This window comes from Nasonia vitripennis, chromosome 4 (assembly GCF_009193385.2).
Source record: "Nasonia vitripennis strain AsymCx chromosome 4, Nvit_psr_1.1, whole genome shotgun sequence".
NCBI lineage: Eukaryota > Metazoa > Arthropoda > Insecta > Hymenoptera > Pteromalidae > Nasonia > Nasonia vitripennis.
The window spans coordinates 7,447,050-7,591,228 of NC_045760.1; the positions used below are offsets into that span (position 1 = coordinate 7,447,050).

At 48.0% G+C, this 144,179-nt stretch overlaps 1 protein-coding gene across 1 annotated transcript; it reads right to left on the reverse strand.

Annotated features, from left to right (window-relative positions):
- Window positions 1-1,275: 1,275 nt before the first annotated feature.
- LOC100118548 (hemicentin-1) lies at window positions 1,276-82,759 on the reverse strand. The gene is made up of 12 exons (XM_031928802.1): window positions 81,732-82,759; window positions 29,127-29,256; window positions 25,716-25,927; window positions 25,321-25,641; window positions 19,365-19,516; window positions 16,664-16,939; window positions 16,432-16,591; window positions 13,411-13,787; window positions 12,041-12,437; window positions 5,429-5,677; window positions 4,681-5,033; window positions 1,276-3,775 (listed from the first exon to the last, which is right to left on the reverse strand). The coding sequence occupies exons 1-12, from the start codon at window positions 81,859-81,861 to the stop codon at window positions 3,629-3,631; spliced, it is 2,904 nt and encodes a 967-aa protein (XP_031784662.1). The 5' UTR covers window positions 81,862-82,759; the 3' UTR covers window positions 1,276-3,628.
- Window positions 82,760-144,179: the final 61,420 nt, after the last annotated feature.

The following is a 144,179-nucleotide window of genomic DNA, read 5'->3' on the forward strand; positions in this document are numbered from 1 at the left end:
AAACAAGCCCATATAGTGCGCATGATAATTATTAGACGCGCGTCTCGGATCGCCTCAATAACGCGTGCGTATCTCGCCGAGGCACTCGCTTGCAAGACTAATGGGAACGCTATGAGAGTGAGCCGGGTTCTCGTTTGCGACTAGACAAATATTACATTATGATATATTCGAGCAGCGGAATATGCCACTCGGTGTTTTCGGAAACGCGAGAGGCTATATACGTGCTATTTATACGTGGAGTGCCTCGCATTATCTCGTCTTCGTCGCTTTTCGAGTGTCTAATATGTTTGATTATATAACCGCCTAACTACACTTGCTGTTATTATAGCTAGCAAAGCTTGATTATGAAGGTTCCTTTGAGTTATTCGTAAAAATGTGAACCATCCATTAGTTGTACAGGATAAAATTGATTGAAATCAAGCACGTTGTTTCCGCAAGTGCTCTTGGACGAAAGCTTACCTAATAAATTAAACCCTCCAGCAGACCAGCTCACAGAACGGAGACCCGCACTTTCAGGGTTTACAGCTTCTCGTGTACCGTTCGCGTTAGCTCGAGAAGGTGTCGACAAGTCCTCGAAAGCGCGCGGAGTAGGAATGCACCAGACGAGTCCATCGAGTCACCGGTCCACTGTGTGTACGTGTATGTGTATATATATATATATATATATATATATATATATATATATATATATATATATATATATATATATATATATATATGTATATGTATGAAGTTAGCAATCGATAAAACGACTTGCTCGGCTCCTCGTCGAGATTCGAATCACGTTGCAGCGGAATTTCAGTGAGCGACCGCTCGATATCCGTCCGTCTTTCTCTCTTGTGATGCGCTCGTATATGTGTGTGCGCGTCGCTGCTGTATACACGTAGGCATATACAGGGTACTTACCTTGGAAGATGGCGAATCGTCGATGGGATTTGCAGAAGCGGCTATTTACCCGACGATTTCATAAAGTATTGAGTGAAAGTGTCTTGTCTGCGTAACCATAAGAATGAATTACCATTAACACCCGGCTTGAGTGTATAGCAACTCGAATATGGCTCGTAAATTAATTTTTCTGCAGTGCTCAACCTCTCGTATTGGCTCGTAAATATTTTATCGAGCTTTTTTGTATTCTCGTATAAGCCAAGATGCTTGGAATTAAATGCTTTCGTTATTCGAGCAAAGAACACTTGATTTTGTTTTGGAGTCGTATACTGAAAAATTTAAAGAGTTGACGAGGATGATGAGGATATCGACAAATCAATGAGACCGAAATTGCAAAACAGACAAAACGCGCATTCGTTTATTTGTATATATATATATATATATATATATATATCTTTTTTAAAGTTAATATATTACACACTCCACGTACTCGCGCGTTGCACACTAATCGCCCTGTTCATACTCTTTCGCTCTCTCAATATCGTCTCTCACGTGCTTGAAGTTCTTAACATGTGTAGTGAAGGATATGCTCGGACAGCTCGTCGCTTCGCCGCAAAAGGAGCACGCGTACCTCCTAATGCGGTGCATCACGACGACGCGAGCGTCCACGTATTTATATATATTTATTCATTTAATACGAGACTCCAGCCGAGCCTATTTACAATAAAATCTTTGTACAAAAAAACTAATAATCTCATATAAACAGTAAAATCGTATCTTATACGCGCGCAGTATACGTTATACCTCGTCGCCTGTTTACCAGTCGCAGCTGCAGAGACCACGTGGATATGTGAAATATGCTTGCGTCGCGGATAAGTCGGAAAAACACGAAAAAGGAGAGAAAAAAAAGATTTCACGGTATACTATCGACTGTATTTTTCCGACGATTGTTTTCGCTCCGAGATAACTATCGCGCAAGTGCAGCTTGATGGAACTTCGTCCTCTTTCTATCTCTCTGTGTCCTTCTTCGTTAGCAGCGGGAACGCTGACACAACTCTGCGACGTCCCGCAACGTCCGTATATTGTGTCAGCAGCGGATCCGTGCAGCGCACAGTGTCCACAACAATGCGGCTGCGTATAGCAAATAAGAGGCACAGAGGGAGGTGCTCCAAGGAAACCAGGCAGTTGCTTTCCGGGATAATTATCGGTTTCTTTCGCGGTGCACGCCAAGCGTAGTTATACATGTGCGTTTAGAGCTTTGAATTCCTTTGAATCCGCGGGATAATCAAAGGCGAATTTCGAGTAAAAGCTCGCTGCGGCGACCGAGCGAACTCTCCGTACTGTATAGGCATCAGCATTGTATTAGAGCTTCCGGCGTTGTTTTTCCCTTGCCAGAGAGGCGCGCGATAGAGCGGACAGTCCAAATGTCCCTCTTCCTTTCCCGACGCCTCGTCATACACAGACAGGCGCGCTCGCACACGCAGAGCACGAGCAGCAACGAATCGCTGAAAGACTCGGTGATTGAATGCGCTACGTAAACTCGGCTGCCGCGGCCGACCTTTCAATGCAGATTCGCGAGAGCGCAAATGGTGAAAAAACAGATCTAGCGGCCGCGATACGATACGATTCGATACCGATGGCCCTGTTCCAGCTCGACGTGTGTGCGGGGTGAAAACGTCGCGCCTGCAGCAGCACTTCTCCTCTCTTTCTCTTTTGCTTTCTGCGTGCTGCCAGTCAAACCAGGCGTTTGAATGCGTCGGCGGGTTTTTTGCGTTTGTGTCGAACGAGCTGAAAAATCGGACGATAAATCCTTTGACGCGCGCGTTTCAAAAGAGAAGGAGGGATAGAGAGAGAGAGAGAGAGAGAGAGAGAGAGAGAGAGAGAGAGAGAGAGAGAGCTCGCGATTTTGGCTGTCTGACGCATTAGCCGCGCGTATGAAGCGAAATGAAATTTCGTAAAAGTCATCGTGGGATATGATACGTTATTAGGGTCTCTGCTGTCGCGGTTTTCCGGCGACGAGGATGAGGCGCGTGCGCTTCGCTACTTTCTTTTCCTCTCGTATAACTCTACATTCTTTTAATGTCTTCGCTCTTCGGTTTCGTCTTTGTACAATTAATGAACGAGCGCTATATTGACGCTTCAAGTAGCTTGAAATACACAACGTTATACACACCGACTACGGAAATGTACGCTTCTCCTCTTCGAGCGAAAAGGTATACATTTGAAGACGATTATTTCTCCTTGCTTTTTTATCTTTTTGCTTACCTTAAAAACTATAACGTTATTAACGAGGTCAATAAATCTTCGAACATGCTTCTTTTCTCAATATAAATAATTCTCGAGTGGAAGATACACGATTGATCGTCGATATAATACGTGATGATATAATAAATATAAACAAATGGCGGTTCCATAGTTTCAACTTAATCCGATTGCCAATCATGCGAGCATCTCGGCCGATCTCGCGCGGATATACTTTTGCTCACGCACAAGCACGAGATATAAGTTGATTGGCAGTAATTTAATGATTCGTTTTTCTTTCTTTATTCGCACTCACTCGTTCCATCGCGTGTCCACTCGATACATCGAAAGACTATACATAAATCGATCGAACGACGACTTTTGCATTTCTAATTGTAAGTATCGTAGGGATGGATACTCGCACACACACACTTACACACACACACATACACACGCACAAGTTTCTCGCTTACACTTATTCCCGGAGCTGTCCTGCGTTGCTTTATATACAACTCTCTTGGATTCGATTAGAGCGCGTGACCACCTCGGGCTGATGATGGATCTTGCCGTGGGCCGAGACCGACGAGGAGACTGGCCTCTGCTGCAGCGACGAGATGTCCTTGCTCGCCCTCTGCAAACTGTAATATACCTGCGAACACATTCGAAGGTATTAATCCTGAATTATCAAGAGGATTTTATACACTCGACAGTGCTGACCGACCAATCGAACCGTTGCCAGTATTTGCATGTTGACAAAGGTTCGCAATATTGAACGATTATTCGATCGGTGTTTTGCAGCGATGCATGCATAAAACAAATGTGAATATATTTCGTACGAGTTTTCGATTTACATCTTAATTAACGTTAAATTAGAGGCTGTATTTGCACGACCGATCGTGGCACATTACCTGTGCGTTAAATTAATTAATTACTTGTGTAAATGTTCGCTAACATACCAAACATTGAAATTTCAACGTTACATTCGCCGATGGGCGAAATAATCTAAGTGTCAGCGTGAAATCTGCATTATTTACATGGCATATCGGTTCAGTGATTCCCGACGATTAATAATTATTACTAATAATAATCAGCTTTCCTCGGTAAATTAATAACGCAGAGCTGCACGCGGCGTGAAATCGCAATAAAGACGAGGCGAGACGGCGGAAGGCTTGAGGATCGTGGAATATTTGACTGCAGCAGCTCTCGCAGTGCGGCTACGACGAGATCGAAGTTTCTCTCAAAAGAAAGAAGGAATAAGAAGAAGCCGACGGAGCCTTTGCCGCTGAGTCGAGTCACGCGCATTAAAGGTACTAGCCTCTCAAATTATCAAGAAAACTTCTGAGGTAATTAAAGTTGCGCAAGTGCAGATAACCCCGGGGCTATGCTAAACCAGAAAGTTAAAGTGGATGACTCTGAGCGATCGTTTACTTCGGTCGAGGAGCTGGGCGGCGTGTTTTGGCGGCGTCTTAGCGGAAATTAAAATGTTTAAGAAAAATGTAAAGTCGTCGATAACGAGTAAATAAAAAATATCGAACGTGAGAGCGAACATCTTACATTCTGATGATTGCGTTGATTGTAGGCGTCAAAGGCCATCTGCTTGAAGTCGGCGAGCGTCGGCTGATTGCCGTAGACGCCTCCGCTGGGAAATCCAACGAGCGGTTGCTGCTGCTGCTGATGTCCAAGAAGGCTGTGGTTCTGGGTGAACCGGATCGTTGGTGCGGGCGAGTGTTCGGCCAGAAGAGCCGCATCCGCGCGCAGATCCAGGTTCGAGCGCTGCACCATCGGCTTCTTCTCGGGCGACGTCGAGTTGAGCTCGTCGGGACTGGTGCCACCGCCTCGATCCCTCAGGCCTCGCCGTCTCTGCGGCGGCGTCTTGTACACGGGGGTGTACGTCAAAGGTCTTCTCTCTAAGGCAGAAAGCGAACGCTATTTCCAAGTGAAGCCCCGTAAAACTCCTCTTTCTCTCGTCCGACGCATTATACCTACGTATGTACGTATATAAGACGGAGCTACTATATACTATAAGTCGATTACTCGATTGAGGAGACGAGAGCGTCGCGCGTTGTTGTGTGCATGCGCGCGTATATAGCTACAAGCTATACACACGAGACGATCGAGCTTAAGCTCCTTCGCTGCACTTATAACGCTTAGCTGGGGATTCTCAGAACATACGCGCACGGCTTGTTCAACGCCGTCGTACGCGCACGCGTTGTATATACGGAATTGAGATTTTCAAAGCGAAAGGAGTCGCAGGTTTCCCTTTGAAAATTTTTAAGATACGATTCGTTTAAAAGAAACTCACCGTATTCGTTGGGTATGATGTCGGGATCGATATCGTCGACAGCCTGCTTGGTCTGCGGGTGAACCGGAGTAGTGGAGCCGGCATTAGGCGGTTCGCACACTATCGGCGCGTGCTTCGGACTTCCGCTCTGGCCGCTCGAGTGCTTCCTATAAAGAGCCGCCAGAATTCCGGCGACGGCGAGGGCCAGCAAGGTGGCCGTCGCCGCCAAGCCCAGCAGGAGAGGACTGAAGGCGGAGGTGTCGGTGTTTCCTGAAAAATGTACAAATCGCTGAGTTCGCGGCAAACTTTCATTTCGGCGTATTGCTCCGCGCGCAGCTGTCTTCCAGCCGCTTTTTTCGGAATGTTCAATTTTGGGTCGAATGCCCTGCCGGTTGAAAGAGAGAGAGAGAGAGAGAGAGAGAGAGAGAGAGAGAGAGAGAGAGAGAGAGAGAGAAAGAATCAATTCGGACATGGCCCATTACGCGCGAGCGGCTATTATACGATTTCTCGCTTGCCAGCGGTGCAGAAATCGACTGCCAAACTACCGCACTATACCGCAGGAGGCGGGAGAGTTAAAAGGCGTAACGAGCCGTTTTATACCAGAGAGCGCTCTCGAAGTCAATTACGTTTTCATCTTTGGCGATTCATCGCTGAATAACGGGCCTCTTGTCCTGACTTGTCCCGCTCTCGTCGATATTCAAAACGCGGCGTAACAGTATCGCTCGCGCGTTCCTGGATCGTCCTACTGTCGGGTATCGAGGCCGAGAGCCCTCTCGCGCGTTCGGCTTAATGAGCGAGACAATAATTAACGTCGGTATGTCGATTACCGCGAGCGAGTTATCGCTCGCCGCTTCGATGTAGAGAGAGAGAGAGGGAGTATAGACTAGAGCTCGGACCTATGCGAGAATTCGCCGATAATAGACCGATACGCTAGGCAAACGCGTTTTTTCATCGCTCTCGCGACGATATTGAAGTTATCTCTTTTTTCCCCTACAATAGTTTGTTATATACTCGTTTGAGAAATCAGCGTCGACCTTCGTAAAATCGTTATGAAGTTCTTGTCGCTCTCTTTCCAATTTTTACCCTTTCGCGCGCAGCGTGCGTTCCCTCGGACAGTTTAAACTATTCATTCTGGCGATGCAATAAAGACGAGTGCTCGCCAAGCTCTCTCCACGCGCACGGCCGAAAGCTGCAGAGAACAGCGCCTAACACACACACGGAATGAGTTGAAATTTTCATCAGCGCTTGGGGAAAGAGAGAGAGAGAGAGAGAGAGAGAGAGGGAGGGAGCACGTGTGCGCTGGTTAAAATTTTTGAGCGTTGAAGCAAGTTGTTGCCAACTGCGTTAACCATACACACATGCCCCTGATGGGACTGAAAAATTAATGCGGCGGCGAAATCGCTCGACGAGTTCCTGTATACCTATATTAGATGTTCGTATATATACTGATGCGAAAACGGACGTTCGTTTTTCTCTGCCCACATTGAGTTATAACGGTTCAGCTGTCGCGTACTATATATAGAGGCGAGCTCGAGCTGAATTATTCCAAAGGCGCGAACTCGATTCTCCTCGAGCGCGATCAGTCTGGCAAACTTGTCAGGCAGTCGCTTAGAATTAAACTCGAAAACGTGACGAGCTCGCAATCACGGGAGCTGTAGCTGAGAGAGATAGAGAGAGAGAGAGAGAGAGAGAGAGAGAGAGAGAGAGAGAGGGGGAGAGAGAGACGCTTCTGTGAAGGTCCGGTATATATACAGCGCATTAGCGAATTCCAAAATTAAACGACCGGAGGGCGCAAGGATTCGCTCGCGAGATAAAGACGGAGAAACAAAGATCGCGAAAAGCTGCGAGACGGAAGCAGCAGCAGCTTTCATCCGTCGCTCGTTAAACTTTCATAGGACTTTGATAGGCGACGAGCTAAAGCAGAGCAATTTAAAGTCGAGCGTCGCGCAGAGAGAGAGAGAGAGAGAGAGAGAGAGAGAGAGAGAGAGAGAGAGAGAGAGAGAGAGAGAGAGAGAGAGAAAGCCCGTAAAACGAAATAACGCTGTACATATAAAGCGCCAAGTCTTATCGTTTGCGTTTGTATATATATGTATAGCGTCGTGTCCTTTGCGCCACACGCGCGCGAAAGCGTTATTCGTTTCTGTTGTGCGCGCACAGCCTCTCTTGCAGCGGCGAACGTAATTAAACTTTCGCCGGTGGAAAAATTCATCCAAAGCTCGACGCGCCACGCGCAGTATCTATATGTATACGCATTAGTGCCCGACTGCCGGGCAGCCGAGTAGAAGAACAGGAAATTGACACTCTCTGGTGTAGTCAGAGCTATTTCTGCGAGATTTCTTGCTTTGGATTTCGAGCGCCTGTGTTTGAATGTACATCTGTGTGTAGAAGGAGAGCTGCGCTGAAATAAGCGTTCGAGCGTTAATGGAGTGGATAATATTGGATGAAGCTGGAGGGGATTCATGAAACTTGCGGATCCTCCAAGTTTTTGAACGCAGAGCGAGAGAACTTTCGTCAGGATTTTGCTAATATTTCGTACGTGAACTTATTTACTATACACAAGAGTCGAGAGCAACTTTTGCCTGAACTCATGTGAGTGAAAATATCTAAATAAAACTGAAAGAGAATCGAACCTCACTCAGCATGGTGACATCTAAGATTAAAAGTGAAAATCGTAGCTTCCTCATTAAAAGCAATTGAACGTGAAGTGAAATCCGTTAAAAATGCATGAAACGCGCAAATCTCGCAAAATAAAATTGCAAGTCAGGCTTTTCAGGTATTTTCGACAAATTTTGTGGCGCAAAGAAAAAACATAACGGCAAAGGGGAATCTTTATACCCAAAACCAAATTTGTAAACAGTTTTGCGAGATTCGCGTGTTTCGCGCACTTCTGAAAAAAACGATTCGTTTTCTTTCGCAGCGCTCGAAACGTGAAATACGAGCGTACAATTTCCGACTTTTACCTCAGCAAGGCGATTTTCCCGCCGAAAAAAAGCGGCGGCACACATCCAACACGAAGGCGCTCACGTCTTCGTCACGCGAGCGTTACGCCGAGGTTTCTCGGGGGCCGGTCCGGCTGCGGCACAATTTGCCCTAAATCGAAGCAATTCCGTGGAAACCCGAAACCAATTTCGTAAGAATTGCATTCTAAAACCATCGTCGCGCGTATATGCTGGAAGCTCGAGTATAAGGGGCAAAGCTCGCGATATCGAACGTCTGCATCTTGCACCGATGCGGCCGAGAGTTTTTCGCGAGAACGAGTATATATTGCTTGGACGAAAATCTGCTTTGCGTTACCCTGAAATCGACCTTCAAATTAGAGTAAATTTTAAAGAACCAAGTAATTATAAAATGGAGCGTAAAGGATTTTCGGCTCGAAAAAGGAACTTCGTATGCTCCAGCCTACGCAGCTGCGTATCCTCGTCAGTGAAGTGAAACTTCATCGCGCAAACGAGATTTTATTTCATCTGGTCGGCTTTTTATACCAACAAAAGCGTATGTAGAGCGCTGCTGCTCGCTTGATGGAGCATACGATATTCACAAAAGGATGCGCGTTACTTTTAAAATTATTTTTCCCCGGCGAGCTAGATCTTCTAAAAGGGCCTTTTTCCGAGAGCCAGAGTGTACACGCGCTATGAGAATCATTCATACTTTACGACAGCTCGGGCTCTCGGAAGAGCTTAGGCGCCGAGATTAAAGGATGCATTCTGTAGCGCCTTCGTGAGCGCTCGAGTCGACGCGTGACTGCGTATGCGTGCGCGTCCGATTCCGACAACGCGAGGGGGCAAGCTTAGCTTAATTTCGCTAATGGATTAGCCGGCTGCGGGCAGCTTTTGGCAAAACAGTTGAGTTAACCGCGTAAACGTATGATCGCGTGAAGTTTTTGATTCGAAGTAGATGGCAAAATCACGATAAGATATAACTCGACCAAAATCACACACGCACATGTCTAGCTCGCTTTTTTTTCATTTCAGGCCTATAAATAGAGCGGAATTACACAATTCAAGCGGCATTTAGCACGCGACTGTATACTACGCCCTTGCTAATATCCATGTACATATATATACACATAAACCTCGAGGCTAATCAGGGATCGCGCGCGAGAGTCGCGCAATTTTCGCCGATGCTTATCGCAGAAATCGCGCCTCGCGCGCGAACATAAATTAAGATCGATAATTTGCCGAGGGTTAGAGAGAAAGAGAGAGAGAGAGAGAGAGAGAGGGAGACGACGGTCTATACTCGACTGCCTCGATGTTGCTGCGACCACCGCTGGCGATATTTCATTTCCCGCTCCTTCGCCAAATACACTCGGCTCGCGCGGCTCTCAATATTTAGAGCGAAAAACAAACATCGAACGTATCGTGAAGTGTGAGTGAGAGGGTGAGAGAGAGAGAGAGAGAGAGAGAGAGAAAGCATGATTTTCAATATCCAACGGTGAGCACAACCCTCGGAGAATTATTAATACCTACGGCACTCGGCGTTTATTGCTTCCTGTGCGCGTGTCTTCCTACGAGTATGCGCGGTGTACGTGTAGCGGAAGAAATGAACAAGGATTTTGCGCGACTGAAGTGAATGACGAGATGTATCGCTGGAAGAAATTCTACTGCATTTCGTTGATGGACGCTGTTCCGCTCGACTGTTTTCGCTTATATATTTTTCGCTTCCGGTATTATATAAATGAAGAAATTATTGAAATATAAATAGACCGTCGTATATTACAATTCTAATAGCGCAATAAGCCAGCACCATCAACGCTTAATACACATCAGCGAAAAGAAACACGCCAGTCCCCAAACGAAATAGCCCCACATTTTGTACTCCTCCTGCTCGCATTCTTCATATCCGTCTCGACGAAGCCGCGCAATAAAATCATGCATCCGAGCGCGCATAAGACGCGACCAAATCTAAAAAATATCCCGCACGATCTCGAAATGGCCCCCGGTCCCATTCACTCGGCGCATACATCATCCCCTCGAGTCGCGCTGTAAGCCAACCCTCGGAGCGCTCATTACACGCGTCTACTCCGCGACGATCTACATCCCGTATATACTCCCCGCCCCTCCCTCGGCGCAATCGTCGTCGCGATAAGGAAGAGCTCGTGAATCTCGACTCGCCGCCGCATGCCTATACGTCGAGCTACAATAAGCCTACTCGTGGAAACGAGGGAGAGTGTTATTATGGGGTGCGGTATTTTATACAGCGAGTGTGTAGAGGGAGGAGGGGAGAGTCGAATTAGCGTCTCCGCGATGACTTTCCATTATACACGCGCCGCCGAGATGCGGTGTGCAGCCACTGGACCGAGGGGCCGAAGTTTGAAGGGGACACACCGTCGGCCGTTTGTATATAAAAGCGTACGTCGAGTGAGAGAGAAAGAGAGAGAGAACCGGTTTGATTGGCCGGTGTGGTCGCAGTGTATGTGTGCAGTGTTTGCAGAGCGAGCCGTCTTTCAAAGGCCGCCGCAGTCTCTCTCAATATTTACCTAGCTCGCGCGTCGCATTGTGCTCTGTGTTTCGGCGCGTTGACGGTAATTTGTGAAACGTTCTTTGTCATCGTGTGCGTGTATGTATACCCTCGTGTTACTCTTAATTCCGTCACACGTGCTCCCCAGGGATTATACGAGTCGCGTATGTACCATATAGACGAATACAGGGGAGAGCTCGAACAAAGCTTCGTTCAGCGGTGTATGCGAGAGAGAGAGAGAGAGAGAGAGAGAGAGAGAGAGCCCATGTGTGCGGTCAATTTGATGTCTGAGTCAATCTGCCGCAAGTCTATGTATACTCCAAAGCGAGCTGGCCATTTACTATTACGCGGTTTTTTGTTCCCGATACCGTTGACAGGATTGATTTTTATTATGAAAAAGCCCATCGATTCAGCGGCGAACGGAGCATCAGGCACAAAAGGTTCTCGGGAAATCGAATTGATAGAATCCAGCCGCTGCGCGTGGTGGCAGATACCAAAACTGATGCTCGTGAGAGCTCATGAATGCGCGACAAGCCACACCGCGAACTGCGTTTGAAGAGAAGAACGAGAGACGGCTGTGTATAGCGCAGCGACAGCACAAAGAGAGACGGAGTGGGAAATCGGTGGCCACCTGCTCGTATATATAGGTGTTCGTTGATTGATAGTAATCTGTTTTGTTAATTGCAAGGTCCGCAGAGAGGTCCGATACCTGCGGTCGGGCTGTGCTGCTGCGAGTTCAGCATTACAAGCTCGTCGCCACCACATCCTTTCCCGACGCAGCAGCGGCAGCAGCACACAGGGACGCTTGGTTAACCGACTAATTGCAATACTGACGTTGCGCTGCTGCTCGACTCTCTCTCTCTCTCTCTCTCTCTCTCTCCCTGTCTTCCTCTTTCCCGCTCGCACATATACTATTTGCCCGGTGTCACGCGCGGTATTTCAGAAGAGCCACGTCGCGCGCAGCATACTTCAGCTCGCGTCAAAGCGAATGGCTGCTCTACCTATCTTGGCGAGAGATTTAACGTTTATTAGATAGGGCTTTGGCTGTAGCTACATCTTACGTGCCGCGCAATGCGTTAAGCTGTATCTGTGATACGGAGAACTCGAGTATCGGTCTGCGTAATTGGTGCTGTACTCTGCATCGAAGCTTGAGCCAATTCACTGCGAGATACTCACCAGTCGTGTACATGGCCACGCCTTTGAGTGTCACGGGCTCGAGTATCGCGGGCTCGCTTCTGCCCTTGGCGTTGACGGCGTACAAAAACAGCCTGTAGCTCCTGCCGGTTGACAGTCCGGCGACCTCGATCGTAGGCCCGTTAGCTGAGGCGGCTACGGTCTTGTTCAGGATGACGGGCCCGTCATCCTCGTCGCTGATGACCTCCACGTGATAGGCCTGGATCGGCAGTCCACCGTCGTAGCCCTCGAGACAGCGTACCAGAAGGCCGGTCCCCGCGACTCCGTTCAGACTGGCAGCTGCCTTGTTGGCTAGGCCAAGTTCCTCCAGTTCCATGGCCGAGGACAGTTCCGTGGCCGTGCAGTTGTGCAGGGTGTATGGCCGGCCGGCTGCAATCACCTGTTTCCGAGAAGACAAATTGTAAGTATGCGTGGAGTGGATCGTTAAATCTTTTTCGGACGTTTTCGTGTCGTTCCGATACCGGTTCGCCGAGATTTATGTGTTCGCAGATGCGGTGACTCGTCGGTCTTTTATTCCGAGTTCGATGACCTCGCGCGCGTATGAATGGAACTCGGTTTGATTCGGATTATCCAATACAGCACAGAAAAGCTGAAAAATCGAAATGAAAAGCTGTGGCGTCGAGGTTATCTCTTTTCGAAATGTACACAAAGCCAATTTAATCTTTTTCTCGGTATTAAGTTTCGATGAATTAATATTTGCTTCTGGACCCAGTATTAAAATTGCATTTCAATTTTAACTCTTTGTTTGGGCTTTAATATACATATTTATTTTACGTACATACGAATTGTCGGCACTCAATTTTGATCGAATCCAATATTTTCCTTCTGGAGTTTTCATCAAAAGTGCACTTTCTTTTGAAACGTTTGTTTGGACACCGATATTCCGCTCTTTTCGCCAAAACCACGGCTTTCCAAAATACGAATAATTCGCGAATGTCTCCAATACGCTGCGTCTCCCGCGCAGACTGTAAATCTAATTAAATCATCAAGTTATCGAGTTTAAGACCAAAAAGCCTTATCCCAACGCTCCGCACCAGCGGGAGAGAGCGAGCGCGGCAATCATAAATATCCCGCGCGCGTCTCGCCGATTCCATAAATTAAGAGATCCCGGAGTTTAATCTAGCAGCGCTTCCTCGACTATCGAATAAACCAAAAGCCGGCAATCTCGTCTCTGTAGTCTTTTACGCGCGCGCAGCACGTGTATACATACACGTATATAAGATAGAAGCGATGGTCTCTTATCTCTCGAGTCTGGCTTCTCTGCCTAGCGATAAATCTATAATAAGACTAGGGCGTCTACCATTACACCGGGCGCGTACAGCCTGTGTTGTATACGTATAGATTTAGATTACCTGGAAGAGGCAAGGCGCTCGCTGTTTGCCCACTTGATTGCTGGCCCAGCAGGCAACGGTCCCGTAATCCATTTCCGTCGAAGGCGTGTAGTTCATGCGCGAGCCGTGAAACTGCTGGTACTCCTTGAGCTGCTGGCTCTCTAGCTGTTGCTGCTGCTGCTGTTGGCTCGTGGTGGGACTGCCCGTGGCGACGGCTGTCGAGCTCGCGTGGGTGTAGCGCGAATGCGGCACTTCCATCAGCTCACCCGAATTATTGAACGTCCAGTGGAAAGTCAGCGGCGCCGGATGAGACTCGACCGAGCAGATCAGCGACACTGTTTCCTGCTTCAGAGCGCCAACCACCAGTTCGCTCTTGCCCTCTTTGCACACGGGAGCATCTGTAATTTTCGAATGTTTTTTTTATAGTATTTTTTTTATTTTCTGTGATGGAGAGCATATCGGGGAAATTTCATTTCGTATACACCACGCGTGTGTTTACTCTGTTTAGATTAAAAGTACACAAAGCGCGAAATTTGCGCCTAACTAGAAATGTTTTTCTTTCGCTGCATGGACGAATAGCGCGTCCAATTAAAATTTGAATTCGGCGCTCAAGCTCTCAACGAGTGTGTGTCGGGATTTTTTTTTTTTTTTTTTGATAAAAAACAGTTCGAAAACAAGCGTCGAATCGAGGTGAAATCGAAATGAAAAATGTGTAGCGATTCAAGTTGGCGCTAATCAAACTGCAAACTTATTTATTTTCTATAATCTTAAAACTGAAATTGCTTCAAGCTCGCATGCGTATCCGGTCGGAGACGTTTCACGCGCGTTCCAGAAACTTTGGGGGGGAAATCTAAAAAGTTTGCGCCAAGCGGTTGAAAAATTCGATATCTGAAAAGGTCGAACGACAATTTAAGGGGATTTCAAAGTTCTGAATGCTTTTTGGCTCGGTCATCTCGCAATATTTCCTTCTGGCTTCCCCGCATATATATATATATATATATATATATATATATATATATATATATATATATATATATATATATATATATATATATATATATATATAATATATATATATATATATATATATATATATATATATATATATATATATATATATATATATATATATATATATATATATATATATATATATATAGGTGCGCGACTCGAGGGCAAAATTTAAAATTTACCCTCGATTATAATCGGCGACTGCGAACGAACTATTAATTTTATCGGGCCGCGACGGGAAAATCGTAAAGCACCGCGCGCGATATCAATTACTCGAGAATATGTATCTTTCCCAGCTCCCCGGAGAGTATATACAATTCGGCTCGTACAGAGGAAGTGTCCCGAGCGACGATTTACGAGTCGATCTTCAGCAGCAGCAGCAGCAGCAGTGGTTTAGTGCGTCTTGAGTAAGAGATCTCGCGCGAGCTCCTCTCTCGATTCAATTGGCAAGATGCATCCGATTAGCAGATAAATGGACGTCAGTCGGGGCAGGAAGATTATACCGGCAGCCGACGAGCCTAAGTGGCGTACGTCTCGCGTACACGGGGGCTGTCTGTATATATACCAGGCGCATATAGCACAGCTGCTGCTGATGCTGGCCTGAGAGCAGCTCTCTCGTCTAAGACGCTTGTCACGAGCAACGCCCGATCTGAATACGGCGAGTGCGCGCGTCAGAGTTAGTAGAAATAAGTCAGCAGCGCGACTGTGTATATAAGGCGGAAGTAGAGCTTTTCTCGCGCGAAACCTAATGGAGCGCGGATGAAAGCTCCGTAGGCGAGAGATCTTGTTCTATTGTTGGCTCTCGCGGGGGTTAAAATATCAGGAGTCGGACACGAGGACGACGCCGAGGCGGATTCTACAGCTGTGCGGTATGTAGCTCGCGAGACAACCACTGGCGGCATAGCAGCAGCTCGGATCCTCTCTCTCTCTCTCTCTCTCTCTCTCTCTCTCTCTCTCTCTCTCTCTCTCTCTCTCTCTCTCTCTCTCTCTTGCCGCAGCCCCGTGTGGCTTAGCGCATTACCAGGCAGCGTTCACCCACACATGAATATTCAGCCGTGCGCTTTACATACATTGAATATGCATCGCGGTCCTTCCTTCCCTCTTAGGTCATTTACAAGATGAAGATACGAGAGAGGGAGAGAGAGAGAGAGAGATAGAGAGAGAGAGAGAGAGAGAGAGAGAGAGAGAGAGAGAGAGAGAGAGAGAGTGGCAGGAAAGTAGTGCGGCTGCGGGAAGAGACAAGTGCCGCCAAGGGGGTGCTAGCCATTTTAATAGAATATAACCGCTGCTGTGCACTTTTTGCAGCTGGAGATTGGCTCGGAACGCGGATTTTCCCTTTCGGACGCTGTACGAGTGTACGAGCTTCACCCTGCATGGCATTATCGCTGCACTGGCTGAGAGATTTTTTCGCCGAGCTTTGGTTTTTCATTAAAAATACGCGACCGTCACGCTGATGCATGCGCGTAAAACGACAAACCTGATGAACCGCACGCGGACGCGGTGCGATTGATTGATTGACCGAGCGACTGTAATTGATCGATGAAAATTAGCATGCGTCGAGTATTCGTCAACGCGTAATTTCTCGCGAGCGTCCGGCGTATCATGACGAATGATTGCGAATAAAACAGCGGCGATCGTCGATAAGAAATTGCTAATCGGCGGCGTATAGGTGCAAAACGTGATTACATCTTCGGCTCGCACGCCCGCAGGAGCGGCCTTAATGAGCCGGCTTCTCCCTCTCGCGAGCGCCACTCTGTATAGAGTGTAACAGAATGCCCGTCCTGTGTAATACGGGTAAATGCTCGGGCGCATACACACGCGCCCGTACACAGTGCGCGGCTATATACGTGTCTATATAGTGTACACAGCGGAGAGCGGCGAGGGAATCTTGTTAGCGTGCTTTTGCCGCGTATCCGCCGTCGGGGGTGGCCGAGTTGCCGGAGAGTCTATGTAGCGAAGTAGATATTTAGGGAAGGGGGACAGCAGGCATCACTCGAGCACGGAGCAAGTGACAGATTAGCAATTACTTACACATGACGCGAAGAGGCACGGGATTACTGACTGTTTTGCCCTCGCTGTTGACGGCCAGGCAAGTGTAGTCGCCGGCCGAGTGACGGGTTATGCCCTGCAGGACCAGCGAGTGGTCGCTCAGCACGATGCCCAGCGTCGCGTTGTTCTTCAGCTCCTTCGCCTGTCGCAACACATTGTTGTTACATGCTTATATTATATAAACTAATTAAAAGTCATATGCAATGCTACTCACATCCTTGAACCAGGAGAGCTTGTAGGCCTTGGGATTGGCGCGCACGATGCACTCGAAGTAGACGTCGTCGCCCTCCTTGATGTCGTCGGGATTCAAGGAGACTCCCATTCGCAGGCTCACCACGGGCTTATACTGCACGTCCAGATGCCATTTATCCTCGAGCGCGCTGTTAGGAATATTCGGATTCTCGGCCCTGCACGTGAGGTATTTGCCGTCGTCGTCGATGCTCGGCACGAAGCTGAGGACGCTCAGGCTCTGATTGTTCTGCGGCGCATACTGCAAAAGCCGGGAGACTTATTGACCTTTTCCGCCGATCGCGGCCTGAACAAGGGATATTGGGGGGAGCTGCATGGACGATTCAATTCGTTTCCGATTCGGCGGACTCGGCGCGATTAATCACACGGGGTAATACGAAAACTCTCGATTGGTCATCAATAGCGTTTTACTGCATACTGACCGCACGAAACCGCGCTATCGCCGGCGTGTATCTGTACACTTTTACCTCTCGGCGATTCGTGTTTACGCGGCTGTGTATGTACACCGATCGACCCGGGCGATAGCGGCGAAAAAGCCACTACTCAGCAGACCCGTATACAATAGCATGATACACACACACACACACACAGACACACGCCGGCTCCGTCCATCATCAGAAGTGTACAGCGGCGGATCACAAAGTGGAGTCATCTCCGTGGACATTAGTCCGACGTATCACACATAGAAGAGAGAGAGAGAGAGAGAGAGAGAGAGAGAGAGAGAGAGAGAGAGAGAGAGAGAGAGTATATCGGAAACCGCATCAGCATCCGCAGCGGATCAAACTCTGCTGCAGCTACAAGTTCGTTATATGTACACGCTCGGCTTGCTCGAGAGGAGCGATTCGTTTGTCCGAGGCTGCATCCGAGCGGCGGGCCATCCATAAGCACGTTCGCTATACGTGACGCCGTCCAATTATTTGATAAAGCAACGTGACGGACTCGAATTCAAGTCACACGTGCGCGGCGCGCTTTTTTTGTTCGTTCGTTCGTTTCGAGGTATTTTCCGTGATTGTACGAGGGCCTCGTGCTCGCACGCCATGTGTACAACGCACGAATTCGTTCGCTCGTGATTTCTGATTGAAATTTACGAAAATTCTTCGATCCCCCCGCGAGATTAGCGTAAGGAGGGAGAAAATAATCTCCCGACGAGATAATGGATAATAAATGCGTTATTTTTCACGCGAAATTTATCTGCCGGGAAGGATCTGTTGGCGCGCGCGGAGGACGGATTAGCATTTGAAGGAAAAAGAGAGCGAGAGAGAGAGAGAGAGAGAGAGAGAGAGAGAGAGAGAGAGAGAGAGAGAGAGAGAGAGAAGCGAGTTATTAAGACATGTATAGCTCTAGGCCAAGGCACCAGGCCGATGCTAAATAGCATAGTTCTGAGCGGTTTCATTATGGAAATTTTATTCTCCCGAGATAAGAAGGCAAAGGCGCGAGCTTTGAGGTACAAAAAAAAACGATTAACGAAGATAGGCCAGACAATGACAGAGTTGCATGCGCTTGGAAAATCCGTTTTCCTTTCCCTCTTTTTTGTCCTCGCTCGATTTCTGCGCCGCGAGCAGCGCGAGAACGACGCGTCAACGGAACGGCCCCCGGCTGCACTTTCCCGGAGATCAGCACGGTCTTTGTACTCCGTTAATTATATCAGATAAGCTGGAAAAATGTGCGACGAGCTGAGCGCAAAGTTTATACTTCTTATAAGAGTAGCTCTGTTTCAAAAGTCATGATGATGTACAAAGAGAATCATTATACTCTTATACGTCCCCCTCCTCTCTTTCGAGATCATCCAACGCGCGAAGTCACGCTGCATCAAGCTAAAATCCGCGCACTTCTCTCTATGAATTTTCCTTTATTCCACGCTCGGGCTTTGTTCGCGGCGGCCGTATAAAATATTACCTCGGATTCTCGGCCGAACGTAAGACGCCCCAGCAGCAGCTCTCGCTCGTGAAACGAAAAGCTTTTATTTGGAGCGTATATAAATTAAGCCGATTGAATGCGGCCTGCGGCGCGCTCTCACGAAATAGGGCTTATACGCGGAATATGAGCATCGAACTGGAAACCGGATAGCAAACTAATGCGGCGTGCGTGCGTGTATAGGTATAGCGTCGAATTTTATCGATGGCCAAGTGCGCATACTGTATATCCACGAGTTTGTGTAATACAATCGCCAAAATTGTCGCGTTCGAATTTGCAATAACTGATCGATACCATAGCCGCATCACTTTGTAGAGTGTACACGCGGCGTTAAATACACCGCGCCGCGGTGCAAAAAGGCAAACAACGTGCTTACTAGCTCTGATTGATCGATCGCAATTTGTGAAAATGTGCGCATATTATACACTAGCTGCTGTGCGAGCGCGTCCTCCCGGGAAGAGCCTGCGAGGACTGTGCGCGTTCTGTATGCGTGTCTACCTATCGAGTACAGTAGCGAGATAAAATTGATCCGGCTCTCTCTCTCTCTCTCTCTCCCTCTTCCCTCCTCCTCCTCCGCCCCACACAGCCATACAGAGTGGGCGGAGATGGATGATGATGCAGGCGAGTGTCGGGATTGAGCGCTAATAGAGTAGGTATATGTATGTGGTGGAGTGAGGGAGTGAATTCGGCAGCCGGGAATATGGGAAAAAAGCTCTCGTGAATTTTGGGCAAGTTATTACGCGCTGACTCACCGTTTTCGTCAGGTTGTCTATCTGTTTGTGAGCCTTCCACCACGTGATAACCGCCGCGGGTTTCGAGCCGGTGCTCCGGCACTCGACTTCGTACTTCTTGTCGGCCAAGACCCTCGGCTCCTTCGTCAAGATGCGCACGTCCAGAGGTTTCACTGCGAACAAAGAACGGACAACAATTATTGGAGCAACATTTCATCAATTTGCATTATGGTTTCATTTTACGAATATGATTACAGAAAATGACAGATTGAGCGAAAACGTTGAATTGCTCGTATCGCTGTTACCCGTCAAAGTCAAAATCGCATCGGAGCAGCGTCGGCAAAAAACAAAAACCATTATACGTCCGCTGAAAATATCGGCCTATTTTTTCAGCGCGTCAGCCAATGAAATCGGCGGCGGTAATTGCGTGCAATTATGTATACGGAAAGACTAATTAGTTTACATGCGTGATCGGCAATCAGCTGTGCTCATCGGCGCGCGAGCTCTCGTTGCGCTATACACTGCCTACAGCACAGTCAGGCGTAATCAAAATAAATATGCGCGCGTGCGCGAGGCGCAATTAAAAAGAAAAATAACCCCGTAAACTGATTAACCTATAGCCGCGCGGGCTGCATTAGACCGGCTCGATTTATCCGCGGCGGATTCATGCTTCGCTCTTATTTTTTTTCTATAGAATCCAAATCACTCGGCTGCGCTATTCGTGTTGTACACACATCGTCGCGTGTAGAACTCTAGGCGCGCACAGGCGAGCAGTGTATCAATTATGTATCACAAGAGAGCAAGTGCTTTTCGTGGAAACGGCGTAAGCTGTTTCAAAAGCTGCGTTATTAAGCGGCAGTAGCGACTGACAGAGGAAAAGCTCGAGTAGGCCTACGATTACACAAATCATCGCGATGAATCTTAATTATTTAATATCTCAAATCCAGATCTCGTAGGTGCGCGCGTGCAGCCGTCGGGCAGCAACGGCGCAGCGGGGCTTCGCGGGATTCCGTTCCTATACACACCTACACATATACGTATATACGCGTGCGATGGCGTCGAGCTAACTGTCACGCGGCGCCGGCTCCATCCGTCTTTCCGCGTCTATTTATAGAGCGACGCGGTAGCTCTCTCGACAAATCTCGCGGAATGATTGCCTTTTTCCGCGGGCTCTGCAGTCCTCTATCTCTCTCGCTTTCCTTTGTCGTCGCTCGAAATTATGGATTTCCGTGTCGCGAGCACTGAGCGATTCGTTATAGGAGCCGCGGCCATCCTGCCGAGGCATCGATCACTTTTATTCGGCCAATTGTCATTGGCAATCTGTCGGCGAGCGTTTGAACTCCCATGCCATCCTCGGTATATACGGATAAACTCTGCCGAGACGAAAGTATTTGTCGCGTTGTTTTGAATTCGTACTTGTGCGGAGCTGTATAGTTGCGAAATTCGGCGCATCGACGCCTAACTATTTGTTGGTTTCAATTAAACTCAGCTTGTAAAGGGAATACAGCGGCAATATTACAGATGCATATAGTATATACCGAGACGCGCGCTGGAGGCAGCGGTGTGTATAGTATGGCAGCTCACTGGAGGAACTTGGCTGTATGATTAGCTATATACAACTGACCGGAGAACTCGGGTTCTGCAGGTATTGTCGACCCACTCTGGACTTGAATGCTTTAGCGCCAGTTTTCTCTGGCTCTCTGGCTCACCGCGGCACGTTCGATCAATTCAAGTACTTCCGAAACAAAACATCTATTATAATTGAAAGACCGAGGGAGAGGAGGGGGGAAGAGTGCATTGTTAAACGAGAGTTTGCGCCTGTATCAGAGAGAAAGAGAGAGAGAGAGGGAGAGAGAGAGAGAGGGAATGAAAAAAGTTGAAAAAACAACGCCAAATCCATGAATAATAATTTTGGCGATTCTCTTTGCCATTGTTCCATTGTTTTCATTCGATTTGCCGAGATCAGATAGGAATATTTATATTTTTCGGTGTATGACTTTTTCGGAGTCGCATTTCAAATAATAAAGTTGTACGTTTGAATATCGGGATGAGGAAAATGATAATGTATGTATGATGAAGCTCAACTATTTCTCGACCTCGAAAGCTTTTGTTCGGCTTGCGCCGAGGCAAAAATTCGAAGCTCGAAACGTAATCCTTAATCAGCGTCTATCGCGATAATCGCGTGTTATGTTGTGTAAGCAGCGGAATAAAACTCGGAAAAGTTCATCAAAAGCGTATTATCGGTATTTTCACAACAACGCTATATTAAATCGATCGCAGCAACGTTCCCGCCGGTAGAAGAGTATATAACTAAATCAGCGCGATAGCTGATAGTCCAAACAGCTATACACACTGCAGTGCAACAAGCATTTCTCGATACACAGCACGCAGGGGAATCCCAAGCGTGCGGATCGAGAGACAGAGAAAAGCGCGTGTATAGCTCGAGTCAGGTAATGTGATTGCACGGAATTCGGGCTATCAAGAGCCGTATAGCTTGCTGCAGTCAATCTATACATGTATACACTGCACACATAGCTCGCACTCGTGTCTTCCGCGGCAGCGGCTGGATCGCGTGTCGACAAGCTGATTGCCATTGGTATTCGAGCGAGGCTATTTCTTGATCAGAGAGCGCCCGGCCAGTCATTGCCGCGATTGCTCGATTAACTCCTTCGTGTCTTTCTCTCGGCGGCATGCGATGCGCGCCGGGGAAAAGAGACGCGGGATAAATCGGGATTTAGGAAACGCCGCCGTGTCTCAACAGGTGAACGTCGAGGATGAAAGTGCTGCTAATGCAGTTCAGCGAACGTTTGCGAATGTTTTATAGTAGTAGCTGGAGAGAGAAGGGTATTCAATATCAACTTTTCATCGGACGCATTGATCATTTACGGACTAGATACGCTGCGCATTCTAGGTTAATTGAATTTATCGAATGGAGCCGGTAGACACGTATACGTTTCATTTATTTTAACACAGAGACGTCACGGTTAAATATGAAGAGCAGGCGGATTCGAAAATATCGCTCGATCGCGTAAATTAACATATGAACGGATTCGTGCTATACGAATCGGCTGATGTGACAGTCTAGCCGATTGTTTTGATGGTTTCGAGTAAAATATCGAAATAATATTCCCCGATTTTCACGCGCGATTCTAGACCGCTGCTGTTCCACTTCCACTTGGTCAAGTAGAACAGGTCCACGCGACAGTCAGACATTGCTTGGAAACGACTCGTGAATCCATCAACGTTCTCCGTCCTATATCAACGAAAAATCAAGCAAACGGTGTAAAATATTCGTACAACGAGAAGTATTAGTAACCAGCCAGACGTGAAATTCTAATTCGTTTCGATCCTCCTCCTCGTCGTCGTCGTAAAAACCTTTAACGAGAAGCACTTTCTCTCAACTAATTACCTCGCTCTGCCCTGCAGCGACGTACTGCAGTTCCGGCCAATCGCACACGCTTATTGGGCACGAGTCCCTCTCGTCATTTTTGCGCTAAACTCCAGCCGAACCTGACAGCCCGGCGCAGAAAACGAGTCGATTTATCGATGCGACGCCGGCGCCTATATAGCTCCCTTCCAATCGTCGCACTTCACGCAGCAGCAGCAGCAGAAGCGATCGATGCTGCACGCGTATACGCTCTCTTTCTCGCTCGGCGTATGAGAGAATTATTATCGCGGCGATTTTGGCAGGGGCTCGATTGTCTGTCCGACGCTCTTTGCGCCGGTATAGCCGCGCGCGCCTCGTTTACATGTATAATTATTCCCGAGCTATACGGGCTGGCCCGACGAGCGATCATGCGCGAAAACTCGACTACAAAGTAAAATCACACGGCGACCCTGATACAGGCAGCTAATTAGTTCCTGGCGCGCAAGAAATTTCGGCCGAGGCTGCAGTGTACGCCGGTTCGACGTGCTCGGCGCGTTTCGTATGTGTGTAGGTATAACCGTGTATGCTCGCTCAAAACGAATTAAATATGTTGTACGCGAGAGCGAAGAATTTCACACGAGTGAGTGAACTATGAAGCGGTCCAGTGCGCGGCTCTTTATCTATTTCCGCTCTGCTCGCGTATACGATTGCCGCTTTTATTGCTCGAGGACGCGTGCATTAACGGCTTTTCGCGTTCGACGCTGCAGCTACCCTATATGGCGAATACTGATTTCACGAGATTGCTCTCTCGCGCGCACGTGTGCAGCGGAAGGATTTTCATCAGCGGACGGGCCTGATGTCTGGGAATGGTGGCATAATGTGAAAATTAGCGTAAAAAAGCAAGGCGATCTCGTCGCGAGGTAAATCGTCGAGAAACCGCGGCTCGTACGGTGAAAATAAATACCAGATGACGAGGGGGAAAAAAATTACACGGAAGGTGCAGGAGCAAAAAAGGCGCGCGAAAGCAGTCGAGAGCTGAAAAACAGCGCAAACTTTCCGCGCGCGAAACTCCCCCGGCGCTTTAAGTGGACTATTCAGGTTGGCGCGCTCGTGAGAGAGAGCGAGAGAGAGAGAGAGTTTTCGGAGAAGTAGGCGCCGGCTCGTGTATTATAAAGTTCGGCCCCGAGTCCTTCTCTCTCTTGCTTTCTGCTGGCAGCAGCGCACGGCTCGCTCGTGAGAAATTGATTGTACAGCAGTCCGGCAGCGACGGTGACGTCGCGTCGCGACAATCGATCTTCGCCGCTCCCGCTCTCTTTCTCTTTCCCTCTCTCTCTCTCTTGTTCGTGCGCCTAATACACCGGGACACCGCGCGAAATGCTCCGTCCGCGGCGCAGACACGCGCACAGAGAGAGAGAGAGAGAGAGAGAGAGAGAGAGAGAGAGAGAGAGAGAGAGAGAGAGAGAGAGCAAAATCGAAGGTGTGCAGCCGCAGAGAAAGGAAGCGACACGCGATTCCCTGATCCGTCTTGCCACGAGAGGCGTTGCCTTTATCTCTCGCTGACTATCGCGCTCGGGCACGTCAGCTACGGGTGTGTGTGTGTGTGTGTGCGACTGCGGCCTCTCGAGGAAAAGGCCTCACGCACTCCGAGCGCATGTGTGTGTGTGTGTGCGGGTGGATGCCGGTGCGCCGTCCGACTTAATGTGACGGGGTTCACGCATGCCGAGCATTATCGCGGCCGCTGACGTCTTTCCCCGCTGTCGGCTAATTCTCGGCTTTCCAGAGTAATATACGCCGTACAGAGCGCGAGACTGCGTTCTGCTCTCCGACTCACCCCCTGGGATTTGATTCAATTTCTCGCCAGAGCGCACGAAGCTCTCTCTCTCTCTCTCTCTCTCTCTCTCTCTCTCTCTCTCTCTCTCTCTCGCCTTGATTTTACGGAGGAGCAAGCGGCGTGTGTGTGCAGGTATGATGCGCTGTTTCGCCGCATCGATCGCAACCGAGATTCAAGCTCGCCGACTGGCTGAAAAGAACGTTACACTCTAATGTGTAATAATCAAGGGGATGTAAAAACTTCCAGTTAACGCGCACGCAGCGACGCGAATGCCGAAAATCGGCTTCAAAAGAAATCGCCGCCGTCGTTTGGGAACGAAAAATAAAAAACTCGAGTCCCCGGCAGGAAAGAAAAGAGGCAATTTCGGGTTAATGCGCGCGAATCCATCTGTCCGCTTAGCGGGAGACGAATCCGCAAAAGGATGCCGAATTATTCACGCGCGGACTCGAAATGAGCGAGGCGAGGAACGCAAGGCCAGTATAGGCTAATCCTTTTATGTTTCGCAGACACCTTTTTTCTCTCGCCGCCTTATCCGAATGGTCGATCTTGCTAATTCAGATAGACAAGGAGATACAGGCTTGGCCGGACGCGACGTGAGAATGCAGAACAGTTTTTTTCCTTTCTCATCTCTCTCCGCGGTTAAGTGGCTAATTTCCTGTTTTTTTCATTTTTAAAAGATTCGGTAGCATCGCGATGTATACATTTAGCGCTCTCGTAAAGACGTCTCTTCGGTATGCAAATCTGCCGCTAATACCGCTTAATCCAGATTAGCAACTCACGATTGACGTCGAGGATGAGCATAGCGGTGAGCGGATCGGCCAAATTCGTGTTGCTCGCCTGGCAGATGAACCTCGCCTTGAGATTCTGCCGGCTGACCCCCGGGTAGGACAGGTGGTTGAGTGTCTGCCCGGTCTCGGGCTTGTGCTCGTACGACTCGTCGATGACCGTGTTCTCGAGGAACCAGGTGAGCTTCGGCGGCGGCTTACCACCGCGAGTCTTGCAGATGAGCTTGACGTCGCTGCCCTCGTTGTAGCGCTTCTCCAGCTCGACGATCGGTCGCATCGTCTCGCCGTCCAGGATCTGCGGCTTTCCCGGTGGTTCTGCACACATTTTCATTGTATTTTTAATGTTTAATTTCCAGAATCTAGCTGTGGGAAAATCAAAGTGTACTCACCGATCACAGTCAAATTTATCTTCTGATTCGTCGTCGGCGAGTTGACAAAGTCCACTCGGCAGCGGTAGAGGCCTTCGTCCTTGAGCTTGAGCTCCTTGATGCTCAAGTGCGCGGGTTTCGTCGCGGTGGTGAAGTAGGCCCTGCGACCGAGCGCCTTCGGCGACGACCAGAGCAGCGCGTCGTTAAACTGCCTGCCGTTACGCATGTCGAATCTGAAACGGGAATTTCGCCGTCGTTAGCTTCTCTCTATCTCTCTCGTAAACAAGCAATCCGAGATCGTTAAGAAGTTCCTCGCTTTTTTTCGAGAAGAGACAAATTACGCGATACAGTCGCACGAATAACAAGATATCTCGTTATAAAGTTGAGCCATGCCGGGAGAACGTATATTATGTCATTAGGTCTCAAGGGTGGGGGAGCAGACAGAATATACCAACTTTTTTTCTCGTTCTCAACGAGGCTGAGGATCATCCCGTGCAACTTGGAAGTCGAAAAAAATCAACGGTCCCAATTAAACATCCGGAACCGCCCTGCGACCCCGTCGAAACGATTCCCGACGCGGAAGAGAGCATAGAGCGCGCGCGATCGTCTCTCTCATAGCCGACAACGAGGCAGTCGGACTACCCCGGGAGTATACGGCACGCGGATATAGCGAGAGTCAAGCGCCACGGAATTATAATCTGCATGGCAGCGGAAGGAGGATCGGGCACACGAGGGGGTTATAGCGAGCCGCCTGGGGCCCATCACCGTGCGTGATTGCATATTAAGCATCCTGCGGGCTCTGCTGGGCCGCCAAACGAGAGTAGAGAGCGAGCGAGGGAGAGAGAGAGAGAGAGAGAGGCGCAGAGGCATTCGATCTAACAGGTGTAAGAACGCGAGAGATGAAAAGAGAAAGTTGGAGCCGGAGAGAGAGAGAGAGAGAGAGAGAGAGAGAGAGAGAGAGAGAGAAAGAGAGAGAGCGGGAGAGAGAGAGGTGGATTCCTCGCGAGCGACTAAAAGTTAAATTGCGTTCCAGGAGTGCCTCGGAGCGCGGGAGTTCGGATTTCCGCTCGTGACTGAGTATTCCCAAAGCCCTTGCTGCTGCCGCCGCTGCTGCTGCAGCGGCATTGACGTTGAAATACGATTTAATTCTTCCACTTCGCACTTCCGCTGCCTTTTCCGACGCGCTTCGCTGCAGCCTTTTCCCCGCAGACGGTACACACACACACGCTTCCTGCGGATTTTCGCGCAGCCGGGATTTTCCACGCGGCGCGCACTGATAACCCCGCGCGCGCGCGCGAGTCTACCCCCGACAACGATTTTCGGCTATCGATTCTCCGGGCTCGCTTGCAAAGACGCGCCTCTCTCTCTCTCTCTCTCTCTCTCTCTCTCTGTGCGCGGCTTTATAGCCCTCCGAGGGGAAGGGTGCATTTATTTAGCTGGATTGAGTGGGACGGAGTGAGCTATTTCTTCTCTCCGGATTTGCCGCGGCTCTCCCTTTTTTCGGCCTAAGCCTTAGAGTATACCGCAGAGCTCTCTCTCTCTCCCTCCGTGTGTGTGCGCGCGACATTCTTTTGACTGCGCTCCCTCAACGCCGTCGTCCGCTGGATTTATCGACGAGCTAACGGCCGTTATACAGCAGTAGCGAGTTGGGTGTCCTAAGGAGGAGCCTTTATTTCGAGATAGCGCACGGTGATTGCGACGAAATTTGCATGACGAGGGGACGACCAGACGAGCGTCGATTGTTCGCGATGAGAAATGGGAGTATGAATTTTCCAATGACGCGCGAAGCTTCGCATTATAATACGCGGGATTGTACTCTCGCCTTCGATTGATATCGAGCCTCTTGAAACATGCATCGCACGCTCTCGGGATTCTTCCAGGGCAGCTAGGCGCAAGTTTCTTAAATGTCTGCTGCCGCGCGCGCGCGGAAATGAATCGCGCAATAAATAATTTAAGCCGCGCGGCCGGGGAGAGGCTTCCGCTAACTTTCAGTCGCTCAAGTTTTCAGTGTTATACGCGCGCGCGACGAGGATTAAGCGAGAGCTTTCGAAGCTTTTTTTCTATATTATACTATAGAGAAGTATAGAAGTTGAAGAGCGGAGTAATCAAGGGATTGGTTGTTGGCTTCTTGCTTATTTCTTCGAACAATATTCCAGCGGTGGGATTTTTCGTTAAAATATTCGATGCGCGAGTTTCATCAATACACCTGCATTTTCGATCGCGAATCAAGTAATAATATCTCCGTTATTCCACACGAATTTGTGATAATTGAATAATTAACAGCTGCGCGCGTCGAAAATCGCGTTCGAATCGCGAAATCGCTGAATATTGACGTTGCCGCAGTAATAATTGAACAGACCGAAATGATTGTTAAAAAATGTTACACTGCTACGTTATCTGGTACAGCTCGACATGGTAACAATTACACATACAGGCGCGCGTAAGGTCCGCCGGAGCGTGAACAGCATTAACATAATTGCCACGAATGATACGGACATACATTAGGTTATATTATATCGCACTGATACGCCTCGAGTATTCCGCGAGCAAAGGAGAAAGTCGGCGAGCTGCATATAAAACGTATATACGCTCGCGCAGTGGGATAAGAAGACAAGACGAGCGAGCGAGCGTGCATATTATGAGAGAGAAGGAAAGAGTAGTATATACATACATACATATAGAGCTCGAGGCGACGCACAGCGCGGCGCGGCGTATCTTACACCTTATTACGTTTCTTAAGTAGGATCTATAGTATCAGCGTGCGAGAGAGAGCGTTTTCCTCGCCGCGCGGCTTGTCTGGGCCGAGTCGTCGTTTTATATGAAAATTTCACGACTGGCAAAGCGGAAACTCGGCTCAAGCGCGGCGCGCGTGTGTGTATATACATGTAGCGTGTACACACACAGCGCAGTGGGGTTAAACTTATCCGGAGGCGGCGCCCCGCGCTCGGTATAGAAGAATTTAAAGCGCGATTCCTTACGACTTGTCGGTTAAGAACAAGTGGCTTTTAGCCGCATATTGGCTCGCGGCCGGCGAATCGATAAGGGGCCATTTCGAGTCAAACATTCGCCTCGCATGGCCGACTCTCTCTCTCTCTCTCTCTCTCTCTCTCTCTCTCTCTCTCTCTGTGGAAGCTATTTCCCCCCCCCCAGACCTGTGCGGGAATATAAAACGTCGGTTATATTACATTGATCTAGATTCATACATACATTAATTTTATGCATCAAAGTTTTTTCATATATCGAGCCGCGAACGAAGTGTATAAATTATACCGCTATCGATTCAATTATATAGCTATTTGTTCGCCGCGGCTACTCTCTTTATTGACATAGCACAGTCGCGAGTCAATCTCGCGCGCGCAGGCTATCCGGCCCGCACAAAGAGAATTATTGATGATCCGCAGTTACGGCGTGTCTTCTTTACTTGTCACTTACCCGTAAATTGGCTCGTTGCTCGGCTCTTTATACCAGAGCACTAGCTTCACCACGTCGTTGTACTCGGACTCTAAGTTACAGGGCAGCTGTACGTTGCTCTCGGCGACGCCGGATACCTCCACGAAAAACGCTGCAACAGAAAAGGAGAAAAGTAGGTTAATTTATATGTACGTTCAAATCGTTTGTATAATGAGAGAACGACTTCGCGCGTTCAACTTTATAAAAAAACTTATATTCAGACAAACGAAGGGCATTAAAAGTTGCGAGAATGCTAATTTTTTTCATCAAGCCCTCTAACATCATCAACTATGCTGATTAGATGCGTAGCGGGTGGGGCTCTCTCGGCGCAACTTGAAAACTCAAATAAGATTTTCCAAAGTTGAAAAAAGGAAAAATCTCCGCTAGGCGGGGGAAGAAGCTTTGAAAGTTTTGACGCGCTGTTCCCGCCTCGCGCGTCCGTCGTAATACTTGTCTGCGGGCGCATTAAGCGAAAATTTAGTGCGCGAGTAAATACAAGCGACGCTTAACATCGTGCGGCTAACCAGCAGCCGAGCTTGCGTCGTAAACGTCTTTCGAGGAATCAGCGATGAGGAGCTTTCTTTTTTTATACGACTTTCATAAATGTGCCGCAGCGTGAATTATTAACGCCCCGATGAAGTTCACCGGCGCATCGAGTTGTGCAGTCTCTAGTTCGAATGCTATGTGGAGTTTCGATCGATCGGCGAGGTCGATTATGCGATACTGTGGAGGGAGGCGTGAAAAAAATATTCGTTATGACGGCTATAAGTTGTACATGTATATAACATTTGTTTGCGAAATATTCGAGGCACTTCATATACACACGCGAAATGAATTGCAATGTAATGCAAGTTTCATCTCGAAACTTTTTCACTGCGGCGATTCAAGCCTCGAGAGTGCCGCATAAACTCGGAAAATAGAGCGAGTATATGTATACTATATGTACGGCCGTCGACACTTTCCGAGTTCGACTCAATCCCCCGCCCACACGTAGTCGCTTCACACAACCCTTTCCTTTTTTACAGCATCGCTCATCCAAAGCTGCCGCATCGTCAGATTTACACGTGTGTAGTCGCCGCCATACGTGGCGATTTAACGAATCTCGCGGTCGAATTTCCTCGATTATTCCTCTCGAGAGAGATCGCGCGCACGTGTGTGTGAGTAAGGCGAGACGATGGTTGATCGAGAAAAAAAGGGGAAAAGGAGGCGCGAGAAAAGCTGCAGCAAAATCACTTTACTTCCAGCAAATTACGCCGCCGTAAGAGAGAGAGAGAGAGAGAGAGAGAGAGAGAGAGAGAGAGGGCGAGAGAGAGAGAGAGAGAGAGAAGTGCAGCGGTATTGTGACTGATCCTTTTTTCTGTCCAATTCGATTAACTTTACGATTTCCGCGAAAGCGCACCGACCCGTTTTTCCATTTACCCTCGAGTCCATTAAGTTCGTTTTTTACTTCGCCCTCGCGCTCTCCAACCGCAGAGTTTTTCCATTTTTTTTTCTTTCTGATACTCCTCGTATTCTATGCGCTGCGCAGCTATGCGTATGTGTGTACGGAGCCGCGAAGAGAGGGTCATGATTCACTTTATTTTTTAAATTAAACAAAGTGCTGCGTGTGATTTTTTTTCGCCTGCCAATATAGCGCGCAGATTCGATGAAAAAATATATAGGCTGCGCTGAACAAATATCGCGATGCTATGTGTGTCTGGAGTGATTGAAAGGAATAGCTGTACGATGCTTTTGTATATTTTCGCAAAAAGCTTGACTGAATTAATCAATCGAAGAAACGCATGACACGAGTGATACACCCTTCATTCTAATTATAATGGTAAATATCGGTGAAGTATCAACGACCGATCGAATTTAACGAATCACGCGATCCCGAAAGGAGAAAAGGGTTAATTCGAAAAGCGAAATCGGCTAGCCGCGAGCAACAAGAATTAATAACTCGCGCTCACTTGTTGACGCCGGGTTTACCCTCCACTTGTAAAAGCTCCCGTGAGAAGCAAAAAAAAAAAAAACGAGAGAGAAAGAGCGGGAACGAGGGAAAATACATTCATGGACTCCGGCAGTAGCGCCGCATGCCGCGACGCGGATTATAAGTTGGCGAAAAGTTGCGGAACTCACGCGCGCGCGCGACCCTACGCGGAACAATTTCATTTATCACGGGAAAAATAGCGGTTGAACTCGCGCGAGCTTCTTCACCGGGCGCGCATGCCTCGAGCGTAAACTTTTCAGGACTCGAGGAGAGGAGAGCTTCGCCTCGTGTGCCTATGGGCCGCGTATAGCTTGTCCCTTCTCTCGCGCCGCGCGCGCGGAATAATGGGTTATTCGAGTGCCGGGGCACACGGCATGCTCGAGGTAAAATTCAATGGGCTTAATTGTATCCTCTGTGTTTGCCGACGAGATCTTTTTCTTTTTGTCGCCTGAGTGCAAGTGCATTTTTTTACGGCGAGGTTATATAAAACTCGATTTCAATACCGCGATTCGAGCTGACGAATGCGGTGATAAGCCGATAACGCCAATTCGAGTCGGCGCGCGATCGACGTGTTATATTATTTTCATATACCCCCGGGGCTGTAGCATCGCGCGCACGCGAAGAAAGCAATGATCCGAAAGTCGATCGTATCCGCTCTTTGGCTTTGTAAGGCTAGACGAAAAGCACACGTACGGCATGCCGTGTCGAGCTTTTCCTTTGTACCTCTGTCTCTCCCTGTCTCTCTAATCCATATGCCGTTTCGCTCGGCACTTTTTTTTACACACGTTATACGCCAACCTGAAACATCAAGGGACGCGCGGCAAGCCAGAAAATAAAAAGGCCTCTGACAGGTCTCGTTAGTTACTTTATCTGTCATTCAACGCCAAAGCCTCTCGTTTGAAATAACACAGAAAGCCGTGTCAGAAGCTCTCGTCCGTTGGCGCCGCCGCCGATCGATCGGATCCTCTCTTGCGCACTGCAGCTCTCTCTCTCTCTCTCTCTCTCTCTCTCTCTCTCTCTCTCTCTCTCTCTCTGCGTGGGTCTGTCTGTGTGTGTATGATATCGTGGCATCAAAACCAGGCCTGGCCTATTAACGACTGACGAACGGCACGAAATGTACCGATAGAGGAGAGCTTCCCTCTCGAGGATTAATAAAAATACAGATAGGTCGAGTGCACTCGAGTCTCTTTGATTTTCGACTCTCGCACTTGACGCGATGCGCCAGATTGAGTCTTCTTTGTGCACGCCGATGATAAGCACTCGTGCGACGACAAGGTCGTTCATTGAAAAAAAAACAAAAAAAAAATCGTATCGACGATGAGAGTAAAGACGAATCATGGCAGTCTGTAGTTTGGCGAGTCCGCGATTGCGAAATGATAAGGTTACACGAGAAGCTTATTATGCCGGTCTCAGCCCCGGTACTTATCCGGTTGTAAATTTCCCGCGCAGCGAGAGGACGAGCTTGAGTTTTCCACTCGGATAATACATATACAGACATAGTTAGCACGGCGGCTGCAGGCGGGCGGAGAAAAAGAAGCTTGGGAGGACATTCCGAGACAGGCGTAGTAACGTCAAATCGTGTCGTTTGCATAATCGTGCAGAGGGCGAGCAGAGTGCCGCTGAATGCTAATTGAATTCTTTGAATTTCAATGGCTCGAGTAGTCTAGCGTTTCTTTCCTTCCGCCGCGACGACGTTCGCGCGCTATTGCGTCGCCACTCCGTCGTGTAATTGTATACGATTTCATCTCGCGTATTATATTCTATAATATTGCACTGGAAAAGCTACATAGATTCCGCGATTAGCGGCCGAAGTGGCCGATACGGAGCTCATTGCGGGTAAATACATTTATATATAAAAACCGTGGAACTGCCCTCGGTGATCGATATATGATCCGACGAGCGTAATCCTCTCTCACCCAAAATTCCCGCTAAAAACAAAGCCCCGAAGTAATTACAAGCATCCGACGGACAATTAACGAGCGTAATATACGCGCGGGCAAAGGACGGCGACGCCGCGAAGGAGGTAATTCCGAGAGCGTAGCTCCGCAAAGTATAATATGATCGATAATAAATCCTCTCTGCGGCAGCAGCGCGACGAGAATGTCCCCGACGCGAGTGGTATTAAAAAACCCCTGTACTTGATCGGAAGCGCGACGCAAGCGCATAATGAGAACGCGCCTCCTCTCCTCCTTCTGTTGTGCCCCTGCTCTTGTGGACGTATTACAGGTATACAGAGATTTCCCGAGCGTAATATCAGAGCTGCGAGTGCACTTGTGCAAATGAAAAGGACTCGTTATATTATAGGAGCGGATTTATCCTCATTGTACGAATTACGGTATAAGCCCGCACGAATTATTCCCATCGAGTTGTGTACACGTGCGGGACTGATTTGGAGCAATTCCTCGACTGTCGCGGTGTGTAGAAGGTGATGGAAGAAGGGCGCCGCTGCTCGTAAATTGTTGAGCAGCCCAGTCGGATTCGTGGAGAACGTGTGGCGGAACCGATGGAAGAAAAATATAAGGGTCCGAGGGAACACGGCCGCGAATGAGGTAGCAGGTAGGTAATCCCGAGGTGAAACTGATGCTGTACAAGGGAGAGAGCGCGGCGCGTAACAATAAGTTGCTCACTTCTCCTCTCGGGGTCTTCGGGGATAAAGTCGTTTTTTGCCGCGCGACGACTCGGAATGAGATATTCAAATCAGTCTGCGGGACGCTGTAGCCAGCACGTGTTTCAGTCGGGGTAAGAGGTTGTGGCTTGCTCGCGATTGCGGTACGTCTATGTTTGGCTTTTCGCTCGTGATGAGATTGTCTCTATATTGTCATTTTCATCGGTACGTAATGAAGTTTCTGGCTTTGATTGACGCTTTTCGGAAATAGACTCTATCTAAAATTTATTTGCTTTGAGAGTTATTGATTAAATTTCAAATATTGAGAAGGCATCAGGATGGAAGTTTGCTTATTTGCAGATTATAATAGACCGTATCACTGATCTTCAATAATACTCGTGAGCCAGAAATTACAGATACCCATCGTATAATACTCGAGTACAACTATATAGCCGGCAATATCCTGAGCAGCAACTGTACGCAGACAATCAAGTATCAGCGAAACAAAGCTCGTAACGCAGCAGCCGCGCACGAAACAGACTGCGGCTCCTCGAAATTCTCTCCCATAAAAGGAGGCGTGTAACTCCCAGACGCGTATATATAATATATCTACGACGTATCGGCCAGAGGCTTGGCATAAACAACTTCCTTCTCCTCGATGCATCGCTGTACACGTGTAAAAGATATAGCCGCACGGCGTCGAGATTTACGTCGCCCGCGGGACAATTAAAAGATCGCAGAGGAGAGCGGGATAGCGGCTGATCGATCGCCGGTTATTACATCGCTGCCAATTACGCGCGAGACTCGATGTATTTCGCGCGCGCGCAAGTGTGCGTGTATCGCTCCAATATGAATTATTCGCGCAGCGGATGAAATCACGGGTTTCGATGCTTAACGGGCGGGCTTTTTTTCTTCTCCTTCGTATGTACGATCGCGCGCGCGATCCTGTTTTATGACTCGAGTCTCGTTTTTTTTTCGATGCTGATAGTACGTGCGGAAGATATGTATCGGGAGCGAAGCGATACATATAAACTCGCGGCGCACGTGAAACGCGATCGCGGCGATCAAAGCGCGCGGACAGGCGAATAAATAAGTGTTTGAAGAGCGCAACGAGAGCTGGTATTTAATTATACGCGATGTTGTAAATACGTTTATAAGAGTGCAACGATTCGCGTTTACGACACGTGTTCGATTTAAAATGTACATTCAATGTATTTGCGACATAACTAGATAATATTCTATGTATAATAAAAAAAAAAATTATTTTTTTTCTGAATATAAGCCGCAGCGCGAAAAACCGGTATCGAAATACGCACGCGTAAATACGTTCAAAGCGTTCTGTCTGAAGCATACACACAGCCAACGTCAGCAGCAGCTGTTGCAGCGGAGCTCCACGGCGAAGTACGTACGCGCGCGCGTTTTTATTGCGACGGAACGAGAGAAGCGAATTCTCGCCGATGAAAAGCTTGCTAAAATATCAAAGAAGAGACGCTGCTGCAGCTTTTCTGTCAGCTCTTTCTCTTTCTTTGTCTCTTCCGCGCGCTTTTCTTTATTTCTGCTCTTTTTTTTTTTTTTTTTTGCTGCACACCGACGACTAAGTGTGCACGCGCGAATAATACAAGCGAGAGACGCAGCGAAACATTTGTACTTTTGCGGGCACGGGTATAATTGCATAAGGATATTTCGTAATTCTAAAAATTTTATAGTTTATATAAGTACGCGCGATTTTAATAACGGATTGATGAAATTAACATTTCTCATCCTTCTCTCTCTTTCATCCCCGGCGATAAATCCCGACTTCTATATGGATTGAAATATTCAGTAAGAAGCGTCGGATTCACTTCATAAAATCGAATCCTCGCCCGGCAAACCACTATCATAGAATTCAAATGAAAGTTCGAGGCTTATCGCCAACTTGCCCCTCAAAGAAAACATATCCCCCCGAGCTTCTTTCCAGGCGATTTATTCGCGCTTTACCGCCTCCCCCTCTCTCATCCTCTTTAAAATCGCTCTCTCCTCTTTAATCCTCCGGAGTAGGTAAATCGGCGAGTTAAGCAAAGTACAAAGAAGCGATTCGAGTCTCTGTCTGCGCAGCGTATGCGACACAGCCAGCGCTCGCATCGACGTTTCCCATCGGCTGAACTGCTGCACGGGGGTTGAGAAAAAAAACTTGGCTCACACGCGCGCCGGCTAGATGGAAAGAACGAAGGCTGCAGAGATAGGATGGAGGGAGAGGAAAGGCGTAAGAGCGAACGCCGCATCCGGCCTACACTTGCAGTTTCAGCGCCCGGCCTGACAGTTCGCGTGCATGCCAGACGCATGCCAAGTTCTGTTACTCCGTACCCCCTCCGCTGCAACCCTTCTATATCCGTACAGGCGAGTGTCTGCCAGCGCGTGTGTGAGTGTGTGTGGCGACGGCACGTTTTATTCTCTTCCCAGCGTAGCCTGGGTCGCTGCTGCTGCTACGACTCCTCTTTTCTCTCTCTGTGCCTCCATTTGCCGAAGCCAATTTCAACCGTCGCGATCCTTTTTACCCCCCGGAGCCCGGCCCGTTTCTTCTTTCTTCCCGCGCCGTCCTCATTCCTGCATTCTTTCCCCGTCCCTTTCCTCTATTAGACTTTATTTTTCGTTCTATTTCTGTTTTCCCTCTGCGCGCCCGCGCCATCGGAACTCCGTCCGCCGAGTGTAAGGAAATTGAAGGCTGGAAAAATATCGGCGTATAAACGCTGACTCCTTTCCTTATTACGCGCGCATATACCGAGGCAAAGATCTCGAGAGAAGAGCGAAGGTAGAATTAACGATTCCTATAATTGAATTCAAGACTGTATACACGGCCCCCGCTCGGTAAACGATCGCTCTCTACCGCTGCTGCTGCTGCTGCTGCTGCATTACGCAAGCCCCCCTCGACGCTAATTAATTCGCTGCCGTAGACACGCGCGCGCAGTGCCATGCAACTCGCCAAGCGGTGCAAAATACCTCGGGGCTTCTTACAAATGCGCCCCGTTGCTGATAAGCCGCGCCCCCCTCTCGATCGGTCTTTGATCCTCTTCGAGCCCGGCGCGTCTCTCGCTTACGTGCATTCAACTGTCCGCCAAGTCTGGCCACTCGAATTTCGCGAGCGAGAGGAATTTCGGACGTATATACGATGATCTCCTTGGGGCGAGGCTCAGATCGTCTTCGGAGGAGAGAGCTGCTATACTTATACATGCAGGCAGTCGACGCGGCAGCAGCTGCTGCTATAGGTATACACCTACACGCCCCGGTTATAAGATGCTCGCGCGCGGGGTGAAAGTTGAACGGGCGAGGGTGCGCTAAATTGGCCGTTATATCCGACGCGCAGCGGCAACTTGCGAGGCTTGACTGACTTCTTCATTACCGTGCGAAGACGGGGCTTCTCCCGCCGTCGGCTGTTTAACGTTATTGCTAACTCTCTCTCCCGACGAAAGATTCAAAGTGTTTATGCGAGTGGCTGCGTGTGTACCGACCGCTTTCGGCATTGTCTATCAAGCTCTTTCTCGAAAGCTTCGAGAACGAGCTTCTATATATTCAAGCAAAATCTGTCCATACGCCGTACACACACAACCATGTCGAGCTCGAAGCCTGCATTGGCCTTAAATCACGTATATGGCGCGTACTAGCGTCATGAATCCCCGGAGCGGCTGCCCTTATGCTGTATACAGTAGGTACACGTACGAGTCTAGCAGCTCGAACAATAAAACTCGCGCGATCGCGCTCTCGCGAAAGCTCGTTCGGCTCGGAAAAGCTCCACTCGATCTTCCCAAAGCACCCCGGCATGTATGGCGACCAGCAGGGTTGCTTGCACGTACGTTTTTCGAAAACACAGTTGAGCCAAAGGGATCTCGAGGACTGCAGCGCGCTGTATGGGCTAGCCAATCGAGCCCGGCGAATTCAATAAAGCGGAACCTCTCGATTATTGGCCCAAGCGTTCCGCTTCTCTCTCTCTCTCTCTCTCTCTCTCTCTCTCTCTCTCTCTCTCGTCCTTCCATCGCCTCTCTCATTTTGCTTTTTACCTCCTCTCGCGCGCTGCAGCCCAAAGTACGGCGACTGTAGCGCGCTCTCTGCAGTGCTCCGAAAGAATTAAAGCGCCGTCCTCGATCAGCGGCTAATCGTACGGCTTTATAGCGCGGATGAAGAGGGAGCGAAAGAGGATTTCGCCGTTCTGAGAGAGAGAGAGAGAGAGAGAGAGAGAGAGAGAGAGAGAGAGAGAGAGAGGTGACGTTGATCGCTCGACGCTTGAACAGTTTCGCGTTTGTTGCGCAACGTATATAATGCCGATAGCGAATCGAGGATTTATTTGTTCGTTAAGAATATTGTACAGCTTTGACCACTAAATCAAGCGAAACGTTGATTAAAACGCTGTAACTGCAGCCACCGTTTAAAACAGCCCACGCGCGAAGTAAACAGCGAAGTAAACACTGAATACGCGAGCAATTACCTCGAGGGCAGTTTTCTTTCACTTTGAACGTCACGCACAGGCCTGTTGGCATTAAAATACCCGCGTGCGGCGAAAGAATCACGCCACGCGCGCGCGCGGATTCCATCGACGCATAAAGGTATAGCCGAGGAAAATTACGTTACTCGCAGCTGCGTAAATTATCGTTTCTGTAACGCGCGAGTTTGCGTAAAAATTTTCCAGACCGCATGTTCTCATCTCGGAGTCGGATGCTAACTTCGTTATTCTGCTAGTTTGGTCTCTACAGCCGCGTAGCTACACGTATAGCCAGTGTTGATCCTCCAGACCATAGCTGATGTATGTTTTCAATACGGCTCTCGGTATAGCTGTATGTAGCTGATCGTTAATTCATTAACTTCGCTGCATCGGTATTTTTGTTTCGCCTCGTTTTTTTTTTTTTTTTAAACAGGTCTGGATATATTTTCGCCGACGAGACGAGAGCCGTCGTCGTGTTCTGTAATTAAACGCTCGAATTGTATACCGTGTCCCGTAAACGAACGAGCAGCGCTGCCTAATTTTCCGTGAATCCCTCTTATAAACTATACGGCGCGCGGTATAGCGCGTTTTAACGACTGCGCGTATTAAAGTTGAAACTTTTACTATAAAGAGACAGTCTCTCGGCATTAACCCGGAGAACGAGATGGATTATTAATAACGTCTCTGCGTTTATATTAATCCTCGCGCGCGAAGCCCGAGACCTATAAGCTCTCCGCGAGCCGTCTGACACGTGGGAGGATTTGTCGGCACACGGCGCGCGCGAAAAATTGATTCAACTTCCCGAAGGTTTAATCCTCGTGGCCGACGGATCGCGGCTCTTTAGCGGTGATAACCTCCGACCATTTCTCAGCTGCTACCCTCTGCCAACACATCGCGCGGGGACGGCTTGATTAAGTTTATCCTTTTTCATCTATGACGAGAAAAAACGAAATTACTCCGAGACGGAAGAGAGAGCTACCTCTGCAGTATTGCATTAAGCGCTGCGCAGCTTCTCATTGATGATGCAAGAATATAAACAACAGTAGTAGGGGGGACGGGTACAAGGATTCCGGTGCAGCGGTACGCCGCTCTCGCTATATACGCCGGCGATTCATCACCGCAAATGCCCGAATTATTCACTCGGTTAATATTAAACTTCATTCTCTGTCTTGCGAGCGCGAACGTTTCATTAAAGTCGAAAAGCATTTTCATGCTAATATAAGTACCGCATCAATCTCGAAATTCTCCGGCACGGGGTCCCTTTGTTATATGCACTTTTTTTCCTACCTCTCATCGCAGCCCTGTGCACTGTCTATGTGAATTAATTTCCCGCCCCGAGCCGGAAATATGCGGAAACTGCGAATATACGGAAAATTACGCAGCTGCCGTCGTGCGAAACATCTTCAGCGCGTATGAAAAACAGCTAGCGTATGCTACGAGAACTATTTGCGGCGCGCGATAATTTCGTCGTTAAGCCAGGGGGAGAGAGAGGGAGCCGAGCAATTAAGGCTGAATTTCGCCGGACGCTCAAGAAACGCGTGTCCGGACTTCGATATGACACGAGCCGGCGCTGCTGCTGTTGCTCAGTAGAGCGGCTCAAAGTTCGGTCGGACGGGGGAGTAGCTGCGCGGGACAAGCCGTCGCTTACACGGCGAGCCGCCGCCGTGGCTGCTATGCTGTTTCGAAAAACAAACTTCGAAACTTGGATACACGCTTCTTGGAGAGCTGCTGGCATAACTCTGAGGTTCCCGCAACGACGATATTTCCGCCGTATAACAATGATGTTGTTGCGGCTTTTTGCGCGCGCTCGTCGTTGCTGTTTCGCGAGAGCGTAGCACTAAACTTTATTGTGTATGCAGACCGAGAGCCATGCGATCTTTGCATTAATCTGGTCGGGCTGTCGGTTTAAGTTTTTACGATGCGGAAAGAGCTCGAGACGGATATTTTTCCCCGGCGTTCGGTATAGAGCAGCTCTCGCGCTTTCTAATTAGACTCGCGCGCTACTCTGCGGTGCAGCGACAGAACCATTCGAGAACTTAACTTTATCTCTGTATACGTGTATACACATCTGACATCTCTGTCTCTCTCCCACTCGCGGGTGCGCGCGCTATGCATCGCGAATCCGACATAACTCAGCTGGCTGACGTCGTGTTGCCCTGCTGCAGCTCGGGCTGACATCGTAAATTACGGGTTTCCAATTTCCAGAAGCTCCTGCTCAAACACACGGACCCAAACACACACACACGCACACACAGCCACAGAAGCGCAGGCTGGCGTATACACTTGGCTCCTCTCTCTGTTTATGCTCTCTCTCTCTCTCTCTCTCTCTCTCTCTCTCTCTCTCTCTCTCGGCGTGTTACGTGTTTGTTCTCGTTTTCCCTGCTCTTCCATGTGCTTGCGCACACGCGCACGACTACATACACACGGCATATGCCGGTCATACGGGAAGCCTTTAATTATCCATGGGTTCGCGAAGCCTTGCGCGCAGAGAGGCAGAGGAGAGCTGTCTCTCTCTGTCGAGGTCGCAATCGGATTTCCGGTAGCTAGACGCCTGAAAATCCTGTTACAGTTTAATTGTTAATTTACCAGCCCACGCGCTTGCACTCCACTGCAGCGTATAGACGGGCCCCTGCCCCGGCGCTTAGCGAGCGCGTCCTGTCGCCGGCCGGAAAACAATAGCTCACACAGTGTGTCCCGCGTGCAAACTTCCCGGTCTCTTCCTGTGTGTGGGCGTGCATGTGTTGGTGTGCAAAAGAGCGGCAGCGTATCAGTTTTCTTCGTCGCCGCGAACTTTCCGAGAATGTTGCCGGCAGCCGTCCCCCGAGGCGGGATTTTTCGAAAACGAGCCGAGAGCTCGTATAACGAAAGTGGGTCGATTGCCTGCTGTCTAATCGATGAGCTTGGCTTAATTGCTTCCTCCTTGAGCTCCGCGTCAAAGAAATCGCCGTTTTTCTCCTGCGGCTGACGCTGCAGAGAGACACTCGCATGATACGAGACATCGCAGACCCTGAGATGCGCTTCCGAAACTCATTCGCGCTAATAAGTCTTCTCTCTACGCGATTCTTGAATATAAGCCTGATCTCGCGGCTCGGACGTATTCCCGGCACGGATCGACTAAAACTTTTTAAAGCACGAGATCTTGGAGAGAGTAGGTAAAACTCGTGCAATTTCGGCTAAAACGCGAGCGAGAGAGAGAGAGAGAGAGAGAGAGAGAGAGAGAGAGAGAGAGAGATCCCGCAATGAGTGCGCGAAGGCCGCGACTGGTTTTATACGCGCAGCCGCCTCTCTGCTCTTTCCGTAAACCCTTCGAAAACAGAAGGAGAGAGGGAGAGAAGCCCTGCTTCGGAGAATCGGACGCTGATAAAAACGTCCGGGCAAACTTTTCTTTTCTCTCTCCCTCCCGGTACACCTTGCTTACTCGCTTTTTATCGGTCAGAAAGTCAAGGCATTTCAAACAACCGTCCGTTCGCGTTTTACGATCGTTCAAACTTTCCCTCTCCCCCTCTTCACAGTTCGCGAAGAAATAACGCCGCGCAGCAGCCCTTCGCTGTACGCACACAACCATACACACGGAGGCTGTATCTCTCACTTTCCCTGGAACTTTAAGGCCGGAATCGTGTGCGCGCGAGCCGGATGCACTTTATGGATCGGCACTTCTCCCGTGCGCAACAACGTGCGGCCGTGGTCGCCGCAGCGTGCACCGAATGAAAGAAGAGAGAGAGAGAGAGAGAGAGAGAAAAAAAAAGGGCGATCGGAGCCCGCAGCAATATTTCCTTCCTCTCTCGTCCTTCCCTTCTATTATTTTGCTCCTCGCCCTCGATTATAGAGCAACGCCCACGGGCGCGGTGCTTCTTTTTTTCTCTCCAGGTTGTAGTTGCTCTGCTTTTCTCCTTTTCCTTCCCCTGCAGCAGCAGCCCCCGCTATTTTTCGCTATGTTATTACTCACGGCTGCGGCATTCGATGTTTTATTTGCAGCCGCTGCCGCTGCTCGCTTTCTCTCTATCTATTTATCTATCTGCCTCTTTGTCAGCACAAAAGAAGCTTGCGCGAGCGCCGCAGCTCTCTCTCTCTCTCTCTCTCCCTCGGCGTTATATTCGACTAGAGAGAGAGAGAGAGAGAGAGAGAGAGAGAGAGAGAGAGAGAGAGAGAGAGAGATTGCGGCCGCAGAGGAGGGAAGAAAGAGTTGCGATATCGAGGCGAAAGAACAATGCTAACGTATTTTTCCCCAGCATTCAGCGGACAAATTGGTCGAATTAATTTCTCCTGCCGCGCGACCTGACAGTCGGAGGGAAAATTTTGCAAAGGAACGGTCCCGGCCCTTGCTCGAGCGGTGCGGAAGAAAGGAACCCCCGAGAAAGAGAGAGAACATTTATAAAGGTAATGGAAAAGCGGGAAATGACCGATTCAGGAAGACGGCCAATCTCCGAGTGATTAAATTCTGGCGCGAAGAAACGCGAAGAAAAAGAATGGTCGTGAACGACGTGCGGGCAAGAAGGAGCCGCCGTCCTCCGCAGTGGTCGGCTCTCTGTTTTTTTTTTACTTTCTTCTCTCTGTGAATTTGTTTTCGACGAGTGCACCTTATTACTGGTTTCATTACACGTGCCTTTCCACGATTGGGCGATTGAACGAGCCAATCCGGCATTTATTACATTGGCTAACGATACACCCGGTGCGTAATATCGAGTGACTTTAAACGAACTCATACGGTTCAATTCATTAAACGCACGGGGTGTATTCGAAACTGCGTTTAATAATAATCGCAGGCACGATATTGGACAACCTGTTCACGTCGCGTCGACTAACGGATAATTGTCGCTTTACAACGTACAATGTACGAGTTGGAACAAATACGTATCGAAAACACGAAAATTACAATGCATTGCAAACGTTTTATCAGGGCGGGTCATGGATACAAAATCCATAGAGAGAATCGAAAACCGATGAAGTTTGCCGGAAGTGATGGAAAAGTTGAAAGAAGCCCGGTTAAAGCTCATAAATTTACATAGGAAGCGACTATGTATATGCAGTGCGCGCTCTCTGCGCTGTACACGATATACGCAAGGGCGTTTCGGCCGACGCTGCGAGCGATGTACTACGAGCAAATATATAATTTCCATGTAAATTTATAAACTTTAAGGCGTCATTCTTTTTTTCAACTCTCCTATGCCAATCAAGAAGGTCTAACTCTTGTTTCGAATTACCTATTTTTATAGCATGAGTGAAATATGCTGATGGAAAAGAAGACTGTCCGCCCGCAAAGTTGAATTGAGGAAGTTGCTTTGTACATGTAATATTCACAGATTTATGTTTGCGAGTTACGAGAATCCGTCACGCTTTATGCAAGCAACTTCCATTAATCGACCGTAAATATAAGGGTTTGTCTGTACACGAAAATTCTCAAACTCGAAATGTAAGACAACAAATGTCACCCAACCTTCGAAATATTCACGTCACTTGCTACGAAGGTTGTATCCACATAGCCTCACTGATGATCGAAATCTCCGACGGCGAACAATAACTTCAACGGCCACGTCAGCGATCGAGAAAACGTCGTAGGCAAAACGACGCGTATCTACTGAACGCGTACCGACCGAGCTCCCTGACTCGTCTCGCGCGAGGGGCCGTGTGCAAACTGCAAAGGTCAGTTCAGCCAGAGATCGGGCCCCTGAGAGACTCGGAGGCGTCGGAGGGTGTCGAGCAGCGCCTCAGCTCCCGTCTCGGCCGGGGATTCTTGCACGGCCTACTCTGATTGGCTGAGGAGGAGAGCGCTGCTGTTGTAACGGTCGCGCGAGCCTCTCCTCTCCCGGGCTGAATTTTTTGCTCGAAGTAAGTAAATACGGGACGGGCGTCTAATTCCGGGAGCACGGCAGTGCTTGTGTATAAATAATATTTACGCGGTGGGTATAGTGACAAGTTGACAAAAAACGATGCCTCTCTGTGTCGGCGAAACGAGAGATGGGGGAAGAAGAAGACGCCAACGCAGGCGAGGTGCAGCGGCAAGCTACTGTTTTCGCAAGTAAGTGTGCTCGAAGTTATAACTGAGGTTATAACCGACTATATATTAACTGAGGTGATTCTTATACAGAAAAAAATGCAACCGTTACTACGGCAGGTATGAAACTAATTCGCGAACCAAGTAGAAAGCTACGTCCTCAACCGTCAAACTCGTATAATAAGAGAGCACATAATCGCAACGAAGGAGCAATCAGCAGCTCACGACAGAGAACAACTCCGCGAAATCTCCATCTCAAAAGCCGTGCCTCGCTCCCCCCTTCTAATACACTCCTCGCTCGTAAAGTTATACGACGTTGATCCGGTGATTATCTCTCAGCACGCGCGCATCGCATTGTCCGGCCCTCGTTCGATCGGAATTGATCGGGGCGTCGCTTTCGGCTCTCTGCGAAAGAAGCCAGCTCTATACGTGCTCGGGAATTTATGTTCGGCCCGCGGTTTTGTCCTTACACACGCCGGTGATTTTTCATAGAGCGAATTTCGTGCGCGCACGAATAGAGGAGGGGGGAGGGGGGAGATGCTCTTCCCCTTTGCCTCGCCTCGTATACACGTCACAGGGGTCGAGCTAGGTCCATTCAGTCTATTCGCGGCTTCTGATCTATACTCGGTGTACGCGTATAGCTGCACGTGATGTATGTGCGGGAAATTCGACGAGGCGATCTTCTTTTCATTCCGTGTATAAGTGCAGCCTGAAAGCGCCAGTCGAGAGGGCGGATCTCGAAATTACGAATCGAGTCGGTTGCTCTCGTGCGATACTACTGATCCGTCGGCTGGATGACGTCAGTGCGGAACTTGTTGCTTCCGAGTTTTCGACATTTTACGATCATCGAGCACGGCTTTCGCTGCGCGTATATTTTCGAGCTGTACTTATCTCTCGATCCGAACTTTTCTCGATTATTTGCTAAGTCACTCGCAGGTAGTCAGCGCATTAGAGGAGCAGTAAAGTAACGCGTTTTTAAAACTCGACTGAATTTGTATAATATAATAATACCACGAGAGACACCGTTCCGTTAAGCGTCGAAATTCAAAGCTGCGCTATAATAATTGTATTACGTCGGGGGGATACGCGCGCGTGACGCTGCAGAGTCGAGCGCGGGGGCAAAAAAATTCACTCATTAATTTTAACGACATTATCTCCGGCCGCCGAGCATTTACGATTTCAACGTTTACATTGCCTGTGCTAATTTGCTCTCCCTCGCATAATACACCCAGTTGGAATACAGCCTCCCCGTACTTCGAATTCGTGAGCGAGCTCGACTCTGGCCAGTATAGCTACAAAAATGGGGGAAAAATTGCTACTCGACGAAATCAGCAGCAATCCTCCTACGATGAGATGGGAAATTGCCGCTCTGTGTAATGGCAAATTCTTTCGCCTCATCCGCGCACGTGCGTCCCGTGAAAGTGTGCAAGGCAGTTTTGGCTTTGAGATCCCGCGAGCGAGCGAGGAATCAACGCGAGATGCGCAGTCTAAAGGTTATGCGCGAGTTTCGCTGCGGGCTGAAGAAACGGGACGATCTATCATTTGCTGCTGCTGCAGAGAGCTTTCGCCTGAGAGCAGCGTGAATTCAGTTTGAAGGACGAGTATTTATCTCGCTGCGGAGGAGCGATGAGCGCTGAGCGAGGGCTTGGCCTTATTTCGTCCGACGGAGAGAGCAACTTTTCCTCGTATAGGTAAAATGACGCGTTGCAGGAGATGAACTATTTGCGCGCTGAGGTTTTTAGCAGCGGAAACGAAAGAATAACGTTTTTTTTGTTTATTTTTTTTCGTTATTCCTACTGCAAGCCTATATGTATACAGCGCGATTGTTTACCCGTCGACGAAATACCGCCGCGCTTTTGTAAATTTTTCGGTGCAGCGACTATTGTGAGTTTCCGGCCGGAACGCTATCCAAACATTTGCCTCGAAAATTTTCAGCTTTATACACAATGCAGCCCGTGTATGTATAGCATCGAATTCGCATTACATTCCCGCGAGTTCGGGAGCTTTTGTATTCAGTAGCTGCACTCACAAATATACACATCTCTCCCTCTCAGCGGTAAGCAGCAGAAAAGTAATCTCGAATTCGACGCCGTGCAATATACCGCGCTCCCTAATGGCGTTTTGCACCCGAGCACAATAGAGAGGATTCTCTTCGTATCCTGCGACCCACGCGCGAGTCCCGAGTAAAGCCAAGGAAGTAATCGGAAGAGCCACTGCCAAATCCTTCATCCGCAGAGCAGCGACACTTTCGCCGAGCAAACAAGATACGTCATCTGTGTTAGCGACCGAAAGAATGAGTGGAGCCCGCGGCTGGCAATCTCGTCGATGCAAGCAACGGGCCAGCAAGTCTCCGCAGGCGTTATCGGATAAAGACCGAGTCCGCAACTATCTCTGCGTGTGTGGCGTCTCTCAGGAAAGAAAGAAAAAAAGTGGCTATACAGCGCTGTCTAGCTGAGCCGGATCGCATGGATAAAGCCTCAGTTCCGCGGCGCGCGACGAGGGACGCGTCGTCGAAAGTTTCGGCATCTGCTGGCGCGAGAGCAAAGAGTCTGATGTAAGGGACGTGTATCTCCGCGTATATACATACATACACAGAGAGCCCAGTGCAGCGCCGGTGTCGGGAGAGTTATCAGAGATGACGCAGAGCTCCCTCGGCGCTCCTTAGCCATTTTCCTCCAGCGGCTTGCGAGAGATTGGCCTTGCTCGCGCGAGAGAGAGGAAAGTGTGCGACGCTGTACGCCCGTGTCTTCCGGGAAGATGTACGCTCGTATTTTACAATTGATGTTACACGATTCGGTAATTTTAATTACTAAAGCTAGTTTATTCCTTGAAATGCGCATAACGCCGGCACGCGCAGCTGGAAAAACGAGCGTATTTCAATTTTTCTACGTTCCGGGCGGGCATATTTTAGATTTTTCCGCGCGAATCAAAAAGCTGCGCGTTTTCGTTTATTACACGACGCGCGCATGCCATTGTTCCCTGCTGTAATTCAAGCTTGGTTCCTGGAATTCGTAATCAAATGGAAGCTCTTTCGTCGTCACAATCGCTTTCACCCAGACTCGCCGGTGTTGATTAATACGACACCGAGCCTTTCTCATTAAACATAATTAAGCCGTGCGTGCGTCTGCGCAGACTCTCTACTGTATAAAAGCTCGGCTGCGCCGCCGAAAACGATAAATTCTCGAGCTTATCAAACAAGCATTCCATTTATCAAGCATCCGCGCGAGCGCAAAAAAAATTATGAATCTCACGACCTCGCCTCATCGACGATTACGGAGCCGCAAGCCGTCGAGCGCGCAATTGATTGAAAACCGTTCTCTCTCCGGCGCGCTGCAATGTGTACCTATATTGCTGCGCGGCGCTTGGCCGTATCGCGGAGCAAAGAAGCCGAGGCAACAAGAATCTCCTCTCCCCCGACCCACAGGCGCCAGCCGCCGCGTAATCACAAATCATCGTTTTCTACGTTTTTTTGGCCCGGCCATTCATCATTCCGACCGACAGCCGCTGCAGCAGCAGCAACGGCGTCGCGCCGCGCGGCGCTTTATGCGCGCGAAATAGACGCGGTAACGAGCCGCCGTGACGAGAGTTCTAATTATCGAGTGACGTCGCGTTCAAGGAAGAAACGAGGGAAAAATGACGGGAGCAAGTATAGTCGTCGAAATCTTTCGGCGAAAGTTGTTGCCGGGCTTGGAAAGTTCTCCGGTCTTTGCAGCAGCTATATATGTAGGGGGTGTGCTCTCTCGCACTGTCGCTGGCGAATAAAGTCGTAACCGATTCTGCGTGACCAGGATTTCCAAGCGCATGCGAGCGGCATATTTTATCGCACGTTTTGGCTTCCGGAGAAATCGAAGAGTTTCGTCCTCGCTGCTCTCTCGTTTGTACGTGGAAATTGAATATAAGTCTTTCTTCAATTTCACGATTGAAAGACTCGATCTTTTTCCGACGCTTTATTAAAAAAAAAAAACTCGTCCAGTACGTCCGATGACGCGGTAGTATCGTGTGCGTAATATAACACACGCGTCCGCGAGAGAGCTGGTTATTCATTGCGTTACTTGAGGAAAGTTCTTTTAATTTACTCTTAAATTTATGGAATATACGGGTCTACTTCAACGCCGGCGAATAATCTCGCCTCGCCTCCTTATATCCACGCGTCTGCTAGTTAGAACTTTCCTGATAAATCAGTTTAAATGGTGATTAAGCAACCTCGCGGCTTTTTAAAGTCGCAACAAGATTTGAAAAAAAAAGAATGTTAATTAACGTTACCCCCTCAACTCACGTGATCAGCTCGACAAGGCTCAACGTCTCGTCGACAATACTCACCTGCAACAGAGAAAAGCAAAAAAAGTGTCATTACTCATCGTGTAACAAATAACGCGTAAAACCTAAAAGCCGATGGACTGAAATTGCCCTCGAAATTCAATAACACGCCGCGAGAACCGATCATTCGCATGCTGTGTAAAAAACACTTGTTCCCGTACATTTCATAAGTTATATATGACGCAACATGGAAAGCCTCTTCGCGCCTGTTCACTCACACCTCGACCATACCTATATACAGCGAAAATGCTCGTTGCAAAAAAATCCGGGCATCCACATTACGCAGCGCCGGCGTTAGTGTCAATAATGGTCGCGCTCGGCTTGCCGCAAAAAGCATGAGAGAGAGAGAGAGAGAGAGTCGCGCGCTCGACGGGGTGGCACAATGGGCACAAAGTGAAATATCAAAAATCAGCCGCGACTGCTGCGCGCTGTGCGCGCGTGTGTGTGTGTGTGTGTGTGTTTGCGCTGTTGGATGTTATTGTGAGAAAGGACGCGAAAACGAGAATAATGGCGCGTCGATTTCACGCGGTCGCTGTACGCGGCGTACATCAATTATTACACACGCGCCGCGGCGTATATGGCTGCAGCAGCCGCCCGGGCACTAAATTATATGCGAGAACGCGTAACGAGGACACGGAGAAGAATAATTGGCCGGCACAATAAATACGCGCCGCTGCAGCCGTCGAACTCGGCGCCTATGTGTGTGTGTATGAATTTCTCCCGCCGCCGCCGCGGGTCGAAAATTTATTTCCCTCCTCCGATGCTGCTCCCTCTCTGTTTTGGCGCCTACACTCCGGTTTTTTACCCATTGTCATAGCGAAGCCGAGAGCTGGGGTCGTTTACAGAAAAATTACGGTCGGGGACTTTTTGCCGCCGAACTTGTTGGATGTGGAGCTGGGTATATGCGGTGTGGTGGTATGCATAATAGTGATCGGCAAAAAGCGGCGCGTTGATTAACACGACTCTGTGGCTTCTCTCAAACAGGCGTGCGATGTGTTTGCGTGCTATTACTTGGAAGCGTTAGTAATCCTCTCATGATGTTTTTCTGGATTTCCGATCGCGTTTTTTTCGGATATCCGTGCAGGGGGGTATTATATATAGAAAGGAAAATTGGACGGTTTTTTTAGATTTTCTGAAAAAGCGGCGCGTTGATTAACACGACTCTGTGGCTTCTCTCAAACAGGCGTGCGATGTGTTTGCGTGCTATTACTTGGAAGCGTTAGTAATCCTCTCATGATGTTTTTCTGGATTTCCGATCGCGTTTTTTTTCGGATATTCGTGCAGGGGGATATTATATATAGAAAGGAAAATTGGACTGTTTTTTTAGATTTTCTGAAAATTTCATTTCGCAATAACGTACTCTGAAATGGAACCCGTATTTTCAGAGCGGCGACTTTTAAAATTGTCCGAACCATTTCGTGACGTTATTTTAGTTTTAGGTTGAATAAAAACTGCAATATCCACCTCACCTGATATTCGAGCTAAAAACAGGCGGTCGAAACATCAATTTGCGTGCGTCATCCCGCGCAACAGCGCGCTGCACCTTCATAATTGAAAACAAATGATAATCTCGTATACCGGAATATCCTCCTCGACAGATGATAGGCCAAAATTTGCCATTTTCAGCGTACAGGTAGCATATCTACCGCATCTCATTCACCGAGTGTCTCTCGGTCAGCAGTACCGTCGGTAAATAGCCGTACGTGCTGCGATCCTTTCTCGATCTTTCATTGCCCGATCTCTGTACTCACAGTACACTGCCGCGAGCGAGAACCATCCTCTCCCGAGGCAGGAGGGAAAGTAATAACGCAATATCGGCCGGCGCCGAACTTGTAAGCTGCTTTCGCAGCTACTTTCCGCGCGCTTCCTCGTCTTCAGCGCCGCCGCGGCCGACGGAGCGAAAAGTCTCTTTCTCTCGGTAGCGGGAGTCTCGGCCATTATTTATGGGCGCTTCGTGCCCGGCATATACGAGCGGCCCTGTATGTATACTATAGCAGAGCAGAGAGAAAGAGAGAGAGAGAGAGAGACGCCGGGCCAGTCAGAGATTTAGCGAACGCGGTGCCCTGACTGATGTGCATTCCTACGGTTTTCTCATCTCTTCTCTGCGCTGCATTCCTCGTCACTGCGAAGATTCTCGAAATAAGGAGGCGACTGTCGATTTTACACTGCCGACGCAGATTATACGCTGCGTAACATTGAGAAACTCGACGGCAAATTAACGTTACGCGATGCAGAACCGCGTGAAGGTCAGCGCGCGTGAGAATCGGCGAGCTCGTTTGATGATTTTCGTGGAAACCTTCCCACCTTTTTATTTATTTACAATGCTAACGAGCTTCGCTGAAATTAAAAACACATTCGAGCTAAACGCCCTGGAACAATACTTGACGTTATTCTTGTATGTATACCATTTAAATTTTTGCGGTGACGACGCGGAATTGTTCTCGAGAAAAAGAGGTAAAATTAGAATCACGAGGACACGCCGTAATAGAAGGTCAAACATCGATCAACTTTGCGTTTAATACGCGCGCGAGTTTTCGCAGTCATTGTCGCGGCGACGTGTCAAGTCAGGACGGATCGCAGTAGCGCTAAAACCTCTTTCCACTTCTCTATCCTTCCCGCGCGAGTGACGATAAGAAGGAGAAGAAGAAGAAGAAGAATAAGAAACGACAGACGCGGATGCGGGGAAAAGGGGAGACAGGGGTGCGAGTCCTCCGACAGTTTGACAGCGGTATAAAACGCTTGGCACTTCGTTTAGTTAGCCGGGGGGAATATAGATAACCCCGACGTATCGTGTCGATATGCAAATGTTTCCACTTAAGCTGCCAGCGAATGGATTTTAAAGTTTTCTCTCTACAGCGGCTCTTTGGCGCCGCGAAATTTATGGCCGCTACTTTAATGCATCATTTGCTACGCAAATATGTGCGCGGAAGCCTTATTTTTCGCCGTCGCGGCGTCGAAAAACAATTGGCTCGCCCGACATAAATCTTATCCGCGACTGCCTCGGCCGCCCTGGTGAATTATTGTTATTATTTCGCGTGCCGCGCCGCTCTGTATGTGGAGTATTATAGTCGTCGTTGTACACGTCGAACTCTCTCTCCGACCATTAACTCTCCGGACTCTCGTTTTTCGATTAGCGTGTAAGGGAACGAGCTTGAGCGCGGGACTACCCGCTTAAGTGACGCGAAACTGGCGGCAAATTGATATTAAATCATCCGGGCGATTAATTTTATTTGCCCTGGAATAATCGACGCTAATATGTCTTATCTCTTGGGGTTATCGAGCTCTCTCTCTCTCTCTCTCTCTCTCTCTCTCTCTCTCTCTCTCTCTCTCTCTCTCCCTCTATACGCTGGTATCGTTTCAGGCACGTTTAATTTTTCAGAGCGCGCGGTTCGAGTACCTTCGACTACAATCGGACTGTCGTAGAATGTCTATGCTATTTTCAGATGCCGTCGAATCGATCGAATATCGGGATAATATTAGAACTACCGAAATGAAGAAGATAGCTTTTTCCGGTATCCCTCCGAGAGCTAAATTCTACGGACAAAAATCGAACATTCGACGAAGTGCTTTCAAATAATTGCAGGATTTAAAAATAAGATGAATTCGTACAGTCGCAATGCTCCACTCGTCTAGGCTAAAACCTATTTCGTCCATCGCACGCATTTATTGCGTCGTTTCCGCGTTAGAGCAGAAATCATCCGAGTTAGCAACACAGTTGTGCCCGTCGTGCACACATTCGCTCTCTCTCTCTCTCTCTCTCTCTCTCTCTCTCTCTCTCTCCCACGCGTCCCGTCGCTTTAATAACACAATGGCTGCATTCGCGCGGCCGTCTCCCCCTCTCCCGTAACAATACGATAAATCACTCTCTCTCCGCGATTTCTGCGCCAAGTAAAACAAGAATCGCGCGTGCGCGAGCGGAAGTGAAATTAATTCGCGGCCGCGTGTGCAGCAGAAGTTGGCGAGCATAATGGCGCGATGTGCAATTTACGCGAACCGCACGTCGTCGTCGGGGGGCGACTTCTAAGAAGAGACAGAGACTGAGGGCGTGCACGTAGAGTGCATATAGAAGTGCATATATAGAGAAGGCGGAGACGTACACATACACACGCGCGCGCGCGCTCAGAGAAGGTGTAAATCCGATTCCCGGCGCGGGCCGCACGTACCGCCCGTGCATCATCCCCCGGTCCGGTAACCGCAAGTCACTATCCTCGCGCGACCGCGATATATCGCCACCGGCTGCATTCATGGTCGCGCGAGCGTAGAGCCAGCGCTCCCGAGGAGAAGCTCTCGAGCCATATAACCCACTAGTCGATGCGCGCGCGCGAACGAGCGAGCGTGCGGCGCGCGGGGTTTCTTATCGGCTCTCTCCTGCGGTGCTGGTGGCGGCTGTGCAGCCTGCTATCCCCTACGAGACGTGTCTCGCGATTTATCGCCGCGTATATACTGCGCTGCACCGCCGGCTGCTCGGCTACTGTCTTCTGCTCTGCGGAGGAAGGCTAAGGACGCCGCAAGCACACCCCTCTTCCTCCCTCAGCTGCTGCGTCGATGCGTGCGTGCATTCGTTTTGAAAAAGGCACTGTTAGGCGGCTAAGCGACGGTGAGCTTTTCTTATACCCACAGGGCTTTACAGCGCTGCAGTTATGGGTATTGATTTTCTCGCGTCGAAAAGTTTGTTTCTTCGTTAATATTTCACCACCTTTGGCGTGCATTATTCACGACGGCGCCGATATTCCCCGTCGCGCGAACTGCAGTTTGATTACGACGTACTATATCCGACGCATTTCAATAAAATCAATCCTACAAATCCGTGAGTTCCCTGTACATCTATACAGCGCGAAGAGGAAGAGAGCAAGGTCTCTCCGAAGCGATTACGCGGCCCGCTAACTGGATCATAAATAACGGATCTTTGGCACATTAGCGGGAGACAAGCGAATAATGATCGGCTTTGTTCGCTCTAACCGCTGCGCGAGTATCGGCGAGCAATTAATTAGAAGCCGCGATTCAATGAACCGCTAAGACCAAAAGTAATAGTAACCGCGCTCTCGGCGCGATTCCCGCAATTTTACATGAGTCCGATTTCCGGATAGAGACTCTATGTCTTCCCACGAGCCGCGATGTATCTCTCGATCTGCGCTATATACTCGTGATTTTTCACCCCCGTGCGTATACCTCCTATTTATCGTCCCGTTCGATCTCTCCCTCTTCTCCGAAACAGTGTGCGCAGTACTGCAGAGGCGTTAGTCCAAGTCGAAGGAAGAAATATATGGGCGGCGCGCTCGATGCCAAGATTGTATTAATCACGCGGACGGAAACAAACGGATTACCCGCGAGGATCTCCTCATCTTCCAATTACTGCACTCTCCGTACCGTATGAAAAAGTGCTACTTTCCGCCTCGACGAAAGCTCCTTTCAAAAGCCAGTCATCTTTCTCGATCCCGCCCCGAGTGAGTACAATGTTTTGTACACCCCTACACCTGAATATTTGTCGTCGCCGTCCCTAAATCCAGACCCACTTTCCATCGGGCAATCCATCCTCATTATATACTCGGCCTTTTCCTCGTCGTGCGCGCGACCCTCGCGAGACCTTTTTGCGCGCGAACCCTTTATCCGCTCTGGAGGGTCGTTACGTACGCCACGCGCTGCTTCCCTGCCTTTTCATCGCCTTCGAGAGAGTACACCTATATTTTCCCCACGTAGCTCAATGCCTTCCTGCCCTCGTGGCATTAGACGCTCTCTCGCTCTCAAGGTGGCGGCTACATACTTCTGACGTGTGCGCAAGTCACACAGAGAGCTCGAGAAAGAGAGAGAGAGAGAGAGCCGGTGCTTTTCACAAAGGATGAAAAGCCACGTGGCTGTGCCGCCGTCTCGCACGCTGCTCCGTAGACTCGAGTGTCTCTTTCAGCAGCGACGACTCGGTGCTTTAACTGCCTGAGCCCCCCCCCCCCGCAACAATACGAGCGAGCATTTAGCGGCGTTACACGCGCGATGAGCAGCTCCTATTCGGTCGCGGTGTGGCTCCTTGAATTTTGCACTGGCCCTTTCTTCTTCTGTGCGCGAGAGGCTGATGGAAACGCGGTTTGCCCTTTTTAGGAATTCCTGTCGGCGCGATTGTGGATTTCAACGGTCGGTATTGCTTTGCGCGAGAGAGGTGATTCCCAAGCTCTTTTATTCGAAACCCATGCGCGGGGCTGACGACGATGTTGTGATGGAAAAGTTAATGGCCGCGTTAAGAGCCTGAGACCTAAAAGACCCTTTGTATTTCTTCTTCGAGCCTAAAATTTTAAACGCGTCGAGAATACATGACCGCATCTGGGCAGAATGACTTGCGTGGTTACCAATCGATTGCAGCGCACCCTTACGCGCTCGATCCTCCTCTCTTAAAAAAATTATGGACTTTGTTGTGAAGCATTTAATACGTGATTCTGATTGGTTGCTGGTTGGTTGTCAAGGCAACGAGATCAGAACCGCGCGCTTTAAGTTCATAACCTCAAAACAGTCATAACCCTGGTAGAAATATTTGAGGCGTTTAAAATGAAATGTGGAAACCTCGATGGCAGAAAAAATATATGAAATGTAACTAGCAAGAAACCTTAGTAAATTAATCATTACCAAGAGTGTAGTATTAAAACATGTGTATTGAAAAGTGGCACCATAACCCTATTTAAAAGTAATAATAATAATGTGTGTGAATATTATTAAGTTTTTTTTGAAATGTCAGTGAGAAGTGTAATTAAAAGAATGAAAAGTATGAAGATATAATACTGTGTCTCTATATGCCCAAAGTCACCCTCGATGAGGTTTGAGAGGTGAATTTAAAGAAAAGTTCAGTATCCGAGTCAGTAAGTTTAAGTCTATCATCATACAATGCCCTTTGAATTGTAATGATAGACAAACTCACTGACTCTTATACTGAACTTTTCTTCAAATTCACTACTCAAACCTTAATGACGACGACATTGGGAATTATTTATTTTAAAATAGTATTGCGGGTATGGTAACGTATCAGATGCTTATAAAATATTAGCAGAAGTTAGTGTGCCGCCCAACACTTATAGTGAATTTTCTACCAGAGTTATTAGACAGGGATAGAATCAAGAGCGCGCGAAGCGCGCCTTCATTCCTAGTTGATATTAAACGATGGATTCCATTAACGAGTTGGATTTTCAGTTTAAAGCGATCCAAGTATCGACATCGACGTGTACAGAGAAATGAATTATTCATAGCCTTCTCAGTTTAAACTAATTTCGTTGGAAAAACAAAGTTTCTTTTCTTTCCTGTTAATATTCAGCTGTGAAAAAAAGAGACTCTACTTTCCCGGCGCAACAGCAGACAGGCCTCGTACAATGCTGGCAGGCTCTAAGCTCGCATTGATGATGCATAAGAGGTAGAACGCGACGGCTTTTGTTGGGCAACTCGTATATAGCGAGGCAGCGTTTTTCATAAAAACCCAATCTCTGCGGGAATCGAGCGCTAAGGGGGAGAAGCAGGAGGAGGAGGGGGACGTGAAGCGTTGCCTTACAGGTTGCCACTATTGGGCCGCGAGAGCCTTTTATTACACACATCCCTCTCTACGCGCGCGCGCAGGCAGGCAGGCAGGAAAAAACCTTTTAACATTTTATGCCCCGGTAAACAAACTTCGCGATATTTCTTTATATAAAATACAAGCGCGGGCTTGATTTAGCGCGGGAAGCGGAAAAATTCCGGTGCTCGTCCATAAATTATTTACTCTGCACCTCTTCTTCATCCACCGTAGGGACTTATTTTTTGAACCAGCTGATGCGTAAATAATGCTTTAGAGGTCTTTTAAAAATCAGCAATAAAAAATGCTGGAATATCGAAATCCTATATATAATTACAGAAATAGCCGAATCTCCTTCTCTCGCGAAAAAAAGAATCGATTACCGTTCGAGCCGACCACGCTTCGACTTTCAACAACGAGGCTCGTGGTGTCTCCAACCCGAGAAACGGCGGCAGCAAGAAATAAAATACAATAAAATAAAATAAAAGAATCAAGCGACTAGCGTCAGGAGCAATCCGGAAGAAATAAAACGTGATTCCGCTATCGACGCTCGCATCGGAGATGGTGCGGGCGAGAGAAGCGCGAGTAGCACTCGCACACAGCCAGCTGAACAGCCAAAATCCAGGGAGAGAGAGAGAGAGAGAGAGAGAGAGGCCGCACGTAGCCACTAAGCAGTATGTGGGAGATATCGCCTTTGGAGAATCGACGCCCGGCGCGAATCTTCCTCGAAAATCGAACGATCCTATCATCGTCGTCGCTGTAGTCGGGGCGCGCGTTCTTAGCTCTGCGGCTCTCTCTCTCTCTCTCTCTCTCTCTCTCTCTCTCTCTCGAATTTCCAACGCGCGCGGGACTAAGCTCCATATAGCCCAGTAAATTTCTTTCCCACTTACTCAACCCTCGACGCGGCGGCCCTTCCGTAGGTTTCCCCTCGATTTTACGATAAAGCGCGTAATCGCTCCAAGTGCAATTTTGACTCTCCAGCTCTCCGCATGTGTGTGTTTGTGTGTACACAACGCGCCGAACAATGAAAGAACTCGCGTTGCCGCAACAAGGGGAGAGAGAGAAAAAAGGGGCAACTCGCGCGCGTTTGTTCGAGCAGTCCGCGCGCCGTCGCCTCGTTAAAATTTGCTCTTTTAATTAAAAAAGCGCGGACCAATCTCGCGCGCGCCGATATTATCCATTGCATAAAACGCCAAACTATTTGCGCGTCACACGCGATTATACGCTGCGTCGATTCTCCGCGTATAAAATTTAACGCGTCTTTCACGAAATGGAACAATGACGAATCGAAATAAAATAACTCCTCTCTCGCGCTTAACCAATGCCGATATATTTTGCGTTTTCTCCATCGAAATCTGCAGTCAGCGCCGTCGTTTGCATTTTTTTTCCCCGCGGGTTTTTAACTAATTCGTATATGCGCCAGCGAATGCGAAAAATGTTGGAATTTCGGTATTAAAGATACCACGAAATTTCATCAGCGTGTATAATCAACGCTAATGTTTACGGCAAATTTAATCCGCGCGCGCACACGAAGAGAAACGGGTCGCGAATAAAATTATCCAGCAGCAGCTCTAACGCGCGAGCGGTGGGTTCGTATATTATACACATGCCGGCAGGTGATACGTCGAGGACTTGATCCCGATTAAGCCGCAGACAAGCCGCTGCATCGAGCTTTGGATATTCACCGCACACGTTCCCCCCGTTCCTCTCTGTCTCGCATGTATAACGGCGGCGAACTCAATGACGTCGCTAATTGCATGAAAGCACTCTTGGATTTCGAAAATCACGGCCGCATTTGCATACACACACAGCGAGGCAGTACTACCGCGGCCAATCGAGAGCGCTTTAAAATCAGGCACCGAAAATAGCGCCGCATAAACAGATAACTCGTCGAGCTAATCGATCCACTCGTTCCCTCCAGACCGCAGCTCGTTAATTATGAAAGACGCGGGGTTAAAAATTCGAACTTGGAGTACTGCGCTGCTATTTTTGTGAGCGCATTTTCGCGAAATAAAAGTCTGGCGTCTCGTTGTTGTTTGCGGCGCCTGCATTATGGAGCACAATCGCGGCTTAGAGAGAGAGATAGAGAGAGAGAGAGAGAGAGAGAGAGAGAGAGAGAGAGAGAGAGAGAGCGGGGGGAGCTGTGTAAGGGCTTTTGGGATCGATATAACGAGGTAGGTGTATATGCACGCGAAAGAGGGTTACGGGAGGATACGAGAACTAGCGGATGCAACGAATGGCGTGAAATTATCGAGGGGAGGAAGCTCGTGTGCGCGAGTGTATAGGAGAAAGTTACCGCGGAAGTAGTAGGTCTCTCGCGCGCAGGCTATGCCCAGATTTTCAAGCGATTAACCGTTAATTAATTGCGATTATGCAAATCATTGCAATTTACATATAGTTTGACGCGCGAACGTATCGGACGACGTGATCGGCGTGGGCTGTGCACCTGTGCAGTGCGAATTTTTCTATCGCGTATAACATACGCGCACATACACACTGCATATACAGCATTTTTCCATAGCCAAGGTTGATTGATCTCTCGAGTCGGGGATTATGGGCATTCGACACATTCGAAATAGATTATACAGCTCGAGCGGCATCAATCACAAAAAGTTTTTTTATCTTTTCGTAATTTGTTACACACATCCGAGCAGAGCAACAGTCGTGCACGCGAGTCGATCCGCCGTATCAGCATGATTCATTAAAACCAACAACTCTCGACAGCCAAGCGCACATTGACAGACGCACACAAGAATATAATTTCCGTCGCAGCTATGGCGATCTATCCATTTTTTTTTCATACCCGCTTTTTGTTTGCCGTCGGACTTTATCGTGACGCGATTTTTTCCCCGAAAAGAGGACCCCGCGGGCGCGAAAAGAGAGAGAGAGAGAGAGAGAGAGAGATCGGTATATAAATAACGCGAGAAAAAAAGCCTTGATCCAATAAGTCAGTAACTCGATCCTATAACAGTGATTGATGCCCGGTGCAATAATGCCCTACCTACCCCCTGCACGAGTTCTTTGCGCGACAGCGAGAGAGAGAGAGAGAGAGAGAGAGAGTACACGGGACACACGGCGAGTTCCAATAAAAAAGTTCCGAGTGTTCGCGCGCGAACGAACGAATGAATGCACACTCGACCCATGCGCCTCTCTTTCGCGAAAATAGCGACATTCTCCGCGCGTCGTTACAGTTCGCCTGGCTTGTCTCGCTCTTTTTTTCGCTCCTCTACTCTCGGCTTTTCACGTTCGCGCGAGTTTGTAATGCGCACGCACGGGAAAGAGAGGGAGCGAGTGAACGTCAAGTGCCGGTAATAGCGGCTATACATCAATCAGATCGTACCGGAGCGTTATTTTCGTTTCATTAAATATAAAACGCGCGCGACGCGCTTTATATTCCGATGTGGATGTACGCGCTGCTGTTTCATCGATGTTTCGGTTTTGTGTTTGGCCTACTCGGGGGGGAGCTTGTTGTATAAACTTTTGTATTGATCACTGCCAAGTATAGCCGCGGGTGCGTGGATGATTTGTTACAAAAGCTCGAGTGGGACTTGATGTTATATTAACGTTATTGAGTCGAACTCGGTTAACTAGGTCAAGTGTCGTCCAGTGAGAGAGTAAACATTAATTGGAGAATAAACTACTGCTTGGCAAATGGCATGCGCTAGAAAGCTCTTTTAATTCTTACGCGAAAATCGCATCAGATTGTATTTCATCACCTAGTGAAGGAGTTCTTTCATATCCGCATCGATACATACAGTATATCGAGACGTTTGACGAGCACAAAGACCGCATAGCTTTTAACGACGACGAGGACGACGAACACCAGGAAATAATTATCCGATCGATTAAAACGATACATCGCGCTGTCTTTTCGCGGCGACGACGTCAGCGACACGCAAAGTGCGGAGGCTTCCAAAAATATTGGAGGCTCTCGCGGAACAGTGTCACGAGAGTCGCGATGGATGGCTTGGCCGATGAATTGGTCGATAACGGAGGACGGTACTCTCTATATATACGCGCGACGCTTCGCTGATCGAACGGAATGAACTTGTAATTATACTGCGCGTAAGCTGCGGCCCGTATACGGTTGATGTCGTCGGAGAGCCGGAGTAGATAATATACTGTGCTATATACTTCGGGTACGAGAGAGAGAGAGAGAGAGAGAGAGAGAGAGAGAGAGAGAGAGATTTTATCGCAATTTCCCGATCAAATTTAATAACAGACTTTTACGCGATCACAATATCGTGCTTTCACTTCCGCGCTGTGCGTCTATATATCTATACACGTTTCATATACGAAAAGCGACTCGGAGTAAGTGTATTTTTATGTACGTCGTCGCAGATAGAGATCCGAGGAGAAAAAAGAGTTCGAGGAAAAAAGAACTACGGGCGTCGTTCCTAATGTTCCTTAAATAATTTCCGAAGTATCACCAAGCGTGTGTGTGTGTGTGTGTATATATATATATATAGCTCCGCGGAAGGGGGTTGGTAAAAAACAAAAGCCTCTGATCTCATAAAAGTCCTCGTCCATTCCGCCTCCAAAAACCCTAACGGTTTCCATAAAGCTCAGGAGGCAACGACGACGACGACGGGGCTGAGAGCGCGCAGTGTAGCGCTACGTGGAGTCTCGTGTACCCCCACGTCCTAGGTATATACGCGCCGCATATACACACAGGTGTGTATGTATATGTAGGCCGTCGCCACTGCAACCGCCACTGCTCGCAGCATAAATAAACCGACGTCGCTCTCTCACTCTCTCTCTCTCTCTCTCTCTCTCTCTCTCTCTCTCTCTCTCCCTCTTTCCCTTTACGCGCGCACACATACACGCCAAGAGAGAGAGAGAGAGAGAGAGAGAGAGAGAGAGAGAGAGAGAGACAGACAGACAGACAGAGACAGAGACACAAACAGGCGCTGCTGCTGCTCGTATACGCGAGCTCTCTAGGCCCAGCAAGTAATTACCTATTAAGTCGCGCGCTGCTCCGCAAAGCTGCAGCGGTGCGACGCGCTGATAGACGCTTTAGTGCCATGCCCGAGCAAAATATATTCCAGCTCGGCTACCTCAGCCAAATTACAGTGATGGTTCACCCAGCCGGCTCTGCAGCCGCTCTCTATATACGCATGCACGTGTATGCATGCAGCGAGCGGCATTATTTAACTCGAGAGCAGTTTGCGTAATAATGCAATTTATTGAGGCTAACTGGCGCGAGGGGGAGGGGGAGGGAGAGTCTTTGTTCGGGCCAATCGATGGAACACGCGCGCCGGAAGAATGACCGAAGAGTTTACGTTTACGTGGATTTATACATATACACACGAGTCCGAGGGGGCGTGTTCTATATACAAGTATAAGAGAGGCTGTCATTAAATTGCGGCATCGATTTGAGAGCCGAATAGGTGTGTGCGATGCGCGTAGAGCTAGCAATTTTGCGGAACAGTCAGCCGGTATATAGTCGTACACGTCCCAGTCATATACGAAGCATGCATATTATATACCTACAAGTGGCGGGTCTTGAATTTGCGAGCGAATTCTGCCAGGCAGATGAGTATCTTCGCGTATCTTCTGTGTAGGGTATTAAGTATAAATGTATAGCATTATGTGGAGTAAAAGCTCGCTGTGCGCGATCGGTTGTAAATGCATCGGAGAGTAGAGGACGATTCTATTTCACCGATGCGCATTATTTATCGCTGACATCGCCGCGCAGATGAGATTAACTCTTTGCCGTGAGCGCGCGCGCGCGTGTGTGTGTGCGCGCGAGTGTCATACAATATATAAACGGCGCGCGATCGAATCACTGACATTTTAAATGGTTTTTAATGCAAAATACATAACGTTCGTACGACGGAGATAAAAGTGGGAACATGCGCCGTTAATCTCGTTGAAACTAGATTAATTCCGCTGGATTATATTATCAACGGCGCCGTGCAATTGATATATAACTTCATTTCGAACAGCGCTTCGAATATATTAATAAATGCTCGTATTTTATTACGCTACTATTCGATTTGATCAACCCAATTGCAGATATCGTAACTACTGCTACTGCTAGAGTAACCTATATCCGATGACGAAGAATGAATCGTGTGCGCGCGATTCAAAATTAGTTAGCCATCGCGTCTTCCAAGTTATATTCAATTTTCAGCGAAACAATGCCCGTTAAACGGCGGGAAATCAAGTGGCGCCACGATTACGGTATAAGCTCGAGCGGCGATAAAAAAACCATTAGCCCGATTAAAGCTCTTTTGTCCGCCCGCAAGCTGCATCGCGATATCGCGCAATATCATCGCTGCGCTCATAACGCTCCCCCCAAAGCCCTTACACAAATTAAATTTCTCGTCGCGAGTTTAAAAGTCATCGTGGGAATAGAATCTCCTCTCAGCTCGACGAGAGAGAGAGAGAGAGAGAGAGAGAGAGAGAGAGAGAGAGAGAGAGAGAGAGAGATTAGATAGTTTTTATTTGCGTACATTATGTTGTACAATAATAAGATTCATCATTATGAAGTGAAAGTAAAAATACAGTAAGTTGAGGCGTGTTTAGATTATGTATAGTGTAAAGGTGTACCGATGGTGAAAATGAGTAGCGCGAGAATGAGTAGGTGTGTGCGTGTACACGAGTGTGTATGAGTTATGTGTTTTCGAGTTGAAAGTAGTAGTCTTTAGCAAGTTTTCTGAAGGTGACAGTAGATGAGGTGTTTCTGATGTGAGATGGCAGGCTATTCCATAAGTATGAGGCGCTGATATGAAACGAGTTCTTCAGCGTCTCAGTCGCGAAGGCAGGTATTTCCAGAGGTGTCACCTCGCCCCTCACAGGCCGGAGCGAGACGCGGAAGTCAAAAAAGGCCAGTACGTAAGATGGTACGACCGAGTTAAACATTTTACGAAGGAAGCAGACTGTGAAGTACTTCCTGCGTCCGTCAGTGGTTAGCCACTGCAGCTGCCGCCTGTAAGGGGAGATGCGCTCATCTCTCCTTACACCATAGATGTACCGGATTCCTGTATTCACGAGCCTCTGTAGTTTTAAGTCGAGTTCCTGCGTCAAGTCACAGTATACAAAAGAACAGTAGTCGATGATCGGAAATAGGAGTGCTTGCACGAGATGTTTGCGCAATCTGAGATTGGTACTCTTTCTAAAAAAGTAAAGCCTGTACATTAGCGAGTGAGCACGTTTACACACTTGTGTAACGTGCTCCTTCCACGAGAGTTTAGAGTCAAGCACCAGTCCCAGATTACGCACAGAGGATTCAAAGCTGACCTGGGCACCCCCGATATTAATGCAAGTGTTAGCTGTTGAGGGAAGTAGATTTATGTAGTATGGGGAGCCCAGGACAATTGCTTTGGAGAGAGAGAGAGAGAGAGAGAGAGAGAGAGAGAGAGAGAGCTGTTCCGCAGTACACGTGTGCGGTGTGTGCAGGGCAGCACAACGTCTTCGCACCTATACCGTCGCACTCACGCGCATTTGATCGCAGGCGCCGCTGTAAAAATGGGAATCGAGCCAAGCCTCTTGATAAATTTTGCATCAGCCCGCGTAAACCATTGCCACCGTATACTCGGATTCCATTACCTCGAACCCCCCGGAATAGAAGAGGAAGAAGCGCCGTTACAGCAACAGCAGTGCGGTGGCGCCTTTAAGCGATATTGCCTAAGAGATTATTTACGGCCGGGCCGAGGAGAGAGATGCTTCAAGACGTAGCTCTCGAGCAATATCGCGCGTTTGCCGCTCCTCGGTCACCCGTTGCTGTGATACTTGATTCTTTTGTACATAAAGGTGGTATAATGCGACTCGCTCTCCTGGCTGTCATTGTCATTTGTACGTATATAAAACGTGTATAGACAGCGTCCACAATCTCGATCGAATATTTCCGAACGAACCGGGCACCGCAGTGCAGCAGACGCGGAATTCATTTCAATTTCCCCACAAGCCTTTCTTTGTTTACCTTTCATTCCATTCAGGCCGCCGCAAGCACACATACGCACACACATACACAGGGCAAGGCTGTATACACCGAGAGATGTAAAAGAAAGCCAGAGCGCTAACCAACGTCGCCCCGGCTAATAGAAGAGAGGAAAGAAAGGAAGAAAGGTACACACACGTGCGGGACTATACGTGTGAGGGCTAGTGCCGGCGATCGGCCTGATTGGACACCGTAAATGAACTCTAACGATCTGACCTTTCTCCTTCTGTGTGTACGGCACGCTCTGGCGCTTGCTTTACTCTCCTCTCTCTCCAGGCGCTCTGCGATGCTCTGCCGTATGCCGCAGTGCCGCGATAGTGCTAGAGAGGCAGAGATAGAACCAATCGACCTCTCACGTATCACTTAGGATCCATCCACTCGAGTGAGAGAGACGCGATTGCCCACGAGGATACACGCTTCGTTTGGCTAAAATCGTTACGTAAACATCTGTACACACGCGCGCCCGCCCGCACGCATCCTTCCTGTGTGTCTGCCAGCTGAGCTCCCTTCCTCCTCCGTTTTCTTCTTCTGTGAGCTTTATTCGAGTGCGAGGGTGGCCTGACGGCAAATCGTTAACCTGAGAGAGGAAAAGCGCGTGTATTTATGGTTATATCGCGTCGGAGTTCGCCTTTTTCACAGAGGCGCGTTTATTTTGACGCCTTGCTGCGCGAGCGATTCGCTTCCTTATAGAATTCCGACTCGATTTTCCCTCTCTTCCACACGGCGCAAAAAGGTCAATTTTCAAACGCAGCTTCTGGCGAAGCGAGGTGAAACGAGTTTATCGCGCCGCTTGGCTTTTCCGTCGCGTGCCGCCGAGGGACAAATCGATATCGATTTGTCTGAGTCCGCCCCGCAGTCTCTTGGTTTGATTGACTTTTCAAAATTCGTCCTGTCGCTCTCTTGCTCCCCCCTCCGCCCCTTTCTCTCGGCGAGGGATGTATAGAATATCATTCTGATATGAATTCGTGAGATATTCAAGCGCTGCATCCGACCATCGATATGCGATGCTCTATAAAATTTCGAAATTAAAGAAAACGAGCAGACGCGGTATTGTAAACCGATATCATATCAGATATTACCGCGAATGACTGACCCGTACCTACAATCCGAAACTCTGGCGTGTAAACTAGGGACACTATAAAAAAAAAATGAGGAGTCATCGTAATTCTATCGTTAACGCACACACACACACACACACATATACACACACACAGAGCAGCGCGAGCAAATTTACTCTACAAACTGAGTGTACTTCTGTTCAAACATCGCGAGGCCCATAATGATGACACGCACGTCGAGTTCGTGTATGACGTACACACAGGCGTGCATATGCATCGATCGAACCAGGCGTGAATCAAGAGCTATTTGCCGAGCGACGAGCGCGGCTCGTATCTAAATTTATTTTCTTCTTTAATTCAAGCGCTCGCGCTCGAAATAAAATTCAACGTCGAGGGCGTACGATATAAAAACTGCGAGCGCTCTGCGGCACTACTTATATAAAATCGGCTCTGATCTGATTTGCGGAGGCCATCGCGCGCGCCTCGAACTGACTAATGCCGCGCAGCATCTGAGCGTTAATCGCTTAATTGCGAAATATCCATCAGGGCTGGTCCATTCACTATAGATCGTAGTAACAGCGCTTAAAGCGTTAATTTTTCTGATTAGCTGGCGTATACATACACCGTAGCCAGTGTCACGACTATTTCCGTTGATCTGCTGTATAGTATGTTTCCGCGTGCACCGTTACTAATATAGTCGTAATACACAGAGCCGCGCTCGGCGACAGCGTTGCGCGCGAGCTTTATCTATGGAAATCTGGTTATAGCAATGAAACCAAACAAGCGTGTTTACCCATGAGGGATCGCGACGCTTTTCGCTACAGCTCGTGGCGCGCATAAAAAATCGAGCCTCCTCTCTCTCTCTCTCTCTCTCTCTCTCTCTCTCTCTCTCTCTCTCTCTCTCTCTTTCGTCAATAAAATCGTCGCGCGCGAAAAAATTCTGTTAAGCCGGCAGATCGAGCTCGCTCTAGCCCCCGGCAAAAAATGTATATGTATTCCCGTGCGCACTTTTTTTACACGACTCTTCTCACTTTTCGCGCAGCGCTAAAAGCGCATAATTTCGCATGCAGGGTACACACGGCTCGTTTCGGAGAAATCTCGTGTCTCGTTTAGATAAGCGATAGCCCTGCCGGCGGTTGGAAACAAGTCGAAGGATCGAGTACGGGAGTGAAAAAGAGAGAGTTACGCGAACGGAAGGTCGTCACACTTCGTCAAAGCCGCGTGTCGGGCGTTCGTTTGGGCTTTACGAGCGCGAAATCCGCATAATAAAGGCGCGCGATAGCTTATACAGCCCCGACTGTATATTTGCCCAGCCACCTTCGGGAGAGAGAGAGAGAGAGAGAGAGAGAGAGAGAGAGAGAGAGAGAGAGAGAGAGAGCGAGAGCGAGAGCGAGAGCGCAATTATCGAAAATTGCCAGTTGTTTGTACAGCAAAGCGCCGGCGCTGCTGCGGCAGCAATTATGCGGGCATTCATCGTGATTTACGGGCCGTTCGCGCAACTCGATATGTACACGTGTTTTAATCACCCTCTCTGATATATTCTTGTGACGCAGATCGTTGTCCGACGATACTTTTTGATCCTGAATCGTGTACTACAGCCGAAGATATTGCACTGCGTTGTTATATTGCAACGGCGACACGAGCGAAAACGCCCCCATGCGGGTGATTGTATCGCTGACGAGTTTTCTGGGAAACGAGAGTTTCATTATGAGATTTTGTTTACACGCACAAGCGTATATACATAATGCGCGCAGAGCTTCATTCGAACGAGCGAGCACCGCGCTGGCGCGAAAAATTAAATCTCGCGGAAATTTATAAGCGCGAGCGGCGATGCGCGAGAGTTTTCGTGGCGTAATTTCGAGATCTATACACCTGCGCCTCGTTGTGTGCCGCCGCAGCCCTGGAAATAACAACGGGAATCGGAGCTTATTCAAATTTCGCCGGCGACGAGTGAAGCGTATGTAAATGACGAATTTTTCGAGGCGAAAACGAATCGGCCGATTGCTTGTTTCTCCATTGTGTGCAGTGTGTACGCGTACGTATACATATTTTAGCGCGCCGTAATAGCCCCGCCGCCACTCGCTCATTTACATGTCAAAAGGGACCATACCCTTTTAATGCCTCTACCCGCAAAAAATATAGACGCCTGTGTGTGTGTGTGTGTGTGTACACACGGGTCGAAAGGAATCCGCGGGAATAATCCGCACAAACGAGCCGAGAGAGGGTAGTGTAGTGGAAAAAAGTTAGCAGTCCATAATTTATTATCGCCGATGAAAACGTCGAATTAGCGTGTCTTTATAATACCTGTGTACACACGGGAAGGTATACAGAGCGAATGTAAATAGACAGACGCGAAAAAGAGAGGCTATCTAAAAGGCAAATCGCGTGCGATTAGTAATCGATATCAGCAGCAAGAAGATGAGGAGGACTATAAGGCGCGATCGTCGTTATAATAATCGAGCGCAAACAGCGTATTATATAGAAGCGAGTGCCGGTTATATGGCCTTGCGCGAAAACCGGCCATTAGCGTCTCTCTCTCTCTCTCTCTCTCTCTCTTGCGCGCGTGCGTATATAGCGATGTATGTATACACACACATATAAGCATCGGGCACTCGATGAAAATCGACCGACCGACTTTGCGCGCGCGCACGCAGCGACATTTATAATACACCGTTCGTTTTTTCGCGCGCCGGTCCCCAACCCTTATGCATACTAGGTGTACGTGTGCTGCAGCAGAGGTTGCAACGAAGCCGAAGTAGCGTACACACACGCAGCGTCGTCGCGTTTCGCGCGCGAGAACTTATATACTTATACAAGCAACGACGCGCGCGCGGCAGTTGACGCAGTCTGCCGCGCTGTCAGGATGATGAATTGATGCTTCTCTTTCTTCTTTCTCTCCTACACACACACACGTATACGCGTACGACAGAAGCGAGCGACGCCTGCAGCATCAGTGCAAACTATGCACTTAGTCTCCCGGAGCGATTAATTTGTTTTGCTAACAGCGCTCGCGTATACTGCGACTAGCTATATATACATCGGTCGTCGTCGTCACAGCAGCAGAGAGAAAGCATCGCGCTGCGCTGTGTATATATTATATCACGGAGCAAGCGATAATTGGTTCGCGCGCGCGAGAAATCAGTATCGATCAGAAATGTCATTCATACTTGACCCCAGTTGACCCGCGTTGAGTGAGAGAGAGAGAGAGAGAGAGAGAGAGAGAGAGAGAGAGAGAGAGAGAGAGAGAGCGAAGCCAGTGAGAAGGGGTGCGCGGATTATTGATGCGCAGCCGCGCGCGAAGGATGTGTGGAACAACTCGTGTTACCGTATATGCGAGAGGAAAGTAAATACGCGGAGGAGTGACGCTGCCGCTAATGGAACTCTGCAAAATGCACGAGGACGGAAACGTATACGTTATGTGCGTCGCGTTTTCTGTTTTCACCTTTCTTCGCGGAAAAGTACACACATCGGGGGATAATCCGCGTGGAGAGATAACCGAAAGTTCGTCAACGCTCTCGTCGCTGTGATGTTGATCATATCAGCTAAGCAAAAATCGAGTTACGCACGCACTGGCCAAGCTGCGAGCGTCGTCGTAGGGGAAACTTCCGCGGCATAGGTTAATAAAATCAATCGATCAATCCATCTCCCCGATCGCCGGTTACATGTGGCGTGTACATGCACACACACAGCCCCTTTTGCGTTCGCATCCGATCAACTCCCTTACCCCCCGATTTAATTCGCAGAAAAGATCGGGGCCACGGACTTGCGCGCGCGAATCCTTCGCTCGTAATCCCGGCGAATAATGAAATCACCCGCTGCGACCTGCGAGGGTCGGAGCGAAGAAACGCGCGACGAGGGAGCAGCATCACGCTTCTCTCTCTAAGCCAGCGCGTCAAAGGCTAATGCGATCAGCAAGCCGCGGCGAACTTCCGAACGATATAAAGCCAATCGACGCCAATAAAAGCCTAATAAAATACACCCTCTCTCGCGTTTCCGCGCGCCCGAGGCGATCGCGGAGCAAGTGCCAGTCGATAAATATACGCGCGCGGGGAGTCCTCTCTCTCTCTCTCTCTCTCTCTCTCTCTCACTCTCTCTCTCTCTCCTGGAAGACGTGACGAGGAAGCCTCGCGTCCTTGGAAGCGGCGTAGCTCCCTCGGGATAGTCGACCCTCTCTCTCTCTCTCTCTCTCTCTCTGTACTCTCTACGCCCTGTGTCTCCGCTGCTGCTTATGTTTTTATGCGCCAGACATGCGCGCACAGAGAGAAATGTAGGCTAACCCGCGCGTGCGTGAGCCGTAGGAATTACACAGGGCGGAGGGAAGAGCAGAGGTAGTTTATGCGCTTTCTATAGGCCATTGTTGCCGGCGTGATAAATGATTTTTATGACGAGCGAGATTAAATGTTTCAGAGGCAGCGCTCTCTCGAGCATTTATGCGCGCGCCTGTCCCGGCGGGAGGAGTGGCGCGGAAACCCGGGGCTGAGCCCTCCGGATTCGTGTTTTTTCCCGCTCTCTTTCTCTCTTCCGCTCGTGCAATGCTAACGCTTGGGGATTAAGCCCGAAATACGCGCGCGACCCGCTAATAACTCGCATGTTTTATCGATTAGATTAGGGTTGAGGCGGCACGGATTTCGATCCCCCGCGCAACATTCAAATGTTTACGCGTCATAGCAAAGTACGATGTACTCCTCGCGGAAAAATTTTAAACGGCCGTTTATTCAGCGATAATGTAGGTCAGTGGAGTTATAGCCTCACTCTCTCGAAACTTATTCGCTCTTCTTATACAATAGCGGGTGGCGCGCGCTCGGGCGCAGCAACTAATTGCATAAGTTTCGAGAGCTTAGGCGCAAGTTTACAAGCCCAAACAACTGTAACAGCACTATTAATGCCCGCGTCTCCGCGGCAACTTTAATTGAATTTGCAGTCGTTTCATTCATTCCGCGCGTCGCGAATAAAGACGGCGACTGTTCGCCCGCCACGCACACACACGCGCGTATACTTTGGACAAAAATCTCGCAACGCTCTCAATAGAGACGCAGCGGGCGTGATCCGCCCACGCTGTAGCGGCAGCACACAGGCTCTCGTTCTACACACTCGAGCACCGAGCACAAAGCCCAGCGCTATTTCACGCGCGGCTCGAGAGAGAGAGAGAGAGAGAGAGAGAGAGCGACGTTGTCCTTCTCTCCTACAAGCGAGATGTAATTTAGAGCCGCGCTTCGTTAATTAAGCATTCACGTCGCGAGGGTTGAAGGGCCGAGAGAGAAACGCCCGCGTCGTCGTCGGGGGTCACACCGGAGAGCAGCAGGGGTTAAGCGGGAAGAGAGAGAGAGAGAGAGAGAGAGAGAGAGAGAGAGAGAGAGAGAGAGAGAGCTGAGAGCCAAACAGCACGCGCTGAATATTACCGGAGTGAGATAGATAAAGAGAGAGAGAGAGAGAGAGAGAACACGCAAGTGGCTAAACGGAACTTACGAGTCGCGCGAGCGTATTTCACCGACGGCGTCTGTCGCGCGACGGTAGCTCGAGAGCATTACTGTTAATATGATGTAGCTCGGAATCGTGACGCGAGCGCGCGCGTCATCTCTCGACGTCGGGATTTCTGAGGCTACAGCGATTATCTATTATTACATGAGTGTGTGTGAGAGAGAGAGAGAGAGAGAGAGAGAGAGAGAGAGAGAGAGAGAGAGAGAGAGAGAGAAAGAGAGAGCCGAAGCGATTGTGTATACGACGTCGTTAGGCCCCTTTTTCAGAGGAGAGCTTAATGCCGACTTTTTTCCCGCAGCTCTCTTCCGTAGTCGTCGTCCGAGCGATCGACTGCACTGTTATAACCGCACGCGCCAATTGACGTTTTTGCGCGACCACCGGCGCGACAGCGGCGAGAGAGATGAATTAACGCCGCGAGGAAGTTTGCGCCGCGCGCTTAATTATTGGCAATCCGCGAGGCTCGATTTTGCTCTCGCTGAGGCGAGCCGGGAGTTGGAAATTATTAGGGGATATTTCTGTGTGTGTACAGCAAGCTGAATCACGAGTTTGGACTTCTGGGAATCGTATCGAATTATGCTTTGATTGTCCTGGAATTCCATACACTACTGCGTGTGCTTGATTATTTAGCGGGAAAAAGGTCGCATCATCACAGCCTTTATAAAGCTAGTTTTTGCCATCGAGCTCGCTATGAAATATGCCTCTCAACAGAAATTTTTTTTTGTTCAATATTTCACAATGTATAGACACACTGTCGTAAAACTACAAACGGACTTACCGCGCGGCAGCGACACAAACCGAATCGGCGTAAATCAAAAGCATCAGTGTCCATCTCTCGTCATCTTGAGAAGTGCCGCGCGCGCGGTAATAAAGAAAGGGGAACATCATTCACTTAAAACTTGCTCTCGTCATCCGTCTCTCTCTCTCCCTCTCTCTCTCTCTCTCTCTCTCTCTCTCTCTCTCTCTCTCTCTCTCTCTCTCTCGCTCGCAGGACTCGTTCACTACCGGTTTCGTCGAAGCGTCATCCTTAATTCTCTCCTCTCACGCGTGCTCTCGTCTTTCACGTTTTTTCAGAGATCTGATTCGTCAAGGTTTTTGAGCAACGTCGCCGCTCCCCTCCCACTTATGCGATCGCGCAGGAGAGAGAGAGACTTCCCATTAAATCCGATGACTGTCCACTGCTATGCGCGCGTCGTGTGCGTACAAAGTTACATATGGATACAGCAGCTTACGTGATTCGTCCGCGTGGAATCTTATAATAACGCAGCTATAAGGTTTCCCTCTTTCTCTACTCCAGCAATATTGCAGACTGTGTGCGACGTGTACACGCGGGGCTCGAGCGCGCAAGAATTCCCATTAGATCGCGTTAGCAATTAGTATTTGGGTCAACGCGTCGCGACTGCTAAAGCACATATTGTGAGAGTGTATACGTGGAAACTGCGTTATTTATGCGTTCGATGATTTTCTCGACGCGCCATGTACCACCGACGCGATCTCCATTCCGAGTAGCGAAATTGATTAACCCAACCGCGATATGCGCCAAACAAGAAAAATAGAGATATCTGTATACTTGATATTTATCGACTCTTCACCCGGCATCGACGGCGCGATTACTCGTTAAATTAATTGATCACTGCCATTCTCAGCGCTATTCCATTGCTCTTGGCAATCTCGACAAACAGCGATTTTTATATCTCCTGTTCTCATCCCCCCGGAGAGATCAGCGTCGCAGTAGTCTCGCGTATTTTCGCAAAAGTAACTTTTCGCGTGCTACGATTTTCCCGGCGGGTAATACACAAGCAGCCGGAGCCGCGCTCGTTATGCACGCGAATGCCAATCAGAGCCACTGCGGCGCAACGGAGCCGAATGATGAGGAGGCCTGCGCTGGAGAGGACAAAGGGGAAAATGAGAGGGAGAGAGAAAGAGGAAAGACTAGAGGACGGATGATGGCACGCGGATAATGACGCTTACGCGTCGATGAAAGCAGACGCTGTGCCGTCGTTGGTACTCTTTCTCTCTCGAGTGCTTGTTTTTGCCGGCGTCGCCCACACCGCCGCGGTTCTCCGAAATGTTTTGTTTTGCTCGGTTTGCACTTCATCCTGATGGTTGTATTCTCTGTTCTCCTTCGCTCTTATATTTTGAATCGCTGCGGCGGTTGTCGTCGGGGAGCTGTTTTTTAAACTCTACCCAGTTTTCGGAGCATCGACCTATAACTGTATACTCGTACATTCGAATAACTCACTGCCCCACGGTAATAATTTATCTCGATGCATGTGATGCCCGTGATGAACAACCGTACAGGCCGAGTAGATATCCCCTCGTTAAAAATTGCAAAAGCAATCGAAATTGTTGACTCTGCAATTTATTTTTTGCCCGCCTTCCATGCAGAGAGAAAGCGAGAGCGTCTGCCACTCGCTTTATCCGGTGTTTGTGTGCTGCGCGCTTTTTTTCTCTCTCTTTCTCCACTCCGCCCATCTCTCGTTATTTTCATCCCGCTAGATGCGCCGGCGCTTCTCATACAGGCTTTAATCCAGTATGCGCGCGGCCTCTCAAAGCTCAGGACTTCAGAGGGAAATCCAGAGCCGAGAGAGAGAGAGAGAGAGAGAGAGAGAGAGAGAGTGTGCATGTGTCGACGTACATACGATAGGCAGAAAGATATAGATATACGTATACGCCATCGCGGGGGTGGCGGAGGCAGTCTGCATGGCCGACTAATAGTTATAGAAATAGAGGAGTCGAACTGCACTTCCCCGCGGAAACGCACACATCAGAGGAATATGGCGGAGTGGAGAGTAGTCTGGGGTGTGGGCCAAGTTTTCATGTTTCAAGATCGCGCTTTGAGGATGGAATTCGGAGTTTCGAACGGCAGAAGCGAGAGCGAGCGCGTGCGGCGTGTAAATAAAGCGCTATTGAGTTTGTTCAAGATTTCGAGTGTTGCCGGCCCCCCTTTGAGCGGCGTCCAAAAATTCGAGAGTCTCTCTCGTGTCCGCGTATGTTCCCTCTCGTTTATGTCGGTATACCGATGCTGCAGGATGCAGATCGTCGAGGGCGAGTGATTTTGATTAAAGCATCGGTTTGCATTGGAATTTTATCATTCCACTTTGTCGAGGAGCACATGTATATAGGAAAATCCACGAATTCAGAGGCGCGCGTAATCAGATATCTCTTTATCTCTCTCTCTCTCTCTCTCTCTCTCTCTCTCTCTCTCTCTCTCTCTCTCTCTTTCTCTTTCGGTCCGTCGGGGCCGCGTTAGTATAACTGTTAGCTGATCTCCGGCACAGTGAGCGCGAAGGGAATTACGAGTAATCTGGCCGTGAAGTAAGGCACGTAGGCTAGTGCTGCTGCCCAGTTGTTTCGGGATATTGTTTTACGATCGCGCAACTATGCCCCGCTGTAGCTCGTTAAAGCTCCGAGTGCAAACAATTCGAGCCGCGGGGGACGAGCGGGAAAAGAGAGGGAGCCAATAACGGGAGCGGGTCAGTTTTTCAGAGCTGCGCAGAGTTGCAGCAAACGAAATTTTCGAAATCGCTTGATTGCGAAAAGTTTTGCAGCAATCATCCAATTGACGGATGTTTAATTCAGCGGTGGCAAAATGTATAAGAGTTGGAAATTCATTCTGCATACGGCGAATTGCTGTATAGCGCAGAGCAGAGCGTTGCTCAAACTGACGGCTTCAAATATTGAAGTTTCAGCTGTCAAAGAGGCACATCTCTCTCTCTCTCTCTCTCTCTCTCTCTCTCTCTTGTCACAGCCGCGCACGAATCGACTCATGTATATTCACGCACGCGCGGATCGAAGCGGTATGGAGGGCAAATTTAATGCTTTAGAAATCTCTTAAAAGAGCGAATATACAACAACATAAAAATTAGAGGAGATTCATATACCTGGCGAACACGACGCGACTGACTCGCGAAGACTCTTCGGCTCGTTACGCAAACACAAACGAAAGGGAGATGACTCCCCTCCTCCTTCCCCCTTATACTCGCGCTCGAAGACACGAATTAGCAGCAAGTAACTAGTCGTTCGAGCGACCGCATAGCCCTTGTACAGTCGATTGTAATGGGACGAGGAGCTACTAGCGCTGTGTCGCGAGACAGCCGAGCGACGAAAAGCGACGATCTTGTCGAACACGAGACTCTACCAGCCCTCTACCCACATATACCTATAGCGCCACTACAGCCTTGTCCTCCCGCGCGCAATATACGCAGCCGCGTGTATTACCCGAATATATATACATATATATATATATATATATATATATATATATATATATAGCTGTACATGTGGTTATACATAGAGCGAGCGAACGCGCGCAAGATCGCGCGAGACGATATAGGGTTACACGGACCAAAGCCCCCGACGGGATCCTTCTCGGGGGTGGGTCAGCTTTGCGTGTGTCTCTGTACCTCTGTATATCGATGTATCGTATACATACTCCTGTCGGGAGAATTGTTTTGTGTAGGTGTATTAATAATCCGCATCAGCTGCGGAATCATTTCGCGCGCTTGCGTTTTCCGGAAATCGGCGCTTACGGCAACACCGCCGCCGTATTTTCCGAAGACGGAGTTATGAAGTTCCCGCGAACCGACTATGTACCGGCAGCCGTACGTACAATATAATATATACACATCGAGAGAGGAAGCAACGCCGGCCGCCGCGGCGTCGGTTCACCGCGAAATTATTACTGTAGCCGTAGAGCGCGCGCGGGCGAGCGGCACCGATCGACCGTTATATCCCCGGCATCGGAGTGTGTTATATACAGCCTATGCAGATCGTGTGTGGTACCGCGAGAGCTAATAGCCGCACCGCCGCCGTAGAGCAGCGTGTCGAGGATAGCGCCTTTTTAATGGTAGGTTATGTGGGCGGCAAGGAGGATTAGCGAACGCGTGCGATCACGTCGAGTCATTATAGCGAGCGCGCGGAGAGGCTGGATTAGTCTCGCGCGCAAGTGGAATGAATGTTTGCCTTTGAAGGTAATGATAGAAACGTAATGTAGCTGCGCTATACGGCTTGGATCTGACCGAGTTTGTAGACAACCATTATACTGCGTGGCTTTGTACTGGTCTACCGCGGACTGCGTGCGTTTCGGTTATATCGGGTTATTAAGATTTGTTTATTACGGCTATTGGAAATTTCAATCCATAGAAATACTCGCGGCATTCAATCGCTGGATCGAAGTTTCCGGGCTATCTGGAACTATAATTATACGCGTTTCGTGTATAGTCGTAAAGCCTTTGGTTAATTATAGAAGTGTGACAGTTATTACAGCTATTGCAACTCGCGTGTGTTTAACGTGGTAATTACCTCTTTTCGTAATTCTGAATCGCTGACGATTAATACGGGCTGCAATATCCGAAGATTGCTAATCTCTCTTCTCGAAAGAATTTTCATCGCGATATTTTGTCATCGATGATTACGTGTCACGCGTCGATTACGAGCAATTTCAAATTCGATTAAACGATCAAAAAATTTCGACGAGAAAAAACATAATAAAGTCCGTTTAAACTTCCCTAAATGACAAACGAGGCGGCCATTAGGTCGATTTGGCGGTTATTCTCGAGCTTCTTCTGCAGCTTGCAAGCGCAAGCTCAAACCGTGCCGGCTGGGCAAAAAGTTAATTACCATCGACTCTCCCGCACAAGCAGTCGAGGCAAGGTGAAATTGTCGACGCCGGTGCAACTGCGCGCGCGCGCGCGAGAGAGAGAGAGAGAGAGAGAGAGAGAGAGAGAGACGCTGCATCGCAGAACATCTCTTTCCCTCGTTTTATCCAGAGCGCGTGTGTGCGAAACTCCGGCGCCGCCGCAAAAAAGGTTAACTAGCCAAGATTAACTCCGCTGCGGTCGGAATGCCAACTTTGCTCTGGCTCGCTTTCTCTATCCGTCCTCCTCCCCCGCGCTCGTTTTCACGAGATTTCGCGCTGCCGATATGGGACTGCGTTTCGTCGAGAGAGCGCGAGTTATATGTAATGTGCATTCGGAATTACAAGCCGAGCAGAGAAGAAAAATCCTCTGTATACTCGTATAATACACGAGAGCACACACAGCGGCAGTATAGTGCTGCGCGTGGCTTTCTCGAAGCAACGAGAAAATATAGCATCGAAAAAAGGGGAGTAGGCGACGCGGACGTATTGCCGTTGCTGCTGCTGCGCCGGGAGCGCATATAATACGAACCGGGACAGAGGGAGAGAGAGAGAGAGAGCTGGGAGCAACGTTGCGAATTGGCAGCTTTCGGAAAATAAATCCCGGAATGATTCGCAGCGCGCGAAAGGCATAAATCTGGAGAGAGAGAGAGAGAGAGAGAGAGAGAGAGAGAGAGAGAGAGAGAGAGAGAGAGAGAGCGAAGGGCACACACACACACAGGAGAAATATAGCATACCTATAGCGGGAGGAGTTGCTCGCATTGTGCGTGGGGGCGTGTATAATTTTACCGAGGCTTCCGGGGGAAAAAATAACGCCGAGAGATGGTTAATGAGCACGGATGGATATTTTGTTTTATCCCTTATTTTGCTGCGCCTGTTGCCCACGCTGTGCGCAGTGTTATTTTCGAGTCGAGGGTTTCGAGCGTGGAATAATTTATAACTGTATATAATGGCTGGAATTTTCGCGAGATTGCGCTTGAATTATCGATGCAGGCTTTTCCACGATTCTCTCACGGCGACGGTATTTATTTTCGAGTCATTGCGCGTTTAAATTTTTAATTGACTTGGTAAATTGTTGAAGTCAATAATGGTTGTATTGGAGGAAGAGGATACCGTCGAAAAGCGAGCAGTTTATTGCACGGTGAGTCCATATAGTATCATTCTTAATTTAGTTCAGTCGCGTTATGAAATTCAGACTATTCGAAGACTACTTTTAATATTGGCCGGTTATGAACTCGCAGGACGTACAGTTATACGTTCATATTACAATAGAGTATAGCAATCAATCAATGCACTGCAATATATCTTATTAATAATAAGCTCTAATACGAATATCAATTCACTCGCATAACCGTAACAAATTCAATATCCGTGGATAAAGAGAGATATTAAAATCCGAAATAAGCCTCGTCGGCAATAAATACGACTCTCCAATCAAACATGATCAATAAAGGTAATACCGCGCGCGTATTTTTCCAACGAGCAAAACGAGCTGCTGCGGTGGCGGCCCTTCAGAGCATGAATTCATTAGTGCTCGCGGGCGGCGATTACTCGGGGCCAGTTAATGGTCGCGTGCAATTTATACGATTCGACTTTTACGAGAAACACGACTGATATCTTGTTTCGCCTCGACGGCGGCGCTCGTCTTTTCAGTAATCTACATCGGCCAGCGTATACCTGTACGTACAAGAATAAGAGAGGGACGGAGAGATACGCACCCGTGATAAATTGCGGCCGCGATTGCTCGTATAACCTGCTCGTGCATAAGAGCTCGCGCGCCGCCGCCGAAAAATATAATTTCACGTCCGGCGTTTTTACTCTGTGCGATATGACGACGGCTTCGCCATCGATCCGCTCCCTCTCGTGTGTATTATACACGTGTATATACATATATAGCAGTGCGGCCCTCTTTCTTTTTTTCCTTGCCATAGTGTGCAGCCATAAATTCCGTTCGCGGATTAGCGCTCGGTAGTTTAATTAAACTGGTTAGGCCGGCGTCGTCATGGGACGTTAATGCCGCCGACGCTCGCGCGAGTAGGGAAGAAAAGAGAGCTGAGAGATGAGGCTTCTTCGCGCCGGAATCTAATCGATCGACAGGCGCTCCGGGCTATTTTTTACATTGATTCTCTCTCTCTCTCTCTCTCTCTCTCTCTCTCTCTCTCTCTCTCTATCTATCTCTCTCTCTCTCATTCTCTCCGTCCGACTCGCGCGCGGCTTAGAGAACCTACGCTTCAGTGTTCGCTGATGCGATTATTTCGGAGGCGTCGCTCTCTCTCTCTCTCTCTCTCTCTCTCTCTCTCTCTCTTTCTCTCGGGGAAAATTAATCGTCGGCCCGGAGATTTTTCTTCGTTATCAGCGCGCTCCGATTAGCATGGGAGCGCAGAGGGACTAATTTTATTAATCACTGTGATTGAAAAAGGAATAGTCGCATGATAAAGCATGGAGTTGCGCATACGATATCGCTCTTGCGCCGGGGGAACGATTAGTCTTTCGAGGAATCGAATCGGAGGGCTCCGCACACGGGATGAGAGATCGTTTCTCGCGCTATAATGAGTCATTGATATGTAGGTCTGGCGCGAGAGAGTCGGCTTATACGATGCGTCGTCGGGGTCGGAGAGCATAAATTTTAATAAAGGGAAAATAAACAAGTCCCTCGTCTGTCTCTGTGTGTGTAAGGACCGCGGCTTATACACGTATATAACGAATAGCCGTTATTAAGAACAGAGTCGATATTCCGTAAACTCTCCGTGGGACTAATAATAGATTTCCGCGCTTGCGCGGCGATTGATAAATCTGTGTTTGTCGCGTTAAATATTCAGAAACGCAAACAGATTTCCGATGCGAGCCGCAGAGTCGAACGTTACAAATTATCGAGAGCGAGGCATTACGGCCCGATGCCGTATAAATCACTGCGAGTGGGAAACGAGCCTGTGGGTGAATTTCGTATGTGTGCGCGCATCTCTCTGACGATTAATTTTTCATCTCAGACTTTGTACAAGCAAACTTTTGGTTTCTCCGAAATTCTCGAGAAAACTCTCTCGCCATCACAGGCTATAATACTCTTTCTCAAAACGTTCACCGACGCGTCGCCGTACTCGAAAAGTTTACAGCGAAGACGTCAGTGTCATAATCCGAAACTTGGCTATTATATATTCGCGACGTATACCGTGGTAGAAATGTCAACGGTTCAATGATTTAGCAATGGCTTATTTAATCAATAACGCCAATGAACCGCTTAGAAAACCGCTAAATAACTGCTTACTGTAATAGAAGCTTATGCACAGCTCCTTGCAGTTAATTTGCTTAAATTCAGTTTACTAGCCATATGTATACAATTGTCACGTTAAAACTTTTATTAATAAATATAAATTTACCTATATGATTGATTATAATTGAAAAAAGGTTAGGAAATGCAAAGGACAATTTGTAGATAATATATTTAAGTTGTATATAGATAGGTTAAGAGGTTAGGATAATCACCAGCTAAATGAATCAATTTAATTGTATTAATATTTCAAATTTTTACATATAATATAGTCCTATTCTACTATCTGAACAAGGTTTGTATGATACGCATGCACTGCACTTCATTTCACTTGACCGTACCAAGTCAACTGTTATTTCATAATGTCATGCTATCTGATTCAATAAGATAAATAAAAATTGTTTGTATTAGCAAACTAAATAGTTCAAAATGCCTTGTTCAACAAGAGTAAACTAAAACAGAACCCATTCAAACATTCATTGTGGTTTTGAGTACATAAGATAAAAATTTCACATTTTTCTTGGCATCGGTGATTTTTGACCAAAATCTCAAATCAGTCAATTAAAGTAATAATACAATAAAGATTGCTTGAACTTATTAATCAGCTCTTGGCATTTTCAAAAAGAGTGCACATTAATAATCTTTATTGTGTTATTACTTTAATTGACTGATTTGAGATTTTGATCAAAAATCACCAATGCCAAGAAAAATGTGAAATCCTTATCTTATGTACTCGAAACCACAATCAATATTTGAACGGGTTCTTTTTTAGTTTAGTCTTGTTGAACAAGGCATATTGCACTATTTAGTTTGCTAATACAAACAATTTCTATTTATTTTATTTGATCAGACAGCATGACATTATGAAATAACAGTTCATGAATTGCTACGGTCAAGTGAAATGTTGTTCAGATAGTAGAATAGGACTATATTAAATGTAAAAAATTGAAATATTAATAAAATTAAATTGATTCATTTAGCTGGTGATTATCCTAACCTCGTAACCTCAAATTAGCCTCCGGCAGACATCTTGGAAACTTAGCGGTTACTAAGCCACATTTTTTGTTAAATTTTAGCTTGGCAACTGTTAAAACAGTTAGCTAAGTCTAAAGGTCATAGCAAATTCGAACCGTTAATTTTCTACCAGGGTACTCGTGCGCGCATATAATAACTGAAATTCCGATCGAGAAACATGATCTACACCCCCGCACGGAGAGGGATCGCAGGGACTCGTTAAAAACTTTCCGCGCAATTTACGAGCCTTCGGCTGTATGACGGAAAATCCATCCCTCGCGCGTTTCCGAAAGCAGATTTATCCACATTTCGCGCACAGTATAGCTTCGAGGGCGGCCCGTCGTGAAAAGCAGCGTATATCAAGGTGCGCGCGCGTTTCTCGAAAATCAGCGCAGGAAAAAGGGGGCTAATTAAAAGCGCCCATTTCGCGTAGAAAAACGACGCTGTAACCTCGCGGCGGCAAAGGAGAGCTTGCCCGCGTAATATGAATGCGCCGTGTTTATAGGTATACGTATATGAAAGCGCAGTAGAGTAGCCAGCGGCGTTGGAGTAGCTCCGACGACTGACGACAAAGCGAGGAGGAGAGAGAAAAAAAAAGTAATCTAGAAGTCGAGAGCGAGTCGAGCAAAAACGAATACATTTCTTTATTCATTTTCATCGGGCTAATCTCGGCCGAGCATCGCGATCTGAATCTCCGCAGCAGCAGCAGCTCATGCTCCTAATCCCGGCTTTTATATACACACAAAAAGGTCCCTCGAGCAGCGCGCGGGCGCGGAGTAGTCCTCTCCTGTGTGTAGCTCGGGGCTCGAAGAGAGCCTGCGTGTGTGTGTGTGTGTGTGTATGGAATCTCAGATCTCCGAAATACAAAAGTCACCCGATATTCTGCTCTTTTAACCCCGGCCGCATTTACACGCTCTCGCGCGCGTGTGTCTGTGTCTTCGTGTAGGGGGGTAGCCACGCGCGCCGTATTAAACGATCTCATCAAAAACTGGAAATCAGATAATTCCTCGGGGAATTTGTCCGTGCGCGCAGGCGATCTCTCGGACTCTTTTAATCCCGTGCGGAGGGCGAAGAGGGAGAGCGGAGAGGAGAGGAGAGGAGTAAAATAATGTCCCCGAATCAATATTAGACTATCTCTCCGCGGGGATCGCTTCTGCAGTCTGCCGATATAATAATTCCCTCGGCGTTAACAGGCTGTAACCCTCCGATAATCGGAATCTACTCCGGCGAACTCATTAGCATAAAGCTCACCCTGTATCTATATACATCTCACGCTCGCTTGTTCTCCCGAAAGTCGGCGCGTACCGCGCGGCTAAAAGATGAGAGTAGGTATAACTCACTCGGCTTATCCAGCTCGGACATCTCGGTGGGCGCAAAGTGCGCGCCGCTCCTCGGCAGCCACAGCAGCAGCAGCAGCAACTCGAAGCACGCGGCAGCACTGCACCACGAGCACATTCGTAACCACCGCATTTTTGTCGTCGTTCTCCGCGCTACCGATATCGACGCACATGCGGCGCTCCGCACACGAGAGGTTCAACTTTGATATGTGCACACACACCCACACCCACCGTCACTAGGGACGGTCCGCGGGACGTCGATCAACGCCGTCGCTGTCCTCGTAATCCAGGGCTAATTGTCCCTCGCAGGTCATCTCCGCTCTTGTTTGCCCCGCGCGCTTACGCGTATGCGTGTATGTGTACAGTAGTCAGCAAGCCGCCGGCGAGCAGTAGTCGGGATCAGCGGCGTCCGCTCGCTGAAGGGATGACGATGCCATATCCGATCCGGAGCTTCCGGCCCTTACTTGCGTATACTCTTTTCATCCCCCGTCTTCTCTGCCTTCGCTATGCTGGTACTCGCGGGCGCTCGAGAAAACAGACGGCGGAAGCGCACCCCTCGTGTGTACGAATATATCCACATCCAGCGCGGCCGACGCGCACGTGCACACTAGACGGAGAGAGCTGCGGGAGCACCACCGGAGCTGCGCGGAAGCGCACACGTGAGTTATATACGAGAGGGCGGCGCGGAACCGAGTCACCGATGATCGAGTCGATTCCTGCTCCGTCACGTGCTTCACGGCTTATTTTTCGGACTCGCGTGCACCACTTCCTTTCACAATGCGAGCTCGACGTCACCGAGGAGCCGCGGTCGCGAGTTTTGGCACTTGCACCTCGGCAACCCACATCGCTCACTGAATCGATGATCGAAACAATCTGTCGCACCGCGAATCGTGTCCCACCGCTTGTTCGAGATCAACGAAACTCGCGCGCTCACCCTGCGCTGCCGCAGAAGAAAAAGGGACGAGTGAGCTCGCGCTGGGGAGAACCGGCGTGTCGAGTCCTGGCCGGCAGCGGCTCGGTACTGAATATCCGACAGCGCGAAGCCATTGAGCAGAGCGCGCAGTCGAGTCGCTCGGCCGACTCCGCTGCCGCTCGGCACTTCTCGGCTCGCCGCTCCGTGCCACTTCACTCGCTGTATGGATACTGCAATGCTACCACGCGCGCAGTGTATACACGCACGCCTGCGCGGCGGCAGCGGTGTCTACCTTATTCTACACGCGCGTGTCTCCGTTTGCAGTAGGGGACCATGGGAGATCACTATGATTTATAGCGACGGCTAATGACTCGACCATAATCGCCGCGCTGCAGGATGCGATGCTTCTCTCTTCCTCTCTCTCTCTGTCTCTCTCTCTCTCTCTCTCTCTCTCTCTCTCTCTCTCTCTCTCTCTCTCTCTCTCTCTCTCTCGCGTGTGTCCTGTCCATCGATGAGTTTGCCGCGTGTGTCCGGGATTAGCGCTAAGTGGCCGCACGCGCGCGTTTTGGAGCCGCGATTCGAGCGAGCGGTGAAAATTGCCCGATGCCCGGATTTATGAGGCCGTTATTGGGCTAGCTTGTCGCGCGCGCTGCAGATGGACGGGCGCGCGACAATGCGTCCGATGAATTCTATAGGTACGCTGCACCGGTGCCGAACTGTTTTGTTCGACTTCCGTATAATTGAATATGAATCATTTCTTTCCGAACGAAATCACATAGGTATAGCACATTCCCAACTCCTCCGCCATCTGATCTATCGTTAGCATAGAGCGACCGCGAGCGAGATCTGCCGCTGCGCCCGCAAAGATTAGGACACGATCAATTATGAGTTTCTTATCCGGCAAGAATTGATGGGGATCGAACCAGCGGCAGCAGCAGCGCCAGCCGAAAGTCGATCGATTCTCTCGCGCTTACACCAGCACTCGGTGTGTTTGGCACTCGGCGCACGTCGGAGATAACAGTAGGACGATCGCGGGAGAGCTGGCGCATCGTGAGAATACTCGCGCTGCTGCTGCTGCACGGAGAGAGAGAGAGAGAGAGAGAGAGAGAGAGAGAGAGAGAGAGAGAGAGACGCAGCTGAATCGAGATGAATTTCGGCTTTAGGGCTTAATTCGTTATCGGCCATTTCCTATATACCGAGTAGACAACCCGCTCCCGTAATCCTTGCGCCGACACGTGCCAAATCATAAAGTCGGACCTGCCCCGTTATCTTGCCAGTGCTCGCCGGGAGCCGCCTTTGCGCTGCTGCGCTCGGTGCACAAAAAACGCGGCTCGACTTTAAGCCGAACTAGAATCAATTTATCGCTGCGGCCGTGTCTATACATACATTACAAGAGAGAACAAAAGCGTTGTACCGTGTTCAGCTTGATGACTCTGTTCGATGAGGAAGAGATGCGAGACGAGGGCCGATCGGTTTTTCTCCTTCGAGCTCGTTTCATCCGTCATTCTCGCCTCCGTGTTGCGCAGCAGCTCGACGTTGATTACATCGTACAGCAGTGCGGCCGTATACGGCAGAAGAAAAGTAACGACGACTCGCCGATGGTTAACACTTTCTCGCGCGGAACGTTATCTGGAAATACTCGTTGCAGTGGCAACAAACAATGGTACAGCTCCGGTTTTGTATACGGACTACATGTACAAGTATATATTGTGCACGAGAAAAGGGAGTGTCTCGGGGCACCCGTTGAGAAAGATATATATCTCCCTCTCTCTATGTCTCTCTCTCTCTCTCTCTCTCTCTCTCTCTCTCTCTCTCTCGGATGCTCCGCAGCCGCGCGGTGCGTGTGTAATATTTCTAAAGAAGGATCGCAGCGCTAATACACTGGCCGTTATACATTGGAAGGCTATACTTACGGCATAAGTATATAATCAGTCGGGACCGCTGTTTCTCTCTCGCTGCTTGTGCTCCGCGGCGATCGCACGTTACCCCCCTCGCTATACGTAATAAGCTGTAATGCACGAGAATTACAGTAAGCATGATTACTTTTAGTAATGAGCCGGCCGCGCGGTAATTGGTAATGCGAGCACTGATACATCGGCCAGATATCGCCGCTGATAAGCGCAGCTGCTCTAGTTTCAATCAATCGCGCATCATCTGGACGTTCGATGAATCTCGCCGGTGATTGAAACGCGCACAGTGTCTATACAGCCCTCCCACCCACGAGTCGAACTCTTCGAGGCTCCTCGGCGGCATCTTATTTTATATACGCACCGCGCCATAAATACAAGATTACCGATGCGCGCACGACAACGTATATAAATTCATCGAGCGAGAGGAATCCTCTCTCCCCGATATATTTCACGCGGAAGCCGATAACTCGCCGGCGATTCATACAAAGTATCCCCTTTGTCCGCGGCGATTTCGGATTCCTGACAGCCAAATTTGGAAGGGCTCGGAATTAAAATCGGCCCCGGCGCTCTTATGCAGTAGCGCGCTGTACATATAGCTATACGCCATCGTCGAACGCTGCACGTATTGCAGCGCGGCGCGCGCGCGTGCCGAGAGATATTTACGCGAGACGTGCGCCGCAGCATAGCTGAATAACGAAGAGGTCGAGTCCCGTGGCGGATTGAAATCCGACACCAGTTTGTCGCGCGTGCAGCCTGTTAATTCGGGAGCTCCGAAAGTCTCGGAATCGCTCGCGCGATGTGCCTCTGCAGAGAGAGAGAGAGAGAGAGAGAGAGAGAGAGAGAGAGAGAGAGAGCCGCGTGTAATAGGCTTTTCGATCTGCTTCTGCGACTCGTCGTGGATGAGCCGTATGAAGCCCATCAGTCACCTATCGCGCGCGACGGCTAGTTTTATCCGTTGAATTTTTTACCCCTTTATTCTTTCCTCCTTTTATCTTCTTACCGCCGCGAGACACGAGTTTAGGCAATGTCTCTCTTTTGTAGATGGCTGTGTGGCTTCTGCGATTGTTGACTATATATGTGTAATAGAGCACTGTTTTGGGCCGATTGAATTTCGATGATATCTGCTGCAATAAGGCGCGCCAACTCTATACCGAATATGCGCGTGAGTGTATATTATACAATAAAACGAATGAAAAGTTTTGACTCCCGAGTGATAATTAATTTGAGCGTTTTGATGTTTGGCGTTATTTGCGAAATGCGTGGCACGCACGGAGAGAGAGAGAGAGGGGGGGAGAGAGGGGGGGGGGAGAGAGAGAGAGAGCTCGTTTTCAGGCGCGCTTCAAAACGTGCTCAAAATTTAATTAAGTTCGCCTGATTAATTTTCCGAGAACGGTTTTCAACGTTGCATTTCGTCAGTAAATTCGACGTTTTCTTGTTTTGGCAGCGTCGTTTCGGGAATTCAACATCGTTCGGCTTTTGGATTAATTTTCGTAATTAATTTTATTATACGCATTTTACGTATGATATGCGAGGATTTCGAAATTAACTTCATTCCTGGAATCAAAATAGCATGGATACTATATGAAATGTACTTTATCTGCAACATTTTTAAAATAAATAAATACAACTTGTAAATCATCATCATCCCCCTGGCTATACACCGTTTATTTCTTGTTACAGCTCGCGGGCACACACACAGACAATTTTTCAATTCAACGAATCGAGTCAACAAACATAGATCAGCGTTCTGGAATTGCGGCTAATAAAAAAAGGTAAGAGCATCGTTTAAATTTCAAACTCGCAACGCTTCCCCTCGAGCATGCGTTCTATATTTTCTTCCCTCAAAAAAGGAATGTCTCACGGCGCGATAACAACACTCGGCGCGTCGCCCATCACACTTTTCTCTCTCGGCGAAAAAAAAGCGAAAAAAAACAAATACAGGCATCTCTCCCTGCTACGACATCGCAGGCACCGCCTAGAGTATCGACCATAAGTAGCGACGGCGGCGTTAGGTGGGAAATCCGTTTATTTGCTTTCGGTAAGAGGTAACGAGGAAGACGTAGTCGTCGTCGTCGTCGTCGTCGTCGTCAGCGGCAAGGTAATACGATGGGAAGAGCCCCAAAGTAAGCGTTGGTGTGTGTGCTCTCTCCGAGCCCGCCGCGCCGAGAGGAAGTCGTAACGTTAAAGAAGCGAGGGCCGCGCGCGCGCGGCTGTTCGGAAATTTACGTCGGTGTTTACGCCGAGTGCTCGACCAGCAGGAGGGAAAGAGAAAGAGAGCAGCGGCTGCTGCTGCTGCGCAGACCTGGGGAAAGGGTACTTATAGCGATTACGATGGCCGAGAATAGAGGGTAGTCTCGTTTTTCGCTCTGCTGCGCGCGCACGCGGGAGACTGAAGAGAGAAAAAGAGAGGAGTTATGCGGAACTTTCGCCTTCCATCGTCGAATCCTGTTTTATCGTCCCTCTATACTGCGATGCCTCGAGTAGTTTACGCAGGGTTTAATTGGACCGCAGACCGAATTCTCTGTAACGGGAATGTTGGTCCGGTGACTTCGACTGATTTTCAATAATCTTTTTGACACGTGCACGTGCGGAAATCCTGGGGATTACGAGGAGCTGTTATTATTCAATATGCAAATATTAACGAGCCGGTCGCCTGAATTATTTCACAGCTTTTATGCCACCGAACGATAGTAAAACTTAAATTAATGATCGGACCCTCGCGCATCTGCTTTAGGAGGTTCATTATGACATTTTGTACGCGTGAACTCTTCGTTAAATTTATGCAAGAAAATTTAGCAGTTTAGTCCTGATATACCGACTACCTCAACCGCATAGCACGAAAGGTATCACGCCAAAACCAGAATCTATACTCAAAGGACCAATTAGTCAAAAAAGCGCTAGCTCGCATCCAAGGAATAAGGACCCCTTTTCACCTACGACGCGTCGGTATGAAGCTCAGCTCTGGCTGAGCATAACGAAGAACTCTATGACACTCGACGCATACCTATACGCTGAAGAGGCGAAAGATGAAAGCGCTCGACGCGATGTCGCGTATATAGTTCTGACAAGAGTGATATTTCCTCTGTCACTTATACATAACGTTCCTCCCGGCGACTATGTGCTCGCGCGCTGAAAAGCACATCTGTATAGACAAATATCGGCTCGTAGGCAAAGGAGCATCGCTAGAGAGAGAAAAATGCGCGTATATAGGTCGCTGTTGCGTGCCAGAAAGAGAGAGAGAATATTTGACGGCGTAGAATAAGGATCGGACGGCCGCGTGTTCCGATATTTCTCTTATTCGAAAAGACTCATCCTTTTCACGCGCGACGCTCGTTTCTCTCGTCTCTCTCTCTCTCTCTCTCTCTCTCTCTCTCTCTCTCTCTCTCTCTCTCTCTCTCTTTCTCTCGTCTTCTTCTCCCCGCGCCCGTCGAATGACTTTCTTACACAACCGACGCGGCATAATGCTTTGAAACGGCTCTTCCACAAAAAAAAATTGCTTCTACATTCAAGCCTTTTTTCTCTCTCCTCTCTTTCATGACAATAATGGAGCCCTCGTGTTGCGCAACAGCGACCCGAGCTCGTCGGAAAAGTCTGTACCGTAATTTTTTTTTCACGAATCCACTTCGCGCTACAATATTCCATTCAGTCAGTTGTTTCGAAAGTATCGGTATTTTGGAATTGGGAATCACTTTTATCATAACATCGAGATCTGTCCGTGTATAATAGAGTGACCTGAAAACCTGTAGCTCTGGCTCTCGTTTAGCGGCGCGTGCGAGTGTATGGAGTATAATATAAAGAGAACGTGGAAAATAAAGACTATAGGAGCCCGTGTAATAACCTCCGACGATGCGCAATGTTCTGCGGACGACAGACGTATCGTGCACACACGCGAGAGCAGACAGACGGACGAGAAATGAAGGACGCACGCGAGTATGTATGTACACGTGCATCGCCGCTGCGTGTTGTATATAGAAGGAAAGGGAACGTCACCGAGCCACTCGAGAAATCGAGAGGAGCTGCGACGGCGTACCTATACACATGTAATATGTGCACAGCTGGAAGATGTTCTTTAACTCGTTTCCGCGCGCCCTCTCTTCGCTCGCGTTATATATATATATATATTAGTGTTTGTGTGCGCCGAAGAGACAAATGTGGCTCTCCGCTCGTATGTTTAGCTATATGTATATTATACACGTTATGTATTTTTAGTCGTCGGACGAGATGAATGATTAACAGGAAATCGCTCGGGGAGATAACGAGTGATGCGTCTGGTATTATCTTAAGATGATGCGGCCGTCGAGATTAGCTCTTTCTCTCTTCCAGAGCTCCGAGGAAATGATTTTCCACGTGTTCGTCGTAATGGAGGTGCCAGGCGGGATCTATCTCGGCGCTTTTTCTGCTCCTATTTCCGAGGAAATTACTTGATTGATATGCGCGCCCGGCCGCGCGCGTGCCTAATTTTAGTGTACCTATACCTATACTATAACGTGTTGGTGGCGGGTAAATCGATGATTCTAGAGAAGAAAAAAAATGCCCGCGGCTGTATTATACTTCTTCGAAAATCGCGCGCGCGCACGGTCGGCTAGTTGGACACGCGAAGCGTGATTTCGCGCGCGCTGTGCTTTGCATACGTATAGCTGTAACGGAGCAGCGGCAAAAGGGGGGCAGGCGCGCTAAAAAGGCCAATGAAGCAGATCGTAAATCAAGCGCCTTTCGTTATATTCGTAAATTTAATTGCGCGTAATTGGCCATAAATCACGTTCCACATATACATGTACCGAAGGTATAGTACATAGAGAGAGAGAGAGAGAGAGAGAGAGAGAGAGAGAGAGAGAGAGAGAGAGAGGGAGTGGTATATAGATAGGAGCGTGCGGGCAATAAAATTTCTCGCGGAGGGAGGAAGGAAAAAGGGCGGAAGAGGAGAGAAGATAGAGCGAGAGAGACTGGTTTAAAAGCACACTGGGTCGATCACGTATCGCGGTTCCGCGGTCTTAAAACATTATTGCGCCATGCATCAGATAAAAGCGCAATTAAAGGCTTCGCGCGGCCATACCGTGCACACACACACACAACCCAAAGACATAGAGAGAATTTAGACGCGAGTGCGCGAAAACGGGAGCCTCTCCCAACTATGCTGTATATATAGAGAGGCAAATTGTAAAACGCGACGCGGATTACGCGCGGTCAACGGCGCCCGGGTATAATAATAAATTATCATCGACGGACGATGTTAAACACCGAGAGCGGCGGCTCTCCAAATTCATCGCGCGCACTAAACAAGCTTTCCTGCAGCCGCGGCGGCGCGCGACATAAAACACCGCACTGCAAATAGGCGAATCGCATACGCCCCCGTTGCCGGTTATGGTATATCCGATGCGCGCCTATATCTCTCCTCTGCAGAAGCCCCGACTGCAGTTGTTGTACAAGGCAGGCGGCATCTCTCTCACTCGCTGGGCAATGTATATACGTGCGTGCAGCGCTTCGGGTAATCGCTCGTTATTTTACGGCCTTTAGAGCCCTGCGCCGCAGCTCTGATGTTGTGTTCTTTTTCGGCGCTTTTTGGCTCTTGCAGCGCGAACGTGTGCGAGCGCGGTCACTGCTGCTGCTGCTGCTGCTTTTGTTGCGGTGTTCGCTCTGTATTTGACTTTGAGCACGGTTTTGCTGCCAGCTGTTGGGGATGAATTTCGGTTGTTTTCTATATAGATTAGCTACTTGAATAATTAGCCGCTCCGAGCGTTTTGTATACCGAAGGTCGATTTCTCGTTACATCTGCAACTGACGCGCGAGAAATGTAAAGGGACTCGATGTAATTCGCGAATCGGGCTTTTGCTTTTAATTCAACCGCGACATCGGAGAACGCGTATACAAAGGCTTATAGTTTTAATCAGCTTACATCGCTCGCGGATCGAGCTCGTACAACAACAGTAAATGGGATAATTCACTCGAGAGAGTGCGGTTGTTAATCAAACGCAGGCGCGCTGCACTCTCGGCAAAAATTTCAAAGCGCCGCACTACCGCGGCGGAAGCTTCCGCATAAACTCGGAACATCGATTTACAAAAACGCAAATCCCCAGCCAATAGCTCTCCCCCTATCTACGCGTGTACGGCACTGAATCAGCTTTAGCAGCCTTCTCTCGGCTCTGCACTCCAAATCATTTTACACTATAGCAGCGTTCTCATTGTTATGCCCCCGCGAGCGAGTCTTTGTTGTGCGTTTGGCTCTCGACGTTCTCGTCGCGTAATTATGGCGTGTGTAATTAGCGAAATGCCACCTGGATGCGGCTTAACAACTCGCCTCCTTCCCTCTTCTCGTTTCGCGATTCAATGCGCATATAATCGGGACGGCTTGACATCTCCCGCTCTCGCTTTGTTCGTCCTTTTTGTGCGCGCGGAGAGCAAACGAAGCACTTAGGCACAGCTGGCGATTCAGCCGCGTGAAACAATGATCGCTTATACGCGTAGTTGTCGCTTGTTGGGAATATCCTGTCGTCGGCGCGTGCGTGAGTGAAGCTTAAAAGAAGCCATGTTTTTTCTGTCTTCTATACGATGGGTATATAGTGCCGAGGGTTGGTTGAGCTCTTTTTCCAGAGAAAAAGGGATCGGGAGTAAAAAATTATACGCGATTTCCCGAAGGTCTAAGATTCGCGGAAAAAGTTACGACTTTCGACGGCCACAAAAGCGAAGTTTTTACAGCCTCGCTGGTCGATGCGCGCTCGTCGCTCTCATTACACCAGTTCGAGAGAGAAAAAATTCGAGAGCCGCAGCCGATATAATGACGGTTTTCCGTTAAGTACGAGACTTGATTGAAGCGCCAGCAGCAGCAGCCTGGCCCCCGGGCGGGCGAAAAACCTGCGCTTGCGTTATATCTATATGTCTATACACATCTGTATCGGCAATTACCGGGGCGGGAGGGGAAGCAGCGACAAGAGAGAGAGAGAGAGAGAGAGAGAGAGAGAGAGAGAGAGAGAGAGAGAGAATGGACATCTCTCCCTAATAGAAACAGGTACTAATGATTACTTTTGACCGTCTCTCGAATCTCGTTCTCGCGCCCCGCTCTCTCGTCGCGTGTATTAATCAACTCTCGGAAGATGTGTGTGAGAGGAGCGAAGCGCATCAGCCGCGCTTCGATCAATCTCCGCGCTAATTCCCCTGTCAGTTTTCATTAGGACAAGGAGATAATTCGTATTTAATAACTGCGTGAGGAACGTCTACTAGCTCTCGTGGTCTGCGATGAGTGTCAGTGTGCGATCCTGAGGTCGAGATTCCGGTAATTAAAGATCGCATCTCATTGTATCACGTGGTTCCGATTATGTTAAGGATCTTCGAGAACCTCAATAAGTTCGTCGCTAATCCTCGAACCTATATTTATAGGTATACGAAGCTGCGCTGCGGTGATGTTATCGCCTCGACCAACCGGCGACGACGGCGAACGAGCGATAAATAAAACTAGCCCACGCGCACACATCGTCGCATCTTGATTGAGAGCCGCGATAAAGACTCTCGCTGCAGGACTACTTTTTTGGTCTACCGCGCGCTTGCGAGTATAGCTCTATAGAACTGTTTGCGCTTTTAAACCGGCCAGAGCTTCGTTTTTCACTCGTTATTTATGTATATACATAATACCTTCAAGGCTTTTTACTCTCCCAGTCGTTCATAATTAAACGCGGTCGCGTACATATTGCATACACACGGCTTCGTTATTGGACTGGCCGCGTTGAATACGATTGAATGAAATCTCGCGAGCGAATGAAATATTTAGTTAACCGAATTCAGGAGAAAATCCGTATAATGTTGTTTATCTATTATTCGTAAATTAATAACCCAACCGAACGTATCACATTCCACATGTGAATTATTAAGGCGAAAAAATATAGTTAGCGAACGAATATACTCGAAGCATACATTATGCTCTATCCATCATTACAAAAGGCCGTGAGAAATTCCGACGTAGATCAGCGGACAATTTGATAAAATGACTGCGCGTGTAAAACGCCGGGTCGCACGCGCGAAAAATGCGCTAAAACACAAAGGGGATCGCGCGCGATCGCTTTCCCGTTACCGTCTCTCTGCAGCGAAAGAAGAGAGGTAGATCACGATCCTCTACTCCTCTATAGTATATAATAGCGAGAGGACCTCGCCGCGAGTCATTCCCGCGCGCGGTGAGCTCAGTAGAAAAGCGCGTCTAAAAGTCGTGGACATTACGTGAGCTAGCTCTCTCTCTTTCTCTCTCTCTCTCTCTCTCTCTCTCTCTCTCTCTCTCTCACATGAATTAATGAGCTCTTTCCGCACGCGGAGATTATTATTTCACATGCTCGTCAGTCAGTCTTTGATTACGTCGGCACGAGCTTCCTTACGGTCAACTTGCCTGATTTATACGCCCGATCCCATGGGTGGCCAAGCAGAAAATGATTTCCCCTCCCCAGCAGCCCGCACTACATACCGCTGGCATCGATTTCTTTTTTCCTATATACGGCTGTATTAATAGACCGAATCGCAGATTCCGCTGGTACCCTGCACACATATCCGCCTATGCGTGTTTACGAGTCTCGCGCGATAGCCACAATAATCCCGAGTAGCATATATATGCTATAACGTTAGTAAATTCCGATTGTCGTCTTATCCCGGCTACCGCTGCATCTTATGCGCGAGGCTTCTCTTGGAGATTATGCACGCCGCGCTGAGAGCCGGGCTCTTGATGCGGTTCTGATGCAGTCGATCGATCATCGAGCCTTATGGAATTTCGACTGTTGGCCATGGCTCCGTCGATTTTTCGTCGTTTTTTCCCTCGCTCGTCGAGAGTGAGAGCGAGAGCGTGCTTTCCTAATGAAGATTTCTCACGCTAAAAGCGACACACGGCCGAGCATCAGTCTGGCGCGATAAGTCTTAATTTGTTTGGATATTGCAGGGCCGATGCGTGTCGCCGGGGATCGGAGTGTGTTTTGACGAGGCCGCTTAATGAATTAATGAGAGAGCTGCGGCTACGGCTTAATTATGTGACCGCCTCCGGATTGCGGGTTATTCCGTGCTCGCGCGCGCACATACATATACTATACGGCTAGTAGACTAGCTGTTAATTAGACTTGATTAAACTTTCTCAATATTTTTCCAGCGTCCGTCTGCGTTTGGAAATACCGTCTCCCATTATACGCGTGAGGAAATCGTCGAATTTCGAGAAGAACCTCTCTTTTTTCAACGCTACACACTCTCGGAAACAAACGTCACGAGTTTATTCTCGCGCGCGGAGAGAGCCATTAAAAACTCCGAGTCGCTCATCGGCGGTTCGCGGCCTCGGAAAACGAAAAGGCAATAAAAAAATTATTCCGGGAATATAGCCAGTGTGTATGACTAATATCCGTTATGCGACCGTAAGTACCAATAATGCTAATTGCTAATTAATAAGAGCCCCGAATCAACATCATCGATATGATTCAGCTTGACAGGTCGCTTTGGATTCCGGCGGAATACTAATGAATCTCTCCATAATACTTAATTGACACCTTAAGCCCCTTCTCGTTCTCCATGACGTATATAAATATACCTATACATCGTATGTTTCAGCCCACTATATACAGTGCCGAGCGACACACTCGTTCCATAGAGTCGGGCCGATAAATCAAGCTTTTTTCTTCCATACCTGTCTCGCTATAGCTCGCCGAAGGCGATGTATACGTGTATACCTATACTCAGGCCGAATGATCTCGGTTTTGTTTACCGGACGCCCTCGGATTATGTCGGATTATGCGCTTGTGTCTCGGAATGCCCTGGCTATCTCTCCCACTCTCTGCAACTATAAACTTGCCCTGTATATATATATATATATATATATATGTGTGTGTGTGTGTGTGTGTATATACATATATCTATATACGGGGAGGAGCGAGTTACGGTCATCGAGCGCAGCCCTATCGATTATGCCTCTATACACCGCGCACGAGCCTCGCTGTATATGCATACCTTATATATACGTTATATATTGCACACTTAATACCAGAGCTCTAATCAATTTTAAATAAATAGTCACGAGAAGATCGATCTCAGTCTCTTTTTCTCGAGACACACGGCGCGGGGTTTATACACGGGTATAATTAACATATTCCCGATGTCAGATACGGCACCTGAGGAATATCGCCCCCGGAGGCTGCCGACGCGCTCTCTTCGCTGCTTCTTCCATACCTCTATACTGTACTCTCTCTCTCTCTCTCTCTCTCTCTCTCTCTCTCTCTCTCTCTCTCTCTCTCTCACTCTCGAATATTTTTTTTTTCGGCCACGATCTCTGTTTTCGTAAGCTTTCAACGTCTCCGCCGCCGCGCGATAAAACGAAAATAGTCCCCGAGCTTGTTGTTTTTTCGCTCGCTCGCTCGCTCTCAACGCTGCGCGACTTGGTCCCTCGTGCATATATACGTGCGCATGTATAAAAAGAGTATATAGCCACACGCCCGAGATAGCTCGAATTGAATAATGCAAATTGCCTAATTCCGAAGAACGTGTCGCGTCCGCTCGGTATGTGGCTATAAGAGTCGAATCTATTAGGAGTAGCGGAGATAAGGAGCTAATTACAAAATGGAGAGACGTATACGTGTGTGTATGTGCGCGAATATATAAATTAGTCACAAGCCACCGCGGTTGACGGGTTATAAGAAAATTATTGTACAGCCGTCGCGAGCGCGGACGGCCGTTAAACGTGACGTGCCGTAATGTCCCCGCTCGCCTGCGGTAGGTAGCTACCGCTATATATATATATATATAAAACATGTATGAATAACGCCTTTCCTTCTTTCTTTTCTCTCAGCACCGCGCGAGTGTAACTCTTTCCTCGAGTTATTTACGAAGCTCGTTTCGAAACGCCCCGCGATATGTGACTTCGAATCCAGCTCGCCATTCCAATATTGTTATACATTCAGCTCTCCCCTGCGAGACGTCGAACTATGCTGAGCTATTCGGAAAAATTGCCGAGTAATAATAAGAAATCGAGTACGCGGGCTGCATCGATTGTCTCTGTGCACGTCTGACTTTGCGCGCGTTGCAGCCCTCCTCTCTCTCTCTCTCTCTCTCCCGTTCGAGTGCGGAAAGAGGCCCTCGAGAGGAGCAGCAGCAGCAGCAGCAGCCAGGCTCGAGTGGGTCTCTGACCTCCTAATTAGTAAAGGGAACGAGCGCGGCATGTGCAACGGCAGCATCGTCGGAGCTACTCCAGGCGTCGACGAACTGTCGCCTCTGCGCGCGCTCGTTAACCGCGCGCGAGCGCGTCGGGCTCTTGTTTACACACGCGCTCCCGGATAAGCGAAGAGAGCAAGGAGTCGCGCGTCGTATTAGGATGGGGTACTCGCGAGTATTATGGATGTGTTATACACGCGGGGAGAGAAGGGAAAAAAGAGATTCGACCAAGCTAATTTCGATCGTAAGCAATAAACGCTGGGCTTATAATCTCGTGTTAATTTTCTTTCTCTCCGCGGTATTGGCAGGTGCACGATGAAAAATTAACGCTTTAAATTCTTCTCTCGGTTATAATTAAAAGTATACAAGGGAAGCTGCGGGTGATGCGCGCTTATTGAGTTATTCGGAGTCAAGTAGAAACACTGCGCACCTCCTAGAGCTTTTCTCGCGACATAATTCCACTTGGCGCCCTTTCAAACCGCAGCGAGTGCGCTATTTTTTCCTCTCCACCTTGATTCTCCGCTATTTTTTACGCATTTTCATCCATATAAACCACACTGCCGTATAGAGAGAGAACGCTTTTGTGCGCAGCACGTGCGTGTGCGGCTCCATACATCGCGCACAGCGCTTTTACGGCGTTTTATTTTGTTTTTCCCTTCGCTCTTTCAAACTCCATATATATATATATATATATATATATATACCCTTTAATACACGCGCACACATGTCGTGGGAATAATTGGCTCGCTTTTCGAATCCATGTGATTTCGGGAAAAAACGTGCACGTACACCGCAGAGAGAGAGAGAGAGAGAGCGAGAGTAAGACAAGCCCTTTATTTTCGAACAACAAATTTGCCAACAAGTTTATGCGGCGCGCGTCCGCGCCTTTCTCCGTGTGTACAGATATAACGTCTCCATTCAGTCGCGCGGCCTGTGCGTCCGAAGACGTGTCGCAAACACGTTTGCCGGCACGCGCGAGAAAGAGCGTCTGTAAAGCCAGGCCCACGAGAATATTACGGCGGAGGATGAAGCAATCTTTCAACCGCGCGCGCGGGTTCCTCGCATCGTTCGCTCCCTTCGCCTTTTTTCCTCTTCTTTTTTACGGGCAATCAGCTCGGAGTGCTGCGGTGAAGTTAAACTGCCGAGCAAACACACGAGTCCGACATGCAAATTGTTATACTTGATAAAATTCGCAAAACCTGTCGCCGCCGCTACTTGAATTCCCTGCGCCTTATTATGCCCGCGCGTGCAGCGTGTATAACACACATGGCGCGGTGTCGGGACAAAAAATTTATCGCCGCCTGCGAGCCGTGTACAAGGATGGAGTTCTCGTTTTTCGCGGTTTAAAATCACGCGCGCAGCTCTATCGAAAGTAAGTTGTAACGAGTGAGTAAAGCGGGACGAGATGATCGTAATGAGAACATCGTATGATGCATTTTATTGACTTTTGTCCTTTTAACGAGTAAAGAAAATTGAATAAAGCATCTCCGGCGTTGCTCATTACACCCGAGCGAAAAAAGTCTTCGCCAAAAGGAATAACAAACTCATCGTCCGGGAAGCTCGTCTAACGGCACAAGTGTAAACTTTCACGGGGAACGCGAAAGCCTCCGACGCTGCCGACCATGGCATGTATAGCGCTGCCACAGAGGCAACGTCAAGAGAGAGAAGGCCGCGAGAAAAATCCCAACGTCCGCACTCGAAACTTGCTCTCTCATATAATTAAGCCCTCGACTGCAGTCTCCGCGGCGCTATTCGAAGGCATTAAGTACCGGTGCGCGCGAGCGAGCGAGAGGGAAAAAGAGGAGTGCGAAGGCAAAAAGCAGCAGCGCGCGCGGTGCTGCGAAAAAGTGAGAGAGAGAGAGAGAGAGAGAGAGAGAGAGAGAGAGAGAGAGAAATGGATAGAGAGAGGGGGGATTGGTGAGTGCAGCGCGCTCAGTGTCACACCGCGCGCAATGAAGAACAAGATAAATCCTCGCTTTTTGCGCGCGTCTCAAACGATGACAAACAGCCGTCGCGCGCACGGCTTTGCATATATACACGCGTGAGCTACTGCTGCCGCCGCTGCTGTCCACGTGCGGGAATGCGAAATATAAAGAGGACCCTGCGCTTCGTTACAGCGCGCGACATACACCGTCTCTGCTTTTTTAATTCCTGCGCGCCATCAAGGATGCTCTAGACGCTTTTGGTATGCAGCGCGTTCGTTTGTTTGAACGCTCCTCTCGCTGATGGAGACATGCGTGTACCGCTCGTGTTTACCACCAGGTTCCAGTCTGAACGTATCTCGTCCGTATCCACTGGCGCGTTTTTCCAGAAACCGAACTGAAAAGGCAGACACGTGCGAATTAGGTCTGCCCCGGCGCCGAAAGCGCAAATGTTAGCTTTCGATCTCTTCACAACAGCATAGGCAACCGATTCCATTATTTCCCGCAAATGCACACACACACAGTCTCTGTATCTCGAAAAAAAAAATCAATAATCGCGACCCACTTTCCAAGCTCGCGCGACCACGCCCGCCGCGATTACGGCAAATCTAAACGAACGAGTAAACACACAGAGAGCAAAGATCTCTCGACGTCTCGCCGTTTCTTGGACTCGAAAAGACGCGCGCTGCGTGTTATCTCAGCTGACGCGGAGCACAGCAGTCTCTCTCTCTCTCTCTCTCTCTCTCTCTCTCTCTCTCTCTCTCTCTCTCTCTCCCTCGTATATAAGCGTATAGCTCCGCTTTTAGAAACAAACAAATGGGGGACTTGACGTTGACTCGCTCACGCGCGCGTCGGGGCAACAAACTATATAATGCCGTATGGCGTGCGCACACAAAGCGTCGTTTCAATCAGGTGGCGATTTGTCTCGCGGCAGCTATTATCGCTCTTATAAACCGCGCAGCCGCCGCCACCGGCGGTGGTCTCTCGTGAATGCGCCTCTCTGATCCCTCGTGTACACATATAACGATCGTCGTCAAAACAATCGGCACCGCGTCGAGTCTGATTTTTCCCTTTGTCTCTCTCTCTCTCTCTCTCTCTCTCTCTCTCTCTCTCTCTCTCTCTCTCTCTCTCTCTCTCTCTCTCTCTCTCTCTCCGTCGTCGTCGTCGTCTCCGATTTAGATCGTATTATTATGAAAAGCCATATAGAGCGAGCTTTTTTCGGCTTGTTGTACAATATACCCGAGCGCGTCGCGCGCTTGTTTTCTTTTGTGTTTATACTATAATACACGCTCGCAGCCGGGGCTATAGACATAACAACGCTTGTCGTCGCAGCGGCGGAATTTTTTTCTCCTGGCGTCTGCGATGAAAAAGGATAGCAATCAGTATATACTGCCGTGACTGTATTCGGCTTGAAGTTTTGGTGAGTTCACCGATCGTTGATGCTAGGAATCCCCGAAATGCGTCAAGCTCTGTTCTTCGAACCGAGAAATACTTCCACTCCAATGAATCCGGCATTACTCTGCACGCGGCCTGAAAATTAGCGAGTCGAAGGGAATCTCGCGCTAAGTCGAATATTCCTCTTCTGCGCGCGCGCGCGTGTATAGGCTGGCGTATCGCATGGCATATCGGTATCGGTCGCGAATTGCCACGTAGAATCGCGAACATCGCGCGAGCGCAGCAATCTATCCTTTATATTCAACGGTCAAAGCTATCGCTTACGATTGGGCGAAGTGTGGAGCCGTATACGCGGAGCGAGTAATCAACACCCGTGCACAGCAACAGCAGCGCGAAACCGGTCTGCAATGATCTTGTCGATCGCGAGCGCTCGAGCCGTGTATGAAAAATGAAAAAATACGAGGGGTATATAACGAGAAAGAGGAGAAAGAGGGTATGGACAATAACTCGAAAATCGTCGGGTTCGTTTACGGCCTCGAAAGGTCGCTCCCACGGTAGCCTTTAGCGATTTGTTTTCCGACTCGTTTTACCGCCGTTAAAAAAGAAACGCCTGCTGCTGCTGCAGCGGAGTGGGATTTTTTTTTTCATTTCACTCTCGAGTGTTTATTACGAAATGCTCACAGACGTGAAGGGCACCGTCGAGAGGGCGGCTACTGTTCGCGGGCGAGTTCGAATTGATTTTACGCCGATTGCGAAGGTGTCGGAGATCCATCGATGATAAATGATCGACGTGAAAATTTCGTGGCTTTGGTGCGCCGAGTGAAAAATCGTGGGCTCTAATCTCTGGTTTGCGCATTTACCTATTGCTCAATATGTGCGATTCCGGTTACATCTTCGCGGTACTGCATAGGCGTACATGTATGTACGCATTCAATTAAGGTGATTACTACCGGATAGTGATCTTAGGTTACAACTAGGCATAGCACTGATCAATCAACGTTTATGCTCCGCGCACTATCAAATTTGATCATTATACAACCGGTGGAAATTTTAGCCGCCGCGAAATCAAATCTGCATATATGTATACGCATCAGCTAAATATGCATAAGCTTATATGTATCCTTAATAATATTATCTCGTAAAAATACGTAACCGCCGTCAGATTAATAACTCTCGAGTATGTACGTGCACAATATAATTACCTTGCAGACATATTACCAGCTCACCCTCGGCGTGTATAATTATGCTAAACTAAGTCCGGGAAAGGTGTTGATAACTGGCCTGGCCACGAACATTTTTATTAGCCGATATATATTACCCGCCTATGTGTAGCACCCTTAAAATTATCACACGTGGAAATTTATCGCCGCGTTTACATCCAAGAGAGAAAGACAGAGTAGATAATGATAAAATTAATTTACCTCCATCAGTCGCCGGCATATAACATCGGCGGCTCAACGATTTCATTCTCCTGCCCGATTTCGCAACGACGTCGGCATCTCGTTTAAATTATCGACGCGAGTACACACATTTCAGAGCTGAGTGGAAGCGTAAAATTTTATTAGCGTCAACTCCGCGGCTCTCGAACATCGCGAGATATCCCCGCTTTACTCGCACGACGACTCACTTTCTTAAGCCGCCTCGTGTGTTATTGCGGCGTTAATTTACGAAAGCGTGAAGCTCAGTCGAAACGAGATTGAAATCCGCTTGGACGAGCGTGTGAGGTCCCGCGCCGCGTTGGATGTCAACATTATCGAATTTCGATGCGTGTAACCTCGATTATCAACGCCGTGTCAAAACTCCTCACCAAGCGGTATCTCGTTTTTCTTCGTTCGAATGTCTTTTCGACTCGATGGTTCACCCTAGGTATATAAGACGCAAGCGAGGGATAAACGGCGCACGTCTCGCGATGGTTATTTTGCTCGCGGCCTCGCATACACAGGATCGCACAGCGCGTCGCGCGTTTGTTTGCGCGAGGGAGACGCGTGTAATCGAATGAAACTTGTCAAAAGTGATTTTCAATCGCCGACTGATTGGCTTAATGGCCCCCATTCCGTCTCGTCATTGCCACTTAAATGGGACGCGTTCTCCCTCGAGCCATCGATCACTAATCTCAGCCTCGATTCAAAGGCGCGCGCATATGCTCGGGGTTCAAACGGATCGTCTGTATGTCTGCGATTGCGCACTGCGACGCTCATAGATGGCTTGCTTCTATAATTGGGGGCATTAGCTCGATTCGAAGGATATACTGAGCTATACAGACCGAAAGCCGATACGACAAACGATGCGAACTAGCCGAGGAGCGATCGTAAGCCGAAACGCAGCTTGAAAATAATCAGAAAGCGCGCAAGCCCGTCGGTCAATTTCCAATGCCTTTTTCCCTATAGTCACTCTCGTGAGCAGCTAAAAGTGGCTGAATTAGCGTAATGAACGAGGGGATGCTCTCTCTCTCTCTCTCTCTCTCTCTCTCTCTCTCTCTCTCTCTCTCTCTCTCTCTCCCCGGAGGGAAGCCGCGACGCGCAGCAAAGTGAAATAAGAGAATCCCGGCAGCGATGACGGGGGCTAAGAATAGAGGATAAAGAGAGAGATCGAGAGATGTAGCATAAAGGCGCGAAATTATAGCGGCGCGTCGCGCGCGATTTTCGCACTCCCATCTACTCTTCTCCCCCTCCCCGCCTCCGAATCTAATTATCTCAACAACATACCAGGCGATACCGACGCGCGTGCGCGCGCGCGTAATGATCGCCGAGCTGAAGAAGCGCACGATTCGCTCTCTCTCTATCTCCACGTGTATAGTTGGCGCAGTGGGCAATAATATCTGCAGCTCTCTCGAGTGGCTTTCTTAGAGACTCGGAAAGTTGTCGGGCAAAGACGCGCAAAAGAGCCCCTGCGAAACGTCGTAATTGAGTTTCTGCTTCTCGCAGAACTCAATTTCTTGTCTCATTAACGCAAGCGCGCTACCGACAATCCAGGTGTATATAGAAATATTTAACCTCGCGCACTGTAAAAACACGACGCTACAGTCGCGGAATATAAGTACCGGCGGAAATGGATGTGCTCTTTTTTTTGTCGCTTCTGTAACCGCCTGTAATCCCAAGCATTTTCACATCGCCTATACCTATATGTATACGTTTGTGGAGGAATGTGCGCGGTAGACCGAGGAGAGAGGAGAACATGCTCTCGGAGGAGTAGTTGCAGACAGTAGGAAAAGCGAAGGCGAGAAAAATTAATGGCTCGGCCGCGTTCACGCCGTCTAGTCGTAAAAAACCAGACCGCGCCGGAATATACTCGATTGGTGACGACTTCGGAGCTCGTTTTATTATCGACAGTAAAATCAATACACAAAAAAAACTCGTCTGAAGGATTTAACGGAAAACAACGAGCATTTAGTATAAGCACCGCCGCTATAATGGGTAGACGAGAGATCACAAAGAAATTCGAAAGCAGCAAGAAGTCCGACGCCGACTAAGTCTCCTCATCATCGCGATTCCGTTAAGCCACACACGGGCCGTAATCAGCCGCGGTGCGTTACACGCACGACAAAAAGCTCCCCCCGTAACTCCAGCCTCATATGTATTTAATATTTTCCAAGCTTCACCGAACGTATAAGCGCATTCCTCGCGCATGAAGGATCGATCTGTTCGGCTCGGCTCTCGCTCTATCCCACACGTACAATATACAAAGAGACGATCCTTCTCCCGCCTGGTACACACAATACACACGCTGATGGATCTTTTCGTCGAAGAAAAAGCGCACGACCGGACGCGCATTCCACGCGCGGCCTGATTTCTCTCCTCCGCGACTGGGCTATTGCAGCCCAGCTATAATACGCGTCTCCGCTGCTGCTCTGTACACGCACGTGAGCAGGGCAAGGACGCGAGCGCACGTAATGAAAAAAGGCCTCCGCGCCGCTCGAACTACGTGCTCGGCTTTCCACGCGCGGTCCGCGAGGGAATATTGAATAGGACGCGGTAGACGGCGCGCGGAGGCTGACGAAAAAAATCGCGGACTTTTCTTTTGCCAACTGTGATTGCCTCTCGCGCGCGCGAAAGTAATAAGCCGAGCGAAATTGGCCAACGCGCGTGTATACAAGCAGGAAATTATCGCATTAAACTTTTAGCCCTCTGCCGATCCGCAAACGCGTTCGTTCTTTTTTTTCGTTGTTGCGCGTGCAAGGGCTCGCGAAAATAACGAGCGTCGCTCGGGCGCGCGCATTAATGTTGATGGAGGTAGGTCGCGGTGCAGAGCAGCGCAGCCGATTAATGGAGATGTCCGCGCGCGGACATCGGGCGAAATTGGCGCTTTGATCGACGATGAATATTGGAGAGGCAATGTTGAAGAGCTGCAGCTCGGAATCCATCAAATTACCCACCGCTACGCGCACCGTATCACGACCGGCTCGAATATAACATGAGCAAAGATTCGCGCGGCTAATACGCGGCTGGCTCGTATAGTGTACTATATACGGGGGGATGTGTGTAATGCGCCGATGACAGAGCCCGCACGGATCGACGCTCGTAGAGATTTGCGCGGGGAATGGATGTGCATAGAGATTTCTACGCGGCGAGATTTCGAGTGACCCAAATATCGATGTAGGGCTTTCGCTGTGTGAAATTTTTATGTACACATTTTTCGATCTGCTTGTTTGTACTGCTTGAGAGTGTACGAGATGCTCGTTGGGAGTTGAAAAGGTATACATAGTCGTTACCTAACGGTAGACATCGCCATTAGAACCTGATTACTTTTTACCGACTCACCTTGTTATGCCGTCGGACTCGGGACGCAATACGGATTATACGAGTAACAGGACAATTGGCATCGGCGCAACCTCGTATATACTAGCTCTCTGACATCGGTACACGAGATAATGAGAATTTCTTGATGACTGGTGTATCTGTTATTATCCTCTCTACGCGTTGCGAAATGCGATATAATAGTGCTTGAAAAAAATCCCGCCACTAATAACAGCCGCCAACACTTGGAAAGTGTCTAAACATCTCGTTTCTATCCTCGCTTCTAGATATTTTATCAACTAATGCCAGTCCAACGAATTCTCGAGTGAAAGTTAGTTACACGGTCCGCTCCGAGTTTCGACTCGATAAGTGCATTAACTCATAGTCCCCAGATGGTCCTTACAGCGTTCCGGAGGCCGGCAGTAGGCGAAACCAATAACCATATATCCGGCAAAAAACGAGCAAGAGAACAAGAACAGCAGCAGCAGCAGAAAGAAACAGCAGTAGTGCAGCAATCGAAATCGATTCAGAGATCGCTTTACTTCCTTATTGCCTTGTTTTCTCAAGCTTCGTGGCGGGCAAATCTCCCGCACCGCCGACTCCTTTTCCCTCTCTCTCTCTCGCTATACTCGGCGCGCGACTTGAAAAACATATTTTCATATTTCAGGAAAGCGGGACCGCGCCCCGTGTCCCGGAGAGAAAATAGGTCCGGGGGAAAGTCATTCGATTTGCGAAAAACGAGAGCCGAAGCTAAGACAGAGAAAGAACTGTCAGCCCGCGCGATATGTCGTATATAGCTCTCGAGAGTGGCGTGTACCCGTGGCTACGTACCTATATAGATGGATGGAGTGGAATAAGAAAGAAAGGTCGCGCCCGAGGGCTCCTGATGCTCAAACAAGCGGCTGCTGCTGCTGTGTCGTCTCCCCTCTCTCTCTTCGGATTCGCGTTTTTCGCTGTTTACCTCCCACCCTCTCTCCCTCTCTTCTTCTTCTCTTCTCTCATTCTCCATAAGGTATTCCACCTCCAGCACTTCGCCACCGCAGAGCACTTTGTCCGAGCTCAGTTCTTTATTTAACAGCCGAGGCCAGGACGGCGGCGACGGTTTAACACCTATTTGTAAGACAGTTTTACGACAGTTGGCCCGGCCGAAGAGTGACGCTTCGAGACCCACTCGAGCACGTGGAGTCTCTTAAAAATCACCGCCGCGTTTACCCACGCTGTACTCCCTTTTACACGCCACGCCCACCTGTTTTCTTCGCCGCGGAATAATAAAAGAAACATCAGCAGCGCCGCCGCCTCGTCTCTCTGCGTCTTTCTCTCTCTCTCTCTCTCTCTCTCTCTCTCTCTCTCTCTCTCTCTCTCTCTCTCTCTCTCTCTCTCTTTGGCGATTTACAACTTTTGTAATTTTGGGAATAAGCGAGCGCGCCGATCGTAGACTTTAAAATTGGGATTTTTACGAGCGCGCTTTTGTTCGCCTGCGGACAATTCAATGAGTTCGCATGCGACTTGTTTGCATCAACATTTTCCATTGCGGGTGGCCTCGCCGACTTTCGCTCGTTCGCTGGATGTTAAATTTATTGCGCTGGATTCGAACGTCTTTTTTCGATTCCCGTATTTGAAGAAGACAGCGTGCGGTATTAATATCCAAAGCGTTTGAAAAGAGCCGTCGTTCGCCACCACGTGTACAAACATATAATTCCCCTCGACGTGCGTACTCTCGCGCGAGATCTAATGCGATAAATCATCGTTCGGAGAAATTAATATAACACCGACCGACGCGAACGAATCGGCCAAATGCCCGTTTGACGTACAAGCCGTGGAGTAACGAGACCGAAAATAAAAGCGCTTCCCCTTTTTCTCTCTAGCGGATTTTAATTAAATTCACGATATCCCTGTGTGTTCCACCACATTCGCGCTCTGCTCTCCGACACGCGTTATATAAGCACGCGCGTTTGCAGCATTGTATACCTGTATGTACGCATATACGTATATGGAGCAGGATGCAGATACGATGTGCATCTGACGCCGCATCTGTGCTGAGCCCCGAGGACTCGACTGCGGCAGCGCGAAATCCACTTGCTTCGCTATGGTTTCGGCTGCTGCTGCTGCTGCTCAGACCAAGCTCCGCCGCGGCCCCATTATGTTCTAATGGCATAATAATCTGTACATCCCGCGATATGGTTTCCAATTTCAGGCGTTGATGGCTCCAGCCGCCGCCGCCGCCGCCGCCGCCGTGACATCCAGCACCTCCGGGAATTACGATTTTCGTGTGCGCGCGCGCGCGACGATACTGCCATAGGGAATATGGGGTCGCGCTGTGTTTTACCCGTCTTTCGCCTCTTCTATAATATACTCCGGTCGCGCGACTACCGCTACAAAGGCTCGATTCCATATACGCAGCCTGATGATGCACTTGGGGAGAGCTAGTAAAATTCATCGGTATAATGGAGAGGGCTCTCTTTTTCTCTTCTTTCATCGGCGAGCGCGCTTTTTTCGGAACGGCGTTTATAAACGTATTACCTTTATGGCTTCACCGTCGTTGATGGTTTCAAATTGGGTTTATCGTGGGTAGATGCTGTGTGTGTTTTGTAATAAAATTAAAGGGCAAATAAGAGCGCTCCCTGAAAATTACATGCGACGCACGCGAGGTAAATATTTTCCCCGACGAGCTCGTGTGTGTGTGTGTGTGCCTCTGTTTATTTCGTCCAGCTTGGTGAAATTAAAACTTTTTTTCGAGCGCGCGATGCTTCTTGCGTTGGAAAATGCGCAGATGCGAGGGAGCGTGAAACGGAAATGATGAAACGAGATTTTTTTGCCATCCTCGGCGTGCGTGCAGTTTTGCCATTTATTAAAATAATGTGTGAATTAAAAATACGCTCGTCTCGACCAATTCCGAGTATCGCTTCGGAGCGCGGGAGATTTGAAGTTAAAAAAAAAACACCGTGGTATACGCTTTAATACTTTCAAAGCCAGATCTATTAAAGCGATTAAAAACTAAAACGCGGTGTGTAACGCATACGGAATGTGATTTTAAACTTTTTTAATATTCCGCAACAGTTGAAATTCATCAACCGCCCTTTAAATCAAACAGCCCGCGCAATACTGGTTAAAAAAGACTCGCGGTATGTTGATGCTGTGCGGGTCAAATCGATAAACACAAGTCAGCGCGGGAGCCATATACGTATATATACATAAGGGAGTAGAAAAGCACCCGGACGATTTCCGCGATTGCACGACGCCGGCGGCCGAGCATCTTTGAAGGGGATAAACTTCTCCGAATCCCAATTCCTGAAGCCATAAAATAAGCAGACCTCCATACCCGATTCGCTCTCCAGCTGATCCAGTGCTCTTTTTCCCGCGGTAAAATTTATCACTCCTTCCATCCCGCGGCAGTATAACAACAATCGCGATACCAGCTCGGGTAAACACGGCGCTCCGCGCTCTCTTTCCCCCCCCCCTCTCTCTCTTCGATTCTGAGATTCATTTTAGGTTATGTCTCTATCGACTAAAGAATCTTCCTTCCTCCCGTACGCGCTCGCTAATGGCCGTCTGATCTTTATACAGACCACGTGAGAGCAGAGAGAGAGAGAGAGAGAGAGAGAGAGAGAGAGAGAGAGAGAGAGAGAGAGAGAGAGAGAGAGAGAGAGAGCTGGAGTTCAAAGCTCGCGTTATTCCGACCACGTCATCGCTCCCCCGCGTATCGTTCGAGAGGAGAAAAAGAGGAGATCGACGCTGCTTCCATGTTACCCGGTCCAATCTCCTTTCGGCACTCACCTGCAGCACAGCAGTAGTGCGCGCTTCGATTGCTCGCGCGAAAAACATGGCTCTATTACGCGGTGTAGCTAGCGGTGTCTGGAGACTCATGCGCCATTCGATAAATTCGTAAGCATAGACGCTGCAAATGAAGGAATTACAGTTTTATTGAGTGATATAGCTGCAGAAAAAGAGTACAAGGAAAGAATTTTTCAGTAGAAATTACCGGAATAGCATGGTAATCGTGAGCCGCCGTGTCTTTCCGAAAGTTTTTATCTGACCCAAGATATTATTTATCTTGCTCCCCGTAAATTTTACTGAACCGGCACTGTAAATTTTTTGATGTCGAAATTTTTTACCGAGCTGCAAAGGAAATTCATGCGCGGCCATATGCGTCATGTGCTTCCATAACCTCCAAATCTAACCCTGATGTACGCTCGTTGAATCCAACGAATTTCTTAGTTCAAAGTGTGTCATATACAAATAACCCTTTATATATCAATAATACGACGTTAAGAATGCGTCACGAACATGTATACAACAAAATATCATAATATAGAGGCTATGGAGAAAAATAAAAAAGTACCGAAAATTTTACTGTGCCGATGCAGTAAAAGTGCTCTAGATGGCGGGGCGCCCCTACGTCACTGTGCTAACACGGTAATTTTGATCCTTAATTTCTATGTAATTTTTATTGTAAAACTCTTTCCGTGTAATAACTCCGCACTGAATTTAACCGTCCCTAACTCATAAATACGCAATAACATATGTTATTTATGCATTCGAATGCCGATCAGTGCTCGTGTAACGAGAGCAGAGCGAGATCTGTAACAGCCGCTCGTTCGTTTGATCCATAATGCAGAGAGAGGGCGATGTTATCTCGTCAGTTTCATTTTCCCGGTATTATACGCGTGCCTCCTTGCCCATACCTACGAAACTCTGGAGCTGCAGCAGCAGCGTCAAGCCTATTTTCGTGTGTCCGCCGAAGCCGCTAACCCACATTCTCCCCTCTTCTCAGTCCTCTCTTCTTTATCCCTGCACTGCGCACTAACCCGCTCTTTGTCCGCAAGCTCTTTCTCCAGCCACTGTATAGCTATACGTGCCGGCATAATCCGCGGTGCGGCTGGCCCAGAGTGTCAAAGGGCATCTGCCGATAAATAATTACCAGCCGTAAATATCGGACCTCTCTCTCGCTTTGTTCGGCGATTCCTCCTCTGAAAGCCCGCTCGCGCGAAATCTCCTGCAAGCACGAGGGAAGGCTCTCTCTCTCTCTCTCTCTCTCTCTCGCGGCCTGAATTCCCGGCTGATTCTCTATGCGGATAGTGCAGCTGCTGGTGGTCTGCATCATGCAGGACAGAGGCTTACGTGCGCGCTCGCCTTCTCCTACACGGCACGTACACATTTAAGTCCGCGGTACACCTGTGCGGGGCCGAAGGTAATTTCGGAGAGCTGCGCGCGCGCGGATGCAACAACGGACGGAATTCCCGCAGATGAGCAGCCATCAGCTGATACGTGTGCATTCGTATGTCCGACGACGAGGCTTGCGAAACTCCGATTTGAACGAGATATTGATATACGCGAGATTTTTACTTTCAGATACCTGCCAGACCGTTGCGGTTTCGGTGTCGCTCGAAAAAACAAGAAGTGCCCGCCGGATATATGATTACGCGTGCGGGTCATTAGCCATTCAGAAATGCTCGAAATACGATATCATGAGTATGTATATAATATACGAGAGCATGGGAGCGGCTTATATTTTTTAACTAATCCAGTCGATTACGAGATGCTGTATAAATATAAGCAAATACTCGTTATACGCGCGGCGCGTGATGAAACGCGAAGTAGGTATACATAGGGGCCAGCGGAGAACAACAACTTTTTTGAGAGAAAACATGATGTATCGACCGGATGTGATGCGTGTAACCATTAATTTTTTGTAAAATCTCAAACTCGCTCTCTCGCTCGTTCGTATCCAGCCGCGGATACAAAACAAAAAATATTCATCCCGCACGTTGTGAAATATGTGTGCTTTTTTTCTTTTAAATTCTCGATCCACTCAAAATCCATCTACATTCGCCGTTGCGCTTATCGATTTATGGAAAAGTATACACCTCTCGCTAATGCAATTCAGGCATAACAAACCCCCCAGTTATCCCGAGTGCTGTATTATATAAAACCTCCGGCCCTAAAAACTCCGGCATCGAAGTAACAGCAGCATCACGACTGAATCATCGTCATTGCCATCACCGCGTGCGCGCAATCCGATCACCTAACAATAAATCTGTATACGCCTCGCTCTGCATATTGTACACATCGTGTATCTGTTAAAAGAAGAATAAACACGCAGCTATAATAATACGAATAGCGCCGAGTAACGTGCAGGCCTGTGTGCAAGGTACATTATAATACACAAAAGCGAGCCTCTCACCCTACGAGATTCCTCTTCTTCAGCTTTCGCGGTGTTCGTGATCGAAGTTCTAGGCGGCCTTCCGCGAAGAAAACGATCGGGTCACGCCACGGCACCTAATGGCGCAGCTATTACGCGCGCATACGTACACGCTACCGCGCGAGAATTAGCCGTTCGCTTTTTCTCCTCCCCTCCTCCTTCTTCCTTTTTTCCTCCTTTCTCGCGCCTGTATGTATATGCATTTGGCTCGACGACCTCAGCCCCCGCGAGTATAATAACCGCATCGCGCGCTCGCTTATAATCGGCTTTCGATCGCCGCGCGGCCTTTGGATTTAGTCATTCGTGCGGCCGACGTCGCGGCAGCGCCTTTTTTCGCGCATGTGTGCAGTATAGTGCACGTCAAGAGGTGTTACCCGAACAACGAGTCGCGAGCGCGTGTCGAGCCGTAATTCTCCGATGTCGTACACACGCCGCCGCGACTTTTTCTATACTTTATCGGCGCACAGCATCGCTCGAGAATGCCACGGCGCAATTTAGTCTGCCGATCGTTATTTCGGCCCGTAAACGCCGCTGGATTAAGTACTTATTTATATGTAAGTTCTCATGTGCGCAGAGAGAGAGATAGAGAGAGAGAGAGAGAGAGAGAGAGAGAGAGAGAGAGAGAGAGAGAGAAGTCCCTATATGCCAAGGCCGACGAGCGAATAAATCATCGGCAAAGTACAGTCTCGTTTCGATCGGAAATAAGAGTGGATTATACGCGCGTCCGATGCGCCTTGTGTTTACGCGGCCGGTAGCAGAAGCGGCAGCGGTAGTCGGTCATTATGAGTCTTAGGATCCTACACTGAGAGCGGCACGACATTAACAATAATCGTTGGCTTTGCGCTTCGCTAATGATTCCCCGGCGCTGCTGAGACGCTGTAAGTAGGCAGAACTGCATCGGTCGCAGCAGCGGAGCGAGTCGATAGTCGGTCGTTATATATGCGCTGCTCGTCGGCAGACTGGCTCAATCGAGGCCCGGAGTGTAAGAGGCTAAACGTTGTTAAACACCGATAGAGGGAAATGCTCGGCTTGGTGCGGCAAAGTCGCAGCCGCGGGAGAGTTTAGTGCACCCGGGAAACGATGAACGGCGATATCAATCGGGATGGATTAAAGCGATTATGGTTGTTTAAGTGTCGGTCCGTGTATAGTTGTCATTTTTACGGATTTCCATTCGCACCTACGCAGAAGGCCTTGATTGTTTGCTTTATGGAATTTTCGAGCATTGTTTTATAAACGTGCGCGGATTGTATATTTATCAACGTATTGCGATAAAACCTTTCGTGCAAACATATTTTTTCCAATACTCGAACTCTCGCGTTTTTCATCTTTTATCAACGGATTCCGCTGATGAAAAATTAGTCGAAACCTTTTTACTCCATACTGTTATATCTAGTCGATTGGTATTTTCGAGAAAAAGCTTCAAAGCTCGACCGAATTTTTTGAGGTATTCTTTTTAATTGAATTCCCGCGGGAAAGTATATTGATATTCCTCGCAGCTTGAGAAATGCAATATAGCGCGCCATCTGTGCCCGTCGTCCGCATCTTCTCTCGGTTCGCTTATCTCATCCCTACGGTACACGTTTCTCCCAGCTTGAAGCATTTTCACGACCTACACTGCGCCAGGATGCGATCTGCAATTATCTCTCCTCTTACAAAAACCTAGAAAGTGGTCCCAAATCAAATACGAAATAGCTGCAACGTCGACGAACTGAAAAAATTTCGATTTTTCGCACGTCCCGGTATAATTGTCGACTAACAATACTGCTGCACGTCTACTCGTACAGAAAGAGAGAGAGTTAGCGGAGAGAGAAATCCTTCGTTATAATAACAGAAAGCCGAGTGCACTCGATAGAGTAGAAGCGCGCCATTTTTAATTGGAACACGATGGGTTCGACAGTAGTGCGCGGGCGCAGAGCGGCAGTAGCGACGTCGAATTCCAGCTCGAAAATTTCGGGTCGTTCGAGTGCGAATACGCCATTCTGCTATTATAGACAACAAACGACGGTCGAGCTCTCGAAATTCTTCGGCCTCCTATTTGTCGATAGTTCTCTGACGTGTGTGCGGACCTGTCCATAGTTTGCAATAACAGCTGCGACTGTAAACGCATTTCGAATAAACATTTCGCTTCGTTATACGCGCGGGACGGATATTCCAAGTGGATGGCGCGGAGGTGAATGATTTGTCCCGTACACAAAATAATCGATGTTTCGCGTAAAAGTTTATAAAATATATTCGATATTCAATGAAACTGATTCTTCTTTGCCTCCCCTTTCAGTCATCGATTTGAAAAAGAACGCCCGAGCTTCTATAAATAACTCGCGTTGGTCTTGAGCGATAAACTCGTGCGTCCTTTTTAAGAGCGAAACACGCCATGATTTTCCAGATACATCCCTTCCGATAAAAGCCGGCCCGAAGTAGCTGCGCCATTTCCCCGGAGGCTGCTGCTGCACCGGCGCATCGACAGCACCATCTCGGCTTCGTCGCGTTTTCGCCTGCGATTTCATGCATCGGCGGGGGCAACTTTTTGCTTAATCAATTTCGGTAAATCGTCCTCGCGCGCAACAATCATCGCGCCTTCGGAAGACGATAATTACAGAGACGCGCGAAGCCGCCGATAATTCAGGCTCTCGCGTGATATCTTGTCGTCGCGCGTCGGGTCTATAATTACGCTCGCCACCTCGAGTACTTACACATACACAGAGCTTCGTCGAAGGTGCATCCGATCCACGAAAAGAAGCAGATAGAGAGCGAGTGCAGGAAGGAAGGACGAAAAGAAGTTGCGCGCGCTGTATAACAGGTTTCTGACGAGAGATCTCTCGCGAAAACTCCCTGAAGGCTCAATGTAAGGACGTCCTATGTGTGAGTGTGTATCCGAGCTCGGCGATCGTAAATCAAGTTCGCGCAACGCGCCGCAGAAATTTATCAACTCGCGCGCTTCGACAACCGCGAACGCGCATCATCGCTCATATCTCCTTTTCTCCCTATCGGTTCCCTATCTCTCTCTCGTCTTGCGATGCCGCTGAAGCCGAATCAATCAAACGACAAGCGCGCGAGCGCAGAGAGTGCAGTGCGCGCCCGATGCATTTCGTCAGGCGCAGAGAGCTGCAAGTGACAAATCGATCGAGGCTGCACCTATATACACTTCAGCCGATGAGTTTTTCCGGCATCGCGCGTATTATAGGAGATTCTCGCGCGCGCACGCATGTAGGAGTAAAAGTTCAGGCAAGATGTAGAACGCGTTGAGATAAATCGCGCGGCTATATACGCGGCAAATGCGCAGCGATCGCTCATCCACTCGACGCCGGTTTTCTTTTCATTTGTCACTCTCTTGCTCTCGTTAGGCCGTTGCCGCCGCTGCTGCTGCCGAGAAGAAGAAGCAGGAGGAGCTGAGCCGACGGCTCGTTGGCAGCTCTCTGCCTCGTCAATTAATGCGCTCATTAAACTGACGATCAATGCAAGCGAATCCTAAGTCGACGGCGCGCTCTATACTACAAGCTCCGTCTATACCTGTGTATGTGCGGTGCGAACCGGGAGTGGGATGAGGGAAGTCGTGAGGAGGGTAAGAGGAGCTATATGCTGCCGCTACGATTGTGCTTCTGGAGCTTGCGCGTTCGATCGCTGCAAGCTCGAGAGTGAGACAAGTTTCTGAGCTGCTGCAGTGGCACTCGGAGCGATGACGAGGACCGCTGATGTCGGGATGATTTTTAACGCGACAACCATTGTTTACTCTCCACTGTAGCGCCTCGCGATTGGGATTAATCAATTTGCTCCTTCGAGTGCGCCATCCACTTTGCATTCGTTAGGCGGATGTATACATACCTGTTGTATACCGATGATCGTTCGTTGTTTCGTCGAGTCTTCAAATGCGTTATTACGCCGCCATACGATGTTTGCTCGAGTCTCAAGGGGACGCTGATAACTGTGCACAAAGGCTATAGCCGGGTTACTATGGTGAAATGGCCCCCTTGGAAAATGTATATATGTTATATACCATTCGATGGGGGATAAAAAAAAACTCCCATAGCCAAATTTTTAGCTCTCTGCCTAGTGCGCATGCGCAGTAACGTCGATAAACGTGTTTTTTTGATTTTATTTTTTTCTGAAGTCCCTATAGGATAAAAATTTTTTTAAAAATTCACATTGGTGTATTTTTATGTCATGAATAACTGCAATTTTTTTGGGATTACATAACCTCAAATATCGGATCTAAAAAAATTATTAAAGTTTTCAATCGATATTTTGACCCCCTTGTTTTTGAGGTGCAACTTTTTAAGTAGACTTTTTTTGTGTACTTTTTCCCGTTCTTTACGATGGCACTAACGTTTTTTCCTTAAAAATGGTGGCACAACTCGATTTGAGCCAAAAACTGATTTTTTTGCCATTTTTTCACGTTTTTAGCTGGTTATGTTACAATTTAGTTACTAAAGTGACTCCTTTTGAGTAGTTTTGCATATCTTCCCATGAAAACATAATCAAATGAAATATTTTGTTCGCTCCAAGCCGTATTTTTTATATTATCTTACGTTTTCAATGATGGTCTTATCAGAATTGTGATATCACCTTATTATAAAACTGATGGCTAATGTTATGTTCTTTTTAAACGTTCTGTGATTGGTCGAAAGTATTGTCTCTGTCGCACTTTTTTGTTTATTGTTTATTTTTATTTATAATAAAAGGTTATGCTTGGCCGCGCGGTTGACGCGGCGGCTGCAATGCAGACGATCTGCGTAGTGAATGGTCAATCATAAAATTAAGAATTATCAGGAGCATAAACAAATAAAGTATTTTGATTTCTTAATTAATTAAACGATGCGCAAACCAATGGCCAACATTGTTTTTTTCAAAACTAATTTTTTTTTTTCTTACAATTGTCTATATAAGGGAGAAAGTACAATACGTCCCGTCCCGTCCCGTACCGACCCCGGGACATACCGTCTGAAATAAGTCACTTTTATATTATTGGCTAATTCTGTTCGATAACCCAATCGACGGTACAGAATTAGCCAATCCCGTAAAAACAGCTTATTTCAGACGGTATGTCCCGAGGTCGGTACGGGACGACGGACTCAATTGTACTTTCTCCATAATATACTAATACAAGTGAATGGTGAAAACGCTGTTAGTATAAGTTTATAACTTTTAAAGTAAATTAAAATCTAGCAAATAAAAATTGTTTCGATTTTTCTTTTTACTATTTCGGCTTTTGTCATCAAAAGCCGAAATAGTAAAGTTTTGACATCACAGATTATATGCTTTGATATTAGGGTTATATGTATTTCTAATACATATTACACAATAAATTAATATTTTGTTAAATAACTTCTTTAAAATCAAAACCTATTATTAATATCTAAAATGTTATTTTTATGCCGACACTTTGAGTTTTGAAAAAAATACTGTAACCAACCTACTGATAAATAAAAAATCTCCCATGTATTTATAATAAATACACTTGTATTTTACCGGTATATGCAGAGTAAGACTTATTAATGGGTAGAAAAATAAAATTTTTATTATAAATTCTGTAGTATTAAGAGTAATTGTATCAAAAATAATGACAGATAATATAGTAATATAATAATATAATAATATGATATAATAATATAATAATATAATATAATAATATAATAATGTAATAATAATAACAGATAATTATTAGACCTTTTTATACGCTAAATAAGAAAAACATGTTGTGTACGTTATTAAATTCTTGCATAAAATCAAAAGTTTAAAACAACATTAAATTATAAACTGTTTTAGTACTCGCATAAAGATCCGATCTTATCCTAAAACAAAAATAGCAATCAGATTTTAAATCAATAAGCTAACAAAAAAGTAATTAATAAAAATGAATTTTCAATCCTATAGATATAGATATACGTACAATGCATGTAAGGGGAACGAGTCTTTATCTATTTAACTTAACCAATTTAGGCTAATCACATAAAGTAAAATGAGAAATTAGTTAAACATAAAGTTGTTGAAACTATTAACTAAATAAAATTAAGAAGGAAAAACATTTGAATAAAATATGACAATAAACTTTTGCTAGAAACGGATTTGACGATTGATGAGTTGCATGTTTTGATGTAATGCGGTATATTAATTATACAAGTATGATTAAATTGATAAAATATAGAAAGTCTTGAACAATAATTAATTTGTTTATGTATAAAATACTGTCAAATTAATAAAAAATGCACATAAATATCTGCATATGACTATATATGATGTGATTTTTACTATAGTTAATTATTATGAGATGAGAAAAAATATTTGGTTTTACATAAAAACAATACATGAGAAATAATAAAAATGAAAAATAGAACTAATAGGATGCGAACTTATTAATTGTCAATTAACTTTTAAGTTAAAAAAATGTACAATGAATAAAGTAAACACAAGCTAACCTATGCTTTAAACACATACGTATATGAAACATCATTAAAAACAACATTATTTATTTATTTTAAAATACACTATTATTCATGTCTAGATACAAGAACATATTTTTACAAAAAAACAAATTGAATATAATAATTTCATAGGTTTGTTGATTTTATAAAATCACTAGGTGCAAGCACTTCAATACAGTTTTTATGACAAAAAAAAATTATTTGCTTAAAAAACTTATAAATGAAATACAACTTATTTCACTTTTACTAGGCAATATTATTTTTTTACTTTTCATGTAAAGCTACTGAGAAAACTGGATTATAATCTTGATAATACAATGGTGAAAAATACTGGATCTTATTGTAAAATTTCTTGCTACTTAAATAACTTGTTTGGCAAACGCCTAGATTCTGATGAAGACATGCAAGATGAAATATTTAGTGCTATGCAATCTAGAAAAAATGTTGAAAATACATTAGCAGTTTTAGTAGCAGACAAAAGATGGAGTCGTCGGAAACTACCATTTAAAATAATAACTTCGGATGATTTACCAGACTTTCCTGAATTAACAATAAAAGATTTGAAAATTCTGTTTACAGGAACATATCAGCTTAAACAGACAATATCTTACTTAGCGGAAATGCTTGACGCAGATAATAATTTGAAGATTGGATATTCAAAAGAGACTAACAATATTCTCAAACTTGAAGTTCAATCCAGGCATATTAACAGAAAACAATACAAATGTTTCGTTGAGTATAAACCAAATGGTATTGGTTATTCTAGCATCTTAAGACACTGTTGTGATTGTGCTAACGGTAACCGTACTATAGGATGTTGTGCGCATATTGCTGCCATAATCTATTATCTTTCACATGGAAGATATTTATCAAAAATCATACGACCAGCTGAAATTCTGTCTAAAATGTTTCTTAATGATCAAATTGAAGTGTGTATTGATGAAGATAGTGACAATGATGAGTGAATCATTTTTTCTATTGTGAACATTCGTTATTTTTAAAAAGCTACTTGTATACGTTCCATAATTTATTTTAAATAGCCTATGAAGATAATAAATTATACTTTGTACGAATTGAACATACTTAACTTCAATTCCTTTTTACCTGATAATTATTACTGTCAATAGATTTTGAATAATCAATTAAGTAGAGGCAGATAAGCCAAATATGGCCTTTTTAAGACCACAAGACGCCAAAAGTACCCTCAAACGATCGATTTCAAGGCTATGTTTAGCTAAAAACAGGCTTTTTTGCGTGAAAACCCTTGCATTATGACATTTTTAGGTTAGTTTTGGGTTACATGGTACCAAAAATGGCCTTTTTCGGCGTTAAATCACTCAAATGAGGGCATTTTTAGGTTAAAGAGAAAAGCAGACACTGACAGCGGTGATATTCTTTTTATATATAGAAAGAAACCCTTTATTACCTCAAATTCTGATAAGACCATCATTGAAAACGTAAGATAATATAAAAAATACGGCTTGGAGCGAACAAAATATTTCATTTGATTATGTTTTCATGGGAAGATATGCAAAACTACTCAAAAGGAGTCACTTTAGTAACTAAATTGTAACATAACCAGCTAAAAACGTGAAAAAATGGCAAAAAAATCAGTTTTTGGCTCAAATCGAGTTGTGCCACCATTTTTAAGGAAAAAACGTTAGTGCCATCGTAAAGAACGGGAAAAAGTACACAAAAAAAGTCTACTTAAAAAGTTGCACCTCAAAAACAAGGGGGTCAAAATATCGATTGAAAACTTTAATAATTTTTTTAGATCCGATATTTGAGGTTATGTAATCCCAAAAAAATTGCAGTTATTCATGACATAAAAATACACCAATGTGAATTTTTAAAAAAATTTGTATCCTATAGGGACTTCAGAAAAAATAAAATCAAAAAAACACGTTTATCGACGTTACTGCGCATGCGCACTAGGCAGAGAGCTAAAAATTTGGCTATGGGAGTTTTTTTTTATCCCCCATCGAATGGTATATAACATATATACATTTTCCAAGGGGGCCATTTCACCATAGTAACCCGGCTATAGCCTTTCAGCAGTGTATATATGTGAAAACACGCAGAGCGCGAGCGGTGCGCTGTAAATGAACGAGCTTGAATATCGTTCAGTCTCATCGGCGGACGGAAATCGCGCATTTAACTTGAAAACGGCGTTTCGGCTGCTCTCTCTCTCTCTCTCTCTCCCTCAATGTAATCAAGGAGCTACAGCAATACCGGCCAACTCGCTCGAAATTAACTAGCTCAAACGTGCGCCGCTATATATTTTGCAAACATTTTCGAATCGAGCGCTCGCTCGCGCGGGAAATCTCGGAGAGCTTTAAAGCGCAAATTTGAATAGTTGAATTATACAGCGTTTAGCGCGGTCAATGTTTGGCCTCTCTCTCTCTCTCACTCTCTCTCTCTCTCTCTCTCTCTCTCTCTCTCTCTCTCTCTCTCTCTCTCTCTCTCTCATCTCCTCTCGTAATAATGTATATTTTGACGGGAAATCAAATCAGGTCGGCACGTCGCGCAATTTTCGTATTACTCGAATAAATTCGCAATTAGAGGGCAAAGATAAATAAAGTCGTCGCCCGAGTAGCTGGCTATACGATACTCGGCGCACTGCCATACGCATATACCTGTTACGCGACGCTTCCTCTCCGGCTATAGTGGCTCCCGTATCGGTATGAAACCGCCACTTTGGAACTAAAACGGAGCCAACGAGCGGTTCGGTAACAGGTTAGAGCTCTCGCGGATGACTTCGTCTTCGCGCGCTGTAGCGCAGTGTTTCGGGTTTCGCTGCGCGTTAGTTCAGCTGCAAGCTTAAACTCTTAGCCGAAGGGTAGGGAGAATCGAGGATCCGTGACGCTATAGCATCTCCCTCTCCCTCTCTCGCTGTGTAGAGCCAAAGAAACGGATATGCACTTGGAATAACAAATGCTGCAGAGCGAGAGGGAGGCGATGGGGTTGGGCGTGCGGCTCGCCACTTTACGCGTGAGACGGCTGAAATTCGAACTGCTTATACAAGGCAGCGGCGCCATTAGCCTCTCGTATAGATAGAAACCCGCCGCAGCCGGGAAAATGAATTCCATCGAGCTGTGCGCGCGAATCCTCTTCGCGCTGCAAATTCTACTGCAGCAGCAGCAGTCTTGTACAACACGGCGGAGGCTTGTCAGGCTTCCATTATTCTAAACAGTTGTACTTCTTCCGAAGCTACTGTTCCCGCCGCTGCTGCTGCATCCATGCCTTTTTCTTTTTCAAGAAAGTATCGGAAAGCAAGTGTTTCCTCGGCGTGTTTTACTCTCAAACCCTGCTGGCTTCCGCCGCAACTCGAGCTCGAAAACTTTGAAAATGCTGCCTCCTCTGATTTACCTTGGCATATTCGCAGTGTATTATGTTCGTGTATACCAGCTGACGCTTCTCCTCGACTAATTCTTCTGTTCGCCAAGTGTATCCTGACACTGATCGGCGGGAGTTTAAATTTCAGACGCTGCCAAGAGTACAGCGTTCGTGACAATCCGATACAGAGCATAGGTAAAGCGAAGCTCATATCGCTCGCGCACTCGCTAAAGCCCCAAAGATTTCGCACGCCGCGCAATCCGAGAGACTTATCGAGAGGCGCCATTGCCTGCCGCTCGGAGATACGAGCCGGCACTCGAAACACGGGCACTGTGTACAACTAAACGAGCTCCGGAACTTGTCCTATCGATCCTCTTGAACCGTACTATGCACGACAACGGGCGCCGCCGTTGTGGTGCTACAGTATATATGCGACTCGCACAAAAAAAAAAAACTAAAAAATTGCATCACCTGGTTAAACGCATTACAGTCAATAAAGAGCGACGCGCTTACCCTTTGAGCTGTTTGTCTTGTCCGCGTATCCCGGTAGGAAAAAGCTCGGCTGCTAATTAACCGCTCGCTCGCTCGCTTGCTTGCACGTGTGCCTCGCGTTATATTCCCGAGACAATGTCTTTTATTTTAATAACCTGTCGTCGTTGTTGGAGCAATTGCGAGCGGACTTTTTGCCGGCTGCGCTTGCATCGCGCCGCGCGTGTACTACATATGGCCATAATGGGCAATTAATATGTAGAGTCGCGAGCGCGAGCTCGAGCTTTTTTGCCGCTCGCTTTTTGCCAAGCTCCGCGCGCACACGTGATCGAGCGCTCGGGGAATACCTCGGCTCGTGTACCATAGCGCTTTTTGCCGCGCAAGCGCACGAGCTGAACTATTAGTTTGTAGTCGTATACGCCGGGTATGAAGAACCGGTCCGAGCGAGTTAGTGTAGCTCACTTCATCGGGGGCAGTACAACAGCAGCAGTTGAAAGATTCCTAACTAATTTCGAGCTTGATTAGCGCGTGTCCGCGATGAAATGCTTCGTTTTTGCGACTTACACCCCGCACGCAATCAATTATCATCTCGAGAATATAGTCTCAAATACAGACGAAGAAAGACGCGCGCGCTCGACTTACAATTTCCATGCGCGCTACAACAGTCAATCCGATCGCAACTCACGCACATCTGTCTCGCACGCACGTACGCACTTTCGCGGAAAGAGCTACACTTGTAAGCCTGGAATCGCACGTGCGCACCGTGAGACGACGACGGCGCCGCCGCCGACTCTCGAGCAAATACTCACGCGAAAGCTCTCCGCTAGAGTATTTTTGCGTATATATACTGATGCGCGGCTCTCTCGAAAGAACGAACGAGCGCTGAATAAAGCAGCTCGTCGCTCTCTCTCTCTCTCTCTCTCTCTCTCTCTCTCTCTCTCTCTCTCTCTCTCTCTCTCTCCCTCTCGCTTTTGGTTTCCGCTCGACGACGACTGTACGGCGCGGTTGGGAAATCGAGGCTGTGTGCGTACGTATACACGGCGACGGAAAGCTTCTTCTGACTTCTTTCATATATTGCGCGAGAGTGTAAACATCGGGAGAGAGACGCGCTTTGTTTGCAATATGTATATATCGTGTGGTGCTGGGACTGTTAAACCGCTTTGTATCATCGACGCGTATGGAGGCTGTTTTCTCTCCGGTGTTCTCTCCAGCTCTTAGATACGTGCAGGTGGATGTGAACCGAGGAGGAAGGAGTCATGACGTGGAAGTGCGTTTTATCGTCTGCTACGAGCGAAGCGCGTTCTATACGTTCGACAGGAGCTTGATATATTGCATTCTCCAGCGTGTAAGGTGTGGGATATTTTTCCGAGTAGTCTCGGAGTGCTAATTACACCCAAAGCCATTGATGTAATCGTCGTCTCGCTAAACATGTACTTTAACTATACTTGTACAAAATAGTGTGTTCGAAATCGAATTTGAAAAAAAATCTTTGCAAATGTAAATCCAGAGACAAAAGCGTATAATAATATAGGTACCCTAAAAGCTGTTTATCGATTGCTCCAACGCGACGAGCACAAAGAACAACTCCTGTCCCCGCACGACTTGCCTTGTCTTTCTACGCCTTTTTGTCTCCCGTTCAGCCGGAGGGACATTTCCTCCGCGAAAAGCCTCTCTCATTTCTTCCCCTCCAAGGGTTCCATTAGCTCGCCCTTATGCTCTCGCGTGGGTATAGCGCAGCTGAGCAGTCGATTGGAAAACAAGGTAAAGTTTAGGAGATGAAAGTTTCGGAACTATCGCGCGATCTCTAAATTCTGCAATAATATACCGGTGGTGAGAAAATTGATAGTGTCAGTAGGCGATCGACTCGTTACAGCGTATAACTACGGCCGCGTGCGTGAGTAGAAGTCATCCTGGTTAAAAAATCATTGGTGGGGCTGGACCGGGAAATTGGGCGATTCAAAATTTAGAAGACCCAGTTCGGTGATAAGTGTAATTAACGTCGCGATAAATGGACTAGAAAATTGGCTTGTTACAGAATTTATCGGCGACCTCTCTCTGTGTACGCTACGAGCTGCGTCATGTAAATTACCTTAGTCATCGTGACGATCAAAAGAGAGCAGAGGGAGAGAGAGAGAGAGAACCCATATAGGTCTGGAAAGACAGTATTCTGTCTCTCCATCTCTCGTTCGTCCAAAGGAGCTTGAGGAAAAGAGGAAATTACTCTCATCCTTTTTGGGTTCGTAAAGTGTAAAATCTTTTTTCCAGGCGAGTTTCTTTTTGTCGCGTCACGAGAGGCTGTATACGCCCAAAGTAAAAAGACTCGCGACAGTAGTCCGTTTCGAGCTCACCCAGATTATGACAACCGAAATTCCTCGCAAAAATCGATTTCTCTTCAACAACCTACCGCATTGCGAGCAATCTCGATTTCCAACCCCAGCCATCCAATTAAAATGCTCTCCCTCTCTCTCTTGCACGCGCGCATATCCGCGCAAACACACAAAAAGATCTCTCGCGACGCACAGCTCTTCCATCCATCCGTCAACATCAGCCAGTCAAGCTCGACAATCAATTACGAGCTAAAGTACGGCGTATACGATTGGGTGCAATCCGAAATAACGACGAAACGCCAAAAGCAAAGCACCTTCCCTCTCTTTTACCAGCATCTGCTTACGATCCAATTAGTCTCGACGCGCGAAAGCACACACAATGCGGAGCTCCCGCGAATCGTCTATATCCGTGACTGCGCTCGCTCGAAAAAGACTATCGCTGCCGTAGCAGCCCCTGCGGAATTTCCATAGTCGCGTAAAGAACCTGCGCGCCGCACATTATGCTTCGTCGGCTGCACTGCAGAACACCCTGATATGCCAGACGCGAACGTGCTTACGTATCCGCGGAGTGTGCGTGCGGGGAGCAAACAGGACGGAATAAATGAAGCGGGAGAAAAAGCGCCGGCAAAAAATAAAGCCGTCCTAGTACGGTAGGCGAGCGCGGCGCGGCTTCAGGTGAAAAAAAAGATGAAGAAGCAGAGAAGAAGACTATATGCACTGCTGCAGTTGAGAGAGAACGAGAAGAGAGAGAAAAGCGAAGAAAGGTATATGCCGCAGAGAGCGAGCGCGCGCCGGCAAAAGTTTCGGCGTGCGGCAAGAGTAATATTATCGTTGAGAGAGCGCCGGAAAAGATAACACGCCGTGGGAAGCATTCGCCCGCGAAGAGAGGGAGAGAGAGAGAATGTATTCGTACATCAGGGCACCCTAGGGTTCTGTGGACGAATAAAAAAAAGGGAGGAGAAAGAAGTAAAAGGAGCGCGGACAAAAACTTGATATGCAGCAGTGGGATATGGAGGTGGCGAAGAGGGGCAGTAGAAGAAGCTATGCACGTTTCGGGGCGGAGGGATGGAAGGAAAATAATTTACGTATATAGTCGAGGGCAAGAGCCATCTGCGCGCGCGGTGGCGTTGTTCTTCCGCATGATTTCGGAAGCGCGATTATAATTGCAAACCTCAGCAGCTGCCCGCTGCTGCTGGCCGGTAATTCCGCGTCAACGGGGAAATTCGATGAATTTCTAAAATAGAAAATTAAAATTTTAAATTCCGACCGCGCGCCGGCGAGATTGTACCAGCGTGTGTATGCATACCTATATAGTTGCGGAAAAAGACGCGCTACTTTGATTCTTCGCTCTAGGTTTTTATTATACCGCGCATTTTTAATCGGCCGGTGCTTTTTTTACCCTCTCTGGGAAAATTATCATTCGTGGAAGAGGAAGGCTGGATTCTCGGAATAATTAGTTTGCGCGTTGTAAGGTAAATTGGACTCCGGTTTACGTTGTGCGTAAGCCGGATAAGAGACGTTTTGACGAGTACGCAGAATGAAATTTAGTACGTCGAAAACCTTTTTCTAGGTATTCTTCATTAGTTACATCCGGATTTCTTCGAGAGATTCGGGAAGATCCCTACGCTGATATTGTGAATTGACAGTACGGAATCGTCACAGAGTTATTACAAAAGCAAGTCAACGCGCGACGTCAAAGTCAATGGTACAAAAACGGGGGAGGGAGCGGATGCTCGCCCTACTCGTTCACGAGAGCCAGTTCGAACTCCATTTCACTTTATTGTAATTCCATTTTTACCGTCTGCAAATAAACGCTCCGCTGGCCACGTCTATCGCGTTATCCCTTCTCTCCTCGTGCGCACACACGAAGTATACATATAGTGAAGAAGGAGAGAGGGAGTTCTCGCTTCAACGATAGTAAATAGCAATCTCTCACTTCCACCTCGTCTCTTCTTTCTCTCCCTCACCTCGTCCTCGTCCTCGTCGTCGTCGTCATCTTCGTCATCCCGTGCACTACGCTCGAGCACACTCGCCATTATTCTCCTTCTCTTAGCTCTTCCGATGTCCCGGATTTGCGCTGCGGTCTTTCTCTCAGATTAATAATACATCTCGCGCCAAACGATATAATGTGGCACGCCGGTGCAGGTCCAGATCTTTCAACGGGAACGTCTCGTCGGAATCGAGGATTTCCGGCGCGCAGTGAATTAGATCGAAGACAGTTGAATTCGTTATGAATAGAGAAAATGCGAATTCGTCGACTTCCTGGAATACCGAGATTCAAACATTTCCTCCAACCACGTATACGACGCTGATGCACATTCATCACGATTCGCGTATATACGGTTAAAAGTTGCCGTCACGTCCCGAAATCAGCAGCCGTGATTGTTTATCCGATATCCCAGCGCTGTTTGTCTGTATATAAATACAAGCGACATACCGGGCGCAGCTCTTCCGCTCTTTAATCATCGTCGCCCCGTATAAAGGACATAAATGAGCAAACTTGGTAATTATAACAGGGTCCCTTCAAAAACTTTCAACGAATGCCCCTCTGGCCAACTCTGGCACGCGCTCGCTCGCACACACAATCGCATATACGAAAAGTCGGACAATGCCTAATTTCGATTAAACTCTCTCCCGCGAGTGCCGCTGCTCTGTGCAAACAGAATCTCGAGAGAAATTAAGCGGTCCCTAGGAAAACACACACACACGCACACACACACACACACACACACAGAGGCGTATACGAGGAAAAAGCAGGCGGTGTTTTTCTACGCCCTCCTTTCCGGAGAGCAGCACTATAAACTGGAGTGTCTGCGTGTGTGTCATGCTGCGGTGGCGTATAGCTCCCGCTATCCACTTGATACCCTGTGCGTCTACATGCCCTGCTAAACGCGCGCGAGCGAGGACGCAACACCGTGTTCTTTGTCAACGAACGGGAGACACATTGCCCCTAGCGAGCAAACATGGGTACTACACTAACCCCCCCCCCCACACACACACACACACATACACATGCTACGGTAGTCGCGACGACGGGCTTCTTAAAAATCCAAATATTTGCCTTGCGCCGGCGCGCTGCGCTCGTGTGTTTTCGACGAAAGCGGAAGCTACAACGCGTCTTCCTCGTATAGTCCTTGCAAATGGTGTTATCCAGATACGATTTTCAAATATTTGCCCTGGCGTGGAAAGACGCGCGCGCACCGTGTATAGTGAACGAGATAACTTTTCCCCGTCTTTAGTCGAGCTTTCGCCGCGTGAGCGTGTTCTAGTAGTCAGTCCTGCGTGTACTATAGAAAGGCTGTTGTGAGCGAAGGACCAAGAGCTGCCGCGCTGGTCATGTTATGGGTGTATAACACTGTACATACAGGCATTAACCTCGAAACGCTTACGTCCAGTTGCCCGAACTCCCTCCGCATAACGCGAGCCGTTAATTCCTCCCCCTCGAGTAATGATTCTCCCGGTCCAGCTCATCACGGGGTCGTTTTTACCCAATACTTTTCCATCGCCGCCGCCGTTGCCGTCAATCGCGTTTTATTTCAGGCTCGTCTTTGTGATGGCTGCCATGTCGATCGATATAATTGGCCCAAACTCCTTATTGCATTATATATATGAGCAGGAGGGCACGGACTATATCCGATAATAGTCAAAGTTTATGCCGGTCTTAAATTCACAGCGATTCCGCCAATCGACTCCATCGACTGCGAGGATATTAGAAATCGTCTATTATATGTAAATCGTACCGTCCACTAAAACTACCACACGTATTATTTTCCGCACCAATTAGGGTCAAGAATCACCGCCAAGTAAGTACACGCACTAAACAATATCCGGCCTCGAAAAGCGGCGAAACAATTTCTAAATAATGTCGAGAAAATTGCCTCTCCAGAAAAGCCTGCGATGCACATCACGGGCTCGAAAATGAGATTTTAACCGTCCGAGGGCTGTCGCAGGTGCCGACGCTCGGTCTCTCGCGAGTTATTGCAGCGACTTCTGGCAATATTGCAATGGCTCTCTCTCTCTCTCTCTCACTCTCTCTCATTCTCTCCTTTCGTCGCTTGCCTGATAAATTATTCACGAAGCTCTGCCCTCCGTCAGCCGCCGCCGCGTATCGCCGTCGGCCAGATGTACCAGCTACTTTATTAAAGGGCCTACCGCCGAGTGGCGGCATCGGCCTGGCGATAATTGAACGTCATAACGATATACGAACTGCGGTGGCGCGCGGCCATGTCATCGTTATAACCTGAGCGGTTTCAATCTACGCCCGCTTACATATATATATATATATATATATATATATATATATATATATATATATATATATATATATATATATATATATATATATATATATATACGTATACGCGAGCGGCGCGGCACGAGCCTCGTTAATCTTGGACAGGCTAGCTAGCAGTTTCTCTCCAACCGCACTACTCGCGCATAATAGATATTCCGCGAAGCATTCGTTCTCAATAGCTTAATGATTCGTCAATATGAGCCGCCGGAGATCAAAGTTCCGCGTATACGGTTTTACGATCGCGGCGGCGGCGCTGCGCGATGCTGCCGACGATGACGAGTTTCGCGGAAGAGTGTGTGTGTGGAATATTTAGCCGGACGAGGGCGGCCGCGCGCTTTACAACTCATTTGGCCGGTCATTTTATCCGCGCGGGTGCGCATTAAAAATGCAACACGCGATGCATAAGTAGAGCCGCGCGGCCCGGCGCACAATGACTCGTTAAGGCGTTAAGACGTACGCGCAGGAGGCGGCCCATAAATCAAGCAGATCGAATCTCGCGCGCGAGAGACCGAAAGCCCGGGCGAAACGTCAGAGAGCGAGGAAGAGAGATATCGAATCAACGGCGACAGTCGAGCCCTCGCGTAGTTTTCGCGCCCGGTATGCGGCTTTTCCCCTTCTTTTCTCTCTCGTACACATCCGAGTTTATGCTACATGTGTGCGTTATACATGTGCCTCGATCAGCAGCGAACTGAATTATATTTGATAGAAGAGTATGGCTGCCGTGTGTAAAATTTGCGCGAGATGGAGCCGATGATTAGAGGGGCGTGCCGGCGCCGACTCGAGGCATATCGGATGAAGTTTTTGGCTTGATGGAGGTTGCGGCGCGGGACTAGCCAAAAGTGGCCGAAGAATCCTTCGAGCAAAGTTTCCCAGGCCGAATTTTGAGAGACGGAGATAAAGAAGCTTCTTTAGCTCGTAAGATGAATTGGATTTCGTTCGACGCCGACGATCATTATGGCTAACGCTTTGTCTCTTTTATTCGGAGATTTTTTAACCTTTCTGCCGTACGTGGACTCGTAAATTGAAAAAGCCGCGAGATGATGTCATGCTAATATCCGCCGGCACATCAATAACATTTAGCGCGACGATCGCTTCTATATCTCTCTCCATGGATCTGCGGCTGAATAGGACCTGCTCCCGCGGACATTCGGATATTCGATAGAAGAGCGAGAATTAAAGAGCTTCTCGAAGATTACAATGAAAGTTTCGAATCCCGCCGCGGTGAATTCCTCGCGGACTCGCGTTGCTGCAGAAACCGAGAGGAGAATCGGCATCTCTCCCTCCTTCTCTCTCGCCCATCGAGGTCATCCATTCACGGAACTTCTGGAATAATGCTCGTAAAAGCGACGGGTGGAAAAAAGTCAAAAGAGAGAGAGAGAGAGAAAAATAGGATTTCATTCGGTCCGCACGAGCAGCAGTCTCGGCCGCGAAATCGCATCAAAGTTACTCCGAAAGCTCTTTGAGTGTGACGCAAAAAAAAGGAGTCGCGATGACCCTCTCATTTATCTCGTTTGCTCTCGCATCAGTATATCGCGCGGGCGCGCGTGTAACACAGTTCTTGTACAGAAAAGGAGCGAATATGCGCCGCGCTCGTGGAAATTTGATAAAGCGCGCGGCAAATCATAAAGCAAGTATGACTGGAAGAGGAGGGAAAGGGGTAACTTTTCTTCGTGGCGAAGTTTGATCTGCGTTTATAACGCGCCATATGCGCGCGAGACGAAAGAGGTGAAAACGCGAGCGAACGCTTTGTGATGTTCGTTGTCTCGTGCGCCTTAATTAACTCATTCTTGCGCGCGCCCGCTGATAATTGGAGCGCCGTTATTTTCCTCTTTTTCTCGCTGGCATATGTGTAGCCTCTGTTTTGTTGTGCGTTTGAACGAACAAACGTCGCTTTGATGTTTTTATTTTTGTTATATATGCTTTTAAACCGTGAATGTAAATATACGTTCGTTTGAGGCTCATTTGTTGCAATATGCAGTTCTCAATTTAATACGCGAAATTAAAATCGATTACGCTCCGTTTCGAGAGGGAGCCTCGCGACTCTTCCGACCGAGCATTCGATGATGCCTCGACGAATATTATCAAATGAACGCATCTGCTCCGCACTATACTATGCGCCAGCCGGGTAAATCAAACATTTACTCTCGGCACTTTTCTGACCCTCGAATTCCATCCCGAGACTCGCGTAAGTTCTTTAAATGTTCAGCAGCCACTCGACATCCATAGGTATATAAACACGAAGTGCCGCAACGTGTCTTCTCCCCTCGCTTAGCTCTGAAACAGCTCAGGAGTCGTTCACGCACGATAAACGTCGCGACATATTACTCTTGTGCTTTCTCTCTCTCGAAAATCAGTGCAACGACGAGAGCACAGCGTGAAGCGCATACGCGCGTGGAGACAATCGCACGCACGGACGAGCCGATAATACGATGACGTGTTTCGAGCAGCGGGACGCATAACGGGCGCAAAAGTCGCCGCTGCTGGCACGCACACAGACACTCACGTATACACGCGCAATATAATTCCGGCCTTTGTCGGAGGCCGCATTCATGCGAAATCGTCATTATGCGCGGCGCGATGCACGTGAACGCGCGCGGCCTCATTGAATATCTGGAAAAGAGGGGGGGAGGGGGGCAAACGTTGCACCGCAGGACGCTATTGCCGCACTGCTCGGCTATATCTTGGAGCAAAGGGATGAGAATTGGTATACGGGGGAGTACACGCGCAAGGGTGTATTATTGTCGAGGACGTATTGACTGAGATTCAGACATTTCGAAAACGACGATGGAATTGATAGCATAGTACATTCGCGAAGTGCGTGCTAGATTTATATTAATTTACTTTTTATAAAAATTTATATAAAAAGTCGAACATCCGAGGTATAATCCGAAATCTTTGCCCGCGCGCGAGAGAGAACTCTTGTAAAAAGAAAACCGTTTTCAAAGAGCACTAACTCCGAGTACAGCTCTATGCAAGTTTCGAAAATTTCGTCGCTCTCAAAACCAATCCAACTCGAAATACTTTTATACAGCCGGCAAGCGGAATTGCGAGCCGTGAAGTACAAGCTATAGCTTACCAATTCTTTAACAATCAAGCCTAGCCCGCTGTACTTTTTCAGCTTATGCAGCGCAGCTACATCAAAATTTCACTCTCGATCGCGCACGAATGATGCAAGTACACATACAACGACTTGATCGTCGAAAAGGGCGGGGGTGCACCCTTGCGGCTTTGTATACACAGACGCGAACCACACGGCGGGGGGCGGCGCGTGTTTGTGCAGAGGGTCGTCGCTCGCAAAGCAGAAAATCACACACACACAGCGTCGAGTCATCGGCGGAAAAGAGATCGTCCGTCTCTCTCTCTCTCTCTCTCTCTCTCTCTCTCTCTCTCTCTCTCTCTCTCTCTCTCTCTCTCTCTCTCGTTTAAATATTGTCGTCCCAGTGAGTTATGTTTGCGCGCTTCCGTTACGCTTCGGCCGCGCTTCTGTATAACTGTTCGAACTCTCTTTATATATATAGCATACACCCCCGCCGACTTGTTCTTTCTCTCTTTCTTTCTCGTGTTTACGCTCCGCGTGTTATATAGATCCAGATGCGGAGTCTGCGACTCTTCACACGCGCGGCGGCTGCATCGCCGGCTTTGAGGCCGGCCTTTCGAGTTATATCGTCTCTAGAGTCGTTTCACGCGCCGTTTGAAGTCTGTTTGTTATCCCGATACTTTTTTTTCGCGGTAAGCTACTCGTGCGTCCGAACGGATCCCGGCATTCGTTCGTTTATTATGGTCGTTCGGTATGATTAAACTACCGGAGATTAACAGCCCCGAGTAGTCCGTTGTAATTTACAAATCCCATTGCGCTGAATCCTCGGGTTAATTAGCAGAGCAACTTTCAGCGCTGAATTAAACGACGATCAAAGAGCGCGCTTTCTGTTCAAAAAATATATTCGGGATGAAAGGTACGCAGGTATCTGGACGGAATTTCGCGGCACGTTCCACCAGCCCACACGTCAGAGGGTAAACTCGGTTAAAGGGATAGTTGGAGTCAGCAGCAGAAGCGGCAGGAGGAGGAGGAGGAAGCTCAATGAAGGGTCGTCAGTTTTCCGGTAGGGTGACGCTATCCACGCGGGAACAGGAAATCGCGCGGAACTCGCGCGCGCTCTCTCAGGCCGCCGCGCGGGAACCGCTCGTTAGAAAGTAATTACCGAGTTGGTATATAATGGCTAATTAGGTCGGTGCGGGTCCGGCACTACGGACCTATGCAATCGACCGACTCTATACAGCCAGTATATACGTTATTATGCATGCACATTTCTACGGGTCGAGCTCGCATTTCGTCTTGGCCTCATCTAGTTCTCGACGTTTGCCTGAGAGAGACCACTGCACTGTGTAACACAGTGTGCACACGACCTGCGAATTCGAGTTCACGTATAACTATTGCATAGCTGTAAAGCTCTGATGGATTCGAGCAACCCTTAGAAAAACTTTGGTTAATAGACGTTTGATAGAAATTATAGCTAATTGTAGTTGTTCATATTTTGTTTCGAAATAATCAGTCGTGCTCATGAAATTTAGTTATAAGCAACTTGGCGATTCACCTTTGCTCGTGTTTATAGCAGCAGAGCTCAATCGAAACTTATCGCTAACTCCCTTTTATAAACGGATGGATGCCGCGACAATCAAGAATGCAGGTTGCTGAAATATGTATTAGATTGTCTCGGAGAATATACCTCGGCAAATAATTCTCGACAACAATACTTTTCTCGAAAATCAATACAATTTATAGGTACAGCCGTCTATTTCGATATTCCTATTATATTAGCATCGAGGCGGCATTCGAAGTGAAAGCAGGTCCAGTTGCAAGAGTTTTCTAACGAACTCCTAGCTAAATAATAGAGCGACCATATTCTAGATACTTCTGGGAGATGAATCGCACCGCGAAGGATCCATCTATCTCGTCCGGGCAGCAGCCTAGAATTCCATCGAAAAATATACCAGCAATTCTCAACGAACCGCGCGGCAGAATTATGAAGAAAAAAGTCCGGCGCCGCTTTTCAAAAGCTTACGTAGCCAGTCTTAAATCATAAGGCTTACCAAACTTATCCCGCATCACACGGCTCAACTGGCGTCGCGCGCATTACCGAAGCCATACGTATCGCGCGAGCTCCCTCGCGCGCACACACACTCACATCTTCAGCGTGACTACGGCACACTCCGTCCGAGTTTGTCCGTCCATCCGTACGTCCTTTTCTCTCTCTCTCTCTCTCTCTCTCTCTCTCTCTCTCTCTCTCTCTCTCTCTCTCTCTCTCTCTCTCTCTCTCTCTCTCTCTCCGACTCCGTTCGCGGTCCTCCGCGGAAGCCTGACCCATAGGTAATCCCACGATTTATTTTGCACGCCCGAGGACACTCGAGAGAACGAACCAATGCCCGGCGTTCTCGACATTCCTTCTTTTCGTCCTATACCGAGAGAGAGAGAAAGAGAGGAGCGCGCGAGATGCCTCCTCTCGCCGTAAATAATGTCGATAAACGCACAGCGCTCGTAACAGTCGAATTGAGTCCGTGGGAGCCGAGCGGACAGAGATGTGGCCGAGCAAAGAAGGAGGAGCGGAAAAAACGCGCGTGTATTATTACATCGAGCGCCACTGGACGCGCGAGCGTAAATTTCATTTTAGGACTTTAATTACGCTTCGCGTCGCGTAATTGCCCCAAGCTGACTTCTGAAATGCGCGGTACTGTATATACGGCGCGTTTATCGAACGCTGTGCGTCGTCGAGATTGCGAAGTCGGAGCGACACTGATTGCCGCGAGGCTGCGGGGATCGTTAGGATCGCGATTGTTGCATTTGCCATTGATTAATGATGTACAAAAGTCCTGTACCCGATCGATGATACCGTATATATTATTCAGTTTTTACGCGAATTTCTCGAATTCTTCACCTGTTTATCGTGTTGCTCAATACAGAAAGACCACTTCGTATGGTTTATTTGTTATAAAATACAAAATAAAATGAACATCGAACTGAATGACGAACAAGTGCGCGTATTTATTTATTCGAAATTTAACGATCGCCCATAAAAATGTCATCGCGAATATTTCGCTCTCGGCACAAATTATTTGCATTATTATCCAAACGTGAATAAGTGCAGGAAGACGTTAAAATGTTATGCGGACGTAAATGGACAGCCGTCAAATGCAAATCAATATAGTGCGCGCGCGCGCCACATGAGACAGTATAATGAAACACGATGGCTGCTGCACACATTGCAGTGCGTTCGGTGCCGTTTATTTTTACTAGCGCCGCGTGAAATCCACCGGAATTTTATAAATTTCGTATTTATTTTTCAACGTTAAAATCCACGTATCGAGCTGGTATTTCGCGTTTTCCGTCCCCCAAGCCTATGTGGGCCAGACTACCTAGATGGATTTCTAACCCCTTTTTGGAAAATTTCAATATTCATACAAAGGAATTACGCTGAAAATTTTTGAGTGTTTTGCACGCATTCAGCTACTCTGTAAAAAAGACATCTCGTGACCATTATTCTGCCGGGGGTGCTAGATCCTAGTGTTTAATTATGAATGGACATGACGGCGTTTAGCGAATGACGATTAAGGTCGAAGGAGACATCTTAATAATGCTTCTTAATCCTGCGCCGAGTTTGCCGAGCGATCTCGATGATTAATCGAAGCGTTATAGTCCGCTTGTTTGCCTTATCCCTCTCATCCCGTCTTCTTCGCTTGTTTTCTTCGCTCGTACATTAATACTCCCCTTGTATCGGATGTCACGACGCGCACATACGCGCTAAAATAGGTCGCGAGAGCGCAGCGGCGATGATGCCACTCTCGATAAGCACTTTGACGCAATTTTATCCGCCTGCTCTATTACAAACGACCATTTCGCAAAACGTTAATCGATACTTCTCTCGATTGCATATCATAATCGATTGAGGCAGTGAATTCTTGCTGTATGTTTTCATGATTTATTCACTTAATCGTTTCGTAACTCGCGCCAGTACAGGATACGTTGGATTTTTCAGCGCAATTTACGAGACGAAAATTCGATGAAATAAATGTTTCATAACTTTTGACACCATCCACGTTATATGCACATGCCCGTATCGAAAATTTAACCGACAAGAATCGAAAAAGACTCCTGCAAAATCGGAATGACATGGAGCAGAATTTTCCATTCTGTCTATAATGAATTGCCGATGCAAATGAAGCTTCTTCTCTCTCTGTGTCTCCATCACGGAACTTTTTCCAACTATATTCAGTAGCGAGAGATGTTTTTTCTTCAAAAGAAGAAATATAAAAGAAGCCATGGCCCGCGCGGCTAACGTAAAGGAAGAAGCGCATCCTCTCGGCCCTCTTTCTCAGTCCAATAAGAAATCTATAAATTTGCCGGGGGAATCTGTCACGAGCGCGCGCGCGAGAGAGAGAGAGAGAGAGAGAGAGAGAGAGAGAGAGAGAAGCGCGGAATATTGAGTTCAAGACGGAGCAGCACCGCGCGCGCTTTGGATACTTTGGTGCCGTCGGTAGAAGCGGAGAGTATAAGGGGAAAAAGAGTATATAGCAAGAGAGCGGCGAAGAGATGCCACTGCCGCGAAAGTTCTCTCTGTGTGTCAGTGGTAATATGCATTACGATAATATTACACGCGAAAGAGAAATTCACGTCGAGCTTTGATGTAATGTATAGAAGATGTAGGTTTGCCCTCCGAGTTTCACCTGCGCGTATACTGCGCGTTTCAGATAAAATGTACGGCTGCAGTGCCTCTGCCGGTATATGTGCTCCTTTTATATTACGGGCAATGATTGATTTTATTGGTTCGATTCGAATGAAAAAGTTTTTATGCGAGAAAAAAATATTGCCTCGTTTCTCCATACCGCGAGCGACGCTCTTTTATTCAAACTCGCGTTGGCGGTCGTGCGCGCGCATCCCCACATTATTGTCGATGATTTATATTTGATGAACAATCACCTCCTTCCTCTCCATAGAATAGCATACGAAGTTGAGATCGCACTCGCATCCCATAATACACGCGGAAACGCGTCTCAAGACGTCCCGGGAGCATCGCCGGGGCAACAGTTATGTAATCGACTATGTATGTGTAAGCTGCAGCAGCAGCAGCCGCCGCGTCGTTGTTGCGCCGAACGAGGCTGCAAAACGCGCGCGCGCAGCCAGCCAGCCGAGTGCTAACGTCTGTAGATAAATTATTAGTCGATATTTCAGGCGTGACGTCACTTCCGGCAATGTGCCGGCTGGCTTCCGCCGAATGATGGATGATCCGCCCTCCCGCGCACCGCGTCGGCCCGCCTACGCCTCGCCCGTATACCCCCTGCTATATACTCTGCTCTCTCGGTTTTGCGGACATTCTTCCATCCACCTCGCGCGCATCTGCGTGTGTGCCTGTGCTATCAGCTGTTCGAGCTGTATCGCGAATTGATCAAATCGAGTGGTTAGAACAAGGAGCCTCGATCGCGACAAAAGGTGCACGATTCGGCAGAGCCACCGGGGGTGGAAAGTTGTTCCTTCTCCCAAGCGTAGTATACTTTCATTCTAAAGAAGGATTACAGAGACTTGAAGAGATCGAGAGAAATGCTATATGGGACATTATACACCTATATTATACACTGGCGTCGAATATCAGCAATTGCATAAGCTGTAAGCTTGCGTACATACTTGCGCGCGGGCGCGCGTGCTCCTCATTAATAATGGCTGTAGTTGTTGTTGTTGAAGACATTGAAGTTTCAAACTTTAATTGATTTAAAGTGGATGTATAACGGCGGCTACGCGCGAGCTTTACTTTAATGCTTAACGGAAATCTGTATATAATGTATTTTTTTTTCGTGATCGAGCAACGCAAACTGTTATCGTGCAACAGCACAGCGAACATAGATAACTTTTTTATCTCGACGCGCACGAAAAAAAAGGAAAGAGCGAAGGGAAAAAATGTTGTTTGCCTTTTTCGATCTCGGACTTTAGATTATCCTAATATGTTTTCTTCATTTTCTCACACTTGGAAAGTTTCCCTTTTGTACTTTCAAACTACTTTCGAGCCAAAGTTTTAATTACAATTACAGTACGGACTCCAATTTGGTTCACCCATCTTACGCAAGTTCGACCGAACTTCTGATTCTTTTTCTATTCCAGGCAATATTGGAAATTATTTAGAAGATACTCGCGAGCTCAGCTCAGCTCCTCTCGGTGTGTAACTTGGAATTCGAGCCGAGGTTACGGATCCCGCGCGCGAGAAGAAATACGGGATAATGTCGTCATTATACAAGGAAAATCAAATCCTCGCAGTCTTGTCCCGCGCGGGGCGTTAAAAAGTAAATACCCATAAATAGTTGGAAGCGCGCGCTTGCGGCGTATCCGCGCACGAAAATAAAATTGCCCCCCGAGTGAAATTTCTGAACTTCAAGCGAGCGTTCCTCCGAGCGCGATCGGGCCATAGGTATATAGTAAGTTACGGGCTCAGCACAATAAATTTTATGATTGAATCTAGCGGCGACTCTTCTCTCGCTGCGCGAGATATCTCTCCGCCGCGGCCTGGAATCCGATTTATCACCGAGGTTCTTTCTCTTTCCGCTGCCAGAGGGGGAAAGCCCGTCGAAAGGAGGAGGGGCTCGCTCGACTCGTAAAAAAAGGGGCAAACGTCACTGCTGAATCCGGCGATGTAGACGTTTCCGCGCGCGAGCTCTCTCAACCTCTCCGTGTGTACACGTCACGCCGTCGACTCTCGCGTTTATAGGCCGACTAGTCCGACCGGTCTTTTCATCGGATCCTATAACAACGGCCACGACAGCGCGGCGACGCAACGATTCGTCAATGCCTGAGTTTTGAACCGTCGATAAATAATCGAGAGAGACGCGCGCCCGAATTCATACCCTGCCGAGCTCTTCCCTCCGATTTTCATTCCGGTTTTTTGTGAAAGAAGGAGATTGCATCTTTCCCAGCTCTCTTGTCGAAAATGAAATTCGAGCTGAGTGCCCGAATAAGAAATAAGCGAACATTTTCGAAATTTTCAGCAGCAAAGCCTCGCCTAGTTGCTATAGCATTTAATGCATCGAAGTAGTAAAACGATAAATAAAATTTCAATCGATCTCCCCTGGCTCATATACGAGAAGCCGTGTGCGATAAAAAAGCAAGAGTGCTGCTGCTGCGCTGCGGGGTGAAAAATAAAGAATTTTCGGTAAGATGGTGTGGCGAGATGAAGCGAGGAAATGGCAGGAGAAAGAGCGAGAGGGAGAGGCGAAGGCGCTTCTCAGAGCCGAGCAACCCTTGCATCCAGGGGCTGCTTTCTTGGCTCGCGTCCCGATGCATGACACGTAGTATTTCCTTGATAAGTGCGGAAACGTGCCCAGCCTTTCTTCGCAGACTGAAGGGAAGAGAAGGGTCGAGTCGTCGTCGAATGATGCGCGCCCCGAATGTGAAAAGTGCCCGTACGATTACAGCGCACTGTCTTTTCTTCTCGGGCCAAATAAAGCAATTTTGCAAGCTTCTCCTATACGACTGCGCGCTGCACGTATAAGTGTTATAGTTGTTACTGTTGTTGTTGATTTTTACAAATATTGCTTCTGAAAAAACATTACTTCGCGTGTACGTAGCAACCGGTTATTTCAAAAATCGATGTCAAAAATTTCTAGCCTTTATTTTCATATGTGATCAAAAGAACTTTAACGACTTTCGCACTTCAAGCCGATCCTGCTACTTACGTGGTACAATATCTGCTTGTGCGGCAGTAGTAGCGTCGTCTAAAATTGTTCAAAGCTTTCGAGAATTTTCAAGCTCCACGAAATTCCGATTGAAATGCAGCCAGTAACAAAAGGAATGGGTGGAATTCAGAAAGGCATTCGTGATTAGAGGGATTCGAATCAATGAGCGGAACAAAGTTTTCGCTTCCACCACGAGTCGCGCGTATGCAAATGATCAGGGGAAATTTCCAAAAGCTCTTTTATCGAGTTATAATTCAGCCGAGAAATTAAGCGATGTGCTTTTTCTCTTTGAATTTTGTTTTCACCGATGGATACGTTATTCTTGCAACTGTTCAGATTTCTCTGGGAACAGAATATACATATCCAAAAGAATAATGATAATGATTCTGTGCTTTAGTTATACTCTCACTGACATTATTATGCGAGAAATATCGTATCCATTTCAAGCGCACATTTCTTCATAATTTCAATAATTTAAACAACATAGAATACATATACTCTTTTAAAATTTGATAGTTCGAGTAGAAAAAAACTAGGAGGAAGCAATTTAGCTGTATTTCACTTTTTTAGAAAGATCAAACTTTCAGCGCCCGTCCTCGGTATGCATACGACCTTTATTTTTTATCCGAAAAATTTGCCTGCACGCGGCGCGATACAGCTTATAACTGCTATACTGCTGCAATGCATAATGCAACTTTGCCCATGCAGTCGCGCACATTCCTGTCTCGAAACTATGGTATTTTTTAACTGTTATGATGGAGTTTTCCTCTTTCCTGTCACTTTCATTCCCTTTGAACCCTTTTTTTCCGTGCGTGCCTCCGAGCGCTTCTTTTAGTTTTTATCTGCATCCGTTTTTTTACTGTTCTCCTGTTTGCGAAATCTCATTTGTTCCTCTTGCCTGTTGATTTCACACACACGTGCGGCCATCTATGTGCATTGGCGATGAATTTCAGCTTTCAGCATTCCTCGTCGTATAAGTTTGCAAATTTCAATCAAGCCTTACTGCTACCATACGATATTCAGAGAAAAGCTTTCTCGTTTGCGCTCGTTACCGTGCACTATTATCATACTTTCCGCGTTTTATGATCCGACATGCCTGAGAAACATAAATAAATCCATTAGAAGTAAAAGTTGGGAAAAGCTTCATTTACTCTCTCCTGCGTAACGCTTCGCGAAAATTATATTTTCGTCGGCTGTTTGAGCCCTCTATAAGCCTCCTTTAAGCTTTAGTATCGAGCAAAGCTGGAAGCTATCGAAACAGCGCTTCTGCGCTCACAGCGTATGCTGGCTCTATATACTCTTTTAAAAGATTTACTCCCGCAAAATAATAGAGGCTATTTCGCCTCTGTCTCGATTCAGTCGAGCCTATTTTTCTCGATTGTGCAGCTTTCACCTTGGCTACGTGGCGTTGCTATAAGTCCAAATCCGTTCCAACTCTCTTATACAGTATTTGCATATCGAAGAGTCGGACGAGCTGAAAAGGGACTGAGGGTAACCGACAAAAAAAAACCCGGAAAGAACCGACTCCCCGGGCACCAGGGCGAAAAGCCGAAAAACTCGGTTACGAATTTGCAATGCAAACTATGAAATCGAAATTCTCCCGTAATCAAGAGAGAAAAAGTATCCCGATACGTTTGCTCGAACGTGCATATATGGATGAAAAAAGCTATTGCTCTGTAGGAATGATTTGTTCGCTCTATTTTCTTGAAAGGTAAAACGGGGGGTACTGTTGTTTTATTCATTTAACGACGTTTCAAAGCAGTTATGAAGTAGAAATAATGCAAATTATTTGAGCGAATGTTGATTTTCATGCATATCACTATGGATTTGCATTTATAAAAAAACGTCTAGAGTTACTGGAAATCAATGTTATTTCGTATATTAAGTATAGTCATACTAGCTTGCATGAAATTCAAAAGATGCTTGCATTTTTCCTCAACATCCAGCGACTTTAGAAATTATTGTGTTTTCTCAATTTGGATTTTGGGAAACGCCAGAATGCAATATTCTATAATTCAGCGCCGAAGTTCGCTCTTACATGCATAAAATTAGCACTAATTACAAATAATTGTTAACACCGCGAAGTATTCCTGGTAGCAAAGACACGAGAGGACGAACATTCTGCAGTTGCACCTAAATAGATCCTGCAACTCATTAAGTGCTTTCTACGTGAACAAGAAGCTGCGCTCAGAAGTAAGTCCAATCGCGTCTTCTAATAAATAACCCACACAGTCAGAAATCATACAACTTATAACAAACGTAATAAACGACAATAAAGCTCCTTATTACATAACGAAGTATTAAAAGCTGGTCACTCTCTCGCCTCGAATCCTCTCCCGAGAGCTTCCCAGCCCGCGCAACTGCGGGTACAAAGAGCGCGTGCACGGCATAGCGCGTAGGCGTAAGGGCGCGCGACCCTCTCTCATGCATTTTTCATGTCAGCTCTGCAGCTCGAGATTTAACCCTATCACGTGTCGCAGGACCGTTACTCCGCCTAATTCGCTCTCGTAATTCACTCGCTCGATTCGCGCGCGCATATACGCAGCCCGCCCTACCTCACGTTTGTGCAGCGGCAGAGCGGCCGATGTAATCGCGCTCACGCGGACTCTCGCGAGAAGCACGCAGTCGTAAGTCACGCGCCTTCTCCCTCTCTCTCCCTCAGCCGGTCTCCACTAGCGGAGCATACGGACCTGCTAAGTACGACGAATAGGGTGTGTATAGCTCGTCGGGGTCTGCTCGGCGCACTGGTACGCTCGGCGAGCGCGACGACGCCTACAGCTTCTCGCTGTGCGCGAAGCGAAGCGAAGGAATTACCCGCACTGCTACTGCTGCAGCCCGTGGAATGCTAATTATTTATGCGGAGGCACGCCGTTCATTAACACACGCCCGACGTTTATTATCTTAATATTCCATGATGTCGCCGCTACCGCTGTCGTCAGTGCTGTCTGGCTAGATGTTTCAATTACTATTGATGTCGTGGGGACGGTGTATGTATTTTCATCTGATTATAATTAACGAATCAAATGGTTGGAAGAACGAAGAATTGTGGTTCAGCGCGGGCGTATGAAAGCCACTTATTCACGAACACGTCCGTGCATCGGGATTCTCCTGCAGCGCGCCGGCATAAAAGTAAGCTCCCGCATTCAAACTCAACGTCCCCTAAAGGTCTTCCACTGCATACAGCGGCATCACCGGAAAGAAGTTATCTGCGCCGTGTACAAGACTTTCGCCTACTTCCCCATTACGAACTTAGCTCTCGCAACGTAGATGGTATAACACTGCACCCGACCGCGAACGCTGGGCCGAATTTCCAAAGCTGCGATGCTGCGCACAGTCAGGTCGATAACCGTAGAAATAAGTGGATGCTTGCGCGAGGTCGTCGATATAGACGGCACGCTGTAAACCGCATAAAAATCAAGCTTCGGATAAAAATCAGCGGCCGATTCCGCGATGTTTGCCACGAATTTGCCTAGCTCTACGTGCCCAAACGGCCGCAGTAGCTTTTACCTGATGCCGACATACGTGCACACGCGTCTATATGTATAGGAAGCTATGTGCACGCGGGTTTCGGCCTTCGGACCCCTAAACGTCGTCGGCGCAGCCGTTGTGTGTTTATGCTCGACGATTACGGCTGCTCCGTGGCTTGACTGTCGATGTTCTCTCTCCAAAGTGGTTGCAGCGCGGCTTTTGTCTGCCTGCCTTCTTTTCCGCGCTCGCGATAGTCGAGCTCTTAATTTACCATTGTGCGCTAGCGCGCTTTTGTACATAGAGGGAAGCATTTTTGCATACTCGCGCGTGCAGCCGCATTTTAAAAGCCGCAGTATAGCAATATGCTATGTGTACGCATGGGATTTTCGGCACTCCAGCCGGATGTTGGCTCGCGTTAATTTCCTCCGTCACGTATACGAATCGCATCTCCGCAGTAAGACACAAATATACGCGATTGATGTCGGAAATCTGGAAAATAGGTCGTTTCTCGACATTCATATATATTTTGTTGTCCATCATTGAATGCGCGGAGACGTAGGCAAACAACGCGCAGCGATATTTCGTATCAGAAAATAAATCCGATGACGCGCTGAAAATGATAGCTCAGAAAAACCGCCGGCGTATAAATACAACAGCGCAAACACGGCAACGACGCGAGCGAATCTATAGCCACTGGAGAATCTCATATAACGCCGACTGAAAATAGCTGTGCGGAGCTCGGGCACTGTTATATAATAGCAGCGCTAACTCGCATCAATAATTCGTTGCTGGACTTATCAGGAATATGGACACGCGGGGATCGTGTTAGGATATTAGGATATACTTTATTTAAGAACGAACACGAATAGCTTCGATGCGATCAATAAATGAAACAGCTTTACAAAATTGTACGTACATGAGAATGTTTGAAATAATAACCGTGTCGTTGCTACGTTCGAAGGCAAAAGAGAGGATCACAATGGACGCGTCCTCCCCGGGGGCAAGTCGCGCTCTTGCGACGACGTTTGTATCGTAGAAATTGCTTATCTAGCCTGGAAACGTCAAGTCACCGCGCGACCCCTCTACATCCAGTCCGTCGACTTTTTTCGCTCGTCCTTCACACACGCGCGCTCGTTCCATTCTATACACCCTACACACCTATATAGTTACACACAAGTAGCACGTACGCTCCGATACGCGATCTCCCGAGTTCTCGCCAGGGCGCTGCGGACGGTCTGATCCGCTCGCGGCGACGCGTTTTTTCCTCTCTTCGTAACATACCTATATGCGCAAGAGAGACGAAATAAAGGCGCTCGGCTGCTGCAGCGGAGAGCAGAGCGCGAGTGCTCTCTTCGCGAGAGAGATCTTTTCAATTTTCCGCGACACGTATACGGGCTGGAGAGGGTACACATAGTGCCGAGTCATCGGCTCTCTCTCTTTCAGCGCGAGGGGCTAGTCCGCTGGATTTTCAAGCCCGTAAACTATTCGCCGCCACGACTGCGCTATTCGGACTCTCTTTTTGGCAGAGGCACCACTAATCTCGTTTCGGACATTCGCGTTCTTGTATAAATTACGGGAGGAATTGGCACCGGCGGAAAATTGCCAACGTCAGCGTGTTAAAACTTGCGGCGAATCTCGAGCGAAGTCTCCTCAGTATGGAGTAAGTATTACATTTAAAAGCTGCGCGATAAAGCGGCGAAACAGACGTCGTATAGTTGGCGAACAAAGTTGCGATGTTAAACACGCTACAGCTTATTTGACAGCGCTACGCGCGAGGACTGGCCGCGGGAGACGGCGGCAGTCGAAGTTTCGGCTGAGGGGAAAGCGGCACTCAAGTCAATGCAGGGAGACTTTGCTCCGCAATGTAATCTCCCGCGTGTATAGGAGGCGCGCGTTTCCCTCTCGATTTTTAACCCCCGCTCTCTTGCCGATCGCTAAGGAGAAACAGAGTGGTCTTTTCGCCGCCTCGGATTATACACACACTCTGCATCAGCTCTTGGAATCTATGCGTCCTTCTTTCGCTCTCTCGGCGTGTACATGCATGCGGTGTGTGCACGCGGACGGGGGCAGTTCATTTCGGAGCGGGGAATCAGGGCCACTTTGAGCCGGGCAAAGTTCGCAGCTCATTTTCGAACTACGTGGTCCCCGAAATCCCGTATTACGTGACCGAGATACCACTCTCCAATCTTGCTCGGGGCCGCTCTCTATCTTTGTCCGCCTCCCGTTAACCGACTCGCGCGCTCTGCTGCTGCTGCAGCAGCGCGCGGCTATACGGCTGGCCGACGTCGTCGCTATTTAAGTTTATTCCTTCGTTACGTGAGAAGCGAATTAAGCCTTCCGTCAGCAAGCCGCCGCTGCACCTACACCTATGCACTGCGCATCCACAGCCCCGCGAGCTTGTGTTTACACCGTGAAAAGAGCTACAGGGCTTTCGAGATGCAGACGTTAATTCTGCTCTGCGGCGGGGGGGGGGGGTTCGCGGAATTAAGCTCTCGGGAATTATTAAGCGCCGTTTCGAATTCATGCCTCCGCTAAAGTCACAATCCCATATATAGGTTTGAGCCAGTGGTAGCCTGAGTATACGTATACGGGCTACGGCCACCTTGTGTACTCGCGATTCAAGTCGGCGCATAAGCCTTTTCGCGACAAATCCGCAGCCAATCTCTTTCGAGCCGCATTATACATAAGAAGCGGCTGTGGGGATGTAAAATTCAAAGCGTGACGTGGAATCCAGACACAGAGAGAGAGAGAGAGAGAGAGAGAGAGAGAGAGAGAGAGAGAGAGAGAGAGAGAGCAGAACTCGCGTTGGGTTGCGCGCGCATAATGCTCGCCGCCGTCGCTAGACCTATAATGGGCAAACAAAAGGGCCGGCGTACAGGCTGCATTCAAGAGTGACGATGTGTATGTTTGCTGTCGTCGGGACTTGGCGCGAAATCGAGTTTCATCGCGCGATGGCGCCTATAATGTGGACTTGGCTCTCGCGGTGTTTACCGCCGCAGCCCGGATGCGGACATACTTCGGGAAAGCCTTGTTGCGCGCGATGGGATCGATGAATCGGTCTTCGCTGATGTGTGTTTCCGAGAGATGGGCATCGCGGTCTGCTTATCCGTTAATACACGTCGCTCGCTCGTTATTTATCCGCGAGTTCGCCGGCTTTGACGACGATGAGTTAGGGCTGCGGAATAGCTTAC

Excerpts from the sequence above, each read along its gene's own strand:
- LOC100118548 (XM_031928802.1), bottom strand. The coding sequence starts at position 81,861 with ATGCGGTGGTTACGAATGTGCTCGTGGTGCAGTGCTGCCGCGTGCTTC. Across the intron at positions 25,928-29,126 it reads AGCAACGAGCCAATTTACGG|ATTCGACATGCGTAACGGCA; the intron begins GTAAGTGACAAG and ends TTCCCGTTTCAG. Across the intron at positions 12,438-13,410 it reads GAGCGCCTTGCCTCTTCCAG|GTGATTGCAGCCGGCCGGCC; the intron begins GTAATCTAAATC and ends TCTCGGAAACAG.